The following is a 144179-nucleotide window of genomic DNA, read 5'->3' on the forward strand; positions in this document are numbered from 1 at the left end:
CTAGTGCGGTCATGAAAGAATAAAACAAACTACCAATGGGCAATAAATGCTAGTCTAGCCACATCTCCCTGAAATTCTCCGAGCCCGTGGCGGTTGCCGGGGAGCCGGTAGGGGGCCATTGAAAGCAGCCCCTGCGGCGATTCTTCGCGCTCGACGGGCCGAGTGCCCGCCGAGTTCCGGCGAGTCCCGCCGGCGTGGTTCCCATATGGTCCCACCTGGCAGGACCTTGGCGTTCTGGCTGCGGGGGCCATCGTGATGGGGGGGAGGGGGGGATCCAACTCCGGGAGAGCCTCCATGGTGGCCAGGCCCGCGATCCGGGGCTACCGATTGGTGGGTGCGTTCATTCCGGGTGGGGCCTATGTTCCTCCGTGCCAGGCCCCTGTAGGGCTCCGCCATGTTGTGCGGGGGCCGGCGCGGAGATGGCAACCATGCGCATGCACCGGCACGGAGACGGCCATTGCGCGCATGTGCGGACCCGCGCCGGCCGTGCAGGGCTGGATTTCGGCACCGGAGCAGCGCACAGCACTCCGGCGCCATTCTAACCCCCTGAAATCCGGAGAATAACTGGGCCAGAGGCCCGTTGACGCCGGTGTACACCACTGCGGTGTTTACGCCGGCGTCAACATTTCGGAGAATCCCGGCCCTTGTGTCACCAGTCAAAGATCAACAGTATGGCATCGTAACACAGTGGTTGCCCTGTTGTCTCGCAGAGCCACGTTCCCGGGTTCAATTCCAGCCTCGGATGACTGTCTGTGTGGAGTTGTACTTTCTTCGCATATCTGCATGGGTTTCCTCTGGGTGCTCTGGTTTCCTTCCACAGTCCAAAAATGTGCTCGTTGGGCCATGCTATATTGCCCCTTAGTGTCCAGGGATGTGCAGGTTGGGTGGTGTTAAGGGGATAGGGTGAGGGAGTGGGCCTGGGTAGGGTGCTCTTTCGGCGGGCTGGTGCAGACACATTGGGCTGAGTGGCCTCCTTCTGCACTGTATGGATTCGAATTCCTAGAGGCATTGCAACATGACCTTCCTGACCATACATTTTTTCAATATGAATTTGTGAGATGGGCTGGGCTAGCATTTATTGTCCATTGGTAGTTTGTTTTACTGCCCGCATGAACAGGCTGACAGGGTTTCAGTTCAATGACATGTTTCTCATCCATACACATAGAATATAACAATACTTTGTCAGGTAAGAGCGGCTTTGGAATACCAATTCATAACTATGATGATACATGCTGAAGCTGCAATGTTGCAGTCCCACAAAGCAGTAACATAAGCCAATGCCCATGGCTTCAGTCATTGATCCCAGCTGCCTACCCACAAGAAGTAAACCCCAAAGGCTCAGTAAACCCCAAGGCCAGTTTCATACAACTGCTGTTGACTGGCTGTTGACCAGGACTGATAAAAACCCACGAGCAGATGGCCACATGCTGACTTGCCCAAGGGCAGCTCAGCTTGCAGGGGAAGGCAATGAAGAAAATAGCAAGCAACTCAGTAAATACATTCATATTTAGGAATCAAAAGAGATTCATATTTCTGTTAACAAGAATCTGCTTAATATAAAGGTGGGTAGTTGCTCATTTTTACACAAAAATCTTTGTTTTATTAGTAATGCCTCCATTATATTCAAGGCATCATCCATGGAACAGAAATTACTCCTTAGGTCTGTGTACAGTTCCACATATTATAATGAGTGCTATCCATGTAAATTTGTCAGGTTGTAATTACGCCCTCCAGTCAGTGGTGGCACTGTTTTGTCTCATGCTAGCCGACAGGTGACACAGCAATGTGGTTCGATCTTAGCTGCTCTCTGAAATGACCTAACGTGTTATTCAGTTGAAGGGCAATTAAGGAGGGCAATAAATGCTGGCCTTGCCTGCGACGCCCACATCCCATGCAAGAATATATGTTTTTACAAACCTCCATGCTCCTTGGCATTTACCACAGGGAGACATCTCAATGCAGTTCGTATTTTGTTGTGTACACACTTCAGCTTTCCACTATAGGCCAGCCCAGTGAATCCATCATCTGATTCCTCTGTGGGGCAACCTTACCGAGCAGCAAGTTGATAACCTGCACTATCCTTGCCTCTGCTCCAGTTGTAGCTCACTTGTACCCAGTGTCTCTCCACTTGTGACACCTGCTTTCAATCTGCCCTCTGTGATAAGTGCAACTGCAGCTTCTGAACTAACAGCTGCAAGTGTGAAATCGAGCAGTGGTGCTCTGTTGACATTACTCTCTTCTTGGGTATCAGGAAGTGCAAAGGGTAATGTGGAGAAGGAATGTGGTGACGGGAATGCAGTCAGAGGAGCTTTTTTCTTTCATGCAAACGATGGTGGACATGAAATGAAAATGAAATGAAAATCACTTATTTTCACAAGTAGGCTTCAAATGAAGTTACTGTGAAAAGCCCCTAGTCGCCACATTCCGGCACCTGTTCGGGGAGGCTGGTACGGGAATTGAACCGTGCTGCTGGCCTACCTTGGTCTGCTTTAAAAGCCAGTGATTTAGCCCAGTGCTAAACCAGCCCCTCAAATTCTCTCCCAAAAGGCTAGGGATACTCGTCAGCTGAAGTTTTCAAGTTGTTGGGTATGATGGGGTGGGGAATAAAGATCACTAAATGGGGCAGTGTTCTGATGAAAAGTTATCAGTCTGAAGATCATCGACCTGAAACATGTTTGCTTCTCTCTCCACCAGTTGCGACGTGATCTGCTGAGCATTTCCGGCATTTTCTGGCTCTGTACACCGCTGGTATATCCTCCTGTCGACGCCTGTGAGGAAAGAGTGGTGAATTTCAGAATTTTAATCGCGATACTATGCCAATTAGAAAACATCATTTACCGTCTTGTCACGGGAATGACACTGGGCTTGGGATTCTTGCCTTTACCTACCAAGGCATTGAATATAAGAGCAAGGTGGTTGTGCTGGAGCTGTATAAAACGCTGGAGTACTTGTGCAGTTCTGGTGACTATAGAAAGGAAGTGGAGAGGGCAGAGCAGATTCACCAGGTTGTTGCCTGGGCTGGATCGTTTCAGCTATCACGAGAGACTGGATAAGCTGGGTCTGTTTTCACTGGGGCAGGGAAGGCTGAGGAGGGGACCTGATTGTGGTGCATTCAATTATGAGGGACGTAGACAGGGTGGTTAGGAAGGTACTTTTCCCCTTAGTGGAGGGGTCAGTAACCAAGGGGCATAGATTTACGGTAATGGGATGAAATTTCGAGAAGGAGTGAGGAAAAACTTTTTCACTTCGAAGGTGGTTGGAATCTGGAACTCACTGCCTGGCAGGTAGGTAGGGTTGTCGAGGCGGGAACCCTCATAACTTTTAAGAAGTATTAGATGAGCACTTGAAATGCCATTGCATTCAAGGCTACGGACCATGGGATTAGAACAGTTAGGTGCTTGATGGTCAGTGCGGACTCGGTGAACTGAAGGGCCGCATTCCGCGCTGTAAAACTCTATGACTTTGACACTTCAGGTACCCTCTTCAGACTTACACTCTTGATATGAATTACAGAAAGAAACAACCTTGGTGGCTTCGTTCATTAACGGGAGCCTATCCTTTGGAATGGCTGAGGATTGACCTGGGACACTTACGGACTCATTGCACCTGGGCCTGTGCTATAATTGATCTGAGGATCCTGCTAAATACTGTAAGAAGTCTTACACGAGCTTTCTGATGAAGGAGCTACGCTCCGAAAGCACGTGATTCCAAACAACCCTGTTGGACTTTAATCTGGTGTTGCAAGACTTCTTACTGAGCCCACCCCAGTCCAATGCCGGCATCCCACATTAGTGCTAAATACTGACATTGGCCAAAATGGGTGGAATTGCTCTGTCCAAGCACTAACCTTGATCACCATAATAATAAAAGTTGCAAAATAAGAAAATTAGTACTTTGATTCAAACCTATTAAACATTTATATTACAAGAAGGCGGGACCTTTTTTAAAAAGCAGTCGTCTTTAAGCAATACTCCTGTTACATTATAAATTTAAATGGTAATCTCCTACCTTAAGTGCCATAAATAACAATGTATTTTAATTACAATACAAACTGCTAGAAGTGCCTTTGTTATTACATAGAATTTCATTGTAATTCTGGTTAATTACAAGTTATCCAACTATAATTGCACTGTTAGCCACAGAACCACAATGAAATACGATATGATAGTTACGGTACTACTGCAGATTAATGCTGTAATTATAAGGTTATTACATTGCGATTCATGGAACCAAACATGTTCCCTTTAACAGTGTAATTTGGTAATTAAACGGATGTGTTCTAGATGTTGTTACTTGGTAGTTTTGCATTTCAGTCACTCCATATACACCTTGCATGCTTCACTTTTACCTCAGTGTAGTTGAGGCAGGAAAACCTCAATATTTTGTCTCTCTCTATTTGGAATTGAAATGCTGTGGCTACTTGGTTGCTCTTTTTAAGTGAGTTTACAATGCCATGACCTTCGTTATGTTTAGCCCACGTTCCTATGGTGGACTCTGCATCTTCTGTGGTGAGTGACTCCATTTCACATTTGCAGCATGACGTGTTTAAGCTGAAATCCATTGTAACGCCGGTGACAATGTCTGGTTGTGAAATCTGGACCATCAAGAAGAGAGACAAGGCTTGAATTAGAGCATTTGAAATTAAAGGACTCAGGCAACCATCATGTGTGTCATGGATTAATTGAACAGGTGCTCAGGAAAGCTAATGTCAAGAGAGAACGTATTTGAGGCAGTGATATGCCCCCAGCTGCGTGTTTCTCGGCGTCGCGCCGTTCGCTGGCGGTGGGATTCTCTGCTCCCACCACTTATCAATGGAAATTCCCACTGAAGCCATCCCAAGCCACCAGGAAACCAGAGAATCCCACCGCATGAGAACAGCCAGAGAATTCTGGCCAGGATCAAGGAATCTCACATACTTTGGACGCGGGATGTGAACAGGAGGAAACTCTTTGGAAAAAGAGGTAATGCAACGCAAACCACCTGGAAAACACGCACAAGGAAAGCTCAAGATGGGATGGATGGACAATATTAGGACATGGACTGGTCTTGCTATTGGACAGGCAGTGGGGGAAGTGGGGAATAGAAATCAATGGAGAAAGATATACATTAACAACCTGGAAGAAGGAACTGAGGGCACTGCTGCTAAGTTTACAGGTGATACAAAGAGAAGTAGGGGACAGGTAGAGTTGAGGAACCGGGGAGGCTACAGAAGGACTTGGACAGGTTAGGAGAGTGAGCAAAGAAGTGATAGGTGGAATACAATTTGGAAAAATGTGAGGTTATGCACTTTAATAGGAAGAATAGAGGCATAGACTATTTTCTAAATGGGGAAAGGCTTGGAAGTCTGAAGCACGAAGGGACTTCGGAGTCCTAGTTGAGGATTCTCTTAAAATTAACATGCAGGTTCTGTTGGCAGTTAGGAAGGCAAATGCAATGTTAGTATTCATTTCAAGAGGGCTAGAATACAAGAGCTGGGATGTACTGCTGAGGTTGTTTAAGCCTCTAATCAGACCCCTTTTGGAATATTGTGAGCAGATTTGGTCCCCGTATCTAAGGAAGGATGTGTTGACCTTGCAGGGAGACCAGAGGAGGTTCACAAGAATGATCCCAGGAATGAAGGGCTCATCATATAAGAATCTGCTGAGGACACTGGGTCTGTACTCGATGGAGTTTAGAAGGATGAGGGGGAATCTCATTGAAACTTACAGAATACTGAGAGGTCTGGATAGAGTGGTCGTGGAGAAGATGTTTCCACCAGTAGGAGAGAATAGAACCTGAGGGCACAGCGTCCTTCAGACTGAAGGGAAGATCCTTTAAAACTGAGTTGGGGAGAAATTTCTTCAGCCAGAGGGTCCCATTCCGTTGACCAAATACCTAACATGGTAGGGTTGGGCCTCATCATTCGCACTGACCCCTTTCCAAACTACAGGCTTAGAAGTAATTTAAGTAGACGGGGAATGTTACCTTTGTGCAGGCACCACGAAGGCACCAACCAGCACTCTTGCTCAGAACAAGTGAGCAGGAAGCAATTGATGAGTTGAATGTTCAAGGTTGAGATTTTTTTTTTTCCTTTTCCCACGAGGCAATAACTGACCCCCTTTGAAATTCAGGACCATTTGTGGCGGGCGGGATTCTCCGATCCCCCGCCGGGTCGGAGAATCCCCAGGGGCTGGCATGAATCCCGCCGTATTCTCCGGCGCCGATTTTCGGTCGGGGGGGGGGTGGGATCACACCATGCCGGTCAGGGACCGTTAGCAGCGCCCCCCCCAGGGCAATTCTCCGGGCCCCGAGGGGCCGAGCGGCCGTCGGTTTCTGGCCAGTCCCGCCGGCATGGATTGGACCTGGTCCCACGCGGCGGGACCTGGCAGGTAAGTTGGCTGGAGTGGTCCTCGGGGGGGTGCGGGCGGATCCGGCCCCGAGGAGGGGGCCCCATAGTGGCCTGGCCCGCGATCGGGGCCCACCGATCCGCGGGCGGACCTGTGCCATGGGGGCATTTCTTCCTTCTGCGCCGGCCCCTGTAGGGCTCCGCCATGGCCGGCGCGGAGAAGACACCCCCCTACGCATGCGCCAGAATAAGCCGGCCGGTCTGTGCATGCGCTGAACCACGGCGGCGGTTCTGCGCATGCACTAACTCGCGCAGTCCCTTCGGTGCCGGCTGGTGCGGCGCTAACCCCTCCGGAGCCGGCCTAGCCCCCGGAAGTGCGGAGAATTCCGCAACTTCCGGTTGGCCCGATGCCGGAGTGGTTCACGCCGTTTTTTACGCCGACGTCAGGCCATTGCGCCGATTCGGGAGAATCCCGCCTCCCACAAAGGAATTCATGCTAGCTGTGAGGTGCAGTGAACTCTACAGAGGTTAAAATAAAGTGCTGTGAGTGAAATTTGCACATTGTGCAGGTAGACATGGGCTGGTTTGGTGATGGATAGTGTCATAACCTGCACAGGAGTCATCCACCTGGGGATGATTGTTCCCCGTGTTCAATTGGACTGAGTTAACCCAGCACCAGCATAAAAGGCAGGCAGCTGTAGAGCCAGCTAAAAAGGAATGAAGACCCGGTGAAAGGGAACCGGGCCCTGTGTATGTATGATGCTGTTGCTGTAATAAAGGACTTTTCAGAAGCTCGTTGGACTCCCTTGGCTTTATCACAGATAGGATGTGGGAGCAGAAACCGAGGGTCAAATAGGGCAAAAAGGTTGTAAAACTTGGTTACGCCTGAGATAAAGATGCGGGATGGGGCTTGGATTTGGTGACAAGTGAATAGAATTTGTGGCAGGGCTACATTTTTCGGCCGCGCCCGCTGCAGGATCGCCATGTAAAGGTCCATTGATCTCCGGCGGGAATTTTCGTTCACCGGGCAGGTGTGGCCGGAAAAACTACTCCTATGGCTTCAGTCTTTCCAATACTTAATTGGAGTAAACTGTGGCTGATCCTGATGAATACTGAAGCCAATTATATGGAAAAGAAGATATTAAGAAATGGCAAGAAGTGAGAGAGTGGGATTGGAATAGATGTAAAGGGGGCAGAAATTGGTTTAACAGGTCAGCTGAAGGGCAGCACCTCCGATAGTACAGCAGACCTTCAGTACTGCACCTGAGTGTTAGCCTAGATTTTGCGTTCAAACCCCTGAGATGGACTTGTAACCCAGAAACCGCTGACTCAAAGGTGGGGGAGTGCGTCCAGCTGAGCCCTTGGTAAAAGTACCGGTGCAGGCACGATTGCCAAATGGTCTGTGTCTGTACTGCATAAATCCATGATTCAATGTACACTCCACATGAAATCAGTGCCAGGCAAGTTGGCCAAATTTACGAGGAACTGTTTCTCAAGTGATTGGAGAAAAAGCTATATTTCATCAATATTCATAACTTTGTATGGTCGCAGACACCACAGGGGCAGGCTTGCTGAGCTCCTTACAGCTTGTGCTAGATGCGACTAGACTGCAGTGCTTCAGATCAGTCAACTTAAAAAGCAATGGAGGGAGCCTAGCAAAATCATAGTAAAATCAATGCAAGTGTTTAACAAGTACCAAAGTGCTCAAATCTGCAATGCGCTATTAATTCTACTGAAGATGAGTCAGTTCTTTGAATATCATCTTACGTAATAATTATTGTGAGAAGGCTCTGCTGCAATAAATAAATGTTCCACAAGCCATAACCTAGGAAGTTGGAGTCAAGCCACCGCAGTAACATCCTTCTCAGTGGATCTCAAGTGTTCACTCTCTTCCTGCTACCGTGTGTGTTCAAAAGAAATCTCATTATTCTGAAACAAAGACAGAATAATCATAGACTCCCTACAGTGCAGAAGGAGACCATTCAGCCCATCGAGCCTGCACTGACCCTCTGAGAGAGCACCCCACCTAGGCCCGAGCTCCCATCTTATCCCCACCTTCGTTTAGACACTAAGGGGCACTTTAACATGGCCAATCCACCAAACCAGCACACCTTTGTGACTGTGGGAGGAAACTGGAGCACCTGGAAGAAACCCACGCAGACATGGGGAGAACGTGCAAACTCCATACAGTCACCCAAGGCTGGAATCGAACACGGGTCCCTGGCGCTGTGAGCCAGCAGTGCTGACCACTGTGCTGCTCTCCTGCAAACATCTGATAATACAAGGCATGTGTGGTTGGAGGAGAGGGAAGAGTAGGTGAGGTTAGTCAGAAGCTGAAAATTGAAAAGATGCGTTGACATTTATCACCAGGACATTTGTCAAACGATACTAGACTTCGAGTAATGGTGGTCTTTCTTCAAGCTCTGTTATTTTCCTCTTATAGAATCATAGAATCATAGAACTTACAGTGCAGAAGGAGGCCATTCGGCCCATCGAGTCTGCACCGGCTCTTGGAAAGAGCACCCTCCCCAAGGTCAACACCTCCACCCTATCCCCATAACCCAGTAACCCCACCCAATACTAAGGGCAATTTTGGACACTAAGGGCAATTTATCATGGCCAATCCACCTAACCTGCACATCTTTGGACTGTGGGAGGAAACCGGAGCACCCGGAGGAAACCCACGCACACACGGGGAGGACGTGCAGACTCCGCACAGACAGTGACCCAAGCTGGAATCGAACCTGGGACCCTGGAGCTGTGAAGCAATTGTGCTATCTACAAGGCTACCGTGCTGCCCTAATGGTGGATTATCCACCATTAATCCTTGGTTGTGTATCCTCCTGCTGTTTCCACCCCCTCCCCCACCCACACACGCCTCTCCATTTCAATCACAGTTGCAAAATATTAACCTCTGTTAATTATTCTTTGCAATGGCAAGTAGCCTGGGTTCAAACACTATGGGTGGAATTTTCGGTTCTGGAGATGAAATGCAGCGACAGATGGTGCGATGCGTTTCCCATTGAGTGGCGGGGAGGATTATCACACCCAATTTTACGCGTAGAAGTTCGTTAATTATGCATTGGCGAGAAGCTCTCTGAATCATGTGGCAAGGCTGACGCTGAATCAGCTGTCCCACCGTCAGCTCATGGGGTTGGATGTCCCGTCACCATATTTAAACACCAGCCGAACACGCACATTCACTCTCTCCAGCCCAGCTGTGCTCTCTCCAGCCCAGCTGTGCTCTCAAGCGACCCTGAGATGGCCCCCAGGACAAAGAAGAGTGTAGCCCCAATGTTCAGCCATGACTCCCTTGAGATTCTGATCTGAGGTGTCACCAGGATGTCCTTTTTCCGAACGGTGGTTCCAGGAAGCCTACCGACCTCACCTCACCAGCCTAGGAAGTGGGCATTTGGTCTCTCAGGGAATTAAGCTACTGATCAAGATGACAGAATCTCCTAAGGTGTTCTTGACAAACCCGGCCTGGGTCAGCTTGTGAGCAAATCAGGATAATGGAATAACCTGTTTAACTGTGTCGTCACCAGCCCACCTGTCAGAAAAAAATATCTGTGCACAATATCATTAGTAGGGATGACTATTGCTCAGTTCCTGTGAAGCCAAAACCATATATTAACCATTGATTGGTCTGTAGGGAAGGTTCCCCAAACTTGTTAACCCAGACAAGATACCCACATTGGTATGTCGGTAAGGAGCAATGAACTGCTGCCCTTCCTTTGTTCAACTTCCTCTGTTAATCTGAAAAAGATCCTTTCCTTCACAGACACCTTTCCCAATATTTATGTTTTAAAGGGAACCAATTTAACCATGCTTTATTGAGTTAAAGAAAGAGTGAGTTTATCTTTGACTTCAATCTACATGACATTAAAAAGCAGCCATCTATCATTGGTTACAGCAAAATTCTGGGACCTGACAACATCCCAAATACAATAGATGTTCACTGGATATATTCATCACCTCAGCTAAACTGTTCGAGTGCAGCTCTGATTCTGGTAGTTTCTTAACAATTGCCCAGGTCTCTGCTTTCCACATAAAACAGGACAAATGTAACTCAGTAATTGCCACTTGATCAGGCCTCTGCAAAAAGCATCTGCAAAACATTGGAAGAAGGAATCAATTGCACCAGAAAGCAACACCTCCTCACCATTAACTAATTTGGTTACTGACCTTGAGAGTAATTCTCCTTTTGGGAGACTATGGGCCAGATGTTCCAATTCTGAGGTGCGAAGGATCCGTGGCATTTTAGATGGAAAGAAATCGACGGTGCCCCCTCACCGATGCTGCAACCAGTGAGGGGCTAGCAGCCCCGCCACTTAAACTCACGGCCTCCACAAAATAAACGGCCGGAGAATTGCTGGGGCCGTGGCCGCACATGTGCATGGCGACAACATGGCGCCGGCCATGCGCAGACCCGACCTGACGATAGTGCATCCTGGACAACCCCTCGCCACCCCCCACCAGACACCCAGGCCTCGCGGAAGCCCCCCGACCAGCAGAACGACTCCCACCCGACTGGTGCAGCACGGGACACAGTCCACAGCCACCACGCAGGGATCCCGCACGGCTAAGACCTCACGTCCCCCGCGCCGTTGTGAACTCGGCCCATCGGCGGCAGAGCATCGGGGGAGAGCCTATATGATATGTGCTGAGGCCATCCCAACGGCGTGCGGCGCCTGCCACGATGACGCCGTTTCGGAGGGGATAGAACATGCGATACCTGCGTCAAACAGGCGGCGCCCCGATTATGTCATAAAAAAGGGATTCTCCGCCCGATCGCCGATTTCGGGAAACGGAGAATTTTGCCCTATATTCTCCTGCCGGAGGGGAATTGCAACTGAATGCAGACCAGGAAGCAATTCACTATTCTTCGCCATGTAAATTTACGCATATCAAGGGTTACGAGGGATTCCTGAGGGAATCCCACTAACAGGGCCGCTATTTTGAGTGGCGGCCTGATAGCGAGGTCCTACGGCTGGCCGCATCCCACTCCCGCATCTCAAATCAGCCCCCCCACCTCCCACCACGGAATTTCTAGGTCCCTTCCCCCCCCCTTTCCCCAAGGACGGGGTTGACCCGCCGACCCCTCCCCAGAGACCCCTAGCTAGGTGGACCTCCCTCAGAGAACCCCCAAACAGGGAGACCCTGTCAGGAAGCCCCCCAGAAAAGAGACCCTTGTCCGGAAAGTAGAGAGCAGTCCAGACAAAGACAGTGAAAACAATTACTGTTGTAACACTCATCTGGGCAATACACCTGCTGGCCCAGACGCAGGAAGCACCAGGTGCAATCGCTGAAGAGAGAAAGCAGAGACCTATGTTTAAACCCTTCAGATCCTTGAGCTGCAAGACATTCATTAATTTCCCTTAGTGGGCTATGATTGACAGCTTACACACACACACACACACACACACACAGCTGTCAGTCTTGCTTCATTCATCTTCCTTCACGGTTCAGTAACTCTGAAGTTCTCTGACCACATTGTTTACAAACATCAACCACTTCACCCCACCCAGGCCTGCTTCCCACCCTATCCCCATAACACCATCTCACCTTTGGACACTAAGGGACAATTTAGCGTGGCCAATCCACCTAACCTGCACATCTTTGGACTGTGGGAGGAATCACAGACACGGGGAGAAAATGCAAACTCCACAGACAGTTACGCAAGGTCAGAATTGAACCTGGGTCCCTAACGCTGTGAGGCTAACCATTGTGCTACTGTGCTGTCCTATGTAGTCAAGAAGGCACCAAAGACATTGAGAGACCTCACCAGGAATGGGCAGAAGTGAAGCTGATCCTCTTTCTCTGTATATAAATCCTGTGCTCTGAGCAATGCCTCCTTCGAACTGGGGCTGACCTGTGCAGTGGCGAGCGGCTGTGAGGAAGACAGCCTCTCATATTGTTGTTCTCGTTTCCCCTGCTGCACTTCATCAGATGTCCACGATTAAGGTGGAAAAGCTGCTCTAATTGCTGCAGTGGGGTCTGACAGCAGAGCACGGTGCACAAAGCCCAAGTAGGTGTAATCACTTTCAAAACGTTAGAAATCATCGCGAGGCAGTGAAGGAAGACAACGTGGGAGCTCAAGCCTTTCACATGGGTCGGACAAACTGCGATTCAGTTTCACTCTTCAAAAAGTATCAAGCCTGTCAGTTTCATTGATCGATGACTCCTCACTGCGCTCTCGCTTTATTGATTCCCGAGAATTATGCACAGCTGGGGAAATCTGAACACTGGCTATTAAAGCCAAAATTTTGGGTTATATCCAGGAATAATCAGATACTTAAGTCTTTAAATTACAGATGTGACAAGCCCCAGACGGGAGTGGGTGGGGTTTTCCATACACCTCTAAACGCACCCCAGTGAAAGTTAGATGTAGGCGGGGTCATATTGGGTGTTATTTGGGGCGTAGTGGTACTGTCATTGGACTAGTAATCCAGAGACCCAGAGGAATGCTCTGAGGACCCAAGTTCGAAGCCCGCCAGGGCAGACGGTGAAATTTGAATTCAATAAAAATCTGGAATTAAAAATCTAAAGATGACCATGAAACCATTGTCGATTGTCGTAAAAACCCATCTGATTCAGTGATGTCCTTTAGGGAAGGAAGTTTGTCGACCTTACCCGGTTTGGCCCACATGTGACTCCAGGCCCACAGCAATGTAGTTGACTCTTAAATGCCCTTAAGGCTGGACAATAAATGCTGGCCGAACCAGCGACACGCACATCCCATGCACAAATCTAAAAAAAAAACACCTGAGCCCATCCCACTTTGGCAGTTAAAATCCTGCCCGGAGTGTAAAAGTACTTCTAAGTCAGCGGCTGTTTTGTGCCTCTTCTGAAGTGGCCCAGAAATTGCCATCAAAAGGCCCAAAGATGTGGGTGGAAGAGACACAGCCCTTCTCCAAACTGAAATTAAAGGACCATCTGAGTAAGGCCACGATCCCAGGGGGAACCGGTTCCAGCACATGCTCTGGACTTCCCTGGGTGGAAATCATGGACTGACCTTTTTGTCTATTTGACGCGGATCACTCGGCAGGGCTGGAAGCCGGCGTGAGACGCACTTCCGGACGCGGTCAGCCCTGGAACGTGATTTCACGCAGGCCCACCAATTAATGGGCAGCCAGTGAGAAACATGCACTCTGGGAGAGGCCCAGCACTACCATGGAGGGCGGGGAGAGAATGGGCGTCGGGAAAAGGGGTGGTGCAGGCAGCATTCCCAATGCGCACCCTCAGGGGGACAGCCGCAGAAGAGCTGACTCAGGGAGCTGCAGACCTGGAATAAATAAATTGTGATGCAAGAACTATGACGAAAGTGTCTCGGCAGCAGGAGCAAACACAGGCCTCAGTCCCAAGACACCTTTTTAAAATTTTGTTTCAGCCGGACTGTTAATCACACCCTGAATTGAGGTTGAAGCTGAAAGTTATGGCTGCCTGGCCAATCAATCCACCCCCCAACTGTGAAAGCAGGCGTGCCACGTAAAATAGCATTCTCGTGGCCCCTTAATAGGCTAAATTGCCCGCTTGATTGTCAGCAGTCGTTCCTCCAACTCTTGCATGCGTCCGCCAACCAAAAGACTGCACAAATGTGCAACGATTTTGGGATGCGCGTCTGATGTCGTTTCATGCGATTCCACGCGATTCCCCTTTGGGAGATCAATCAGCGGAAAATTCTGGCCCATATCTCCACTCCGCCCGTTAGTGGGAATTTCTGTATTTTGATGTAATGTATTGTCTGCTTTTTAACTAGCATAGCATATAATGCACATCCATTATTTAATAACTTAAGCACTGCTATTTAGGAATCAGACAATACTTGGAAAATAACTCTCTGGGTATCTCACACATATTTAGGGATAGGGAGGCTTTCAGGTTAATGCATAAATTCAGATTGGTAGCTTGTGAATCTCTTTGCAGTCCAGCAGCTCCATCTCTCTGAGCAATCCCAATGTGCCATAAGGTCCTTGCAGTGTGAATAAAGGCCAGTCCTTGAGAACTGTGCATCGCCCACAATCTAAATATAGGATATGGCACCTTCAGCGGTGCCATGTAATCGCCGATGGATACATCAGAAGACTGGGCAGCAAAAGGTGAAGAAAAGGAGTTGCATTTATGCTATGGGGGATTATACTCCTGCCAGAGTTACCAGGGAGTGTCCAGTGGGCGGGATTCTCCGATAATCGGCGCGATGGCCGGAACATGGCGCCAAAAACGGCACGAATCACTCCGGCGTCTAGCCCCCCCAAAAGGGGCAAATTCTCTGGCCCGGAATGGGCTAGCAGCGGCGTGACGCCATTCGCGCTGGCGTCACCCGTCACAGACACGGGGCATTGCAGCACAAAAGACCACCCCCGGAGACCCGTCAAAATGGCCGCCCGCCGCGCAGCGCCGAGGTTCCAGGAACGGGAGGCGCTCCTGGACGCAGTGGAGCAGAGGAGGGAGGCCTTGTACCCCGGACACGGCCGCAGGGTCGCACGACACCTCAGCCGGCACCTGTGCAGGGAGGTGGTAGAGGCCGTCAGTGCCATGGCCATGACAGCAAGGACAGGCGTCCAGTGTCACAAGAAGATCAATGACCTTGTCAGGGCAGCCAGGGTGAGTACCCCCCCACCTCCGATGTGCGGAACAGCCCTCGGTGCAACTGACATGGCAGCACCCACCCATGCAGGCTGCAGTGGCAGGATGGGGTGTGAACGTCTGCCATCGCAGCCGACCCAGGACACCCCAACCCAGGACACACCTCCCAGGACACACCTACCCAGGACACACCTACCCAGGACACACCTACCCAGGACACCCCTGCCCAGCACAGCCCTACCCAGCACACCCCTGCCCAGCACACCCCTACCCAGCACACCCCTACCAAGCACACCCCTACCCAGCACACCCCTACCCAGCTCACCCAGCACACCCCTACCCAGCACACCCAGCACACCCCTACCCAGCACACCCCTACCCAGCACACCCCTACCCAGGACACCCCTACCCAGCACACCCCTACCCAGGACACCCCTACCCAGCACACCCCTACCCAGCACACCCCTACCCAGGACACCCCTACCCAGCACACCCCTATCCAGGAACCCCTACCCAGCACACCCCTACGCAGCACACCCCTACCCAGCACACCCAGCACACCCCTACCCAGCACACCCCTGCCCAACACACCCCGACCCAGGACACCCCTACCCAACACACCCCTTCCCAACACACCCCTACCCAGGACACACCTACCCTGCACACCTCTACCCAGCACACCCCTACCCTGCACACCCCTACCCTGTACACCCCTACCCAGCACACCCCTACCCAGCACACCCCTACACAGGACACACCTACCCAGGACACACCTACTCAGGACACCCCTACCCTGCACACCCCTACCCAGCACACCCAGCACACCCCTACCCAGCACACCCCTACCCAGCACACCCCGACCCAGCACACCCCTACCCAGCACACCCCTACCCAGCACACCCCTACCCAGCACACCCCTACCCAGCACACCCCTACCCAGCACACCCCTACCCAGGACACACCTACCCAGCACACCCCTACCCTGCACACCCCTACCCAGCACACTCCTACCCAGCACACCCCTACCCAGGACACACCTACCGGCACACCCCTACCCGGCACACACCTACACAGGACACTGACGCACACGACCTGTGCCGCGCGGCCGTCCGCCCATCATGGGGGGCTACCCTGCTACTTTTGCGGCCAGTCCCAACACCCCCCGACTGCACTGCCCGACCTGCAACATGAACTGCAGCAGCAGCGGGCGTAAAGGACACTTCGCCAAGGTCTGCCTGGCCAGGTCTAAGAACTCGAACTCACAGACCTGATCCACAGACTCACAGGCCGCAGACCCCGTAGGGTGGCAGCGTGTCTGCCGACTCCGCCTCCGCATAACATGTGCGACTCATGGGGGCCGCCATCTTGGCAATCCTCCCCCACGCGGCCGGCCACGTGCGATCCATGGGGGCCGCCATCTTGGCCGCCATCTGCTACGCCGCTCGACGCGTACGACCTACACGGACAGCCATCGCTGGGCCGACCCAGCACCTCCGATCACGCCGCCGGCTACCCACACCTCAGCGCGGTCACCCTGGACCAGTCGTGACCGAAGCACCTCCGGAACTCCATGATGGCCGTCCGGGTTAACGGGTACGAGACACCTTGCCTTTTCGGCTCCAGAAGCACAGAGAGCTTCATTCACCCAGACATGGTAAGACGCTGCTCGCTCCCAATATTCCCGACACAACAAACCATATCCCTCGCCTCTGGGTCGCACTCAGTGCAAATCCAAGGGTGCACTACTGCAACCCTAGCGATACAGGGCGCTGAGTACGCTAATTTTAAACTATAAGTGCTCCAAGACCTCTGTGCTCCTCTCCTTTTGGGACTCGACTTCCAGTGCAACCTCAGGAGCCGAACTCTTAAGTTCGGGGGGCCTCTGCCCCCGCTTACCCTATGCAGCCTCGCCACCCTAAAAATCGCCCCCCCCCCTATTCGCAAACCTCACCACCGATTGCAAGCCAATAGCCACCAGAAGCAGGCGGTATAGCATGCAGGACAGGATGTTCATTAGGTTCGAAGTCCAGCATCTCTTGCGGGAGGGTTCAGAGAGGCCAGCAATAGCCCCTGGAGAGCTCAGGTGGTGGTCGTCAAGACCGGGGAAAAGTTCCGGATGGTGGTTGATTACAGCCAGACCATTAACTGGTTTACGCAACTCAATGCGTACCCCCTTCCCCGGATTGCAGACATGGTAAATCAGATCGCGCACTACCGCGTGTTCTCCACGGTGGATCTGAAGTCTGCAAACCACCAGCTCCCAATCCGCCCGGAGCACCGCCACTACACGGCGTTTGAGGCAGACGGCCGCCTTTCCCATTTCCTCTGGGTCCCCTTTGGCGACACGAACGGGGTTTCGGTGTTCGAACGAGTGATGGCCCGAATGGTGGACCAGTGCGGGCTGCGGGCCACATTTCCGTACTTGGCAATGTCACCATCTGCGGCCATGATCAGCAGGACCACGACGCCAACCTCCACCGATTTCTCCAAACCGCCCAAAAACTCAACCTCACCTACAGCAAGGAGAAATGCGTTTTCCGCACAACCAGGCTAGCCATCCTCGGCTACGTCGTGGAGATCGGGGTCCTGGGCCTGACCCTGACCACATGCGCCCCCTCCTACAACTCCCTCTCCCTCACTGTCCCAAGGCCCTGAAGAGGTGCCTTGGATTTTTCTCCTATTACGCCCAGTGGGTCCCCCAGTATGCGGACAAAGCCCGCCCACTATTTAAGGCCACCCTCATTCCACTGGCAGCCGAGGCCCGCCAGGCCTTCAACTGCATCAAGGCAGACATCGCCAAAGCTGCGATGCACGCGGTGGACGAGTCCGTCCCCTTCCAGGTGGAGAGCGACGCCTCAGAGGTCGCTCTCGCCGCCACCCTCAACCAAGCAGGCAGACCGGTAGCGTTTTTTTCACGCACCCTCACCACCTCCGAAATTCGACACTCCTCGGTCGAAAAAGAAGCCCAAGCCATCGGGGAAGCCGTGCCGCACTGGAGGCACTACCTCGCTGGTAGGAGGTTAACCCTCATCACCGACCAACGATCGGTTGCCTTCATGTTTGACAATACGCAGCGGGGCAAGATCAAGAATGATAAGATCTTGTGGTGGAGAATCGAACTCTCCACCTATCACTACGATATAGTATATCGTCCTGGGAAGCTCAACGAGCCCCCAGATGCCCTGTCCCGCGGCACGTGCACCAGCGCGCAAGATGACCGACTACGGGTTATCCACGATGACCTCTGCCACCCGGGGGTCACCCGGCTCGCCCATTACATTAAGGCCCGCAATCTGCCCTACTCCACCGAGGAGGTCAGAGCTTTAACCAGAGACTGCCAAATCTGTGCGGAGTGTAAACCGCACTTCTATTGACCAGATAAGGCCCACCTGGTAAAGGCATCCCGGCCCTTTTAACGCCTCAGTATCGATTTCAAAGGGCCCCTCCCCTCCAATAACCGCAACATGTACTTCCTTAACATCATAGATGAGTTCTCCCGCTTCCCGTTTGCCATCCCCTGCCCTGATATGACCACCCCCACTGTTATTAAAGGCCTTCATACTGTCTTCACCCTGTTCGGTTTCCCCAGCTATGTCCACAGCGACAGGGGCTCATCGTTCATGAGCAACGAACTGCGTCAGTACCTGCTCAGTAAGGGCATCACCTCGAGTAGGACTACCAGTTATAACCCCAGGGGAAACGGGCAGGTTTCTCACTGGCAGGAGGTCCTCCCCGATGCGCTCCACTCTATTCGGTCCCTCCTATGCACGGCCACAAACCAGACTCCTCATGACCGTTTGTTTGTTTTCCCCAGAGGAGCTACCTCAGGGGCCTCGCTTCTGCCCTGGCTGATGACACCGGGTCCAGTCCTCCTCCGAAAACATGTTCGGAGCCATAAGACCAACCCCCTGGTAGAGAGGGTCCAGCTCCTCCACTCCAACCCACTCTATGCGTACGTCGAACACCCCGATGGCCGGCAAGATACCGTCTCCCTCCGGGACCTGGCGCCCCCAGGCTCCAACACCACTCCCACTACTGCATCCCCCACAATATGCCCGTCCAACCTCCCATGTTCAGCGCCCCCACCCCTATATGGTTCCCGCGCTCCCTCCCACCCGCCGCACTCCACATACCCCCGGCCCCCACACTCCCGGGCATTCGCCCTCACCTCCCCGGCACTCGACCTCCCCACTCCACCACCCCCTTCACCTCCCTCCTCCACACCCCCCCTCCACACACCCCTCTCCACACCTCCCCTCCGCACACCCCATTTCCCACCCCCCCTCCACACACCCCTTCCCACCCCCCTCCACACATCCCCCACACACACCCTCAACATCCCACCCTCCAGAGACACACCCTTCCCACCCTCCCTCCACACTCCCCCTCCACACACCCCCTTCCCACCCCCCTCCACATCCCCTCCACATCCCCTCCACACCCCCCTCCACACCCCCCCTCCACACACACCCCTCCACCCCCCCCGCATCCACACCCCCCCTCCACACACACCCCATCCACGCACCCCTCCACACACACCCCTCCACACACCCCTCCACACACACCCCTCCACACACCCATCTCCACACACCCCTCTCCACACACCCCCTCCACAACCCCCCTCCACACACACCCTCCACACACACCCTCCACACACACCCCTCCACTCCCCCGCTTCCACACACCCCCTCCACACACACCCCTCCACACCCCCCTCCACACACCCCCTCCACAGCCCCCCTCCACACCCCCACTCCACACTCCCCCCACTCCACACTCCCCCCACTCCACACTCCCCCCACTCCACACACACACCCACTCCACACCACACCCCCACTGCACCCCCCCACATTCCACACCCCCACTCCACCCCCCTCCACACACCCACACTCCACACACACACTCCACCTTCCCCACTCCACACACACCCCACTCCACACACACACACATCCATTCCACGCCCCCACACTCCACGCACACACCCCCCTCCACACACCCCCACTCCACACACACTCTCCACCCCCCCCGACACCCCCCACTCCACACCCCCGTCCAAACCCCACTCCGCACACACCTCTCCACCCCCCCTCCACCCCCCCTACAAACACACCCTCCACACACACCCTCCAAATAGCCCCCTCCACACCCCGCCCTCCACACACACCACTCCAAACCCCCCTCCACACACACCCTCCAACCCCCCCACTCCACATCCCCCCCTCCACACATCCCCCACACACACCCTCGACACCCCACCCTCCAGACACACACCCTTCCACCTTCCTCCACACTCCCCCTCCACAAACCCACTTCCCACCCCCCTCCACATCCCCACCACACACCCCCCTCCACACCCCCCCTCCACACACACCCCTCCACCCCCCCGCTTCCACACACCCCTCCACACACACCCCTCCACCCCCCCGCTTCCACACACCCCCTTCACACACACCCCTCCACACCTCCCCCTCCACCCCCCTCCACACACACCCCATCCACGCACCCCTCCACACACACCCCTCCACACACCCCTCCACACACACCCCTCCACACACACCCCTCCACACACCCCCTCCACACACACCCCTCCACCCCCCCGCTTCCACACACCCCCTCCACACACACCCCTCCACACACCCCTTCCACACACACCCCTCCACACCTCTCCCTCCACCCCCCCTCCACACACACCCCATCCACGCACCCCTCCACACACACCCCTCCACACACCCCTCCAAACACACCCCCCCACACACACTCCTCCACACATCCCCCTCCACACACCCCCCTCCACACACCCCCCTCCACACACACCCTCCACACTCCCCCCTCCACACTCCCCCTCCACACACCCCCTTCCACACACACCCCTCCTCACCCCCACTCCACACTCCCCCCCCCTCCACACTCCCCCCACTCCACACACACACACCCACTCCACACTGCACCCCCCACATTCCACAACCCCAGTCCACCCCCCTCCACACACACACACTCCACACACACACACACACACACACTCCACCTTCCCCACTCCACACACACCCCACTCCACACACACACATCCATTCCACGCCCCCCCCACTCCACGCACACACCCCCCTCCACACACCCCCACTCCACACACACTCTCCACCCCCCCCACACACCCCCACTCCACACCCCCGTCCACACCCCACTCCGCACACACCTCTCCACCCCCCCTCCACCCCCCTCCACACACACCCTCCACACACACCCTCCAAATAGTCCCCTCCACACACCCCCTCCACACACACTGCTCCACACACCCCCTCCACACACACCCTTCCCACCCACCTACCCCCCCGACTCCACCACCCCCACTCCACCCCCCCACGCCACCCCCCCCCACTCCACATCCCCCCCCAGGGCTAAATCGCTGGCTTTGAATGCAGACCAAGGCAGGCCAGCAGCATGGTTCAATTCCCGTAACAGCCTCTCCGAACAGGCGCCGGAATGTGGCGACTAGGGGCTTTTCACAGTAACTTCATTGAAGCCTAATTGTGACAATAAGCGATTTTCATTTCATTTCATTTCATTTCACTCCACACACACACCCCGACTCCTCACACACCCCCACTCCACACACCCCCTCCACTCCACCCCCCCTCCACTCCACCCCCCCACTCCACAACCCCCCCACTCCACCGCCACCCCCACCCCACATACACCCCCACTCCACACACACCTACACTCCACACACACACCCCCACTCCACACACACCCTCCACACACACCCTCCACACACTCCCTCCACACTCCCCCCTCCACACTCCCCCTCCACACACCCCCTCCACACACCCCCTCCACACCCCCACTCCACACCCCCACATCACACTCCCCCCCACTCCACACCCTCACCCCCACTCCACACAACACCCCCACTGCACACCCCCCACACTCCACACCCCCACTCCACACCACACCCCCACTGCACCCCCCCCCCACATTCCACACCCCACTCCACCCCCCTCCACACAACCCCACTCCACACACACACACACACACTCCACCTCCCCCACTCCACACACACCACCACTCCACACCCCCCCTCCACACACCCCCTCCACACCCCCACTCCACACCCCCACATCACACTCCCCCCCCACTCCACACCCTCACCCCCACTCCACACAACACCCCCACTGCACCCCCCCCACACTCCACACCCCCACTCCACACCACACCCCCACTGCACCCCCCCCCCACATTCCACACCCCACTCCACCCCCCTCCACACCCCCACTCCACACACACACACACACACACTCCACCTCCCCCACTCCACACACACACCACCACTCCACACACCCCCACTCCACACCCCCCCACTCCACGCACACACACCCCCTCCACACACACCCACTCCACACACACACCACCCCCCCTCCATTCACCCCCACTCCACACACCCCTCCACACAGCCCCCCACTCCACCCCCCCCTCCACACACACCTCTCCACACCCCTCCACACACTCCCTCCACACACCCCCTTCCCACCCCCTACCCCCCACTCCACCCCCCACCCCTCCTTCACACCCACCCCCTCCACACACACCCTCCAACCCCCCCCACTCCACATCCCCCACTCCACCCCCCACTCCACACACCCTACTCCACATCCCCCCTCCACTCCACACATGCCTCCCCACTCCACACCAACCCCCCACTCCACGACCCCCCACTCCACCACCCCCACTCCACCCCCCATGACACAGCCCCCCCACTCCACCCCCCTACTCCACATCCCCCTCCACTCCACACACACACCCCCACTCCACACACACCCCCACTTCACACCACCCCATCCCACTCCACACATACCCCCCACTCCACATACACACACTCCACCCCCCACTCCACACATAACCCCCACTCCACACACCCCCACTCCACACACACCCTGCCACATTTCTCACCCCCCTCACTCCACACCCCCCCCCACTCCGCACCCCCGCCCCACTCCACGCACCCCCACTCCACATACCCCCCTACTCCACACATACCCCCCCACTCCACACACACACACCCACTCCACACACACCCTGCCACTCTCCACACGCACACACCCCACTCCACACACACACACCCACTCCGCACACACACCCCCACTCCGCACTCCCGCCCCACTCCACGCACCCCCACTCCACATACCCCCCTACTCCACACATACCCCCCCACTCCACACACACACCCACTCCACACACACCCTGCCACTCTCCACACACACCCCCCCCACTCCACACACACTCCACACACACCCCACACACCCCCTCCACACACCCCCCTCCACACACACCCCTCCACACACCCCCACTCCACCCCCCCTACTCCACATACCCCCTCCACACCACACATATCCCCCCACTCCACACACCCCCACTCCACACATACCCCCCACTCCACCCCCCCCACTCCACACACACACACACTCCACACACTCACACACTCCACACGCCCCCCCATCCAACACATATCCCCCACTCCACACACACCCCCACTCCACACCCCCTACTCCACATACCCCCTCCACTCCACACACCCCCCCACTCCACACCCCTCACTCCACATCCCCCTCCACTCCACACACACCCCCACTCCACTCCACACACACCCCCACTCCACTCCACACACACTCCCACTCCACACACACCCCACCACACTCCACACCCCCCCCATTCCACACACACCCCAACTCCACACACACACACACCCCACTCCACAACCCCCCCACTTCACACCCCCACTCCACGCATACCCCGCCACACTCCACACTCACCCCCCCACTCCACACACACTCCCACCACTCCACACTCCCCCTCCACACCCCCCCTCCACACTCCCCCCCACACACACCCCTCCACACACCCCCACTCAACACCCCCTACTCGGCCTCCCCACGCCGAGTCCTACCTCCGCGCTGCCCAGCATCAACAATAACAACTAGTTGACACCGTTAAATAGGTGGTTTAATTTACGCAGACGTGGACCCGTGGTCACATCGGCGGCACTTTGGCCCATCTGGCCGGGAGAATTCGGGTGGCCCCGGGGTCCATAGCGTCGCGCCGGTCCTCGCCATTCTCCGAGGCGGGCGCCGCGATTCGCGTCAGTGGGATTTCTGGGGGGCCGGAGAATTCGGTAGCCGGCGCGGGGCGGGATTCTCCGACCCCCACCGTTATCACAATTTCCATGTGTCCTAGGCCCAACCATCTTCAGCTGCTTCATCAATGATCTGCCTTCCATCATAAGGTCAGAAGTGGGGATGTTTGCAGATGACTGCACAATGTTCAGCACCGTTCGCGACTCCTCAGACACTGAAGCAGTCCATGTCCAAATGCAGCAAGACCTGGACAATGACCAGGCTTGGGCTGACAACTGGTAAGTAACATTCGTACGACATAAGTGCCAGGCAATGACCATCTCCTACAAGAGAGAATCTAACCACCGCCCCTTGCCATTCAATGGCATTACCATCGCTAAATCCCCCACAATTAAGATCCTGGGGATTACTATTGATCAGAAACTGAACTGGACTAGCTATATTAATATTGTGGCTACAGGGGAGGTCAAAGGCTAGGAATCCTACACTGAGTAACTCACTTCCTGACCACCAAAGCCTGTTCCCATCTACAAGGCACAAGTCAGGAGTGCAAATGGAATACTTTCCACTTGCCTGGATGAGTATGGCTCCAACAACACTCAAGAAGCTTAACACTATCCAGGACAAAGCAGCCTGTTTGATTGCTACCCATTCCGCAAACATTCAAACCTTCCACCACCGACGAACAGTGGCCGCCGTGTTTACCAGCTACAAGATGCACTGCAGGAACTCACCAAGGTTCCTTCGACAAACTCACTTTCCAAACTCACGACCACTACCATCTAAAAAGGACAAGGGCAGCAGATACCTGGGGGGCCCACCACCTTGAGGTTCCCCTCCAAGTCACTCATCGCCCTGACTTGGAAATATATCACCTTTCCCTCACTGTCGTTGGGGCAACATCCTGGAACTCCTTCCCTAACAGCACAGCGGGTGAACCTACATTTCAGGGCTGCACCGTTTCAAGAAGGCAACTCACCATCACCTTCTGAAGGGAAAATAGTGATGAGCAATAAATGCTGGCCAACCAGCGACACTCATATGGTATAAATTAATTTTCAGTGTGACTATGGACAATTGGGAGAATGCTTGCATTCATTCACCTGTAAGCAATTCAAAGAGTATTGGAAGTGAGAAGAGTTGAATTGGACTAAGGGCTGGATTCACCGATACTGGAGCTATGTCCCCATGCCAGCATGGGAAAGGTGGCGTTTTACGTAAAGCAGCCACCGATTCCCCATTTTGCTCGGGGCTAGCATGAAGGCAGCATAGAGCACCTGGCTCTAGCTGCTGATATGGCCCGGAGAATTGCCGGGTCCGTGACCTGCAGCAGCCATGCCGTGCAACATGGCAGAGGCCGCCCGCGGACCCAGCCCACAAAATAGTGCCCCCCCCCCTTTGGCCGGCTCGCAAGCCACGGACCATGCACCCCCACCCCACAGTGCCATCAACCCCTAATAATGTCCTCCCCTGCCACGGAACGGCCCTCCCCCGACTGTGACGCCGCTGGACTGAGTCCGCAGCCGCCATGCCGAGTTCCCGATGGATGAGGCCGCACGCGACCGGCGCCACTGAGAACTCGGCTGGGCGGGAGCAGGGAATTTAGGGGTAGGCCTCAGACCATGTCCTGAGGCCGTTGATACGCTTTGGAGGGGGTGGAGCATCGTGAAAGCGGCACAGCTTATTTGAAGGAAGTCTTGTGACACAATGGGTAACATCCCTGCTTTTAAGCCAGAAGCTCTGGTTTTGATCTCCATCCCTAGGATTATTGGTGAAGGAAGGTGCTATAACCTGCACGAGACCCACAGGATTGGAGCAATCAGTCTCCCCGTGAGTCTCACCGAATATGAACTCACCCGCTAAGGGGGCGGGGAGCCCAAGATCGCTCATGGTTGAGATCTGCATAAAGTCAGCCAGATGTGGAAATGACAAAGCAGTCCTGGCTGGGATCTGATGTATATTGTATATTGTAAGTACAATTGCTTTGCAGTAACTAAGTTTTCTTTTTACGAATTCAGTTCAGGCTCATTTGTGCCGCATTAAACTGGCGACAAGGATACAACTGGATTATTGTTGACACTGTGACAGCATCGGGTGAGTCACCTCCCTTAGCTAGGCTAAGGTTGGAGAATTTTTTTAATCAATATGCCTTGAATTGCGAGATTGGACAAGTTCAACGCAAGCCTAAATGATTGGACACAGTACGCAGAACGCATACTTCACTTTTTCTGGGTGAACACTATCACAGATGATGATCGACAGACAATAATATTGCTGACTGCCTGCAGAGCGTATACTTATGGAATGATACAAAAAGCCTTACATATTCTGCAGCTCCGGACACTAAAGAATTTGAGCAATTGGTAACCCAGGTATCGCAGCACTTCATCCCTAAACCATCATTATAGTGAAGAGATATTGTTTTAACGTGGCAGGGGGGGACACCTGGCTCGTCCGAACAGAGTTTCTGGTAAGGCTACAAAAACTAGCCAAATATTGTGAATACAGAACTTCCCTTTCCAAAATGCCACGCAAAATGCCATCGCTGAACCATCCCTAGATCTTCAGCAGGCCGTACAAATTTTCCTTTCCCATAAGAGTGCATGGGTCAGGTCATAGATACAGATTCTGACATGGAAATCCAGGAGGCGGGCGTCTCTGACGGGGAACAAGCAATGCAGCAGCCTCAGACAGTGCATCCACCACGGATGCACTGAACGGAAGCGGCATTTGCCGTCCATTTATACGCCTCCTAATCCAGACCCACATGCACAGGAAGTACAGCCACGGGCGAACGGAGTCCAGCACCCTCCTACTCCGCAATCGCCAGAAGAGTCTTCGGACTTTGTGGGAGAGGGATGTTATAAACGGGACAAGACTTGCGGGATTGGAGCAGTCAGTCTCCCCTTGAGTCTCTCCGAATCTGAGCTCACCCGCTAAAGGGGCAGGGGGCCCTAGATCATTCATGATTGAGATCTGAATGAAGTTGCCCATGCATGGAACCGACAAAGCAGACCCGGCTGGGATCTGAAGCACATTGTACATTTTGCAATAAGTGAAGTTTTCTTTTTATCAACATGGTTCGGACTCATTTGTGGCACACTGAACAAAGTGTGTTCATAACGCAACTAAACAGGTTACCTATCAATCTGCAACACCATTCGGTGTAAGAGTGGGAGAGATTCCCGGTCAGCTGTGTGATGGAGAGAACTTTGGAGCCCCTGCCATTACTATTCATCGCTTCAGACTGCAACATGCCTGTAAAGTGTATGTTGCCACAGCAACTCAGACTTCCCGAATGAACTTGCACGCACCACTGCTTTGTTATTTGCCTTTTACCATCTTTGAGCTAAATAAACTTTCCATGTGTTACCCTTCCTCCTCCTTTCTTGCATCTCGCATTGACAGCGCTGACCATTTCATTAAAAATGTATTGGTTCTGCATGTTTGTTTTAACGCACGCAATTCGTGAGGACAGAAGGGTGAGAAACACAAAGTGCTGCTCATCCTCTGACAGTGTGAAGGCTGTTGCTACAGCAATGGAAGTGAGGAAATGGCAAGTAAGGCTACATTGAACCCTCGTTGAGCAGAAAATAACTTGATGGAATTAGAGTTATGAAGCGCGTGATTGCAAGAACTGGAAAATGTCAGGCTGATTAATCCTAATGAAAACCCTTCCCCACTCTCAAGAATTGATTTAATTATGTTTTAGTCCAGTTCCAATAATCCATCTTAGTTGTTTTACTTTTACACCCTTATTACTCCCTACCTTTGTTGAAAGCATCGACTCTCAATTTTGACATACATCCAATGAGAGAAAATTGTTAATTGTATCCATTAAAGGTAGGGACAAACAGGTAGAGGACATTCATTATTCACGTACATTTAAACTGAGACATTTATTGACATGGGAATGGTGAGTAGGGTTCAGAGCTATGCCCCTGCATTGTTTCGTTTGTGAATAAATTTAAACTGGTCTCCTCCTTCGCCACATGGCTGTCAGAAACCCAACAGTAATAACCCTCTGGAGTTTCACCTATTGTAGATGGTGTTTTCTCACAGTTCAAAGCAGTAAATGTTGTAGGGTGTTCAACCGTATTGCAGGGAACACACTTAATTTTTCAATAGCTGAGCAGCAAAAGGAATGTTGTCCATCTCTCTCGCTCAGGGACATGGACCTGTCGTTGGTCTGGGCGAGACTCCCAACTCAATAACACGCCTCATAATGTCAATGTTCAGGTGCGTCAGCTACTATACAGAGCATGTCCTTACTGAGTAATGACTAATTTGTTATTAAACCATCGAAGAATGTGGTGTGTGGCTTTGTCGCTGGAGGCAACATTCACGTTCAGACTGACACGCTCCCATCATTGATAAAATAAACATTTGATTATAGATTTATCAGAGCTACACAACTGCGACACTAAGTATTCACTTTGAATGATGCACTAAACAACCCCCTCAATACCTATGCCTAGCCTGTCCGCCTGTTTGGTACCAATAATAGCCACATTGTTAAGCACATGCCATTCAGTAATTCAAGAGTAGCACAACATCTAATATAAAAGATAAGCCAAGAAACCAGTTTAATCAACACTTGGGGCCACAAATATTGTTACAATGTCCCACAGATGCTATTAATCTCTTGTCTACAAAGCTTTGTTCTTTGTCAAGTTCAACACGTTTGAAAACTAGACCAATTACTCAGGCATTGTCTTCACAGATGTGGAGAACTTCAAAAGCGCCATGTCAACAAAGGGCCATTGTCTGAAAATAATACACAGCTACTGACAGCAATACCTTAGAGAAATGTGTTCTGTTATTAGGCAACCAGGATTTTTCTTATCATCTGTACTCATAGGGATTTACTATGAGCATGTTAAGTGCTTATGCAGGGACAGTGCTGGTGAGAAAATACACCCACACATTCCATGTATTCCACAGTTCTTCCCAAACAGGGACATCATTTGCAACCACCACATTAACACATTAGAACTCCTACATGTGCTGATTCTAACACACAAAGCAATTTTACCCCTGGGATATTTGGTGTTTTCCCAGTGGGTCACTATTTATCTATGATGTGGAGATGCCGGCGTTGGACTGGGGTGAGCACAGTAAGAAGTCTTACAACATCAGGTTAAAGTCCAACAGGTTTGTTTCGATGTCACTAGCTCTCGGAGCGCTGCTCCTTCCTCAGGTGAATCAAGAGGTATGTTCCAGAAACATATATATAGACAGATTCAAAAATGCCAGACAATGCTTGAATTACACCTCTTTAACCTGGGGTTACCCCATCTCTGGATCTGTAAAGATTTAATCACCTGCTAATGCTCGCTTCCGAGCATTGTCTGGCATCTTTGAATCTGTCTATATATATGTTTCTGGAATATACCTCTTCATTCACCTGAGGAAGGAGCAGCGCTCCGAAAGCTAGTGATATCGAAACAAACCTGTTGGACTTTAACCTGGTGTTGTAAGACTTCTTACTATTTATCTAAGTCACTTATGATGTTGGCTTTTGTCTTAGTGGTGGCACTCTCACTTCTAGCTCAGCAAGTTGCTGGTTGACCATACTACATAAGTACTTTATAGGCTGTAAAACATCTTGGAATGTCAGAAAATTGGAAAAGTTGCTATCTAAATGCAGGTCTTTCTAAGAACAAAGAACAAAGAAAATTACAGCACAGGAACAGGCCCTTCGGCCCTCCCAGCCTGCGCCGATCCAGATCCTTTATCTAAACCTGTCTTCTATTTTCCAAGGATCTACTTCCCTCTGTTCCCCACCCGTTCATATATCGGTCTAGATGCATCTTAAATGATGCTATCGTGCCCGCCTCTACCACCTCCGCTGGCAAAGCATTGAAGGCACCCACAACCCTCTGCGGAAAAAACATTCCACGCACATCTTCCTTAAACTTTCCCCCTCTCACCTTGAAATCGTGACCCCTTGTAATTGACACCCCCACTCTTGGAAAAAGCTTGTTACTATCCACCCTGTCCATAGCTCTCATAATTTTGTAGACCTCAATCAGGTCCCCCCCCAACCTCCGTCTTTCCAACGAAAATAATCCTAATCTACTCAACCTTTCTTCATAGCTAGCCACCTCCATACCAGGCAACATCCCGGTGAACCTTCTCTGCTCCCTCTCTAAAGCATCCACATCCTTCTGGTAATTTGACAACCAGAACTGCATGCAGTATTCCAAATGTGGCCTAACCAAAGTCCTATACAACTGTAACATGTACTCAATACCCCGTCCGATGAAGGCAAGCATGCTGTATGCATTCTTGACCACTCTATCGACCTGCGTTGCCACCTTCAGGGTACAATGGACCTGAACTCCCAGATCTCTCTGTACATCAATTTTCCCTAGGACTCTTCGATTGACCGTATAGTCCGCTCTTGAATTAGATCTTCCAAAATGCATCACCTCGCATTTGCCTGGATTGAACTCCATCTGCCATTTCTCTGCCCAACTCTCCAATCTATCTATATTTTGATGTATTCTCTGAATCTCGCTATCTGAAACTCCACCAATCTTAGTATCATCTGCAAACTTGCTAATCAGACCACCTATACCTTTGTCCAGATCATTTATGTATATCACAAACAACAGTGGTCCAAGCACAGATCCCTGTGGAACACCACTAGTCACCTTTCTCCATTTTGAGACACTCCCTTCCACCACTACTCTCTGTCTCCTGTTGCCCTGCCAGTTCTTTATCCATCTAGCTAGTACACCCTGAAACCCATATGACTTCACTTTTCCATCAATCTGCCATGGGAAACTTTATCAAACACCTTACTGAAGTCCAGGTATATGACATCTACAGCCCTTCCTCATCAATTAACTTTGTCACTTCCTCAAAGAATTCTATTAGTTTTGTGAGACATGACCTTCCCTGCACAAAACCATGCTGCCTACCACTGATAAGTCTATTTTCTTCCAAATGTGAATAGATCCTATCCCTCAGTATCTTCTCCAACAGTTTGCCTACCACTGACGTCAAGCTCACAGGTCTATAATTCCCTGGATTATCCCTGCTACCCTTCTTAATCAAAGGGACAACATTAGCAATTCAACAGTCCTCCGGGACCTCAGCCGTGCTCAAGGATGCTGCAAAGATGTTAAGACCCCAGCTATTTCGCCCCTCGCTTCCCTCAGTAACCTGGGATAGATCCTAACCATACCTGGGGACTTGTCCACCTTAATGAGTGCAACATGAGTGCAAACAGTTTCTCCCCATTAATGCCTTTTAGAATACCCAAAACTTCCCCCTTCCTTATGCCGACTTGACCTAGAGTATTTAAACATCCATCCCTAGCCTCAACATCCGTCATGTCCCTCTCCTTGGTGAATACCGATGCAAAGTACTCATTAAGAATCTCACCCTTTTCCTCTGACTCCACGCATAAATTCCCTCTTTTGTCTTTGAGTGGGCCAATCCTTTCTCTAAGGCACATCATAAGACCATGAGGCAATTCTTGAATGAAGGCGATAGTCCATCATGGCCACTAATTCCATGAACCAGGAATTTCATCAGTACCTTATACTGCCCAGAGGCTCAGCTGTTGAGGGTTCAATTCCCCCCCCCCCCAATTTATTTCTGACAGAGCCGTTTCAGCTGAGTCATTTCCATTTTGATCTTGGTTCCCCTGCACTGCTCTCCCCACCCCACACTCTTCAGACCTTGCATGTAATCTAAATAAATACATCACCACTGATCTAGGCACCATTCCTGCTCATGCAGAAAATTCTAATGGACCAAATCAATGTACATTAACTCTCATTACACAGTATTCCTACTCCAGTCATAACGCTCCAGTCGCAGACCTTGATCCAAGCATAACTTTCTCTCCAATCTGTATTTTCAGCCCACTGAATATGATTGATCTTAATCTCACAAAAGCTCAGCGGCCACTGTGGGAATTAAATCTTTCACTTGCTAGTTCATTTTGATGCATATTTTATAACAGGGACATTTTGTGACATTATAATTGAATTTAGTTGCAGAACAAAGGATTCAGTCAAGTACATATTCACCAAAGCATTCAATTTGTTCACGTCTTAGCTGATCTTCCAATCTACCACTCATGGTTGGTCAGGTGGTTTGTTAGGGACAGCTAGTGAGAATATTTGAACTCTTACTGTTTTGTGTTTTTCTTGACAGAGACATGGGGCGAAATTCTCCGGTATCGGCGCGATGTCCGCCGACCGGTGCCAAAAACGGCGCAAATCAGTCGGGCATCGCGCCACCCCAAAGGTGCGGAATCCTCCGCATCTTGGGGGGCCGAGCCCTAACCTTGAGGGGCTAGGCCCGTGCCGGACTGATTTCCGCCCCGCCAGCTGACAGAAAAGGCCTTTGGTGCCCCATCAGCTGGCGCGGAAATGACATTGCCGGGCGGTGCATGCGCGGGAGCGTCAGCGGCCGCTCACGGCATCCCCGCGCATGCGCTGTGGAGGGAGTCTCTTCCCCCTCCGCCATGGTGGATACCGTGGCGAAGGCGGAAGGAAAAGAGTGCCCCCATGGCACAGGCCCACCCGCGAATCGGTGGGCCCCGATCGCGGGCCAGGCCACCGTGGGGGCACCCCCCAGGGCCAGATTGCCCCGCGCCCCCCACAGGACCCAGGAGCCCGCCCGCGCCGCCTTGTCCCGCCGCGAAGAGAAGTGGTTTAATCCACGCCGGCGGGACAGGCATCCTAGCAGCGGGACTTTGGCCGGGCCGGAGAATCGCGGGGCGGGGGGGGGGGCGCCAACCGGCGCGGCGCGATTCCCACCCCCGCCGAATCTCCGGTGCCGGAGAATTCGGCAACCAGCGGGGGTGGGATTCACGCCAGCCCCCGGCGATTCTCCGACCCGGCGGGGGGTCGGAGAATCTCACCCATGTTTTCTGACTACCTCTTGCAGAATCAGACCACTGGACCCGCTATCCCCCAACACCCAAAGTCCAGGGTGGGATTGTTCTTTCCTGTAGACACATTGTTCCTTGCCATTATGATGGAGGCACACACAGGAGATCCCTGCAACAATATCCAGGGAGCACATGGACACGCCTGGCCAGGCCACTGAGGCCCTTTACACCAGAGTAGCTCCATTATATGTTGAGGCATCACAGCAAGGCAGTATCGAAATCGAGCTGTCTGGTTTTTCCAATGGCAGTGAAGAAAGCAATGGCATCAATGGAGGCCATCCACAGAAAATCCCACTCGGACTCCTCCCCACCTCCACAATTTTGAGATAAGTGTGGCAGTGTTCTGCCAATGCCCAATACATAGCAAGTTGTATAATGCCCATAATCTGTTGTCACCTGACCCATGTGACCTTGTCTGGAAAGCGAATCTGATACGTGAATGGCTTTTTGGGGCAGCACGGTGGCACAGTGGTTAGCACTGCTGTATCATAGTACCAGGGGCTCAGGTTCGACTTGTCAGAGCTTTGACAAAGTGTCATTGGGCTCAAAACGTTAGCTTTTTCTCTCCCTACAGATGCTGCCAGACCTGCTGAAATTTTCCAGCATTTTCTTTATGGGTTCGACTCCCACCTTGGGTGACTGTCGGCGAGGAGTTTTCAATTCTCCCAGATGTCAGTGTGGGTTTCCTCCGGGTGCTCCAGTTTCCTCCCACAGTCCAAAAATGTGCAGGGTAGGTGGATTGGCCATGGTAAATTGCCTCTTAGTGTCCAACGGTTTGGTGGGGTTACGGGTGTAGGGCGAGTGGGCTGCTCCTTTGGAGGGTCGGTGCAGACTTGATTGGCCAAATGGCCTTCTTCTGCACTGTGGAGATTCAATGGTTCTGGGTGATAGAGGTAGGCTCAACCAGAGTGTTACAAAGAGTGGCAGGAAAGTGTTGCAATGAAGCATCCAGAGCAGTGGTCGAATTCAAGGTGTGAAAGCACTTTGCCTTCTGGATGGTTTGTAAGGCAATTTGCCATATGCTCTCTACTGGATCCCCACAATAGTGATAGCTCCCTTCAACCTTCACAATGTTACATTCGGGAAAGATTACTTATTGACATGGCTGAGAAGCAGCAGGTGGCTCTGGCTCCAGTCTGGAGACGTTGGGTGCGATACAGTGGCCTTGTTTCACTCGAGCGAGAGCACGGCGAGGCCGGTGAATAGCGGGAGAGGCCAAAAACAAGAACCACGCCAGGCACCAAACCGTTGCAAACGGCCCGCTCCCGTAGGCAATATCGGGATGCCGCTGCAGCATGGCGAGAAACCAATAATAATAATAATTGTTTATTGTCACAAGTACAAGTAGGCTTCAATGAAGTTACTGTGAAAAGCCCCTAGTAGCCACATTCCGGTGCCTGTCCGGGAGGCCGGTACGGGAATTAAACCCGCACTGCTGGCTCTTGGTTCTGCATTACAAGCCAGCTGTTTAGCCCATGGTGCTAAACCAGTCCCTTAATCACCACTTAATCCCTATTTCCATACAAATACCGAGAGTCACCTCTTATCCAACTGCTTCCCATTTTACAGTCACCTCCACAGCAAGTGGTCACGCTGGCTCCGATTAGTACTCCTTTTTAAAAACATGAAACTGGCGGAACGGCTGTTGCGGGGATCCTAGGAGATGAGTAGCCATGTTCGCCCACAAGCAATGAGCCCTGGGCCACCAGGCTTGCTGCCCCTGTCCTCAGGGGGGGGTGGGGAGGCAACCCGGGAGGGAGGGGGCTGCAGCCCCGGTTGGGGATGGGCTGCTATGGGAGACCGGGGGTATCAGGGGTAGGGTGGTGGTTGGGGGGGGGGGGGGGGGAGCAACCATGCGCAGGTCCTCTATGCCCAACGCTGGATCGTGTGTACCCGTTCTGGGGCAAACCTATTCCCTGCCTGTCTACCTCACCAACCACCCATAACTCCCACTGACTGTCAAGGCCTCTGGCTGTGCAGCTGAAGGCTATTGCAGATAGCGAATTGGCAATCGTGGTTAAGTAAGCACCTCACACATCCGAAGTGGATTCCCGTGGGTATGCGGGCAATGTAGCTTGTGGGGATCATCGCCTTGCATCCCAATCACACCTTGATGCATGGACACGATGCTTGAATACTGCGGGAGGCAGCACCACAGACGCAGCAGCCAACCTCCGAGCACCCCGGAGATGGGCAGGGGTATGGTTACCTGCTGTTCATGTGTCTGGGATGCAGGGTGCGGTCCGAGACACAGATACATAGAAGATAAAAGCAGGAGGAGGTCTTTTTGCCCTTCGAGCCAGCTGATCATGGCTGATCATCCAGCTCAATAGCCCAATCCTGCTTCCTCCCCATAACCTTTGCTGAGTAGCACCCCCCTCCCCCCACTGCAGCCGGGTGTGCGTGGGCGGGGTGTGGGGGGAGGGGGACGGGGTCAGGACCCCATGTCTGGGGGGATGGGGTATTGGATTGGTGATCAGAACAAAGAGCCAGAGGCATCATGACTGGTTGTGGTGAGGGTTTTTAAATTTGTTCCATACAAGTGTACACCACTGCCCCATTCTCCTGACGCTGCATCTCCACCACTCTCCCCCCAGCACCCAATAGCCCCTCCCCAACCCCTTGCACAATTTCCCTCCTTAACCGCTACCTATCCTTGACTCCCCCTCGGTGCCCTCAGTAATCCTCAACATGCTTGGACTTCCTTGCTCTACCGCTTTGTCTAGTTGTATCCCCAGTAGATTCACTGGGACCGCTCTCGTTAGCCCCCCGCTAACAAGGTCGAGCCCCCGCTAACAAGCACTTAAACAACACTTGCATAGCCAACCCCACTTAGCTTGCAGCCGCGGCGCCGAGAAGACAGGCCCCAAGATTTGGGGACCCGGACCTGGGGAGTCTCCTAGCTGCGGTCGTAGCCTGGAGGGATGTCCTGTTCCCCCGAGGGTCTCGGAAGGTGAGCCACAGGGTAGCCAGTGCAGTGGCCATCAGCTCAGGCAGCATGACCAGAAGGATTGGCCTCCAGTGCCGCAAGAAGGTCAATGGCCTACGCCGGGAAGCACGTGTAAGTTGCCCCCCCTCCCCAAAACCCTCCCACCCCCACGTGGACAGCCTTCCCTCCCCCCCTCAGTGCTCCCTTCACTCCCACCACCCTCCCTTCACCTCATCAACCCTCCCTTCAACCCCTCCAACCCTCCCTTCAACCCCAACAACCCTTGCTTCACCCCCTCCCAGCGAATGGGCAGAACCCAGTCTCGCATGGCTAAGTGAGTTTACGAATCCACTTAGCCGTGCTTACCCCAGATCGCTCAGCCACCCGGCATCTATCGGCCTCGCCACGGGAGACCACAGCCGGGCACCATTCAGTACCCATCCCCACAAATGGGGACCAGTCAGAATGGTACCAGGGGCGGTGTACAGTATATCAGGCGATCAGACGCCCCGGGTGGTCGGCCTCCAGGCAGGGTGGCACCTTGGAACTGCTGGTGCCACCCTGGCACCTTGACAGTGCCACCCAGGTGCCAACCTGGCTGTGCAGGGTACCCAAGTGTCACTTCCAGCCTGGCAGGGGTACTGCCAATATGCCAAGCTTGTTCCCACACCAGAGATCAGGCCCATATGAGGTGGGGGGGGGGGGGGTGAATATGCGCCAATAGGTGAGTTGTGGCATTGGGGAGTCCAGGGGTTGCATTGGGGGGGAGGGTGTTGAGAGATCGGGTCTCCATTTAAAAATGGCATCCGATCTCTTCTTGCACTGAGGAGCTCTGCTCGTCGGTGCTCCTCAGTGCAGGTAATGGCGCGAAGTGCTATCCCCGCCGGGGCACAAAAACAAGACAGAGTGCCGTTAGATAGCGCGGTCATTCCCAGCACTACAAATGCCAGGAATAATCCCGCTACTCCCGCCCAGAATGGATTCTGTTTTATTTTGGTTCGATCACGCTCCAGGTAAGGACAACAGATTTCCTTCTCTAAAAGGCCATTAAAAGGGCATAAAAGTGCTGAGAAAGGTTCCCAGTGGTGGACAGGACCCAAGACCCACGGAGACGGGCAGCCAATTAAACAGCTGAAGATCCAATTGGTCTAATTTTGATGCTGTGTGAGCATTTCTCTGCTGACAGAGGGACTCCCACTGTAGGCGAAGGCCATTAACTCATTGCAGACGTTCCAAGCCCCAAATGAGGTGGCTGTGGTCAGAATACACACAGTCCAAACAATTCCCAATAGGGCTGACAGCATTGATTCTAGAACTTTTACTTGTTAATTCAAATCTCCAAGGGCACCTCCATCTTAAGGCATCCTCACAATACCTAACCTGTCCCAGCAGCACCCACCTCTACCCATGGTGTTGCCAAGTCTCATAATGTAGCAAGCCTTCTGATTGGGTCTGCAGCATTGGGAGCCCACCCACTGTCTTTAGCAGGATACCGAATGCGGAGATGACAAACTAGGAGACTCCTTGGGATGCTCGCAATCATCAAGTGCGTTGTCAATATATGTAGGCTCATCAGGACCCCCATTTTCTCCCAACGTTGGGATGCTGAAGCCTGCGTGAAAATCCAGCTCTTTACTTTTGCAATATTTTCATGACAGACGAACCGCCACTTAAGCATCATGTGTGCCCAGAGGGAATCGGGGAATGGCCCCATTGGGAGAAGAACACGCAACTTTGCTAATGCAGAAGTCAAAATATTTCTGAAGGCGATGAAAGGCAGAAAGTGCCCAGAAAAGGTGTCTTAAGGCCGGCCTTGAATGCAACCGGTGGTACCTGGAGAGAGGTTGAATTGGCATTGATTATTAGTTACCTCATCTCAGCATTGTATACATTGCCACAACTCAGTGGAGGTGGAAAGACAGCACATGATGTACTCTTCTCTTTTTCATCCTTATGCATCCTACGCACAGCACATTATACACCCACTTAAAGAAACAGACATTTAACAGTTTTCTGTGCCTAACGTTTACATTGAAACTCCCTGTCCTGTGCTGTGTTTACATGGCTACCTTGACAGCAAGAAATTACATTTGGGCCGCACGGTAGCACAGTGGTTAGCACTGTTGCCTCACAGCACCAGGGTCCCAGGTTCGATTCACGGCTGGGTCACTGTCTGTGTGGAGTCTGCACGTTCTCCTCGTGTCTGCGTGGGTTTCCTCCGGGTGCTCTGGTTTCCTCCCACAAGTCCCAAAAGACATGCTGTTAGGTGAATTGGACATTCTGAATTCTCCCTCTGTGTACCCGAACAGGCGCCGGAATGTGGCCACTAGGGGCTTTTCACAGTAACTTCATTGCAGTGTTAATGTAAGCCTATGTGTGACAATAAAGATTATTATCATCATTATTATTAAATGACATCCAAATCCAGATTGCGGGCCTGGCCACTGTGGAGGACCTCCCCCTGGAGTCAGATCCCCCCTCCCCCCACCAGGACGGCCTCCGCAGCCAGAATGCCGAGGTCCCGCCGGGTAGGACCACACGCGAACGACGCCGGCGGAACTCGGCGGGTAGTCGGCCCGTCGAGTGCGGAGAATCGCCGGGGGGGGGTCGCGTTCAGTCCCGCCGTCACCACTGCGCTGATTTGCCGATCGCCAGAGGATCGACGGCCCGGCATCGTGGGATTCGCGCCCCCCCCCCCCCCCCCCCCCACCCCCTGCGATTCTTTGACCCGGCGCGAGATCAGAGAATCCCGCCCCAGGGGTGGGATTCACCCCTACCCGGCGAGGCAGGGGGTCCCGGCGGGATGGAGTGGCGTGAACCACTCCGGCGTCGGGCTGCCCTAAAGGTGCGGATTTCTCCGCACCTTTAGGGGCCAAGCACTCACCTTTAGGGGCTAGGCCCGCGCCGGAGTGGTTGCCGTCCCGCCGGCTGGCGTGGAAGGCCTTTGGCGCCACACCAGCCGGGGCCGAAGGGACTCCACCGGCTGGCGGAAGTCCGTGCATGCGCAGGAGCGCCAGCGGCTGCTGACGTCATCCCCGCGCATGTGCAGGGGGGGAGGTCACCTCCGCGTCGGCCATCGCGGAGGCTGATGGCTGACGCGGAGGGAAAAGAGTGCCCCCACGGCACAGGCCCGACCGCGGATCGGTGGTCCCAAATCACCGTGGGGGCACCCCCCCGGGGCCCGATCGCCCCGTGACCCACCAGCCGCCCGCCTGGTCCCGGCGGTAAGAGAGGTGGTTTATTTCACGCCGAGGGACCGGCACTACAGCAACGGGACTTTGGCCCATCGCAGGCCGCAGAATCGCAGGGGGGGGTCCCGCCGACCGGCACGATTCCCGCCCCCGCCGAATCTCCGGTGTCGAAGAATTCAGCGGCCGGCGAGATCGGGATTCACGCTGTCCCCCGCCGATTCTCCGACCCGGCGGGGGGGGGTCGGAGGATCCCGCCCCATATTTCTTTTTACAGTGCAACAACAGTGTAGGTTCATTTTGAGGAAGTTCTGGACTTGTTGTTTAGTTACGAACTACTGATAAGATGTACCTGGAGGAAGGTTGGTTTCTTAAGGCAGACAAAAGGCCAGTTGTTCGCAGTAAGCACAGACTGATAACAATTACACTTGAATCACTGTCACTGAGGGAAGTTTACAGATTGTCAGGAGCTTTAGAAATTCTGGGTTTCAGGTCAGCAGAAATCCCAGGTCGCGATGGGCTTCCTTTCTCTGTATAGATTTCCAATGGTGTGCTGCGTGGCAACTGAATTATGACAGATGTGCACCCGCGAAAAAGACTTGTATTTTGTGTCAAAAACTTTCAAACCTTTGGGATATCCAGAAAGGCTTTGCAGCCAATGAAGGAATTTATTTGAAGTGTAGCCAAGGCTTTAATGCAGCCTATCTGTGCTAAGCAAGATACCGCAAGATAAACAATGCGAATAATGACCAGATAACCTGTCACATCGATGTTGGTTGTGGGGTGGCCGAAGGGGGCTTCTGAGGGGGGAGGCTGGGAGTGCTGAGGGGGTCTTGGAGGGGATACTGAGGGATGGCTGAGAGGGGGGACTGAGGGAGTCGAGTAGGGGCGTCAGCTCACCCTCATGCATGCGTGGTGTGGGGGAACGGGTGTGGCCCCTTATTCCCATGGTGGCGGGGAGGATGCCTCTCCTTGATGAAGGGTTGGGGGCGCTCCCCTTGTCAGCGGGGGTCAACATTTGCATAGTGGGGAGGGGGAGGGGGGCGTGTCCCTGGACACTGGGATGAGAGTGACTGTTCAAAATGGCAGCCCAAGTAACTGCAGGGAAACCAGCGCATTCAGCGCTATGTATGTTTTTGCAGAGCCAAGCTATGAGAATCCCAGCCTTTGACACTCCTAGCGCTGGCAAGACACAGTCCCGATTCTCTGCTGGCATAGCACTTCGTCTCTGGAACTAAGAATCCCAGCTAGTGCATCTATTAATAAATCCTGGGATGCCATATGCTTTATTAACTGCTCTCAACATGCCCTGCCATCTTCAATGACTTACGTACATAGTTTCTGAGGTCCCTTTGTTCCTTCACTTCCATAAATGTTTCTCCATTTATTTGAACTGTCCACATTCTTCTTGCTAAAATGAATCACCTCACACTGCATTAAACAGCCACTTGTCTGCCCGATCCACCAATGTGTATATATAATTTAAAGACTATTCTCATTATAGTTGACAATACTTCCAACCTTTATATCATCTGCAAATTTGAAACCAAGCCCTTCACACCACAGTCTAGGTCATGAATATATATCAGGATGATCAAGCGCTCCAATCCAACATTGAGCCCTGGTTACCTCCACTATAAACCTTCCTCCAATCCGACAAACAACTATTTATCACTACTCTTTGTTTTCTGTCACTCAGCCAATTTCTAATCTGGGGGGGGATTCTCGACCCCCCGCCAGGTCGGAGAATCGCCGGGGGCTGGCGTGAATCCCGCCCCCGCCGGTTGCCGAATTCTCCGGCACCGAATATTCGGCGGGGGGGGAATCACGTGGCGCCGGTTGGCGGGCCCTCCCCGGCGATTCTCCGGCCCGCGATGGGCCGAAGTCCCGCCGCTGTCAACCCACGCCAGCCGGCGTGGATTGAACCACCTTTGGGACGGCGGGACACGGCGGCGCGGGCGGGCTCCGGGGTCCTGAGGGGGGGCGCGGGGCGATCTGGCCCCGGGGGGTGCCCCCACGGTGGCCTGGCCCGCGATCAGGGCCCACCGATCCACGGGCGGGCCTGTGCCGTGGGGGCAATCTTTTCCTTCCGCCTTCGCCATGGTCTCCACCACTGCGCATGCGCGGGGATGCCGTGAGCGGCCGCTGACGCTCCCGCGCATGCGCCGCCTGGCAAAGTCAGTTTCGCGCCAGCTGGCGGGGCACCAAAGGCTTGTCCCGCCAGCTGGCGGGGCGGAAATCAGTCCGGCTCGGGCCTAGCCCCTCAAGGTGAGGGCTCGGCCACTCAAGATGTGGAGACTTCCACACCTTTGGGGCGGCGCGATGCCGGACTGATTCGCGCCGTTTTTGGCGCCGGTCGGTGGACATCGCGCCGATATCGGAGAATCCAGCCGCAGGTATCTACTTTCCCTTTTATTCCATGAGCTAGAATTTTGCTCACATGTCTGCTGTGTGGCACTGTATCAAATGCCTTTTGAAAATCCAGATACACCACATCAGCAGAATTGCCCTTATTAACCTTCTCTGTTGCCTCCTTAAAAATCTCCAGCAAGTTAGTCGAACACGATTCTCCCTTAATGAATCAATGCTGGCTTTCCTTAATTATCTTGCGCCTCTCTAAGTGACAATTCGTCCCAAACTATAGTTTCCAGAATTTTCCCTGCCACTGCAGTCAAGCTGTCTGGTCTGGAGTTGTCAGCATTGCATCCCTTATTGAACAAGGGTGTAACATTCGCAATTCTCCAGTCCTCCGGCACCACCTCTGTGTTTAAGGAAGGCTGAAGGATTATAATAAGAATAATAATCCCTTATTGTCATAAGTAGACTTCAATGAAGTTACTGCGAAAAGTCCCTAGTCGCCACGTTCCGGCGCCTGTTCAGGGAGGCCGGTGCGGGATTTGAACCAGCGCTACTGGCCTTGTTCTGAATTACAAGCCAGCTGTTTAGCCCACTGTGCTATACCAGCCCCATATCATCCGTGTCTCTCCAATTTCCACTCTCACCTCCTTCCTTATCCTTGGACGAACCTCACCCAGTCCTGGTATCCTATCAATTTCAAATAAGGGTAGTCTTTCTAACACCTCCTCCTTTTCAATTGTATATTCCTCAAGTGTACCTGTTACCTCCTCTCTTACTTTGGCCTGGGTAGCATCCTCCTCCTTTATAAAGACAGGTGCAAAATACTTATTTAATCTATTTTTCCTGCCTTCAAGTGCAAGTCTCAATTTTATCGATAATCGGCCCTACTCTTTCTCTTCCCATCCAATTCTCTTCCCACACCTATTGGTGCACTAAGGCAGACTTTCATCCGTAGCTAGTAATTCCCGGCATTGGTCAGTAGTCTGTCACCAGGGGCTTATAACTAGAGGGGCGCCTGTCTGCCATTGTATTTGCCCACTCATCCCTTTGTGGACACTTTACCTCTTCTTGACAACTTATTCTTCTACTTTTCCTGGTGTTGTTGGCAAATTTATTTGCCATACCTTCTGGTCCCTGCATCAAAGTCATTGATACAAATTGTAAACAGTTGAGGAACCAGCAACGATCCCTGTGGCACTCCACTAGTTACAACTTGCCAACCCATTTATCCCTGCACTCCAATCTGTTTGCTAAAAAAAAATAATTGAATACATTTAAGGCTGGGATAGGCAGATTTTTCACCTCTAGGGAATTAAAGGATATTGGGAGCAGGCAGGAAAATGGAGATAAAGCTCAAGATTAGCCATGATCGTATCGAATGAAGAAGGATATGGTCTATTCCAATTCCTATTTTTGGTGTTCTATAATTTCCTACTTTCTGTCTCCCTCCTTTCTTGAACAAAGGCGTTATATTAGTTATTTTCCAATTCCCTGGGACCCTATCAGAATCTTGGGAATTCTGGAAGATAGCTAATGTGTCTCCTATCTCTGCAGCCACTTCTTGTAAGGAGCAGATGGCCTAGGGTGTGGGCCATCTGCTCCTGGGAACTTGCCTGCCTTCAGGTCTAACAGTTTTCCCAAAATGCTTTCCCTGGTGATGGTGATTGTTTTAAGTTCCTCCCTCCCTTTCACCTCAAGATTTTCAGGTACCTTTCTAAGTCTTCCACAGTCAAAATAAACACAAAATACCTGTTCAACTTCCCTGCCATTTCCTTCTGCACCATTATTAATTCCCCAGACTCACCTTCTAGAGGACCAACATTAGTTTCTTCTATTTAAACACTCGCAGAAAGTCTTGCCATGTGTTTTTATATTACTAGCCAGGTGACTCTTGTGAAGGTCCTGCCTTTTCAACCTTGTCTCTCACCTGAGGTGTGGTGACCCTCAGGTTAAATCACCACCAGTCAGCTCTCTCTCAAAAGGGAAGAGCAGCCTATGGTCCTCTGGTACTATGATGACTTTCATTTCATTCTCATACTCTGCTTTCACCCTCTTTATTAATTTTAGTCATTCTTTGCTGATTCTTAAAATTGGACCAGTCTTCTGGCCTATCACTTAATCTTTTCAGATTTGTGTCTTTCCATTTAATATTATCATTAATTTCTTTATTTAACCACAGGTGCTGCGTCCTGCTCAAAGAAACTTCTTTTCCCACTGGGATACATCTTTGCTGAGAGTTATTAAGTATCTCCTTAAAAGTCTGCCACTGCCATCTCTCCAGTCCTACCTTTTAACCTAGTTTCCCAGTTTCCTCTTGTCAACTCCACCTTCATACCCTTATAATTGTCTTTATTCGGGTTTGGAACACTAATCTTAGACCCACACTGCTCCCCTTCAAACTGAATGGGAAATTCTATCAGGTTGTGGTTGCTGTCAACTGCAGGCTCCTTTACCATGAGGTTATTGATTAATCCTGTCTCATTGCTTTCCAAAAGGGGGTGATGCACGGGTCTCAGCCAAGATGTCTGTTGTCTCGATAAGATTCTGCACAACACCTCTGACAGAGTTGCACTTCTGGAGTACTGCACTGGAGCATCAGCTTTGGTTTTGTGCTCAAGTTGGTATGGGGCTTGAGCACCAGTGGTGCAGCACAGTGGTTAGCACTGCTGCCTCACAAAGCCAGGAACCCGGGTTCCATTCCGACCTTGGATGACTGTCTCTGTGGAGTTTGCACGTTCTCCCCATGTCTGCGTGTGTTTCCTCTGGGGTCTCCTGTTTCCTCCCACAGTCCAAAGATATGCAGGTTAGGTGGGGTTACAAGGATAGGGTGGGGTGCTCCTTCGGAGGGTCAGGACAGATTCGATAGGCCGAATAGCCTTCTGCATTATAGGAATTCTATGATTCGATGACATCTCTGGAGTAGGGTTATGAACCACAACCTATGCCTGTGGCAGGAGTACATCCACTGAAGCATGACTGACAGTTGATTAAACTGTTGGTTAAACATTCGAGTCAAGAATGTCATATGGAAACGGACACTATGGAATGTGGTTTCTACTGTTTGTGAGCTATTTCTATGTTGTTGTTAACTACTTAATTTGTGGTCGGCAGCGAGAAAACATCATTGCTCTAAAATGGAATAATTTTCCACTTTTTGTATTGAATGCCAGCAAGGAGTAATCCAAGGTCAGGTAGAATTCATCTGGGATAGAAATGTTAGCCGAGGAATACTTCAGCATTGATTAGGATCAGAACGTGAAAATGTTCAGCTCATTTGCCTCTGCTGCTAGGAATGGGGGAGGGGAATGGGAGGCAATTTTTCCAATTTCGACATGTAACAAATTGTAAGAGTATCTTTTATCTGTATGTTCCCTGCATCATTATAGATTGTGAATGCCCTCTTTAATTCCCTTGCACAAATTTATATTTACAAGAAGACAAGTTGAACTGCTAAAACATTTATATCACGGCTCAGCCAAATAGAATTTGCTGAAATTTGAAGGATGTCCTCTGACATGTAATAATTCTTATCAATCCTCAATTTTCTTGCACCTCCCTCTCCTGCTGTATCTGATATAAGAGCCTGTCCTAAAGAATGAAATTAATTACTTTCCACTCGTCTTTAAAAATCTAGTTTTGAAATCCATCATATCTACTTCATTCCCAGCAATAATGATTTTGATTAGGCTTTGTCTATCTGCACAAGTCTCCTTAATAGTTTTGTTATGTTTGGAAGTGAGTTGGTTCATTGCCCACAGAACCACAGCCAACACTTCCACCTGTAATGTCTCCACTGTTGCCTTCAGTTATTGATCATGTTCTGCGCACAATCCTCATGCAGAAGTCTTCAGAGAGCTTTTTTGGAAAATGGTCCGTGGGTCCTCTAATGTGAATTACAGTTAGATTTAACCCCCTGGTCAGTCTGACATTCATCCACAGGTAACTTCATCACTGTTTCAGAGAGTGAATCTCCTCTTCATACATAAATGCCCCCAGAATATTACATCACCTTGCTTCCATTGGTGTCACTCTTGGTGATATCGATTCAACCCTTACCCCTGGGCTTGTAACAGCAATGAAGGAGTGCTGCATTGTCAGAGATGTCATCCTTCACCTGCATTTATATAGCGCCTTTCAGGACCCCATAACATCCCAAAGCACTTTACCGTCAATTAAGTACTTTTGAAGTGAAGACACTGTTGTAATGTTGGAACAACAACAGCCGCAAATTCTGCTCCCACAAATAACGAGATGATAACAATTCGTAACTCTGTTGTTGTGATGTCGATTGAGGAATTTTTGTGGGCCAGTTCAGCAAGGAGAACTCACTCTTCTTTCTGTGAAACCTTTTAATTCAACCTGAGAGAGGAGACATGCTCTCGGTTAAAAACACCTCTTGACAGGGCAACATGTAAGACTCAGCCTGTGAATTTGTGCTCAAGACCTGGAGTGAGATTTGAACGAACAAACTTCTTACTTAGAGGTGAGAGTGACACCAACTGAGCCATGGCCTGTGTTAATAAGCCAAGACCCTGTCAGTTTAGGTGGATGTTAAAGATCCAATGGCAATATTCAAAGAGGAAGAATTTATAACTATTTGCTTACGGATACTTCCAGATCATTCTTCATTACTTTTAAAGGGTTTCAATGCAAATATTCACTGGCGGTGATTGTAACCCTACAAGCCCACCTTAATCTCCAATTTGTACTAGGCCACTGTTGAATCCGCAGTAGGCAGAACGCACAGACAAAAGTAGAAATTACTGAACAAGATTTAATTTGATGCAATTACAATACTCCTCCATTCCTCTCAGGGTCATCTTCCCCAACCTGCAGCAAGGCCGGGGTTTTTATACAATTGACGTTCTGCTTGTAAAGGGAAAACTCTGCCCCCTTAAAGGGGAAGGCCTGCCTGTCTTAAAGGGGAAGTTCATGGGAAATCGTATAGACTGATCGCAGGACCTCCATTGGGGTTAAAGCACTCCACCCCCCCCCCCCCCCCCCAAAGTCCGGAGCAACCTCCACGTCCATGGGTAAGTGCGCCGGGTGTTTCGACAGGTTCGCCTGTGGACGGCATGCAGGCAGCACCCTCATGGCTTCCGGAGGCATATATTGGGCTGAGGAGTGGCGTTTGTATGACGAACGTCTGGGTGATAGTGGCAATGCCGGCGTAGCCGCGGGAGCGAGCACGAGCACCTCCAGCGGCGGCAGAATGTCCATTTTGGTTTCTGAGTCGGAACTAAGTGATTCTTCGTCCGGCATCTTGATGTCCTCCTCAAAAATCACAGCTGGATCCTTGACAACCAGCAGAGCCAGGGGCGTTGGTGCCAACAGGGGTGGCCAGGGCAGCAGTGAAGATGAGATGAGTCAGAATCAATGGCTGGTAGGGTGGGAGTATCTGTCACGAGGCCTCGAAGATGATGCACGTGGCGATTAGACTCACGGCCCAGTGCCCCTATTTTGTAAGAAACCTGTTTTCGCCAACGTGACACCCGGAATCCAAGTAGGGCCCTCCACCGAAGTTCAGGAAATGGCCTGCGTCTCCTGGTGCGAACGTTCGCAGTGGCCCGTGGCGACCTGTGTCTTCCTCGGTTTGGTTCTGAGCGCGGCGGCCAATATCCGGAAGAACGAGACTCAATCGGGTGTGGAGGTGGCGACCCATCGATATTTCAGTTGGCGCGATGCCCGTCATGGCATGTGGGGTTGTTCGGTAGCAGAATAAAACCTTGCTGGGTGGGTCTCCCAGGAACCCCGATGTTTGTTATTTCATGCCGAGCTTAAAGGTTTGTGCTGCCCGCTCGGCCCACCCATTCGAAGCTGGGTGGTATGGAGCTGTTCTCACATTATGGATCCCATTGGCAGACATAAATGCCGCAAATTCAGCACTCGTAAACGTCGTACCATTGTCCGATACGAGCACTTCAGGTACGCCGTGCGTGCTGAAAATGTGCTGGAGTGTCTCTATGGCGGTCCCGGCCATTGTCGCCTGTACTTTGAGGACCTCCATCCACTTTGAGTGGACATCGACGAGGAACATCGCCCCTTGAAAGGGGTCGCAAAGTCGATATGGAGGCGAGACCACGGACGACCTGGCCATTCCCACTGGTGGAGCGGGGCTGTAGGAGGCAACATCTTGTGTGCCTGACACTGGACGCAACACTGGGACACCCGCTCGATGTCCGAATTGATGCTGGGCCAGCAAAGCAGCTTTGAGCTAACATTTTCAATTTAGACACACCAGTGTGAGCATTGTGGAGGTCCGTCAGGAGTAGGCCCCATCCAGGCTTGGGGACCACCACACGGGTCACCCAAAGGAGTATGCTGTTCTCTTTGCTGAGCTCCTGCATCTTTGTGGCCTTTAGATCCTGCGGTACAGCCCTGTGCTGAGCCCCATACTGCACCATGTGGTGGACGAGGAATAGCTGAGGGTCAGTCTAAGTTCACCTACGGATGCGTGATGCTGTGACCGGTAGCGAGTCCATAAAATGCAGGGCGGCAATGACCTTGCCGGCTGCCACCGGTGTCGGTGGCCCGGTCAGCAGGGACAGGCGACTTAACGCGTCGGCGTAGAGAATCTTGGTCCGGAGCAGTGCTCCAACACATACACTGCGAGCAGCAATGCCTATCGCTGGATGCGGGTGGAAGCAATGGGGGGGAATCGCCACCTCCTCCATGAAGAGCCCGATAAGGGCCTTTGGTCTGTCAGAACAGTCTTTTGATGCCCGTGGACATAGTGATGGAATTTTGTGACCCTGAATACGACAACCAAACTCTCCTTCTCGATCTGGGCATAACGCTTCTCTGCATTGGCCACGTTCCCGAGGCGAAGGTGATGGGACGTTCAGATCTGTTGTCCATTTCAAGGCCAGCACAGGCCCGACGCCACATGGAGAAGCGTTGCAGGTCAATAGGATTGGCCAGGATGGGTTGAAGTGGGTTAGCAGTCTTGACGAGGAGAGTTGTCTTTTCACCTCGACGAAAGCCGCCTGCTGCTCTCAGCCCCACTCCCAGTGTAGCACCCGGAGGGACATGCCAGCATCCTCAAAACGCTCCAGCACCTCGGTCAGGTTTTGTAGGTGCTCCTGGTCAGACAAACCCGTGATCAGAATGTCGTCAAGATAGACCGCCATGCATGGTAGGCCTCGTAGGATGTTCTCCATTACTCACTGAAATATTGCACACACAGAGGAAACCCCAAAGGGCCGGTGGGTGTATTCATATAGCCCCCTGTACGCGTTCGCAATTACAAAGCGTCCAGCCGAGTCACATGGTTAACTGTTATTTTATAGTCGCCTCACAAGCGGTTTCATGTCAGGGATGACTGGCGCCACACAATCGGAGAACTGTACTGGGCGGATGATGTCCAATTTCTCCATTCAATCCAACTCAGCATCCACCTTGGGTCGTAAGACGTATGGGACAGGTCGGGCGTGGAAATAGCGTGGTTGAGCAATGGGAATCACACTCGGGCCACAGCTCCTTTTATGGTGAAATCATGCTGGAATACCGATGGAAACCTCGATAGAACTTCCTCAGGGCCATCTGGGTGCATGCGACACACCCTCTTGCCAATCTAACCGTAAGTGGCGGAGCCAGTCACACCACAACAATCTCGGCTCGCTCCCATGGACAACCACCAGAGGAAGGTTTGGCAGACTGTTGACCATTCTCGACTGGACCCGTTGAAGTGCCCGCTGTTGCCAGCAGTTCCCCCATATAAGTGGCCAGCCTCACGTTGGTGTCTGACAGGGTCAGCGTTTGAAGGCAAGACTGAACATGGCAACTGACTACAGACACTGCTGCCCCAGTATAGAGTTCCATGCAGATTGGGTGTCCATTAATCCGCAGGGAGATCCAGATGGGTGCTACTCTTGGCTCAGCCACCCAGTGTAACTGCTGGTAGGTTCTGTCTGTATTTTCCACATAGTAAGCCTTGTCACGTAGGAGATGGTCGTGCCTAGTGAGTTGTCAGGCAGGTAGATACTCACTAGGCCTCCTGTCTCACTGGTTTCTGTGGCCTGTAGCCGCCTACACTAGCTGGTGGTCATATTCTTGTTTCTCGGGTGAGAACGTCCGACGGCGTCTCTGGCCTCTATTACGGCGGTCCGTGTTCCTCTGGTAGGTGTTCCATTGTCGGGGGCCAGCCTCCTGAGGCCTAGTTGAGTGTGACAGGTGCTTGTGATTGCATCCTAGACTGAGCACCGTCAGTCCCTGAAGTTCCTGGACACCTTGTTCGGCACTTTCTCTGGAGATAGCTATCGCCACCATGCGCTGCAGATCCAGGTGGGCCTCAGCTAGTAATTTCTGTAGCGTGGGCGCATCGCTGAGTCCACACACCAAATGGTGCTGAGTGTCTCATTCAGGGTCACTCCGAATTCGCAAGTCTCAGCCCGTTTCCGGAGGTGGCCACTCATTGACTCGGCTTGGGCCTGAGTAGCCGTGTGGAACCGGAACTGGTATACGATGAGCGGTGCCGAAGTTCTCCCCCACCAAGGTCACCAGGGTGGTGAACAACCGGGAATCTGGGGTGTCCAGGTCAGTCAGGCTCTTTATCACACTGTAGGTGGGCCCTCCACAAGCCATTAGAAATATCACAGTTTTTCGTGCGTTGCCAGTAATCGTATTTGACTAAGCAGTCCGCATGATTGGCACCCCACCAACAAACATTCACACACCCACCATCACCGCACAGCAGCAGTGTGTGTATTATCCGTAAGATGCACTGCAGGAACTCGCCAAGACCCCTTAGACAGCACCTTCCAAACCCATGACCATTACCACCTAGAAGGACAAGGGAGCAGATGTCCGGGAACCCCACCATCTGCAAGTTACCCTCCAAGCCACTCACCATCCTAACGTGGAAATATATCACCATTCCTTCACTGTCACTATGTCAAAATCCTGGAACCACCTCCCTCCTTTGGCAGCACAGTGGTGCAATGGTTAGCACTTTTGCCTTACAGCGCCAGGGATCCGGGTTCAATTTTGACCTTGGGTGATTGTCTGTGTAGAGTTTGCAAATTCTCCCTGTGTCTGTGTGGGTTTCCTCCGGGTGCTCCAGTTTCCTTCCACACTCCAAAGATGTGCAGGTTAGGTTGATTGGCCATGTTAAAATTGCCCCTTCGTGTCCTTAAGTTAGGTGGGTTATGGTGTCATGGGGATAGGGCAGGGGAGTGAGCCTTAGTGGGGTGCTCTTTCGGAGGGGTGGTGCAAATACGATGATCTGAATAGACTCCTTCTGCACTGTAGGGATTCTATGGATTCTATCAGCACTGTGGGTGTACCTACACCACATGGACCGCAGGAGTTCAAGAAGGAAAATCACCACCACCTTCCCAAGGGCAATTAGGGACGGCTGGGCAATAAATGCTGTCCCAGCCAGGGAAGGCCACATCCCATGGACGAATAGAAAAAAAATACATTCAGAATTAGACAGAAAGCAGTATCAAAGTATGGGGAAATCAATCATTGCACACGCAGGTCCCTTTAAATAAAACCTGGTACGCGGGACGTTTATGAACTGGCCTCCAAGCTATGTGCTTGACATATTAGATTTTTGGAAGATCCTGAGCTGTGATCAAAATGCAGAGCACAATCTCACATTTAACTGCAGGTATCTGACCCATGACGAACAGAGAAAGGTCTCCTATTCCATGTAGGACACAGTCCATGGCAATAACAGAACATCATTTGGGCAATGGACAATGAAAAATGTGAATGGAATAAACATTTTGACTCAACAAAGGCATGCAGCTAAAAATGGAACAAGCAGAAATCATGAGGTTGCATTGGAATTCATTTTTTGTTCACTTATTCAGAAAAGGTTCCGTTTTCAAGGTGTTAATTTGAAAGGAATTGCTTGTGTCATTGGAGACCAATTGAGCTATTGGTCCAGTGAGTGTACTGATTGAAAGCACAGGAAATGAGTTCAGGCAAGTGACAGCTTTCCAGCTAATGATCTTTGACGTATATTGAAGCCCAGATATTATTGTACTCTATGATGGCCTGACAATAGCACGATCTTACAGAACAATACGTTAAATGCATAATCACTGTTCTTCACAAAGCAGTCTCGTTGCTATTGTGTTTCGTATGCATCCATCAATTACTTTACCATCACCACGAGAGCTCGCAAAGATTATTGTGACACAAATCGGAGTATTTCAGATAGCTTCTGTCAGCTATTTCTGCACAATTTAACCCAGTATATATTGGTCGCTCATATGCATTAATATCCACTGTGCACACAAGGTAAAATGGAGTCAATTCACATGACTGTCCTTTAACTTAAAACTGATTACTCCAAGCTTATTGAGGAAAGAAATAAACAAGCCAGCCCCTGAACTGGCACAAACCAAGACTTTAGCTTGCTCTGTTCCTCTCTCTGTTTCTTTTTGTCCCTTGTCAATCTCCTAATCACTGAAAGTGGCAACGCAGGTGGATGAGGTAGTCAAGGAGGCATACGGCATGCTTGCCTTCATCGGTTGGGGCATTAAGTATAAAAATTGGAAAGTCATACTGCAGCTATACAGAACCTTAGTTAGGCAACACTTGGAATATTGCACACGATTCTGGTCGCCATACTACCAGAAGGATGGGGATGCTTTGGAGTGGGTACAGAAGAATTTTACCAGGATGTTGCTTGGTCTGGAGGGTATTAGCTAAGAGGAGAAGTTGGATAAATTCGGATTGTTATCACTGGAACGACAGAGGTTGAGGGTGACCTGATGGATAGCTAGAAGCTTTTTCCTAGGGTGGAAAAGTCAATTACTAAGGGACATAGCTTTAGGTGGGAGGGGCAAAGTTTAGAGGAGATGTGCGAGATAAGGGGCGTCATTCTCCGACCCCCCAGAGGGTCGGAGAATGGCCGTTGGCCGCCGTGAATCCCGCCCCCGCCGGTTGCCGAAGTCTCCGAAGGGAGAAAAGTCGGCGGGGCGTTAATGTCGCCGCTGCCGCGGAGAATGTCACGGGTCTGCGCAAGGCAGCCGATTTTCGGCCTGCCGATATTCTCCCTTCCGGATGGGCCGAAGTCCCGTCGACGTGATGACCGTTCACGTCGACGTAAATTAAACCTCCTTTTCATCGGCGTGACCCGGTGCTCCAGGCTCACGCCGACCAGCGTGGAGGTGAGTGACGGCCTGGGGGGTTGGCTCTGGGCAGGAAATGGCGTGGCCGCAGTCTGAATGCGTGGGGAGAGGTGTGTCTCGGCTTGTGTGTGTGTGTGTGCGGCGTGGGGGGGGGGGGGGGGGTGGTTAGAGTAGGCTGGGCTCCGGGGGAGTGCCGGGAGGGGGTCCGTGCCGGGGAGGTGGATGGGGGATCCATGCCGGGGTGGAGGTTGGGGGGGGGGTCCGTGCTGGGGTGGAGGTTGGGGGGGGTCCGTGCCGTGCCGGGGTGGAGGTTGGGGGGGGGTCCGTGCCGGGGTGGAGGTTGGGGGTTGGGGGGGGGTCCGTGCTGGGGTGGAGGTTGGGGGGGGCGCGTGCCGTGGTGGAGGTTGGGGGTGGGTCCGTGCCGGGGTGGAGGTTGGGGGGGGGTCCGTGCCGTGCCGGGGTGAGGTTGGGGGGGGGTCCATGCCGGGGTGGAGGTTGGGGGGGGTCCGTGCTGGGGTGGAGGTTGGGGGGGGGTCCGTGCCGGGGTGGAGGTTGAGGGGGGTCCGTGCCGTGCCGGGATGGAGGTTGGGGGGGTCCGTGCCGGGATGGAGGTTGGGGGGGTCCGTGCCGTGCCGGGGTGAGGTTGGGGGGGTCCGTGCCGGGGTGGAGGTTGGGGGGGGGTGGGTCCATGCCGAGGAGGGGGATGGGAGGGCAAGTGAGTTGGTCCACCTGGCCAGGTGCCAGCCTCCAACAGTTGGACCCATGCGGTCCATGCCACCTGGCTGGGGGCAGGAGGGGATATGGGCAATGATGACATGTCGTCGTTCCCCTCCCCCCCACCAGGCCGTCATGTTTTCAGATCATCCAGCGATGTTGGCCGCCGTGGTGGCAGCCGCTCATGTCTATGTTGCCCTGGATGAGGAGGAGGAGGAGGAGGAGGAGGAGCGTGCCAGAGAGGCGGTGCAGGCTGCCGCAGAGGGGCAGGCGGCAGCCGCCCAGGCTGGAGGGACACCTGACCGACAGGACGAGGAGGGGGAGGAGGACGTCGCGGCCCCACGGCAACGGAGGCACCCGAGGGCGCCCCGTGTGTACCGGCCCCGGCAGTCATACCTGGACCTCACGGACCGGGAATGCAGGAGGAGACTCCGGATGAGCCGGGAAACCGTGGCACACATCTGCCACCTGCTGGCACACCTGTCACCGCGTGGCACTGGCGGGGGACACCCTCTCCCCGTGTCCGTCAAGGTTACGGTGGCCCTGAACTTTTATGCAATGGGGTCATTCCAGGCACCGAGTGGGGACCTGTCCGGCATTTCGCAGACATCGGTGCACCGGTGCATCCGGGCAGTTACAGATGCCCTTTATGCCATGGCGCACCGCTACATCCGCTTCCCCGTGGACCGGGCCAGCCAAGATGCCCGGGCCGTGGGCTTCTCTGCCGTGGCCGGGTTCCCCATGGTCCAGGGCGCGATCGATGGGATGCACGTCGCCGTGCGGCCACCTGCAGATAACAGGGCCGTGTTCACTAATAGGAAGGGGACCTATTCGATGAACGTACAGGTGGTCTGCGACCACCGCATGATGATTCTGCACGTCTGCGCCCGTCACCCAGGCAGTGTACACGACTCATTCGTGTTGTCGCGGTCATCCATCCCCGGCATGTACGAGGGACGCCATCCCCGGCTGAGGGGCTGGTTGCTGGGCGACAGGGGCTACCCATTGCGATCGTGGCTGATGACGCCTATACGGAGGCCACGCAATGAGGCGGAGAACCGCTACAATGATGCCCATGTAGCGACAAGGGGAGTGATCGAGAGGTGCTTTGGCGTGCTGAAGATGCGTTTCAGGTGCCTGGACCTCTCTGGGGGCGCCCTCCAGTATCGGTCAGATAGGGTCGGCCGCATCATTGTGGTGTGCTGCGTCCTGCACAACATAGCCCAGCAGAGGGGCGATGTGCCGCAGGCAGAGGAGGGCGGAGTGGAGGAGCAGCAGGAAGAGGCCCAGTCCTCCCCAGATGAGGGGGATGGGGGCAATGGTCAGGGCAGACGGGGTAGACACAGGCGGGTGGCTGTCCACCGTTACCAGCTGGCCCAGCGGGCACGGGACAGACTGATAGACGCCCGCTTCACTGACTAGATGGGCGTGGGAATCGGGTAGTATGGCCACAGACCGCACACCATGGCAACAGCCGACCACCCACACCCCCCACCCATCCACCTACCCAGCACCCTCACCCCCCTCCCCAACCCCACCCACCCCACCCGCATGCACACCACCCCCCCCCCCATTGCCGATCCACCTGCGGCACAACGGGCCGGGCTCACACAGTTGCGGGTGGACGCGTGTCTATCGCAGGCCATGGAGGATGATGACAACCCGCCCTGCGATGAGCTCCTGGCTCTACATCGTTGGACTATGTCTGACCCATGGCCACAGTACCACCATCCACCCGGACCATCCCTGCATGCGGCTCTGACACTGCAGCGCACGGTCCCGTCCTCTGCCCTGGGGATGTTGATGGCGGCCCAGGGGGAAGGGGGCAGACTCACCTGGGGCTGAGGTAAGACCACCCCTCACACACACACTTGCGCTCAACGTACATGACACCCCCGCACACTTTGGACAGAGCACAAAGGCAGCTTTGGTAGGCGTAACATTGACTTTAATAACCAAAGGAGTTCATGCACGTGCCCTAGCCCCTAAAATTCATCTGTGCCCTGCACCCGTGCCAACTTACTCAGTGTCTAATTGTTTGGCCTTACGGGCCCTTTGACTACGTCTACGTGGTTCCCCAGACGGTACAGCAGAACTGGAGGTGGACTCCTGTGATTCCTGCCCTCTGACACCGGATCCCTTTGGCGGCCGTTTCCTGGGGCGTCCTGGCCTAGATGGGCCAGGCTGCGGCCCGGGTGACTGGGATGGCGAGCTGCCAGCCTGTCCTGCCCGTTGCCCACCCGATGCACCTGTAGGGACCTCCCCTACAGAGGGAGCCGGGACGGACCACACCACCTCCTCCTCCCTCGAGGTGCCCGATGGCCCCCAGGCCTCTACATGGGTGGGGGATGCGAACGGACTGGCCATCCGACGCCCCCCCGACATCTGGCGCTGCCAGTCCTGGAGGCCCGTGCTGGTATCGACAGGGGTCTGCAGGTTTGCAGCCATGGAGCCCAGGGGGTTGGCAAACCCTGTCTGTGACAGTGCGACGCCGGCTCGCACATGGCCACTGGCGCCGATGCCCTCAGCGATGGCCTGCAGAGACTGGGCCATGGCCTGCTGAGACTGGGCCATGGCCTGCAGAGACTGGGCTATGGCGTTGAGCGCCTCTGCCATCTGGGCTGGCAATGGCTCATGGCCTCCTGTGAGAGGGCAGCCATTTCCTGGGCCACAGACACCGCCTGCACGGAAGGCCCCAGGCCTCGCAAACCGTTCCCCATGTCTGACACCGTCGCACCCATTGCCTCCACCGCGGACGCCACCCGTGCGGTGTCGGCCTGGGTGGCACGCATGACCGGCACCACTCCCAGCTCCTGGACGCGGGTGGACTCCTCCACCTGCGACCGCAGCCGCCGCAAGCCGCCCGTCACCCTCTTCGCTCGCCTCCGGGTCGGTGGTTGCATCGGATCTATGTGTGGGTGTGGTAACTGCAGGAACCCGGGATCCATCTGGGCGGCAGATGTTCGCTTGGGCTGGGCTGCCCTCCGACCGCCCGGTCCCTCTGCTGCTCCTACCTCCACCTGCTGTACCGGGACGGCTGTGTTGTGCGCACCAGTGAGTGTACCGGACGCCTCATCACTAAAGTGCCCAACCGTGGTGAGTGTTTCTGCGATGGTGGAGGGTGTTGGTGACAGCAGTGGCGTTGTGTCGTGCTCTTCGTCCCACTCTGAGTCCATGGCACTTTGGGGTGGGGGTTCGTCTCCACCCATCCACTCTGAGTCACTGTCCGGTATTTCGTCTTCCTGGGTAGTGGTGTCCTGTGTAGTGGTGTCCTGGGTAGTGGTGTCCTGGGTAGTGGTATCCTGGGTAGTGGTGTCCTCGCTCGGATGTGACAGGGGCCTGTGGCTGCCCCCCTCGTCGCTGGGTGGTCGCTCCCGCACGTGACGGGGGTGTCGTCTCCCTGTTGCTCCAGGTCTCTCCGTCTCCCGTGGTGTGCGAGGGGCATCCTGCGGGCGTCGCATGCTGGAGGGTCCGGGTCTCTCCGTCTCCCGTGGTCTCCGAGGGGCATCCTGCGGCGTCGCATGCTGGAGGGTGCGGGTCTCTCCGTCTCCTGTGGTCTCCGAGGGGCATCCTGCTGGCGTCGCATGCTGGATGGTGCGGGTCTCTCCGTCTCCTGTGGTCTCTGAGGGGCATCCTGCGGGCGTCGCATGCTGGAGGGTGCGGGTCTCTCCGTCTCCTGTGGTCTCCGAGGGGCAGCCTGCGGGCGGTCTGCATCTGCGGGGATGGGTGCCTGGACGTTTGGTCCTGCGATACACAATGAAGCATGCATGGTTAGACATCAGGCAGTGATCAGGTGATACGGGGGAGGGGGATATAGGGGAGGGGGGATATGGGGACGGGCTGTCGGTGGCTCACTCGCTAGTACGCCCCCGACCTCTGCATCAGCAACCTCCCGGTCCTCAGGTCCGCCAGCCAGTTCCAGGGCCCTTTCCTCGTGTACGGTCAGTGGCCTCTCATCAGCGGGCCCTCCTCCAGTCCTCACATGCTCCCTATTGTTGTGTGCGCGCTTCTCCTGTGGGGGGGGGGGGCAGGGGTAAAAGGCAACAGTGTTAGGCAGGTATATGAATGCACGCCATCGGTTGCGCGTGCATTGCAGAGGTTAAGGTTAGGGCTGGATTCACTTGGGGATATGGTGGAGGGGGGATATGGGGGAGGGGGAATATGGGGAGGGGGGATATGGGGGATATGGGGGAGGGGGGATATGGGGGAGGGGGGGATATGGGGGATGAGGGATATGGGGAGGGGGGATATGGGGGAGGGGGGCTATGGGGAGGGGGGATATGGGGGAGGGGGATATGGGGGATATGGGGAGGGGGGCTATGGGGAGGGGGGATATGGGGGATATGGGGGAGGGGGGATATGGGGAGGGGGGATATGGGGGAGAGGGGATATGGGGGAGGGGGGATATGGGGGATATGGGGGAGGGGGATATGGGGAGGGGGATATGGGGGTGGGGTGATATGGGGGATATGGGGGAGGGGGGATATGGGGGATATGGGAGAGGGGGGATATGGGGGAGGGGGGGATATGGGGATATGGGGAGGGGGATATGGGGGAGGGGGGATATGGGGGAGAGGGGATATGGGGGATATGGGGCAGGGGGGATATGGGGGAGGGGGATATGGGGAGGGGGATATGGGGAGGGGGGATATGGGGGAGGGGGGATATGGGGGAGTGGGGGTATGGGGGATATGGGGGAGGGGGGATATGGGGGAGGGGGGATATGGGGGAGGGGGATATGGGGGAGGGGGGATATGGGGGATATGGGGGAGGGTGGGATATGGGGGAGGGGGGATATGGGGAGGGGGGATATGGGGGGGGGGATATGGGGAATATGGGGGAGGGGGGATATGGGGAGGGGGGATATGGGGGAGGGGGGATATGGGGGAGGGGGGATAGGGGGGAGGGGGGATATGGGGGAGGGGGGATATGGGGGAGTGGGGGAGGGGGGATATGGGGGAGGGGGGATATGGGGGATATGGGGGAGGGGGGATATGGGCGAGGGGGGGATATGGGGAGGCTCACCCTGCCTGCTCTGACGAGGTCGTTCACCTTCTTGTGGCACTGGGTGCCTGTCCGTGGTGTCAGGGCCACAGCGGTGACGGCCTCTGCCACTTCCCTCCACAGACGCCGGCTGTGGCGTGTGGCAACTCTGCGGCCGTGCCCGGGATACAGGGCGTCCCTCCTCTGCTCCACTGTGTCCAGGAGCGCCTCCACATCGCGTGACTCGAACCTCGGGGCTGAGCGACGGCCAGCCATCCAGTCGGGTGTTGCGGTCGGGTGTTCCGGTCGGGTGGGGGGGAGCAGCGCGGCCTTATGAGCCGTCACGCCGTGCAGCGCGTATGACGCTGCACGGCGTGAACCACTGCGCAAGCGCGGATCCCGTTACATCGCTGCTAGCCCATTTCGGGCCGGAGACTATTGACCCATTTTTCCGACGTGGCGCAAGTCGGATTTGCGCCGTTTTCTGCGCCGATCGGCGGACTTTCCGCCGATAACGGAGAATTTCGCCCAAGACATTTTACACAGAGAGTGGCGAGTGCCTGGAACTCATTGCCAGGGGAGGTGGTGAAAGCAGCTACAATAGTGACATTTAAGAGGCATCTTGAAAAATGTATGAAGAAGATGGGAGGAGAGGGATACAGACCCCAAAAGTGCAGAAGGTTTTAATTTAGATAGACATCATGGTCGGCGCAGACTTGGAGGGCCGAAGGGCCTGTTCCATTGCTTCCTGTTCTTTGTTCCTAACCTTTTTACTTTTTTCGCCCTCATTTCTTCGATCTCTTTTTTTTCTGTCTCTCACTTTTCTAACCATTATCTCAATTTCTCAGTTTATATTTCTGTGATTTCTCACTCTCCTCTCCTGGGGTGGGATTCTCCGACCCCCCCGCCGGGTCGGAGAATCGCCGGGGGCTGGCGTGAATCCCGCCCCCGCCGGTTGCCAAATTCTCCGGCACCGGATATTCGGTGGGGGTGGGAATCGCGCCGCGCCAGTTGGCGGGCCCCCCGTGATTCTCCGGCCCGCGATGGTCCGAAGTCCCGCTGCTGGAATGCCTGTCCCACTGGCGAGAATCAAACCACCTCTCTTACTGGCGGGACAAGGCGGCGCGGGCGGGCTCCGGGGTCCTGGGGGGGGGGGGGGGGGGGCGCGGGGCGATCTGGCCCCGGGGGGGTGCCCCCACGGTGGCCTGGTCCGTGATCGGGGCCCACCGATCCACGGGCAGGCCTGTGCCGTGGGGGCACTCTTTTCCTTCCGCCTTCGCTATGGTCTCCACCATGGCGGAGGCGGAAGAGACACCCTCCACTGCGCATGCGCGGGGATGCCGTGAGCGGCCGCTGACGCCCCCGCGCATGCGCCGCCAGTCATTTCCGTGCCAGCTGGCGGGGCACCAAAGGCCTTTCCTGCCAGCTGGCGGGGCGGAAATCAGTTTGCCGCGGGCCTAGCCCCTCAAGGTGAGGGCTCGGCCCCTCAAGATGCGGAGGATTCCGCACCTTTGGGGCGGCGCGATGCCAGACTGATTCGTGCCGTTTTTGGCGCCGGTCGGCGGACATCGCGCCGATATCGGAGAATCCCGCCCCACACCTTTTACTTCCCTCCTCCATTTCATTCTTGTTTTCATCTACCTTTCTCCCTCCCCACTTTGCCTTTCTCCTGATGGTCTCTGTTTTTCCTACTACGCTGTCTTTCTGGGGCTTTTTTGCCAATCGTCCTTCCCTTCCATTTCCTTCCTTGATTTTATTCATTTCCGGAATGTCCATGAGCAGGTTATTGGGAGTAAGTGCTTCCTGAAAGGTCTACTGGTGAGCGCTACTGGTGACCACTTTCATCACTTTACTGATGATCAAAAGTTAACTGAAGGGATGATAATTGATCGGGTTCAAATTGTCATGTTTATTGTGTACAGGACATACCTGGGCAATTTTCCACATTGCTGGGTAGATGCAAGTGTTTTAGCTGTACTGGAACAGCTTGGCCAGGGACACGGCAAGTTCTGGAGCACAGGCCTTCGGTACTATTGCTCGAATATTGTCAGGGCCCATAGCCTCTGCAATATCCAGTGCTTTCAGCTGTTTCTTGAGTCAAATTGGCTGAAGGCTGACACCTGTGATGCTGGGGATCTCTGAAGGAGGCCGCGATGAATCATCCACTTGGCACTTTTGGCTGAAGATTGTTGCGAATGCTGCAGCCTTGTCTTTTACGTCATGGGGTCGAGAGCCAATGTTCAGAAGTCCCAGGGTAACTCCCACAATTGTATACCACTGTGCCACCACCTCTGCTGGGTCTGTCCTGGCAGTGTCTGGGACATTATCATTATAAGGTATGATTCCGTGAGTGTGGCTATGTCAGTATGTTGCTCAAGACAATTTTGACACAAGCCTCCAGATGTTAGTTAAAAGAACATTACAGAGTTGACAGGGCTGGGTTTGCAGTTGTCATTACCGTTGCCAAGGTTGATTTCATACCTTTTGTTTCCTTTTCTAGTGATTGAAGACAGTTGAGTGGCTTGCTAGAGAGCTATATAAGAGTCAACCACAGTGCTGTGGGTCTGGAGCCAGACCAGGTAAAGACGGCAGATTTCCTTCCCTGAAGGACATTAGTGCATCAGTTGGGCTTTTTCAACAAACAACAATGGTTTTATGGTCATTATTAGACTTTGAATTCCTTCACCTTCAATAATCTGTGCTCATATACCCCCAATTGCTCTTCTTTGCATCCCTGTTAGAATTGTATCCTTTGTCATGATATTCAAGTGAACATCACAGCACATACACACATACATAGTGATGGACAGATCAACGGACCAATTAGCACACACAACACGACAGCCAATCACAGACAAGAGCATACACAGTACAAAACAAGGAACACGACACTTCCTGAGCAGTCCAGCAGGAGACGGCTCAGGGCAAGGACCTCCAAGCCAGACACTCAGATAGTCACCATATGCTGAGTACCAGAGTTTGTTATATAAATAGTTAAAAGAAATAAAACTGTGTTGTACCAATCGCAACCGTGTTGGTTCGTCTGTGTCTCAGAGTACCCAACACTTCATGGTACCAGAAGTGAATTAAAACCTACCCACAAATCTGCTATCCTGCGCCATGGACACCGTCAACACACCGCAGCCGTTGCAAGTTGCTGGGAACCTTGGCGTAAATTGGACGCTGTTCAAATAGCGCTTCAAACTCTTTTTGGAAGCCAACGAAAAACAGAGCGCCTCGGACAAAAGAAAGATCGCCATCCTCCTCACCACCGCAGGTCAGCACGCCATCCATGTCTACAACTCCCTGGTGTTCGCGGAAGGCGAGGACAAATCTAAATATGACACAGTCCTCCTCAAGCTCGACCAACACTTCAACGTTGAGGTCAACGAGAGCGTTGAGAGGTATGTCTTCCAGCAGCGCCTGCAAGGTAAGGATGAGCTCTTTCAGTCATTCCTGACGCATCTCCGCATACTCGCGCAGTCCTGCGGTTACGACACCACCTCAGAGTCCATAATCTGGGACCAGATCGTTTTTGGGGTTGCCTCGGGCAGCCTACGCCAGCAGCTTTTAAAAATAAAAGGCCTAACCTTAGCATCTGCAGTTGAAGCCTGGGTCCTGCACGAGAACGCGACTAGCCGCTATGCCCAATTTCAGGTGACCGAATCAGCGCGGAGGGGGTCCTACGTGACCGGATCAGCGAGCCAGGTGCCCCACGAGGCCGAACGGGTCCAGGCGATTGAGTTTCTCCCGGCCCGCGGCCCGGACGAGGGCGGCCGTTTCGCGCGCTTTTCGAGACATAAACCTACGGCAACACTGAGAGACGTGATGCGCAGGTGCGCTCGACGCAAGACCGAACTGCCCATGCGCAGTGGCGCAACGAACGCCATGACGTCACGACGTGCGGCAGCTGTGGAGCTGCACATTTAAAAGGGCAATGTCGCGCAAAAACCCGACAATGCCTATGCTGTGGCAAGGTGGGCCACTACGCTGCTTACCGTCGAGCACCTCAACCTGTCAATCTTTCACATCTCCGACTGGTCCGCACGTTCCTGCGAGGTTTTCAGCCTCCACATTACGACATCCAGACCGATGACACAGATGACCGAGATGCCTTCCGGGTTGCGGTCATTGATGGGAACCGAGTCAACACAATCAATCCGGGAGATGAATGGTGTGCCACCCTGACGGTCAACCGATCACCGATCACTTTCCACCTGGACACTGGCGCCTCCGCCAACCTCTTAGCATGGTTGGCCTTCTACGCCATGAAGGTCAGACCACCAATCCGGCCGTCCCGGTGCAGGATGGTCGACTACAACGGGAACGTTACCCCGGCTATGGGATACTGCCAGCTCCAGGTGACACACAACACACACACAGCCACACTCTCGTTCGAGATAGTCGGCTCATCGAAGGACTCCCTGCTAGGCGCACAGGCATGCAAGGTTCTCCACCTCGTGCAACGAGTCCACTCTCTCTCTCCAGACGGCACATCTGACTTCCCGGATGCAGAGTTCAACGCACAGCTCCAATCACTCCTCGCCCACAACCAGGAGGCATTCGAGGGCATGGGAACACTGCCATACACCTACCGGATTCGCCTCAAACCAGACGCCATCCCGGTCATTCACGCACCTCGCAGAGTCCCTGCGCCACTCAAAGACCGCCTCAAGCAGCAGCTGCAGGATCTCCAGGACCAAGGGGTCCTATCCAGGGTCACGGAGCCCACGCCGTGGGTCAGCTCCATGGTGTGTGTCAAGAAGCCCTCCGGCGAGCTCCGCATATATATTGATCCAAAAGACCTCAATAACAATATCATGAGGGAACATTATCCCATACCCAAACGGAAGGAGATCACGAGTGAAATGGCCCAGGCGAAAATATTTACGAAACTGGATGCCTCTAAGGGGTTTTGGCAGATCCAACTCGATCCGTCCAGCCGAAGGCTAAGCACCTTCAATACCCCTTTCGGCAGGTTCTGCTACAACCAGATGCCATTTGCCATCATCTCTGCATCCGAGGTCTTTCATAGGATCATGGAGGAGATGATGGAAGGCATCGAAGGGGTGCACGCATATGTGGACGACGTCATCATCTGGTCCACCACACCACAGGAGCACATATATCGTCTCCAACGCGTTTTTGCCCGCATACGGGAAAACGGCCTGCGCCTCAACCGAGCCAAGTGTTCTTTTGGCCAAACCGAGCTGAAGTAAGGGGTCCGTCCGGATGCAGACAAGGTGAGTGCCATCACAGCCATGCCGCAGCCGGCAGACAAGAAAGCAGTGCTACGCTTCCTTGGCATTGTCAACTTCCTGGGGAAGTTCATTCCCAACCTTGCCTCCCACACGACGACTCTGCGCCACCTCGTCAAAAAGTCCACAGAGTTCCAGTGGCAACACACACACCAGCTGGAATGGGAGGAGCTCAAACTCAAACTCACCACTGCACCGGTATTGGCGTTCTTTGACACGTCTCGTGCCACCAAAATCTCGACTGATGCCAGCCAATCCGGCACTGGAGCAGTGCTGTGCTCCTGCAGCGGGATGACATGGCGTCATGGGCCCCAGTTGCCTATGCATCGCGAGCCATGGCCCCCACAGAGCAGCGCTACGCGTGGATCGAAAAGGAGCGCCTGGGCTTGCTAACCGGTTCAGACAAGTTCCATGATTATGTATATGGTATTTCCGATTCACTGTCGAAACTGACCACCGGTCCCTGGTCAGCATCATAAACAAGGACCTGAACGAGATGACCCCTCGCCTCCAGCGCATCCTACTTAAACTCAGGAGGTATGACTTCCAACTGGTCTACACCCTAGGGAAGGAACTCATCGTTGCGGATGCCCTATCCAGAGCAGTGAGCACGCCGCCAGATTCGGAGGGGTTCGTATATCAGGTCGAGGCGCAGGTGGCCTTCACATCGGCAAATCTGCCAGCTGACGACTCCAGTCTGGCCCGTATTCGCTGAGAGACTGTGGCCCATCCCCTTCTACAACGTGTGATGCGCCACATGATGGGAGGGTGGCTCAAAGGGCAGTGCCCGCAGTTCTACAATGTCCGAGACGACTTGGCCGTCATTGATGGTGTCCTTCTGAAGTTGGACCGGATTGTGATTCAGCACAGCATGCACAAGCTGGTCCTCGACCAACTACACGAAGGCCACTTGGGGGTCAAGAAGTGCAGATGGAGGGCCCGAGAGGCGGTATACTGGCCGGGCATCAGTGACGATATTGCCAACATGGTGCTCAACTGCCCAACCTACCAAAGGTTTCAGCCGCCGCAACCTCCTGAAACGCTTCTGCCCCATGAGCTGGTGACGTCCCCCTGGGCGAAGGTGGGTGTGGACCTATTTCACGCGCTCGGCAGGGACTATGTCATCATCGTTGACTACTTCACCAACTACGCAGAAGACATACGCCTGCACGATTTGACGTTGTCCGCTGTCATCAGGGCTTGCAAGGACGACCTTTGCTCGCCACGGCATTCCGATGACTGTCATGTTGGACAATGGGCCCTGTTTCGCCAGCCATGAATGGTCATCGTTTTCTGCCTCGTATGGCTTCACACACGTGACGTCCAGCCCTCTGCACCCCCAGTCAAATGGAAAGGCGGAGAAGGGCGTTCACATTGTCAAGCGGCTCCTCTGCAAGGCTGCTGCTGCCGGGTCGAACTTCTGCCTCGCCCTGCTGGCCTATTGCTCGGCCCCACTAGCCACTGGTCCCTCACCAGCCCAGCTGCTGATGGGTCGCGCCCTCAGGACCACTGTGCCTTCCAACCTGGCACCAACAATAGACCATGCTCCGGTACTGCACAGGATGCAACTGCAGCGCGGTCGCCAGAAGAGGTCATATGACACACGGGCAACTGATCTTCCCGCCCTGGCCCCTGGAGACAACGTCCGCATCCACCTACCAGAAGGTGGCTGGTCAGCACCTGCCGAAGTTCTCCGACGCGTGGCTCCCCGCTCGTTCCTGGTTCGTATGCCTGATGGATCCGTGCGTAGGCGCAATCGCCGGGCTCTTTGCCTACTTCCACGCTCGCAACGCGACCTTACACTGACACCGTGTCCTCCTGTGGTTCCTGATAGCGATTTAGTGGAGCTGCCTGCTACCATGCCCCTTCCGTCGCCGCCTGTAGCCAGGCCCGCACCTCAACCGGTGGTTCCAGACCCACCCTTGAGGCGGTCAACCCGAATTCGTCGCCCACCTACTAGACTGGACTTATGAGACTGTTTACACGTTGAACTCATGCAACCACTGTTTTAACATGTTTATGTTCTTATCGTTACAGGAATTTGTTTATCGTTCCACATTTCCACGTTCTTTGTTATGGTACAACCTCATTATTATGTCACACCTGACATCGCCCCTTGTATATAGTTAAGCCCCATGTACATGCTGTAAATATTACACACACACACATTTAGCTGCACTCAGTACACATCTCTATTTAGAACCACGTAGGCACATAATCTTGTAAGAAAGGGGGGATGTCATGATATTCAAGTGAACATCACAGCACATACACACATACATAGTGATGGACAGATCAACGGACCAATTAGCACACACAACACGACAGCCAATCACAGACAAGAGCATCCACAGTACAAAACAAGGAACACAACACTTCCTGGGCAGTCCATCAGGAGACGGCACAGGGTGAGGACCTCCAAGCCAGACACTCAGACAGTCACCATGTGCTGAGTACCAGAGTTTGTTATATAAATAGTTAAAAGAAATAAAACTGCGTTGTACCAATCGCAACCGTGTTGGTTCGTCTGTGTCTCAGAGTACCCAACACATCACCCTTTATTTTATATTCCTTCTCCTGGTTCTTCCTTTTAAAGTGTACCACTTCCCTGCATCAAATGTCACCTGCCACGTGTCCGCCCAATCCACCAGTTTGTCATAGGAACAGGAGTAGGCCTTACAGCCCCTCTAGCCTGTCCCACCATTTAATGAGATCATGGCTGATCTGTGTCTTAACTCCAGATACCTGTCTTTGGCCCATATCCCTTAATGCAATGTTTTTCAAATTTGTTTACCCAGAATTTTTAACAACTGGATATACTTCAGGACCCACACTGGGCAAGCTTCATGACGCGTGCTGGCCGGCCATTGCGACCCACCAGTTTCATTTCCCATTAATGTGACAGGTGAGCCTGCTCGGTCATCAGGATCTCATTTCATAGAGAATCCCTCCAGTGCAGAAGGAGGCTATTTGTCCCATCGAGTCTGCACCTCCCTATGAAAGAGTACTCTACCTCGGCCCAATCCCCACCTTATCCCTATAATCCCACCTCGGGGCAATTTAGCATGGTCAATCCATCTAACCTGCACATCTTTGAACTGTGGGAGGAAACCGGAGCACCTGGAGGAAACCCACACAGACACAGGAAGAATGTGCAAACTCCATTTTGTTGTTCACTGCTACAGTTCTGATAATGACTTCAGCTGTGAGTTAAGATCTCACTGCATTTGTTGAAAAAAATCAAGTGCTTTGTCCTGGAACTCGCCATGTTTATCTCCAAATGTCTTTGAAATTTTTAAACTTTCATTTGCCAGTGCTTCCCTGCATATAACACAAATGAACTTTGTATCCTGACTTACAGTGGCACAATAATAAACCCACACCTCAAATAATCATATTTATGCTGCTTTGTTCCTGCTTTCAGCTTCTTCTTCATGTGGTGTTCATCACAGGCCCTGGAGTTCACACCAGAACTACTGGCAGCTGCAAAATGGAGGAATCTCTCTCGTGCCCAGAACACATGACGTCAGCTTACGTGACCTGCTGTCTGCCACCGCTCCAGGGAGGAAGACTCCAGCGATTTAAAAAATTCTTCTGGTCCTGGGTCAGTGCACTGGGTCAGGAGGAGACATTCTTCCTCGCTGGGCTCTGGGCTTGTGCACTGCTGAGGCGGCATGCATGGGCGGAATGGCATGCATTCTGAAAGCCAGTCGCGCATGCTGGTCATGCATTGGGCACTACTTTGCGCAATCGGGAATGTCGCAGCACACGGACCCATGATCAGGAGCACTGCGACACATGGGGCGGGATTATCCCCTACCTGGCGGGGCGGGGGGTCCCGGCAGGATGGAGTGGAGTGAACCACTCCGGCGTTGGGCCACCCCAAAGGTGCGGATTTCTCCGCACCTTTAGGGGCCAAGCCCTCACCTTTAGGTGCTAGGCCCACGCCGGAGTGGTTGCCATCCCGCCGGCTGGCGTGGAAGGCCTTTGGCGCCACGCCAGCCGGGGCCGAAGGGACTCCGCCAGCCGGCGGAAGTCCACGCATGCGCAGGAGCGCAGCGGCTGCTGACGTAATCCCCGCGCATGTGAGGGGGGGTCACCTACACGTCAGCCACCGCGGAGACCTACACGGCTGACGCGTAGTAAAAGAGTGCCCCCGTGGCACAGGCCCGCCCACGGACCGGTGGGCCACGATCGCGGGCCATGACAACGTGGGGCACCCCCCGGGGCCAGATCGCCCTGCGCCCCCCCCCCCCTGGACCCCGGAGCCCGCTCGCACCGCCTGGCCCCGCCGGTAAGGAAGGTGGTTTAATTCACGCCGGCGGGAGCGGTATTACAGCAGCGGGACTTCGGCCCATCCCGGGCCGGAGAATCGCCGGGGGAGGGGGGGCCTGCCGACCGGCGCGGCCGATTCCCGCCCCCGCCGAATCTCCGGTGGCGGAGAATCCCGCCCCAGGTCTGTGACCCTTCAGACACCGTGGGTCGCGACCCTGTGTTTGAAAACGACTGCCTTAATGCCTTTACTTAACAAAACCTATCCATCTCAGATATAAAATTAACACCTGGGGCGAAATTCTCCGGAAACGGCGCGATGTCCGCCGACTGGCGCCCAAAACGTGCTGCCCCAAAGGCCGAGCCCCAACCTTAAGGGGCTAGGTCGGCGCGTGACGAATTTCCAGCTGGCGGAAAAGGCCTTTGGTGCCCCACCAGCTGGTGCGGAAATGACATCTCCGGGCGGCGCATGCGCGGGAGCGTTAGCGGCCGCTGACGGCATTCCCGCGCATGCACATTGGAGGGAGTCTCTTCCGCCTCCGCCATGGTGGAGACCGTGGCGAAGGCGGAAGGAAAAGTGTGCCCCCACGGCACAGGCCCGCCCGCGGATCGGTGGGCCCCGATCGCGGGCCAGGCCACCGTGGGGGCACCCCCCGGGGCCAGATCGCCCCGCGCCCCCCCCAGGACCCCGGAGCCCGCCCGCGCCGCCTTGTCCCGCCAGTAAGGTAGGTGGTTTAATCTACGCCGGCGGGACAGGCATTTTAGTGGTGGGACTTTGGCCCATCCGGGCCGGAGAACCGCGCGGGGGGGCCTGCCAACCGGTGCGGCGCGATTCCCGCCCCCGTCGAATATCCGGTGCTGGAGACTTCGGCAACCGGCGGGGGCGGGATTCACGCCAGCCCCCGGCGATTCTCCGACCCGGCGGGGGGTCGGAGAATCTCGCCCCTGATCTTGCTTCAACTGCTGTTTGTAGGAGAGAATTCCAAACATCTTTGAGCGTAGAAATTCATTTTTAAATCTCTCTTGAACGTCTAGCCCTCATTTTTAGACTATGCCGCATAGTTTTAGAATTTCCAACCAGCGGAAATAGTTCATCTTTATCTTCTCTCTTAATATCTTAAATACTTCGATCTGATCACCCTTAGCCTTCTAAATTCTAGCAATAGCAGGTCTAATTTGTGTAATCTCTCCTCGAAACTTAAACCTTGTAGTCCAGGCATCATTTTAGTAAACATACGTTGCACTCACATGAAGGCCAAAATATCCTTCCGAAGATGTGGTGCCCAGAACTGCTCGCAGTACTCCAAGTGGGTCTAAGCAGAGTTTTGTATAACTGCAGCATAACCCCTGTGTCTTTATTCCAATCATAGAACTTTTGGTGCAGAAGGAGGCCATCCGGCCCATCGAGTCTGCACCAGCCCTTGGAAAGAGCACCCTACTTAAGTCCATGCCTCCACCCTATCCCCATAAGTCAGTAACCCCACTTAACCTTTTGGACAATTTAGCATGGCCAATCCTCGAGATATAAAGGCTAGCATTCCATTAGCCTTTTTAGAAATTATTTTCTGCACTTGTTCATTCCATTGTCTATGTCCTCTTGAAATCGATCGCTTGCCAAATGTTCACTCGGCTCATTCCTGGGTTGTCCTATGAAGAAAGATTGAACAGCCTATACTCAATGGAATTTAGAAGAATGAGAGGTGATCTTATTGAAAGATATAAGATCCTGAGGAGACTTGACAAGGTAGATACCAGGAATATGTTTCCACTCATGGGGGAGACCAGAAGGAGAGAAAAGGGTTGGAGAATTACTGGTTCCCTTTGTTACGGTACCCAGACCAGACCCCAAATTATACCAGAAAACCGGACTAGACCCCCGTCAATTTTTCAATTTATAAACTGTGAGCAAAGGATACCTCACTCCACGACAACTAGGAATCTTTTATATTAAAACAAACATTATAATTAACATAGAATTAACCCCATTGACATCCAAGGAGAAAACTGCTTTTCAATTAACAGTTAAACAGTTCTAAAAATATAAAAAATGGTCTTTGAGCTGACTTCCCCACCTACTTCAAAAATTTCAATTCGGCAAAATCCACACACACAGGTCAAAAGCCATTTTTTAATATAGTTAACATTCAGAGGCTTACAGATTTATTCACCAAGCCCTTGGGAGGGAAGCTTTCAGAAGTCAGTCTGACAAACACACCTCTTTTCTCAGGACCCAGAGTAAAACTTTAAAAAAAAATTTAACTAAAAGCAACAGACACAGGGCAGGGCTGAAAATGAAACTAAAACAGACCAAGCTGCTCCCATGAGTGACATCACATCCTGCCTAGATGTTAACCCCTTGATCACAACTTTAGCAGACGTATAATCAGGATACTTTAACCTAAGTTCTTTTAAGAACATTCCTGCAACTGACCCATAATATAATACACATAAAAAATTCCTGCATTCACCCCCTTTAAGGCTGAGATGAGGATTATTTTTTTTCTCTCTCAGGGGGTCGTTAGGCTGTGGAATTATCATCCCCAGAGAGCAGTGGAGGATAGACAATTGAAATTATTCAAGGCAGAGTTAGTCAGATTATCGATAGACGAGAGAGTCAAGGGCTATGCAAGGCAGATAACAAAATGGAGTTGGGTGCAGCAATCTCAGAGGTTTTGTCCTTTGGATCCAACATTAAGCTAAGATTTCCTTTGCATTCTCTGGTACATGTAAAAGATCCCGAGGCATCATGTCGGAAGTTGTCTTTGGAGGCATGGCCAATATTTAAATGAACCTGCTGGAGGCCCAGAGTGTCTTTGGAATTGTTTTTGTAATGCTACATCACTGCTAGAAATTTGATGCACATCTCAGAATCCATAAAATGCTTGCAGTGCAGAAGGAGGCCATTCAGCCCATCGTGTCTGCACCGACCCTACCAAGAGCATCCTACCTAGGCCCACTCCCTTGCCCTATTCTTGTAACCCCACCTAACCAGCCCATCTTTGGGCACTAAGGAGCAACTTAGCATGGCCAGTCCACCTAACCTGTACACATTTGGACAGACATGACTTAAATTGCATTAACTTGTTCATGTGAAAGTACCTTTTCTTTAGTTTGGTGTATTAGCTGCATGTTCAGTAATATTTTTTAAAAATAGAAATTCAGACTACCCAATTCATTTTTCCAATTAAGGGGCAATTTAGCATGGCCAATCCACCTACCTTGCCCATCTTTAGGTTGTGGGGACGAAACCCATGCAAACACGGGAAGAATGTGCAAACTCCACACGGACAATGACCCAGAGCTAGGATTGAACCTGGGACCTCGGCGCCATGAGACTGCAGTGCTACCACTGCGCCACCGTGCTGCCCTGTGTTCAGTAATATTTGATCTATTTAGATTTTAGTTTGCATCTCACAGTAAAAGTCTTAAAAATGTGAAATCCTGTCCGGTCATTCCACCAGTCCCTGGGAAATTCATCTCTTTTGAAAAGTCTCTACGGAGTTGGTAACGGAACATAAATTCTGCTCCCAATCCATTGACTCCTTCCCTCTCCCCCTGGCAACTCTCGGAGGCTGAACCAGATGATTCACAGACTTGGTGGCATGGTTGACCCCTCGGTGACCTTTCGGTAGCACTGGCCAATTTTGCCCACCTCAGCCAGTCTGCTGCTGAAACCCTCATCCACGTTTTCCCTCCTTCCACAGCTGTCCTGGCCAGCCTGCCATCTTCTGCTGCACATAAACTAAAATTCATCCCAAACTCTGTCGCCCAAATCCTCAGTCACCACCAACCGTCATTCACCCGTGATCCCAATGCTGGTCTGCATTGGCGTTTAACAACCCTTATTTAATTTTTGCTTTCAAAATTCTATGGCCTCACCCTGCCCTTTCTCTTTAACCTCCCACCCAAGGCATCTCCGATCTTGATTACTTCACCATTGGGTGGCCATGCTTTCAGCTGTCTAGATGCTCTGGAATTCCCTTCCTAATTCTCTTTGCCACTACTTTCCGCTCTACTTTTCGCTCATTCTTTCAGGCATTCCTCTTTGGCCAGCTCTTGTCATCTAACTTAAAAGCTCCTTCTGTGGCTCAATATCATATTTTCTTTGGTAATGCTCCTGTTTTGCTCTATTAAAGGTGATGTATAGATGCAGGCTGTTTTAGTTGTGCCGCTGATGCTTATAACCTGCACAAACCCATATTTCATCTCACCCTATCATCATATTCTGTTCTCCTTCATGTATTGGTTATTATTTATTGCATTATGGGGCTCCAGTATTAACTCAGTTGGTTAGATGACTAGTGTGTGGTTCAGAATAATGCCAACAGCATGGATTCAATTCCTGTTCCAGCTGAGGGAGTTTTGAGGCCTAGCAGCTCACCCTGCCCCTGAGAGTGCAAGGCATTGGCAAAGCACCATTGACAAAGACTGCAAAGAACACAGCTCAGGATGAAGCATCAGCAGACAATAAGCCAAGAATCTGCCTTCAGGCACAGCACACATGACATGACATTATATTATGCGTGTAACATCATAAATTGTTAATACTTAAAGGTGTCCTTATATACTAATCACAGAATTTCAATCTGCAGGTACAGCAAGAGATTAAGAAAGCAAATGATATGTTTGCCTTTATTGCAATGAGACTGAAGTATAAGAGTGAGGAAGTCTGACTCTAATTGTATTGGGCCTTGATCAGACCATACCTGAGTGCTGTATACTATTTTGATCTCCGTACTCAAAGAAGGTAGGCAGTACTTCTTAGAGGGAGTACAACAACAACTGATTCATGGAGTGAGAGGATTGATCTAGTTTTTAAAAATAAATTTAGAGTACCCAATTATTCTTTTTCCAATTAAGGGGCAATTTAGCGTGGCCAATCCACCTAACCTGCACATCTTTGGGTTGTGGGGTGAAACCCACGCAGACGTGGGGAGAATGTGCAAACTCCACACGGACAGTATCCCAGGGCCGGGATTTGAACCCGGGTTCTCAGCGCCGCAGTCCCAGTGCTAACCACTGCACCACATGCCGCCCCCAAGAGGATTTATCTATGATGATAGATTGAGTACAGTGGGTCTAATTCCTCGGGAAATTAGTAGGATGAGAAGTAATCTAATTGAGACTTGTAAACATCTTAAGCAGTTTCATAGTGTAGGTTTTGAGAGAATGTTTTTCCCACGTTCTGGACAGAGATAAAAAAGAAGTTGAAACCACAATTCCTCCTCCGTGACTGTCCGTATTCAGCGTGTTTTTTGAAAGGGAAAGTATATGGAGCATGTGAGATCAATTCATCAATTTACAAAACAGCAGCAAGATTTTGTGGGTTTAAACATAGATGGTTGTTTATTCACCTGTTCAAAACAAAAGTTTAAATGTTACCTCACTCATTCACACACACACATGCACACAAACTCTACAGAATGGCACAGTGAAAGAGGAAAGATCATCTTCTGACTCAAAGACAGATTTAATGTGGATCATGTTAAATTCAAGCGTATAAAGATCAGCAAAATGTTATGTCTGTTTAAACTCGAATTGCTCAACTTATCCTTCACGCTGTATTAATTTTATCTTTGAGATACACTTTCATGTATGTTTTCCTGTTGCCTTTTTCTTAATGTTGCAGTGTTTGACACAGGTGAGCTGTTCCAGCTGATTTAACACCTTATGCTATAACGGATCGCACTGTTTCAATTCACTGCTAGTTTGAGGGAAGTGCCTTCTCATTAGTGAACTGAGGCCTCTTTCGTAACAAAGTTGATAATTGACACACTTTATCTTGGAGATTCGTCAATAGGCCAACTCCACAATATTTAGCCAGGCTATTTTTTGAAGAAAATAATGAGAGCGGCTGCCAGTACACCCATATTCAACTCCCGATCTTGGAACTTCTGTCAGATCACTTTTTCCCTCCTCTTCATCTGATGAAGCTACACACACTATACCACCTCTCCTCATCTGAGGACTATCACTACCAACACCCATTCCCGTTCCTTTCCTGGTGAGTCTCTCTCACCGCATAACTTCACCCTCTCATGCAACTCTATCATTGCTCTCCTGGGGAATCACAGTCTCTCTCTGAGGTAGAACAGGCCCTTTAAGGGGACGGGCTCCATAGACCATATGGCCGGCTTGGGCTCAATCGCGCTGGAGCGAGGGAACACCAGCCAATGGGAAGTTAGTGCAGGGCCCCAGAAAAAGGATCCCCGGGCAGTGTGGACCAAGGAGTCGGAGTGTTCAGGCTTGTTGTATACTGTTCTGTGCTAGTTACTTAACAGCCCTTTTCTTTTCATCAGTAAACCCCTTTGTTAAAGGGGGGGGAGGGGGGGGGGGAAGGACGAGACAGTTGGGAAAGTAGAAAAGCTCCAGCAAAAGTCTCAGTAATTTAAACCATGGGCGGATTCTCCGGTCACCGACGCCGAAATCGCATTCGCCGATCGGCCGGAGAATCCCAGTTCGCGACCGAATCAGGGGCGGTCCCGCTTTCACGATGCTCCATCCCCTCCAAAGCGAAGTACTCGGAGAGTGCACCGCGCACCGTATAGAGGGCCTCAGGACATTGCCTGAGGCCCAACCCCCAATGCTCCGCCTCCGACCAGTCCAGTTCTCGACGGCGTTGGTTGTGTGTAGTCTCATCCGTCAGGAACTCGGCGTGGCGGCTGTGGACCCAGTCCAGCATCGCTGCAGTCGGGGCAGGGCTGATTTGCGGGCAGGGGGTACTTTGCCAGGGGCTGGGGGCACTGTTGCGAGCTGGCCAAAGGGGGGGGGCACAATTTTGCAGGCCGGTTCTGCGAGCGGCCGGCACTATATTGCGCAACACGGCCACTCTCAGGCCGCCACCGTGCGCATGCGTGGCCATGGACCCGGCAATTCTCCGGGCCGTATTGGCAGCTAGAGCCGGGTACTCTACATTGCCTTGATGCTAGCCCCCAGCCAAATGGAGGATCGATGGCCGTTTTACGCCATTTTTTCTGTCATAAAACGCCACCGTTCCCAAGCCAGCGTGGGGACAACCCCTCAAAATCGGAGAATCCAGCTCCATGAGAGGAAATATCTATCATTGGGAAACTAGACCCATTTGCCCAAGGGATTGAGGATTAGAGTCAATACATCGAACAGCTCCATGAACGAGATCACAGGCAAGGACAAGTAGAAGGTGATAGTTCTCACAGTTTGTGGCCCCAAACATTTAATTTGATTCGGAACCTCACGTCCCTAGAGGCACCCGACTTGAAAACTTTTGACCAGATAGTGAAATTGCTCAAAGAATGAAAGAGAATCCAGGGCCTTGGGTTGAAATGTTCTTAGATTTCACAATGTGGTCAAAGTTTGAGTCGGGTGCCTCCAGGAACGTGAGGTTCCTAATCACCTTATTGGCGGGGGCCCACAAACTGTCAGAAGTGTCACCTTCTGCTTGACCTCGCCAGCTTTCTTTGGATTTGTTTGTTTATTACCAAGGTACAGTGAAAAATATTTTTCTGCGAGCAGCTCAACGGATCATTAAGTACATGAAAAGAAAAGGAAATAAAAGAAAATACATAATAGGGCAACACAGGGTACACATTTGGGTGAAGCATACAGGGGTGTAGTGTTAATGAGGTCAATCCATAAGAGGGTCGTTTAGGAGTCTGGTAACTGTGGGGAAGAAGCTGTTTTTGAGTCGGTTTATGCGTGTTCTCAGACTTTTGTATTGCCTGCCCAATGGAAGAAGTTGGAAGAGTGAGTAAGCCGGGTGGGAGGGGTCTTTGATTATGCTGCCCGCTTTCCCCAGGCAACGGGAGATGTAAATGGAGTCAATGGATGGGAGGCAGGTTTGTGTGATGGACTGGGCCGTGTTCACGACTCTCTGAAGTTTCTTGGGGTCTTGGGCTGAGCAGTTGCCATACCAGGCTGTGATGCAGCCAGATAGGATGCTTTCTATGGTGCATCTGTAAAAGTTGGTAAGAGTTAATGTGGACATGCCGAATTTCCTTAGTTTCCTGAGGAAGTATAGGCGCTGTTGTGCTTTCTTGGTGGTAGCATTGACGTGGGTGGACTAGGACAGATTTTTGGAGATGTGTACCCCTAGGAATTTGAAACTGCTAACCATCTCCACCTCGGCCCTGTTGATGCTGACAGGGGTGTGTACAGTACTTTGCTTCCTGAAGTCAATGACCAGCTCTTTAACTTTTCTGGCATTGAGGGGTAGATTGTTGTCGTTGCACCACTCCACTAGGTTCTCAATCTCCTTCTGTATTCTGACTCGCCGTTATTCGAGATCCGGCCCACTATGGTCGTATCACCTGCAAACTTGCAGATGGAGTTGGAACCAAATTTTGCCACGCAGTCGTGTGTGTACAGGGAGTATAGTAGGGGGTTAAGTACGCAGCCTTGCGGGGCCCCGGTATTGAGGACTATTGTGGAGGAGGTGTTGTTGTTTATTCTTACTGATTGTGGTCTGTGGATTAGAAAGTCAAGGAGCCAGTTGCAGAATTAGGAGCCAAGTCCTAGGTTTTGCAGCTTTGATATGATCTTGGCTGGGATTATGGTGTTGAAGGCGGAGCTGTAGTCAATGAATAGGAGTCTGATGTAGGAGTCCTTGTTGTCGAGATGCTCTCGGGATGAATGTAGGGCCAGGGAGATGCCGTCTGCTGTGGACCGGTTGCGACGGTATGCGAATTGCAGTGGATCAAGGCGTTCTAGGAGAATGGAGGTGATGCGCTTCATGACCAACCTCTCGAAGCACTTCATTGTGACTGAAGTCAGGGCCACCGGACGGTAGCCATTGAGGTATGTTGCCTGGTTTTTATTTGGCACTGCATTATCTCATTCACAGTCAAGAAGAAACGGAGTTGTTTGATGTACTGACTCCATCACTCAACCCTTGGTTAAATGGGCCTATTTTCCCAATGATAGGCATTTCCACTCAAGGTTTAAATTATTCCAACTCTGCTGCCTCACGGCACCGTGGTCCCTGGTTCGATCCCAGTTCTGGGTGACTGTCCGTGTGTAGTTTGCACATTTTCCCCGTGTTTGCGTGGGTTTCACCCCCACAACCCAAAGACGTGCAGGTTGCTTGGCAACACTAAATTGCCCCTCAATTGGAAAAAATAAATTGGGTACTCTAAATTTTTTTTAAAATTATTCCAACACTTACCGGAGTTTCTCTGTTTTCTGAATCGATCCTTCCCTCCCACCTCGATTCACGTCGGCTGCGATCAAAATGATTTACCCCATCGCCAATATGGTGGCTCGAGACATACAGTGGAGGCTTCCAGTAATAAACAAAGACAAAGACAGTTAGATAGCCTGGATTCTCCGTTTGGGAGACTTAGTGCTCACCGTACAACATGGCACCGACTGTACATGAACCCAACCTGCAATCTGCGACCCCACAGCCCACCCCCTGGACATCCCCCCCACCAGTCCCCCCAGTCCTAGCAGAAGCCCCCACCCCAGCCAGCGGCACCGATCCTGGCCAAGTATGGCGCCGCTGGACACAGTCCGCAGCCGGCACACTGGGTTCCGGCACAATTGGAACCACACGTGGCCCGTGCTGTCGGGAACTCAGGCCATCAGGGGCGGAGCATCACGGGTGGGCCGACCGATGACGCGCCAACGCTGTTGAAACAGCGCGCAGCGCATGTCACAATGATGCCAGTTTGGAGGGGGCGGAGCATGGCGGACTGCATTAAACCGTCGCCGGCCCCGAATTTGGAGTGAAAATCCATTCTTCACTTGATCGCCGATTACGATTTCAGCGTCGGGCGATGGAGAATCCCTCCCCAGATCTTTACTTTCCAGCTCCCTGGTCCACACTTCCCAGGCTCCTGCTCCCAGGGTCCTACGCAAGCACCCCCTTGTCCAGAGTTTGCGGGCTCCCATGCGATAGACCCGCATGCAATTGGCCCCGAACTGATCGGTGTCCGATTCCCCGAATTGAGGACCTCACCTAATTAAAATTGGACGTCAGTCATACCTATCTGCAACTAGAGTTGGATGAGGAGTCTGAGTTTTGCTGCAATTAATACCCACAAAGACCTCTTCCAGTATATCAGAGTGCCGGTCAGTGTTGTTTCAGCCTGTGCTATCTTCCAGCGCACGATGGAAAATCTTCTCCAGAGAATTCTCAAGGTGATAGTTTACCCTGATCACCTGCTAGTCATCGGCACTCCACCAGAATAACACATGGCCAGCCTGGAGGAAGTATTAAATAGGTTTTGTGATGTAGGGGTCTGCCTAAAACATGAAAATACTTTTCTGGCCTCAGAAATGATGCACCTGTGATTTTGCTTTGATGTGACAGGGTTGCATCCCTTGAAAGAAAAGGTGAAAGCCATATGAGACGCCCCTGCATCCAAAAATTTCAGTGAGCTTAATTCCTTGCTTGGTATGGTCAATTATTATAGAACGTTCATTTCTAATTTAGTCACAACATTGGCACCATTACACCAGCTGTTGAGGAAGAATCAGCAGTGTCAATGGAGAGAGCCGAAGAGGAGGCCTTCCAAATATGAAGCAAGCATTACAATCTTCAAATGTCTTGGTGCATTTTGACCCGGGGAAACCAATCGCGCTGACATGTGATGCATCCCATTACGGTATAAGGGCAGTTTTATCCCACAAAACAGGAGGTGGTTTGCCTCAAAGACCATTTCTTAAGCAGAATGAAACTGCACTAAAATTGAAAAAGAGAGCTTAACGGTTATATTTGTTGTGAAGAAATTTCACCAGTTTGTCTACGGTCGATGTCTTGACACAGTGACTGAGTACAAACCATTTATGAGCCTTTTAAGGGAAGATAAGCCTTGGAGAGGTGCAGCGTTGGGCCTTGTTGTTGGTGGCCTGCAACTATACTTCCGCCACTCTTCACACTTAGGAATTGCCAGGTCGCCCATGGACCAGGGCCCACGTTGATTATGCAGGTTTCCTCCGGGTGCTTTGATTTCTTCCCACAATCCAAAGATGTGCAGTTTAGATGGATTGGCCATGCTAAATTACATCTTAGTGTCCAAAGATGTAGGATTATGGAGTTAACGGGTATAGGGTGGTGGAGTAGGCCTAGGTAAGGTGCACTTTCAGAGAGTCGGTGCAAACTTGATGGGCCAAATGGCCTCTTTCTGCACTGTAGGAATTCTATGGTTCTGTTTTTTTAAATGTACTTTATTACCAACATGTATCAAAATTCTATGTTTCTATGGGTGCCCACTCAAAGTGGTTATCAGTTCAAGAGATGGGGACCACCATCCCAGCCGCCACCATAGATATCTTGCACCGAGTGTTTGTCATTCATGAGCTTCCCGAGTCAATTGCTTTAGACAATGGCACACTCTTCATCTGTTGAGGTTTTTGTGCAAGCCAATGGCATATGACACATGAGGTCAGCCCCCTATCATCCAGCATAGAACAGTCTGGCTGAGAGGGCTGTCCAAACATCCAAGAATGCCATGAAAAAGCAATCTGATAAACCCCTTTGCCAGAGGTCAGCTAATTTTTTGTTATTGCGCAACTCAACGCCTTATTCAACCATGGGAGTCACACCAGCTGAGCTGCTCCTGGTCCATCAGTTGAGAACGCAATTGGATCTTATGTTTCCAAATTTGGCGAGGAGGGTGGAGGCACGCAAGGTCGCCCGGAATACTCAGCGGTAAGAGCAGTGGGACAACAGGTCATTCCAGATGGGAGACTCAGTTTTGGTCCATAATTTCGCCTCAGGTTCACCTTGGTTAGAAGGACAGGTTGTGGCCCAATCAGGGCCTGTGTCTTATATGGTCAACGTGAATGGGAAGACCATCAGAACCACGGTGACCACTTGTGGAGTCGAGGGGTGGCGAACCACAACTTTGAGTTGACAAATCCAGCTAGCATCGTGAATACTGCTATAACTCTATCCAGCCAAGGGAAGCAAGGGATTCCCGTTTGTGTTCAATCAGCTGCGCCTGTCGATGATGGTGAGGCCAATTCGCCTGTCATTGAATTGGTGCCTCCTGAAATGGCACCGACTGTTGACAACTTGATCACCCAAAAGATTTCAAGCCTGTGGCAGGACTCTAGAATGATTGACTCTTTGATTAACTCTTTTCCCCCTGTTGTCTCTGTTAATATTTATAACTTCTGTGTATAGTTTTGGCGTAATTGGGACTTAGTATAGTTTTGGGACTTAAAGGGGGGCGGGGGCAAGGATGTGGTTGTGCGGCCCCCTTTAAGGGAGTGTGCGCCACAGACCATGTGACCTGTTTGGAGCTAATTTTGCATGACCATGCAAACCACAGCCAATGGGGAGTTTGCACAGGGCCCTGGGAGCAAGACCCGAGTAATGAGGATCAAGGGGCTGATTAAGCACACTGGGCTAAATAGGTGGCTTGTAATGCAGAACAAGGCAGCAGCGCGTTGAATTCCCTTACTCCCTGAACAGGCACCGGAATGTGGCGACTAGGGGCTTTTCACAGTAACTTTATTGAAGCCTACTTGTGACAATAAGTGATTATTATTATTATTATTATTATAAGGAGCCAAAGAGTTCAGACCTATTGTGCAGTGTTCTGGGCCTGTCACTTACCAGTCTTTTCCTTTCACCAATAAAGCCCTTTGTTAACTATTGGAAGCCTCCAGTGGGTGTCGAGCCACCCCAGTCTCCTTTGGCCAAATCAATTTAGAGGTATCTACACTTGTTTCCAGCCTTAGGTCCCCCTCCCCCCTCTCTCTTACAGCACCAAGGGGCAGCACGGTAGCATTGTGGATAGCACAATTGCTTCGCAGCTCCAGGGTCCCAGGTTCGATTCCGGCTTGGGTCACTGTCTGTGCGGAGTCTGCACATCCTCCCAGTGTGTGCGTGGGTTTCCTCCGGGTGCTCTGGTTTCCTCCCACAGTCCAAAGATGAGCAGGTTAGGTGGATTGACCATGATAAATTGCCCTTAGTGTCCAAAATTGCCCTTAGTGTTGGGTGGGGTTACTGGGTTATGGGGATAGTGTGGAGGTGTTGACCTTGGATAGCGTGCTCTTTCCAAGGGCCGGTGCGGACTCGATGGGCCGAATGGCCTCCTTCTGCACTGTAAATTCTATGATAATCTATGATAATCGTACTGCTGCCTGGTCCTATCTCACTTACAAAAAATATTGCTTCTAAGGTTCTTTTTTTTGAAAGTAAGAAATAAAGACAAATTTCTTAATGTGAAAATTATTTGTGATGTTGCTTTGTTTGTTTATGTTCTGAAAGAAATGGTCTTCTATTGATTGTCTTGTTAACATCTACACAAGGAGTATAATTGATTTCAGTGGCAGACCAGTTAACTGTACAGTCAGTTTAGCGCATAATATGCACTGGCAAAATGATAGGTGTTTACTTTGCAGAACATCTCTACATATATCCAATAGATTTAACGTGGTTCTACATTCATTCCATTTATACATATGAGTATATTTATGCTGCACACGAGCATTCTTCCAGCTCTCATCATTATCACCTCATCAGAATTTTCTCCCTCATGATTGTGATCAACAAATCCTAGCTGTTTTTCTCAACTATTCCTGGTGCTAGCAAGTTCCACATTCTAGCCATTAGAATAAAGAGTTTTTTCCTGGATTCCTGATTGGATTTCACTGAGTCACAGAATCCTCAAGAGTGCAGAAGGAAGCCATTCGGCACATGAGTCTGAACCGACCCTCCGAAAGTGCACCCCACCTGGGCTCACTCACCCGCCCCATCCCCGTAAACCCAACTAACCTTTGCACACTAAGGGGCAATTTATCATGGCCAATCCACCTAACCTGCTCATCTTTGGACTGTGGGAGGAAACCGGAGCATCCGGAGGAAACCCACGCACACACTGGGAGGATGTGCAGACTCCGCACAGACAGTGACCCAAGCCGGAATCGAACCTGGGACCCTGGAGCTGCGAAGCAATTGTGCTATCCACAATGCTACCGTGCTGCCCCTTGGTGCTGTAAGAGGGGGGAGGGGGACCTAAGGCTGGAAACAATTGTAGATACCTCTAAATTGATTGGGAGACAAGGAGACTGGGGTGGCTCGACAGACATGGACAGAATATGCAAATCCACATAGACAGTCACTCAAGGTCAGAATCAAACCCAGGTCCCTGGCGTTGTGAGGCATAAGTGTGAACTACTGTGCCACCATGGCGCCAAGGCAGGGAGGGAGTTCCAGGACTTTGACTCAGTGACAGTGAAGGCACGGCGATACAAGATAGTCACCAATATCAGCATTCTTATATTAATGTTCAGATGTAGATTTTATAGGGCAATATGGTTTTCAAGGACTCCAATTCAGAACTTGAGGCAAAAAAGGTTTTCCTGCTGTATTGTATGAGGAAATCCTTTCTGCATTGGGATAGTGGATGGAAATGCCTCAGGATTCTAAAAAGGTGCAAGGGATCAGAAAGTTTTAATCAGATGGATCATCAAACTTGGACCAAATTATTTATTTATCTGTCTACATCATCATGTGGTCAGTCACTATCTTAATTCCTGCTGCTGGGAGATTTATGCCGTCTTCCGTCTTGCCTGTTCCAATCATGCTTGCAGCTTCACACAATTGAAGTTTGGGTTACCTGATCGATTTGGGTTTGGTACGCATGGAACAGCAGCAGCGCCCGAGAGTTGAACAGATTGAGCATTTAACAATGTACAGATCAAATCTCCAACCTATCCTGCTGTTTTTTTCTCCCCTTGATGACTTAGTTTCTCCACAAAGAGAGTTGGAGATCCAAGCATTTACAGGCAGCTGCTGATATTGGCACAATTTTCTCTCCATGGCAACAATTAGCCCCAAACTGCCTCCAGATAAAGCAATTAGGCTTTGTGACCTTAAAGGCATAGTACATAGTACACAAGTCCAGATTAGCAGTACCTTTCCTCAAGGTTTGTTCCTTTATACTTGCCAGAAATTAATGCATTGTACATTGTAACTCGCCTGTTGTTAAAAATCTCTGCCTCCCTCAGTATTATCCCAGCAGAGATCTATTGTGGTAATAAACGCAAGACTCATCTGGAAAGTGTTTCAGATGAAAAGTAATTGGTAGATTGACTGGGAAGATTGAAAAGCTTCAGATGAGACAGCCTAGAGGTGGAAAGAAATGGAATATCGGCGTCTTCACTTATGAGAGATGGATAACATTGCCATGATAAGGCGAAGGCAGGATGAAATGATAATGTTGTGTAGTTCAACGACCATTGCTGTCAGATATCTGTTGATGTTACAGTGAAAAGCAGATTAATTTCTGGTTTGCAGCACCGATCTTATCAAGCAGTCCAAATGTGGAGTTTCCTTTCAGAAATTAATGTGCGATGGATCCTGCTTGACAAGACACCTGCAGGGTATAACACTTATAACCGTCAAAATTACTGTTGGCGACATTATTGTCCATTGTCTGTTGTCACCATGTCCAATTCCTCTCTGCTACTTTCAGATTGGTTTTATTCTGCAGTGTTGTGCCTCAGGAGAAAAAAAAACTAATTGTCCCACCTTGCATAGAATCATAGACAGAAGGAGACCACTCGCACCCTGACAGTGCTGGCTCTTCCAAAGAACGATCGTGCTCAGTCCCACGCGGTCATTTTTTTTTTTTTGCTTGTAACCCTGTAAATTCCTCAGGTTCAGATACCTACCCAACTCCCTTTCAAAATCAGTTCAGGAATCGACTTCCATTTTGATGTGTAAACTGGCCCCACGCATGTGCGGCGGGCAAAATGACACAGGGCTGAGGTTGTGCTCCCGATCTGTGTGACCTTCTGTGGGCCCACAGCTCTCTGAGATTTCACCGCTCCTCCAGTTCTGGTCTCTTGCACAATCCCGATTTCCATCGCTCCGCCATTGGCAGCAGTGCTCTATGCTCCTGAATCCCCTTCCGAAACCGATCTGCCTCCCTACTCCATGCTCCTTTAAGACTCTCTCTAAATCCTAATACTTTGGCAAAGCTTTTGGTCAGTTGTCCTATTTATTTATGAAGTTTGGTGTCAACATTTTGTCTGAATATGCTCTAGTGAAGCTACTGGGAGGTTTTGTTATATCAAAGACACAGTATCAATGCAGATTTAGTGTTCCATCTCCATGGACGCCGGCGGGACCGGAAGATCCCGAGGCAGCCAATGGCGAGCTGCTTCCACCATCGGCAAACATGCCGTGGCATGAGTTGGGGGATGGGGGGCTGGCAGATCCCACCCAACAGAGTAAAGAATAAGCAGATAGAGCAAAATAATAAGAGTAAGTAAAGAACAACATTGAGAATATTTTACTGAACAGAAATATGTAACATGATTAAGTCTGGCCTAAATTTCAAATGTTATCGACAGTGGAAACTGTGCATTGCCAATTGCCCAATGTAATGCAACTTATTTCATGTGTATTGCGCTCATTCTATGGTGATGCCACCATATCTAAATCATCACAATTGGCTCAGGAGCCATTTCTGGCACAAAGGACTGAGAAAATTATTCATATCCCCAACAATAACTTGAACCTCAATAGAAAACCTGAGAAGTAAAGAGGAAACTTGCACTTACCTCGTGTGGTATTATCATGACTGTCAGTACTGCAAGGGTTAATGAAGTGTCGAGAGTAGCCACTAGAGGGAGCTACAGTTACAACTATATAAGGCAGTGATGCTAAGCCTTGTGGGAGAGTATGTGCAGGAGCTATCTAGTGAGAGTCAGAAGTACAGATAGTGTAAGTGAGTACAAATCATAGTTTAAACCAGTAGTGAGATTAGCTGCAGATGAGTGTAGTATAGATGTTATTAATCAACTGTGTATTCTTTAGGAGTACCTGCCGAATCCAAGTTAGTAGTGTTAATAAATTCATAGCTTTGTTTAAGTTCAAACTATTTTGTGGTCTTTGTGAACACTATGCCAACCATCCTGAAATAAGTAACACAAACAACACCACACCTCGCACTTGATCGCATCGTCAGGACATCAAACTGTGCCAGTCGATTTGCGCGAGCAAGTTTGCAAAAACAACAGATGAACGACAGCCCAAGAATAAAGTTCAAACTTCAGAAGACTAGCGACACCATGGTGCCAGTGGAGAATCCAGTGGCCCCAACTATCTTGCAGATCTGTTTCTCGAGTGTCGTGAATGTGAGTGGCCCTATAGTTCACCAGTGCAGCAGCATGCAAGTCATAATCAGTCTGCATAGTTTTCTGGACAGATCACATTATAGAATCATCAATTCTATAATTACTTAATCTAGTGGGATTAGTATTGGCCTGCAATTGTAAAGAGTTGGCATAAGACCTGGCGTCCATTCAGCCTCTTATCCAATTATCCAGAATCTAAAACTAATGGCTCTGCCGTGCTCTCTTCCCATCTGCTTCAAATATTTAACTAATTCTCCCTTTAAAAAAGCATTTCATACTCCAACCATGCTCTGCATACACATATGTCTCCTAACCTATTTCCTCACAGTTTAATGGTGATTTTTAATTAATGGCCTCTCTGCACTGATTCCCCATCATAAGCAATATTCTTTACCCCGTCAGCCTATCAAAACCATTTATGACCTGAGACCCACTAACCCTGTTCTGTCTCCATAGATACTGGTAGTATTTTCCGTTTTTATTCTCTCACTGTTGTCTGCCCACAGCCCTTGTATGACTTGACATAATATCATCCATAATGTTCCTTTGATTGTGATGAGGCACCTTCGGTGCAACGTGTTCTATGTAGAAAACTTGAATATTATTGCACTTTCTGGAATGATATTTTGAAGTGCTTTGTAATGTCCTTTCAGCTATTTTTTGAATAAGGTATATTTTTGCAAAAGAAGAATGATTTGTGGGCACAGGCATTATATTGATGAGCTGGAGGAGGAGAAGTGAAGAGCCACAAGGTATCAGGAGTCGGAGTTGTGAGAAATGACTCCAGAAATTTAGAGCTGTCCGTCTTGAAAATAGACATCTGCGTCATGAACCTATAGAGCCATATAGTATTCACAGGCACCTGTTTTGTATCAGAGAATACATACCTGCTAGTAAAGCATCACGTGCTGTGTAGTGACTTCAGCAGAGGATTTGTGCGGGCTTTGCAGTTCTCCACCTTAGATTGTAAGAGCAACACCTCTTCCCTCTCATTGTGTTTCAAAAGAATTCAGAGTGTGGGCACCTCCATACCTTTTCTCTTTGCCATGATGTGGAGATGCCGGCATTGGACTGGGGTGAGCGCAGTAAGAAGTCTTACAACACCAGGTTGAAGTCCAACAGGTTTGTTTCAAATCACTAGCTTTTGGAGCACAGCTCCTTCATCAGTGAATGAAGAGGTGGGTTCCAGAAACATTTATATAGACAAAGTCAAAGATGCAAAATGATACTTTCAATGCGAGTCTTTACAGATAATTAAGTCTTTATAGGTCCAGACTGAACAACTGGAGAGAGGGATAATCCCAGGTTAAAGAGGTGTGAATTGTCTCAAGCCAGGACCGTTGGTAGGATTTCACAAGCCCAGGCCACATGATGGGGGGGGGGGGGGTGAATGTAATGCAACATGAATCCATGGTCCTGATTGAGGCCGTAATCATATGTGCGGAACTTGGCTATAAGTTTCTGCTTGGCGATTCTGTGTTGTCGCGCATCCTGGAGGCCGCCTTGGAGAACACTTACCCGAAAATCAGAGGCTGAATGCCCTTGACTGCTGAAGTGTTCCTGACTGGAAGGGAACATTCCTGCCTGGCGATGGTATTGCGATGTCTGTAAAGGCTTAATTACCTGCAAAGACTCGCATTCAAAGTATAGTCTTGCATCTTTGACTTTGTCTATATATCTGTTTCTGGAACCCACTTCTTCACTCACCTGAGGAAGGAGCTGTGCTCGGAAACCTAGTGATTCGAAAAAAACCTGTTGGACTTTAACCTGGTGATGTAAGACTTCTTACTTTTCTCTTTGCGGCAACAAAGAAATATGACAGGAGAGAAAACTGGCAATGAGGATTGAGGTAGAAAAAAAATCGTTGGAGGAAGACATTTGTCAACTAAATAGAGAAGACAGTATCGCGAGCAAAGGAAGATTCTCGGGACTGTACACACATACACACAATCACGTACATACATATCACGCCGCCAATGCTGAAGGCTTGAAAAACAATTCTGACTGCAACTGTGAATAAGAAGACCGATAGTCGGGAAAAGCCTGTATGCCGTTAAAGTGGTTAGGCTGGGGCTGCAGACCAGGCTCATTTTACAAAGCTAAACGGGTTGCGAAGAATAGGGATTTTGAAGTCTGTACAGGCCAAAACTCGTGGAAAAAGTAGAACTACAGTTCGGCAAAATGGGAAAAAAACAAGTTGCTTGTAATAAAGGGGATCGTTTGTGCCATACTTTCCATTAAAAAAATCAGAAGGGAAGAAATTGGTTGAAGATAGACCCCAGGAGCGGGGATCTGAATTGGAGGGAAAACCGGGTGCCATGGATACACTTGATGAAGACTGCAAAACTTGAGACTCATGTGATGAAATATTCTAATTATATCTCAAAGCAAATCAGACACCGGAGGACTAAAGGTCAGCAAAGCTTTTCTGCTGCAAACAAATTTTATGAAACAGTGGCTTGTTTCCCAACTTCTCAGTTTATTTTTGTGTGATCCAATTTCAACTGTTGGAAACTCAAAAATACTTACCTGAGTTGAGGAACTACAGTTCCTAGCAGTCCTAGGGCTTCCTGCACCATGCCAGGTCGGAGAAAGGACGCACATTTTTTGCAGCTTGTTGAATTCACCGTCTTCGGGCCAGAAACCGGTCCTCTGAGCATGCGCAGAAGAAACGGGAGAAGAGAAGTGAAATGGCGTGAAAGGCAGGTCAGGTGACCTGAAACCAGAGCAGAGTTAGAGAGGGTGTCTCAAGGAACAGAACATGGAGACAGCGACAAGAAGAAGTCCCAAACGAGTGAGTGGAACAGAAACAGATCCCAGAAGACAGTCCCAGGTGAGGGACAAGAGCAGAGGTTAGAAACAGACACAGAGGAATAGGCTACCAGTTAAAGAAAGCGCAGTGGGGAGCAGATCTGAAGCAAAATGGGTCCAAGAGAAGCCCAGAAGATCCAAGGAGGCAGCCAATGGTTGGTGATTCCTTATCGCGGGCCTTTGGGGCAGTGGTGTTGTGCTTGAGACTCCAGAAGATCCAAAAGTGTGCTTGGAAGCTGAACTTGATGATCCAGGAAGAAGGAATCTCAGAAGGCAAGAGTGAAATCCTGGGGGTGAAACCTGGCTGAAGCCATTTGAGTGAAAGCGATGTGTGGGAGAGAATTATGTGATGAGTTTCAAACACGGATGTTGGAAACCCTTACGAGAAAGACAAGAATTTCAGTGAGATTGGTTGGTTCACTGTGTGATTATCTTCTGGGTGGTTTGTTGAAAAAAAACCATCGGGATAATATTTCCGGTCCTGCCCACTACGGGAATCATCGCGCGTGGGAAGGAAAATTTGACGAACCATTGAAATATCTGTTGACTTGGGATGAAAATTTCCAATCCAGGGGCGGGTGGGACCGGAAGATCCCAGCCATATTGTCTGCTTTGGTCGCATCTGTCATTTAATTTGGAGTGTGGTGTGTCTCGACTACATTTTGCCAGTTGGTTCACTTGTACCACATACTTAATAATAATAATCTTTATTGTCACAAGCAGGCTCACATTAACACTGCAATGATGTAACTGTGAAAAGCCCCCAGTCGCCACATTCCGGTACCTGTTCGGGTACATGGAGGGTGAATTCAGAATGTCCAAATTACCTAACAGCACGTCTTTCGGGACTTGTGGGAGGAAACCGAAGCCCCTGGAGGAAACGCACACAGACACAGGGAGAACGTGCAGACTCCGCACAGACAGTGACCCTAGCCGGAATTGAACCTCGGATCCTGGTACTGTGAAGCAATAGTGCTAACCACCTGAGCAACTGTGCTGTCAACGTTCCCCGCATATTAGACCATAAGATAGATATGGTAAATTGTTTTATCTTTCCCAACTTGAATGTGTCTGTAAAGATATAGCTGGGGTGAAGGAGTCATGTCTTTGAATTGAGATATTTCTATCCACATTGTCTGGTGTAATATTGTTTTATTCTTTGTGTTAAAGTTCATCAGCAGACTCCTATGAATTTGTTCAGTAACTTTCTTCCGCAGTTTCTAAAATAGTAAATGTTTGAATCCATCAATCATTTTGGGATCTGACTTGTCCAGTAGTAGCTGGGAGTGAAACACTATGTGGTAGTATGTATTGGGGGTCATGTGGGACTGGAAGCCCTAATGTCATTGGCTGACAGATCCCGGGTCCTGGTTGGCCGTTGACCTCATGCTCCGCCCTGAAGGCAAAGTATAAGAAGCCGGTGCCTTCCCCCGCAGGCCAGTTTACTATCGGGCTGCTGGGGAACAGACACGCTTAATAAAGCCTCATCGACTTCACTCTATTCGTCTCACGGAGTCTTTGTGCGCCACAATTTATTAAGCGTGCCTAAAAAGGACTATGGAGCTCAGGATCATTCCGGAATGCCTGAGGATCAGCCCCCACGCAGTGAATGCGGCAGCAGCCTTCAAACACTGGCAGACTTGCTTCGAGGCCTACATCAGATCGACCACAGGCCGAGTCTCAGACGAACAAAAACTGCAGGTCCTGCACTCGAGGGTGAGCACGGAGATTTTCACCCTCATTGAAGACACCGACGATTTCCAGACGGCGTTCACAGCACTGAGAAGTCTCTACGTTCACCCAGTTAACCAAATCTCCGCTCGCGACGAGACGGCAAGCTCCCGGAGAATCGATGGACGAGTTCTACGCCGCGCTGTTGATTTTGGGACGAGCCTGCAGCTGCCCGTCGGTGAATGCAAACGAACATACGGACATGTTAATGCGCGATGCTTTTGTGGCAGGTATGCAATCCTCCCAAATCCGCCAAAGACTTCTAGAAAAAGAGTCGCTAGGACTCTCAGATGCACGGGCCCTGGCAGCCTCGCTGGACGTAGCCGCGCGTAATACCCGCGTCTACGGCCCCGACCGCAGGCCATTGGGCCCCGTACGTACCCGTCGCGGCAAACCCCCTACCCCCCCCCCCCGGACACACCACAGGCTTGCGCAGTCCAAACCCCGAGTCGCACCGGGGGCGCCCGCTGCTATTTCTGCGGCCAGGCGAAGCACCCCCGACAACGCTGTCCGGCCCGCGCAGCCATCTGCAAAAGCTGCGGGAAAAAGGGCCACTCTGCGGTGGTGTGCCGATCCCGCGAGGTCGCCGCCGTCCCGGGGCCACAGGGAGCCCTACAGGCAGTCTATGCCTCCCAACCCCCCCAGCACGCCATGTGCGACCCACAGGCGCCACCATTTTGGGTCCCGACCACCGCGGCCCCGGGAGAACTGGGAGCCCTGCACGCCGCCTACGCTCCCCAACCCCCCTCCCTGCAGTCCATGTACGACCCGTCGCCGGCGCTCCCGATTTGGGTGCCGGCCAACACTCTCCACGGAGAGGAAGGAGTCTTTCGCGTCCCGAACGCCACCCTCACCCCCGTCCCGCGCCCCACGCCTGACCCGCCGGCGCAACCTACCTGGACCCCGACCACCGCTGTCCCCGGCGAGGGAGCTCCGCACGATCCCAGCGCTCGCGGCCCCACGACTGACCCGCTGGCGCCGCCGACCTGGGCCCCGACCACCGCTGTCCCCGGCGAGGGAGCTCCGCGCGGTCCCAGCGCCCGCGGCCCTGGCGCTCGCAGTGAAGGAACTCCGCGCGGTCCTAGCGCCCGCGGCCCTGGCGCTCGCAGTGAAGGAACTCCGCGCGGTCCTAGCGCCCGCGGCCCTGGCGCTCGCAATGCAGGAACTCCGCGCGGTCCTAGCGCTCCCCAGACCCCCCAGCACACCATGTGCGACCCGCAGACGCCGTCATTTTGGGTCCCGACCACCACGAGGGGAGGAGGGGCGCCGCCATCTTGGACCGCCCCCGACCTGTACGACGCATGGGGGCGCCCATTTTGTCCTCCCCCGACGCCATCTTGTGACCCCTCAGCCACGTGCGATGTATGGGGGTGGCCATTTTGTCCATCCCGACGCCATCTTGGACGGCAACAACGGACCCCACCCCACTACTACAACCACGGCTCGCTTCGGTTACGCTCGATCAGGCTCGGCCCCGGACTCTCCAGACGACGACGACAACGGTCCTAATTAACGGCCACGAGACGCCATGCCTAGTCGACTCCGGGAGCACGGAAAGTTTTATACATCCCGACACGGTAAGACGCTGTTCCTTAACTACCTACCCCAGCGCACAAAAGATTTGCCTAGCTGCAGGATCCCACTCCGTACAGATCCAGGGATTCTGCATAGTTACCCTTACGGTGCAGGGGAGGGAATTCAAAAACTACAAACTTAACGTCCTTCCCCAACTCTGTGCCCCCACCTTGCTGGGCTTAGATTTTCAATGTAACCTACAGAACCTTACGTTTAAATTCGGCGGCCCCATACCCCCACTCATTATCTGCGGCCTCGCCACCCTCAAGGTGCAACCCCCATCCTTGTTTGCGAACCTCACCCCGGATTGCAAACCCGTCGCCACTAGGAGCAGACGGTACAGCGCCCAGGACCGGACCTTCATTCGCTCCGAAGTCCAGCGGCTACTAAAGGAGGGCATAATCCAGGCCAGCAATAGTCCCTGGAGAGCGCAGGTGGTAGTAGTGAAGACAGGGGAGAAACAAAGGATGGTCATTGACTATAGCCAGACCATCAACAGGTACACACAACTAGACGCGTACCCTCTCCCCCGCATATCCGACATGGTCAATCGGATTGCCCAGTATAAAGTCTTCTCCACCGTGGACCTCAAGTCCGCCTACCATCAGCTCCCCATCCGCCCAAGTGACCGCAAGTACACAGCCTTCGAGGCAGACGGGCGATTATACCATTTCCTACGGGTCCCTTTTGGCGTCACAAACGGGGTCTCGGTCTTCCAACGGGAGATGGACCGAATGGTTGATCAACATGGGTTACGGGCCACGTTCCCGTACCTCGACAATGTAACCATCTGCGGCCACGATCAGCAGGACCACGACGCCAACCTCCAAAAATTCCTCCAGACCGCCAAAGCCTTGAACCTCACATACAACGAGGACAAGTGCGTTTTTAGCACCGATCGGCTAGCCATTCTGGGCTACATAGTGCGCAATGGGATAATAGGCCCCGACCCCGAACGTATGCGCGCACTCATGGAATTTCCCCTCCCGCACTGCCCAAAAGCCCTGAAACGCTGCCTGGGGTTCTTTTCGTACTACGCCCAGTGGGTCCCCCAGTACGCAGACGAGGCCCGCCCCCTAATACAGACCACGACTTTCCCTCTGTCGACAGAGGCTTGCCAGGCCTTCAGCCGCATCAAAGCGGACATCGCAAAGGCCACGATGCGCGCCATCGACGAGTCCCTCCCCTTCCAGGTCGAGAGCGACGCCTCGGACGTAGCTCTAGCGGCTACCCTTAACCAAGCGGGCAGACCCGTGGCCTTCTTCTCTCGAACCCTCCACGCCTCAGAAATCCGCCACTCCTCAGTGGAAAAGGAAGCCCAAGCCATAGTGGAAGCTGTGCGACATTGGAGGCATTACCTGGCCGGCAGGAGATTCACTCTCCTCACTGACCAACGGTCGGTAGCCTTCATGTTCGATAATGCACAGCGGGGCAAGATCAAGAACGACAAGATCTTGCGGTGGAGGATCGAACTCTCCACCTTCAACTATGAGATCTTGTACCGGCCCGGAAAGCTGAACGAGCCGTCCAATGCCCTATCCCGCGGCACATGTGCCAACACACAAATTGACCGCCTCCAAGCCCTCCACGAGCACCTCTGCCACCCGGGGGTCACTCGGTTTTACCACTTCATCAAGTCCCGCAATCTCCCATACTCCTTAGAGGAGGTCCGTACAGTCACAAGGGACTGCCACATCTGCGCAGAATGCAAACCGCATTTTTTCAGACCAGATGGAGCGCACCTGATTAAGGCTTCCCGCCCCTTTGAACGCCTCAGTCTCGATTTCAAAGGGCCCCTCCCCTCCACCGACCGCAACGCGTATTTCCTTAATGTAGTGGACGAATACTCCCGCTTCCCTTTTGCCATTCCCTGCTCCGACATGACCGCGGCCACAGTCATTAAAGCCCTGAACAGCATCTTCACGCTGTTCGGTTACCCCGCATACGTCCACAGCGACAGGGGGTCCTCTTTCATGAGTGACGAGCTGCGCCAGTTCCTGCTCAGCAAGGGCATAGCTTCAAGCAGGACGACCAGCTACAACCCCCGGGGGAACGGGCAAGTAGAAAGGGAGAACGGCACGGTCTGGAAGGCCGTCCTACTGGCCCTACGGTCCAGGGATCTCCCAGTTTCACGGTGGCAGGAGGTCCTCCCGGACGCTCTCCATTCCATCCGGTCGTTATTATGTACAAGCACTAATCAAACGCCTCACGAGCATCACCTTGTCTTCGCTAGGAGGTCCTCCTCTGGAACATCGCTGCCGACCTGGCTGGCGGCCCCAGGACCCATCCTGCTCCGAAAGCACGTGCGGGCACATAAGGCGGACCCGTTGGTCGAAAGGGTTCACCTCCTCCACGCAAACCCCCAGTACGCCTACGTGGAGTACCCCGACGGCCGACAGGACACGGTCTCCCTGCGGGATCTGGCGCCCGCCGGCACCACGCACACCCCCCCGACACCATCAACCCAACCGCCCCCCTTCCTGCCACCGCCGCACCCCGCGACCGCCCCCTTCCCAGGAGGATCAGTCCCCCTCCCCTTTGCACCGACAGCTGAAACCGTGCGGCTCCCGGAGGCGACAACGCTGGTACAAGCACCACCACCACCGCCGGGGCCGAGGCTATCGACACGGACGACCAGACCGCCCGACCGACTCGTGGCGTCGATGTAAAACAAAGATGGACTGTCCAATGAACATTTTGTTTTTCCTATACACTCTGTAAATAGTTGTAACAGGACAATACTGTACTACCATGTAACTGTTCTATCCTCCCAGGACCAGCCCTGTAAACCCTTACCACCATATGAAGCATCACCCCGCCGGGTTCATTTTGACAAGGGGTGAATGTGGTAGTATGTATTGGGGGTCATGTGGGACTGGAAGCCCTAATGTCATTGGCTGACAGATCCCGGGTCCTGGTTGGCCGTTGACCTCATGCTCCGCCCTGAAGGCGAAGTATAAGAAGTCGGTGCCTTGCCCCGCAGGCCAGTTTACTATCGGGCTGCTGGGGAACAGACACGCTTAATAAAGCCTCATCGACTTCACTCTATTCGTCTCACGGAGTCTTTGTGCGCCACACACTACAAATATTCAAGAGCAAACTCGGGGCAGCATGAACTCAAAAGATTAGTTTATTGCACACATTCAAAATCCATGAAAACGAGAGTCCGCAATGTCCCCCTCTACACACATAAGTAAAGTGAGGGATAGAGAAAAGAAGGTTTCACAGTATTGAGGCCACAGAGAAAATAAATATTAGTCCATGGAAGGACCACATGAGGTTTGTAAATGTCAACACAATTATTGTTCATTTATAGCAAGAACTAAAATGAAATGCAACCGGATAACTATTATCTAATTCTTAATTCCCAATTTAACATGCCCCCACCCTCTCCACACACACACAGGCCAATACAGAGGGGAAGAAAGGAGTAAATAATTTTAAGTAAAAGGAGAAAAAGGGTCTTTGTTTTAAATGGAGGTTTTTCACACCTTACTCCTCTTCAAACTTTGTTTTCAGATCGAGGTTTTACTGTAGATTCATTCAAGCCTCTAGTTTCAGAAATACAACACTCACAGCCTTTCTGGAAAGAGAAAGAGAGAGAGAGAAGGGGCGAAATTCTCCGGTATCGGCGCGATGTCCGCTGACTGGCGCCCAAAACGTCGCAAATCAGTCGGGCATTGCGCCGCCCCAAAGGTGCGGAATGCTCCGCATCTTGGGGGGCCGAGCCCCAACCTTAAGGGGCTAGACCCGCGCCGGACTAATTTCCGCCCCGCCAGCGGGCGGAAAAGGCCTTTGGTGCCCCGCCAGCTGGCACGGAAATTACATCTCCGGGCGGCGCATGCGCGGGAGCGTTAGCGGCCACTGACGGCATTCCCGCGCATGCGCAGTGGAGGGAGTCTCTTCCGCCTCCGCTATGGTGGAGACCGTGGCGAAGGCGGAAGGGAAAGAGTGCCCCCACAGCACAGGCCCGCCCGCGGTTCGGTGGGCCCCAATCGCGGGCCAGGCCACCATGGGGGCACCCCCCGGGGCCAGATCGCCCCCCCCCCCCCCCCAGGACCCCGGAGCCCGCCTGCGCCACCTTGTCCCGCCGGTAAGGTAGGTGGTTTAATCTACGCCGGCGGGACAGGCATTTTAGCGGCGGGACTTCGGCCCATTCGGGCCAGAGAATCGCGGGGGGGGGATGCCGCCAACCGGCGCGGCGCGATTCCCGCCCCCGCCAAATATCCGGTGCTGGAGAATTCGGCAACCGGCGGGGGCGGGATTCACGCCAGCCCCCGGCGATTCTCCGACCCGGCGGGGGTTTGGAGAATCTCGCCCAAGGCCCTTATCTTTGTTTGCAGCCTGTAATAGTTTTCCTGTAGGCTCGTTCATCCAGGTTCTCTGCAGAAAACAGGTCCGAGTGTTTCTATGTTTAGGACTTAACTGTTCTCTCAGGTCTCTGAGAACCATCCCGCAGGGATAGGATCCAATCACCATCTGTTACCAGGCAAAGTATGGCCATTTGGCCAATTCATTGGCCAGAAATCAAACTGAGTCCCAGCCCATCTCTCTCTCTGATGCAGAAAAATCTGAAGCTCCTGTTCAAACTAGCAGAGACTTAAGAGTATTCTCTCCCGTAACATCTGAATCCCTCATTCTTTCTGCTGCTTGACTTAAAGATACATGTCCATTAATCACTCATGGGTCAAAATGATAACAGCAAAATAAAAGAAAGCGGAAATAAGTGAATCAACAGGAAGGACCCTTACACTCATCAGATGTTAAAGCAACAGACTGGCTTGCAGTTCATGTGTTCAACAAGTTTGAGTCTTAGGTCATGTGACCGTACCTCTCTAAAAGGTCTTCAACAAAGGACATTACTCCAGTGTTTGGAAATTGGATTTGTGCCCCAGGTTGATAACGTCTCAGCCATGATGGCTTGAAAGAGGTGCTATTTGTTGGTCGGCTGATGTTTGGGAAGTTGTTACCTTCGTAGACTCTCTTGGTCTATCATATGCAAATAGTATTTGTGTAGCTGCCTTTGAAGTACGGCTCGGCAGCTGCCTTTGAAGTTGGGCTGGGCAGTATACAGGTGGATTGTTAGTAGCTCCTCAGAAGTGAGACATTTTAGACCCTGCGACGTGGTTTATTTTGTTCTAGCGAGTCAAAGACAGAGGGTCAGCCATTTTAATCATCTTTGTTCAGCCACAAAATCCAGTTTAAGAATAAGAAATAGCAATAAGCAAATGTTTTCTAAAAATATGCATGGCAGGATATTCCGCCCATTGCGCTCAGTACAGGAGCAGTCGTCGACTGCTTTTGATCCACCAGTTGTAATGGTGGGTTTCACGTCATATTGTCAGCCCCTTTGCCTAATTAATTATGCATACACAGGAAAATAGGCTCACTGGCGGATGGCCTCTGATTTGCTTGCCCCACTGTGACCTCTCCCCTTACTCATTGCAGCCACGTGCAACTTTCTCAATGTTGGAGGCCCAGGGCTGCGTCACCAAAGAAATGCTTCCCAAAGGCAAGAAGACGGCAACCTGCAAATTTAGTGATGCCCCACTGAAATGAAATGAAATGAAAATGAAAATCGCTTATTGTCACAAGTAGGCTTCAAATGAAGTTACTGTGAAAAGCCCCTAGTCGCCACAGTCTGGCGCCTGTTCGGGGAGGCTGGTACAGGATGATTGTTTGAAGCAGCAGAGTCCTGAGCAATGTTTTCCTCCCCCACATTGGAACTCCAGCAAGGTGGCCAGCCTGGCTTGGGAGATGGTGACAGCGTTGGTCGGTGCCAACGCAGTACAGAGAAGGTCAGGCACCCATTGTGGGAAGAGGATGTTTGTCCTGGTGCTCAAACATCCAACCTCGACAGTTCTCTTATGTTCCGCAGGCGTAAGTCAACCATCACTCTCAATTCACGCAATCACTGGCATCTCACATGCTGCCAACTCAAGGAGCAAAGCACCACTTACTCTCTCGCATCTCAATCTGGCGTCATTTCCTCTGGCGTTTGTATCTTTACCCCATCCATGACTCCACTCAAACTACCTACACATGCTAGGCATCCTTGTCATCTGCCCTGACATGTGTCATACTCACACACTCCCCATCTATCTCTTTGCAGGCCAAGCTCAAGCATAATTGCAGAGAGACATCCCAAATCAGGGGTGGAATGTCAGACATTCAAGTCTTCTTTCAGTTTGAAAACAAAACCATTGAGCTGGCCTAAAAGAACATCAACCATAGGGCAGCACGGTGGCACAGTGGGTTAGCCCTGCTGCCTCACGGCGCTGAGGTCCCAGGTTCCATCCCAGCTCTGGGTCACTGTCCGTGTGGAGTTTGCACATTCTCCCCATGTTTGCGTGGGTTTCGACCCCACAACCCAAATATGTGCAGGCTAGGTGGATTGGCCACACTAAATTGCCCCTTAATTGGAAAAAGTGAATTTGGTACTCTTAAATTTAAAAGAAAAAAAAAGGACATCAACCATTCCTGTAGCATCAATGAAGAAGGTGGAAAATCCCATCCTGCAGCAGTTCACCCCTCAGACAACCAGACATTGGTCACCTACTATAGTTGTGTGGGCATCCATCAGAGGCCATAGGGTGCGGGGGAGAGGGAGAGCCAGCTCAATCTCACTTCAGCTGTCCATTCTCCTCGAGGAGTCCTTCATGGGCACCCAAATAGACGAAGACCAGCAGATGCACAGCCCAGAACCATCCACCTGGGTTACTACAAGACTGTCCAGCTACTCCCAATTCCCTCTTCCTGTGACTCCATCACCTCCATCTTAACAGACTGAGGAGGATCCATCTACCTCACAGGAGGAAACCCAAAGCAGGCCGGGTCCCTCCAAGTCTCGGGCCTCCAGAGGATCTCTCACTCAACACAGACAACAGTGCATCGCAGTCAGCAGACCATTTCTTCCTTCACTGTGAATGTCAGGGATTCACCTAGACTTAGCGATAGGGTTAGCAAAGTTAGAAGAATATAGGAGCACAATGGCGGCATGGGTGTTCACAACATGCACATCACACCCATTCACATCTCTTGTGTATGCTCCTTTTTGTAATGAGCTTTATTGCTGTCAATTAGTGCCTGGCCTTTATCCAAATCATTCTCGACATCAGTGATGCCTCGACCTTAGCGTGCTTGTGGAAGGAACATTGTTCACAGGCTTTGCAGGGTCCTGTTATGTTTATTATTGGCTTTGTAAGGTTGAGAGAGAGGTGTTCTCCTATCCCATCTGCATTCTTGAAAGGTGAAAGTGTAGTGTACAAGAGAAGATGTGTTTACACATGGAGAAGGGTCATATATTGCGCAAATCCACGCACTCTCGGGCTATTGCTGATGTTTTCATGCTACGAGTCCACACTCAGAGCTCATTTGAGCTGTTGTCAGCCAATCATGTTTTTGACTTTTGGAGTGTACATCTGCTTAGGTAATATGTGGGGGTACCTTTCCACCTCAAGGTGAAGAAACTCTGCCCCTCTCAGACACATTATTGTCCTGGTGCTCAAACATCCAACCTCGGCAGTACTGCCCGGTGCCCGGTCGCTGGGGAGGCTGTTAGTTATCAGGCGGCAGGAAAATCCGGTGCAGACATATTTAAATGAGAGTAATGGCTCATTTAAATGTGTATATCTGGATCTTGCCCACACTGTTCAACATCCAAATCGCGACGTCTCACAAGATTCGGTTGAATCTTGCGAGCTGCCTCAAGCATTGTGAATCTTGTGAGAGGCCAGCAAATTTCACCCTTAGCCTCCGGGACGGAAAATTGTGCCCATGGCGATAGATCATTCATACCCATGTTAAGTAAAAGCCAGCAGGGAAAATAACGATAAAATGAATCTACAAAGGGCTCACCTTTATAGGTTACGGCAATGTGAAACACCTAATAAAAATCCTTACTGTGTCACAAGTTGGCTTACATAAACACTGCAATGAAGTTACTGTGAAAGTCCCCAAGTCGCCACATTCCGGTTCACCGAGGGAGAATTCAGAATGTCCAATTCACCCAATAGTACGTCTTTCGGGACTTGTGGGAGGGACCGCAGCACCCGGAGGAAACCCACGCAGACACGGAAAGAACACGCAGACTCTGCACAGTCAGTGACCTAAGTTGGAAATCGAACCCGGGTCCCTGGCGCTGTGAACAACAATGCTAACCACTGCCCTACCGTGCCTTGGTATGTTTCTCCATCCGAAGGTTCTGAAATAAAGGCAAGTGCAGTAAGTGCCTTTCAATTCCAAGTTATAGGTAATTAAGAACTGTTGTTAACAATGTGATCAGAAAAGGTATTGTAAAGATGCACTTTCACAGACTTCATTAATGAGCACAGAAGGTGTTTATTGATGAGAATTGTACAGCAGCCACATGTGTCATGTTCTGTAGATTGGCCAGTGTGAATGATGCACTACAGAACATCTAGTTTAAATAATTTATCATGAAACAACTGCGTGGTAAAGATAACTGGAATAAATAAATAACAAACTACAAACACTAACTAAGTATTACAGAGCTACTGCAAAATATATCTATCCACCAATACGACTTAATCCCCATCGCCTCAAGGCACAGAGCTGCATAGTAGACTTACACTGCCACCTGCTGGTCGGAGGTTGTGTACAATATTATATACAGAATTGCTTTATGCATATCATCACATCCCCTTTCCTTTGGAAGTGTAATTATCTACATTCATTACTTTGTTTTTACTAATCAATATGATATGCATAATAAATTTAAAACATTTATCTATATACAGTTCATCACAAATTCAGTCTCTCAGGTTTATGTCATAGCCTTGTTGATATTCTGAGCGGTGGCTGAATTTATGGCCGTGTTTAATTTTTTTTGGAAAGATCGGTTTCCTCACTGGTCTTCGAGTAACTGACTCTTGATACTATGTGCAGGCTTTTACCATTGCCTCAATGTCACGACTGATGCCGGCCAATGGACTGTGTCCTCGGCTCTTCCCTTGCAGTTCCCTTTTTTTTGAAAGATCAGGGCCGGGATTCTCTGAAATCCCGGCTAAGTGTTGAAGCCAGCGTAAACACTGGAGTGGTTTCACGCCGGCATTAACGGGCCTCTTGGCCCAGCAATTCAGCGGCCGTCAGGGAGCCAGCACGCAGTGCTGCGCGCAGCTCTGGCGCTGATATGCGGCCTTGCACTGACGGCACGGGTCCGCGCATGCGCGCAGCGGCCGTTTCCGTGCCGGCTCATGCGCGTGGTGGCCATTTCCGTGCCGGCCGCGGAACATGGCGGAGCCCTACAGCGGGCTGGCGTAGAAGGAGGTCGGCCCTCTCCAGATCGCGGGCGCCCGCCGATCAGTTGCCCCCAATCGCGGGCCTGGATGTCGTGGAGGTCCCTCCCGGAGTCTGATTCCCCTGCCCCCCCCCCCCACCAGGACGGCAACCGAGGCCGCGGGTCCGTGCTCCCGCCGGGTGGTACTTGGTTGGAACCACGCTGGCGGGACTCGGCAGGAATTCAGCCAGTCGGCCACGGAGTATTGCAGTGAGGGCCTCTTTCAACGGCCCCCGACCGGCGCCGCATCAACCGTGCGGGCGCGACTGGTGCCGATTCTCCATTCGCTGGAGAATTGCGTCCTGGCGTCGGAGCGGCAAGGCGTGAATTTCCTGCGTCACTGCCGATTCTCCGACCAGGCACGGGCTCGGAGAATCCTGGCCCAGTTCTCTCTTTTTCCTTTTCTTCCCAGCTTTAGTGCTAGCATCCTCGCACTTGGTAAGATCCACGCTCACATCTGCCTGTGAATCTTTGGCATCATCCTTGCTGCTGGTCTCGGCCAAGGAAATAGCTATTCCTGGAACTTTTACTGGATTGAAGAGGTTTGGCTGATCCATGGCGCTCGTTTCGACAGCTGTATGGTGCCCATGAACTGGTGAGGCACCTAATGTCAGTGGATGCTCGGACACCTTTGAAGTTGAAGGCATGTTTGTGACTTCATGAATGATCTGCAAACCCAAGTGTTCCTGTATCTTGGACGGGTCAATGTCCTCCAAAATGGGGATTATTTCTGCAATTTCCAGCTGGTTGTTCTCAGCTGATTTGTTCTCACTTAATTTGTCTTTTGTTGCAATCTCACTTTCAGCCACTACACACTCCATCTTAGAGCTTTCACAATCATCGTCCTTCTGCACAGATTCAGTGCCACTTGTTAGCACCACTTCATTAATGTCCAATGACCTTCCATGTCTTCCTCTTCTACCTCAGCTTTCAATTTGTCTTTTAATGGAGCTGGTCCACATCTCGGTGCGTGAATCACTTGCCTTGCGTTCTCCTTTAAATGGATTTTGTATGCGTAAAGCAAAGTGCCAAAGCTTTGGAAAATCATTTAGTATGGAGTCTCCTTACTGAGGCATGTGGGCTTATTGCAGAGCTGTCTGCACTGTAAACCTGCTTAACTAACTGCAGTTCCTCACACGCTTCTACTCCTATCAGAGAATCGGTTTACGCCACCACAACGGAAAATTTCAATGTGTAAATTCTGTTTTTTACATTGGCATGGAGCTCGCATGCTCCTAACATCATGATTTAATTTCCATTGTAATCTCAACAATACAGTTTTGGGGCAGCATGGTGACACAGTGGTTAGCACTGCTGCCTATGATGCTGAGGACCTGGGTTCGAATCCCAGCCCTGGGTCACAGTCCATGTGGAGTTTGCACATTCTCCCAGTATCTGCATGGGTTTCACCCCCACAACCCAAAAGATGTGCAGGGTAGGCCGATTGGCCATGCTAAATTGCCCCCTAATAGGGAAAAATAGTTGGGTACTCTAAATTAAAAACAAAAGAAAAAAAAACAATACTGTTTTGGTTTTTACTTGCGGTTTAATCCACTGCTTTTTGACATTGGACAAATTGAGGAGGCATGCAGCAACATCAATAGCCATGTAAAATAATGCTCATTGTCCCAACCATCATGGAACAGTCTTTTAAAATCCACATCACACTCATAAGACCCTACTGACAGTCCAAAATGGTGGTGGCCATCTCCAATAAGGACGCCCCAGTAAACCATTCTGGCACAGCAAGCCAGCATGACAAAAAGGCCACAAATGGAAAACGGACAAAAACATTGTACAACCATCACCAGAAGTCACCCTGATGACGAAAGAGAAAATGCTGTAAAATCTCAGCAAGTCTGGCAGCATCTGTAGGGAAAGAAAAGAGCTAACATTTCGAGTCCAATGACTCTTTGTCAAAGTTTTTTTTTCACCCTGATTACGTTGCCTCCAGTACTGCCAGATATAGCAGACCCCGGAGCACAAGGCGGCATCAATCCTCAGCCCAGCGTTCACCTGCCATTTCAACACAGATTCCAAAAACAAAGGCCTCGCAGCAACAAAAGTCGGTGGGCGTCATTCTCCGACCCCCCAGAGGGTCGGAGAATGGCCGTTGGCCGCCGTGAATCCCGCCCCCGCCGAAGTCTCCGAAGGGGGAAAAGTCGGCGGGGCGTTAATGGCGCCGCTGCCGCGGAGAATGTGACGGGTCTGCGCAAGGCAGCCCATTTTCGGCCTGCCGATATTCTCCCTCCCGGATAGGCCGAAGTCCCGTCGACGTGATGACCGTTCACGTCGACGTGAATCAAACCTCCTTTTCATCGGTGTGACCCGGTGCTCCAGGCTCACGCCGACCAGCGAGGAGGTGAGTGACGGCCTGGGGGGTTGGCTCTGGGCAGGAAATGGCATGGCCGCAGACTGATTGCGTGAGGAGAGGTGTGTCTCGGCTTGTGTGTGTGTGTGTGCGGCGGTGGGGGGGGGGGGGGTGGTTAGAGTAGGCTGGGCTCCGGGGGAGTGCCGGGAGGGGGTCCGTGCCGGGGTGGAGGTTGGGGAGGGGGTCCGTGCCAGGGTGGAGGTTGGGGAGGGGGTCCATGCTGGGGTGGAGGTTGGGCGTTGGGGGGGGGTTCGTGCTGGGGTGGAAGTTGGGGAGGGGGTCCGTGCCGGGGTGGAGGTTGGGGGTTGGGGGGGGTCCGTGCTGGGGTGGAGGTTGGGGAGGGGGTCCGTGCTGGGGTGGAGGTTGGGGAGGGGGTCCGTGCTGGGGTGGAGGTTGGGGAGGGGGTCCGTGCCGGTGTGGAGGTTGGGGAGGGGGTCCGTGCTGGGGTGGAGGTTGGGGGTTGGCGGGGGGGTCCGTGCTGGGGTGGAGGTTGGGGAGGGCGTCCGTGCCGGGGTGGAGGTTGGGGGGGGTCCGTGCTGGGGTGGAGGATGGGGGTTGGGGGGGGTCCGTGCTGGGGTGGAGGTTGGGGAGGGGGTCCGTGCCGGGGTGGAGGTTGGGGAGGGGGTCCGTGCTGGGGTGGAGGTTGGGGAGGGGGTCCGTGCCGGGGTGGAGGTTGGGGGTTGGGGGGGGTCCGTGCTGGGGTGGAGGTTGGGGAGGGGGTCCGTGCTGGGGTGGAGGTTGGGGGTTGGGGGGGGTCCGTGCCGGGGTGGAGGTTGGGGAGGGGGTCCGTGCCGAGGAGGGTGATGGGAGGGCAAAAGAGTTGGTCCACCTGGCCAGGTGCCAGCCTCCAACAGTTGGACCCATGAGGTCCATGCCACCTGGCTGGGGGGAGGAGGGGATATGGGCAATGATGACATGTCGTCGTTCCCCTCCCCCCCACCAGGCCGTCATGTTTTCAGATCATCCAGCGATGTTGGCCGCAGTGGTGGCAGCCGCTCATGTCTATGTTGCCCTGGATGAGGAGGAGGAGGAGGAGGAGGAGCGTGCCAGAGAGGAGGAGACTCCGGATGAGCCGGGAAACCATGGCACACATCTGCCACCTGCTGGCACACCTGTCACCGCGTGGCACTGGTGGGGGACACCCTCTCCCCGTGTCCGTCAAGGTTACGGTGGCCCTGAACTTTTATGCAACGGGGTAATTCCAGGCACCGAGTGGGGACCTGTCCGGCATTTCGCAGACATCGGTGCACCGGTGCATCCGGGTAGTGACAGATGCCCTTTATGCCATGGCGCACCGCTACATCCGCTTCCCCGTGGACCGGGCCAGCCAAGATGCCTGGGCCGTGGGCTTCTCTGCCGTGGCCGGGTTCCCCATGGTCCAGGGCGCGATCGATGGGATGCACGTTGCCGTGCGGCCACCTGCAGATAACAGGGCCGTGTTCACTAATAGGAAGGGGACCTATTCGATGAACGTACGAATCACCGCATGATGATCCTGCACGTCTGCGCCCGTCACCCAGGCAGTGTACACGACTCATTCGTGTTGTCGCGGTCATCCATCCCCGGCATGTACGAGGGACGCCATCCCCGGCTGAGGGGCTGGTTGCTGGGCGACAGGGGCTACCCATTGCGATCGTGGCTGATGACGCCTATACGGAGGCCACGCAATGAGGTGGAGAACCGCTACAATGATGCCCATGTAGTGACAAGGGGAGTGATCGAGAGGTGCTTTGGCGTGCTGAAGATGCGTTTCAGGTGCCTGGACCTCTCTGGGGGCGCCCTCCAGTATCGGTCAGATAGGGTCGGCCGCATCATTGTGGTGTGCTGCGTCCTGCACAACATAGCCCAGCAGAGGGGCGATGTGCCGCAGGCAGAGGAGGGCGGAGTGGAGGAGCAGCAGGAAGAGGCACAGTCCTCCCCAGATGAGGGGGATGGGGGCAATGGTCAGGGCAGACGGGGTAGACACAGGCGGGTGGCTGTCCACCGTTACCGGCTGGCCCAGCGGGCACGGGACAGACTGATAGCCGCCCGCTTCACTGACTAGATGGGCGTGGGAATCGGGTAGTATGGCCACAGACCGCACACCATGACAACAGCCGACCACCCACACCCCCCACCCATCCATCCACCCAGCACCCTCACCCCCCTCCCCAACCCCACCCGCATGCACACCCCCCCCCCCCCCATTGCCGATCCACCGGCGGCACAACGGGCCGGGCTCACACAGTTGCGGGTGGACGCGTGTCTATCGCAGGCCATGGAGGATGATGACAACCCGTCCTGCGATGAGCTCCTGACTCTACATCGTTGGACTATGTCTGACCCATGGCCACAGTACCACCATCCACCCGGACCATCCCTGCATGCGGCTGTGACACTGCAGCGCACGGTCCTGTCCTCTGCCCGGGGGGATGTTGATGGCGGCCCAGGGGGAAGGGGGCAAACTCACCTGGGGCTGAGGTTAGACCACCCCTCACAAACACACTTGCGCTCAACGTACATGACACGCCCGCACACTTTGGACAGAGCACAAAGGCAGCTTCGGTAGGTGTAACATTGACTTTAATAACCAAAGGAGTTCATGCACGTGCCCTAGCCCCTAAAACTCATCTGTGCCCTGCACCCGTGCCAACTTACTCAGTGTCTAGTTGTTTGGCCTTACGGGCCCTTTGACTACGTCTACGTGGTTCCCCAGACAGTACAGCAGAACTGGAGGTGGACTCCTGTGATTCCTGCCCTCTGACACTGGATCCCTTTGGCGGCCGTTTCCTGGGGCGTCCTGGCCTAGATGGGCCAGGCTGCGGCCCGGGCGACTGGGATGGCGAGCTGCCAGCCTGTCCTGCCCTTTGCCCACCCAATGCACCTGGGACGGAAGGGGGGGAGTCCGAGGTGTCGCGGTGTACCGGGACCTCCCCTACAGAGGGAGCCGGGACGGACCACACCACCTCCTCCTCCCTCGGGGTGCCCGATGGCCCCCAGGCCTCTACATGGGTGGGGGATGCGAACGAACTGGCCATCCGACACCCCCCCGACATCTGGCGCTGCCAGTCCTGGAGGCCCGTGCTGGTATCGACAGGGGTCTGCAGGTTTGCAGCCATGGAGCCCAGGGTGTTGGCCAACCCTGTCTGTGACAGTGCGACGCCGGCTCGCACATGGCCACTGGCGCCGATGCCCTCAGCGACGGCCTGCTGAGACTGGGCCATGGCCTGCAGAGACTGGGCCATGGCCTGCTGAGACTGGGCCATGGCCTGCAGAGACTGGGCTATGGCGTTGAGCGCCTCTGCCATCTGGCGCTGGCACTGGCTCATGGCCTCCTGTGAGAGGGCAGCCATTTCCTGGGCCACAGACGCCGCCTGCACGGAAGGCCCCAGGCCTCGCAAACCGTTCCCCATGTCTGACACCGTCGCAACCATTGCCTCCACCGCGGACGCCACCCGTGCGGTGTCAGCCTGGGTGGCACGCATGACCGGGACCACTCCCAGCTCCTGGACGCGGGTGGACTCCTCCACCTGCGACCGCAGCCGCCGCAAGCCGCCCGTCACCCTCTTCGCTCGTCTCCGGGTCGGTGGTTGCATCGGATCTATTTGTGGGTGTGGTAACTGCAGGAACCCGGGATCCATCTGGGCGGCAGATGTTCGCTTGGCCTGGGCTGCCCACCGACCGCCCGGTCCCTCTGCTGCTCCTACCTCAACCTGCTGTACCGGGACGGCTGTGTTGTGCGCACCAGTGAGTGTACCAGACGCCTCATCACTAAAGTGCCCAACCGTGGTGAGTGTTTCTGCGATGGTGGAGGGTGTTGGTGACAGCAGTGGCGGTGTGTCGTGCTCTTCGACCCACTCTGACTCCATGGCACTTTGGGGTGGGGGTTCGTCTCCACCCATCCACTCTGAGTCACTGTCCGGTATTTCGTCTTCCCGGGTAGGGGTGTCCTGGGTAGTGCTGTCCCGGGTAGGGGTGTCCTGGGTAGTGCTGTCCCGGGTAGGGGTGTCCTGGGTAGTGGTGTCCTGGGTAGTGGTGTCCTGGGTAGTGGTGTCCTGGGTAGTGGTGTCCTGGCTCGGATGTGACGGGGGCCTGTGGCTGCCCCCCTCATCGCTGGGTGGTCGCTCCCGCACGTGACGGGGGTGTCGTCTCCCTGTTGCTCCAGGTCTCTCCGTCTCCCGTGGTGTGCGAGCGGCATCCTGCGGGCGTCGCATGCTGGAGGGTCCGGGTGTCTCCGTCTCCCGTGGTCTCCGAGGGGCATCCTGCGGGCGTCGCATGCTGGAGGGTCCGGGTCTCTCCGTCTCCCGTGGTCTCCGAGGGGCATCCTGCGGGCGTCGCATGCTGGAGGGTCCGGGTCTCTCCGTCTCCCGTGGTGTGCGAGGGGCATCCTGCGGGCGTCGCATGCTGGAGGGTCCGGGTCTCTCCGTCTCCCGTGGTGTGCGAGGGGCATCCTGCGGGCGTCGCATGCTGGAGGGTGCGGGTCTCTCTGTCTCCCATGGTCTCCGAGGGGCATCCTGCGGGCGTCGCTTGCTGGAGGGTGCGGGTCTCTCCGTCTCCTGTGTTCTCCGAGGGGCATCCTGCGGGCGGTGTGCTTCTGCGGGGCTGGGTGCCTGGACGTTTGGTCCTGCGATACACAATGAAGCATGCATGGTTAGACATCAGGCAGTGATCAGGTGATACGGGGAGGGGGATATAGGGGAAGGGGGATATGGGGGATATGGGGGAGGGGGGATATGGGGGATATGGGGGAAGGGGGATATGGGGGAGGGGGGATATGGGGGAGGGGGGATATGAGGGATATGAGGGATATGGAGGAGGGGGTATATGGGGGAGGGGGGATATGGGGAGGGGGGATATGGGGGAGGGGGGATATGGGGGAGGGGGGATATGGGGGATATGGGGGAGGGGGGATATGGGGGAGGGGGGATATGGGGGATATGGGGGAGGGGGGATATGGGGGAGGGGGGATATGGGGAGGGGGATATGGTGGAGGGGGGATATGGGGGAGGGGGGATATGGGGGAGGGGGGGATATGGGGGAGGGGGGGATATGGGGGAGGGGGGATATGGGGGATATGGGGGAGGGGGGATATGGTGGATATGGGGGAGGGGGGATATGGGGGATATGGGGAGGGGGATATGGGGGAGGGGGGATATGGGGAGGGGGGATATGGGGAGGGGGATATGGGGGAGGGGGGATATGGGGGAGGGGGGATATGGTGGGATATGGGGGAGGGGGGATATGGGGGAGGGGTGATATGGGGGAGGGGGGGATATGGGGGAGAGGATATGGGGGATATGGGGGAGGGGGGATATGGGGGAGGGGGGATATGGGGAGGGGGGATATGGGGGAGGGGGGGATATGGGGGAGGGGGGATATGGGGGAGGGGGGATATGGGGAGGGGGGATATGGGGGAGGCTCACCCTGCCTGCTCTGACGAGGTCGTTCACCTTCTTGTGGCACTGGGTGCCTGTCCGTGGTGTCAGGGCCACAGCGGTGACGGCCTCTGCCACTTCCCTCCACAGACGCCGGCTGTGGCGTGGGGCAACTCTGCGGCCGTGCCCGGGATACAGGGCGTCCCTCCTCTGCTCCACCGCGTCCAGGAGCGCCTCCACATCGCGTGACTCGAACCTCGGGGCTGAGCGACGGCCAGCCATCCAGTCGGGTGTTGCGGTCGGGTGTTCCGGTCGGGTGGGAGGGAGCTGCGCGGCATTATGAGCTGTCACGCCGTGCAGCGCGTATGACGCTGCACGGCGTGAACCACTGCGCAAGCGCGGATCCCGTTACGTCGCTGTTAGCCCATTTCGGGCCGGAGACTATCGTCCCATTTTTATGACGTGACGCAAGTGGGATTTGCGCCGTTTTTTGCGCCGATCGGCGGACTTTCCGCCGATAACGGAGAATTTCGCCCCGTATCTCAGTCCATTCTCTTAAAAAAAATTGGGGGTAAGCAGCCAACAGCTCCAATTCACCCTGGTCACCAATGAAGAAAACAGCAAACGGGAGTCTAAAGAGTTCATCAGAAAGACATTAATTCAGCATAACAGCGATATTTACACTGGACCCAGTTGCACATCTCAGGGTTCTCACTCCTTTCTGTCAGCTGACCTGTTATACTAGTGCTGGTTAACTCGCAACCCAATCAGCACTCGGGAACAATCATCCAGCTGGATGAGTCTCAGGCAGGGTTATAACAATTCCCAAACACTGACAACAAGGACTTGTAAAAAACAATCATTTATTCACGAACAGCTGCTCCAGGGACCCGGGTTCAATTCCTGCCTCGGGTGACTGTGTGGAATCTGCACGTTCTCCCCATGTCTGCGTGGGTTTCCTCTGGCTGCTCTGGTTTCCTCCCACAGTCCAAAAATGTGCAGGTTAAATGGATTGGTCATGGTAAATTGTCCTTTGGTGTCCAAAAGGTTAGGTGGGGTTACTGGATTACGGGGATAGGGGGAGGTGTAGGCTTAAGTAGGGTGCTCTTTCTAAGAACCAGTGCAAACTCAATGGACTGAATGCCCTCCTTCTGCACTATATTCTATGATTCTATGATACTCCATGCTTGTGCCCTTCCCACACTCAAGAGGAGAATTCCCATGCTCCCAACACCTATCCTGGCTTTTAATAACCACATCATCTCATGACCATTCGGTCTACATCTTCCCAATTTAAGTTGGGGCAACCTGTGGTACTGAGATGTAACAGTGTGTGTGAACAGTATCTATGTGTGAACCTTTTCATAACATACAGAATGAGCAGGCTAACAAGACATAACTATTTACATATGGTGAGACTCAGATTAAGCAGTTGGTACAAAGCCCATTGCTCCTTCCCCCCCATCCCCACCTAATTTTCATTGTGTAAAGATGAGATATGAAGGCCAGCTGTAGACTGGGGTGGCACGGTAGCACACTGGTTAGCACTGTTGCTTAGCAGCGCCAGGAACCTGGGTTTGATTCCCAGCTTGGGTCACTGTCTGTGCGGAGTCTGCATGTTCTCCCCGTGTCAACGTGGGTTTCCTCCGGGTGCTGCGGTTTCCTCCCACAGTCCTAAGATGTGCAGGTTTGGGGGATTGGCCCTGTTAAATTGCCCTTAGTGTCCAAAAAGGTTAGGTGGGGTTACTGGGCTACGGGGTGGAGGTGTGGGCTTAGATAGGGTGCTCTTTCCAAGGGCAAGTGCAGACTTGATGGGCCGTATGGCCTCCTTCCACACTGTAAATTCCATGATTCTGTGATCTATGACGAGCTGGTAACATAGCCCTGGGACCTTATGTTAGGTTTGATCATACGCCCTGAGCATGTGGTTATCCCAGTTCGCTGCGCTGTAGATTTTCTCAGACTGGTGTCCTCAGTGTGAACGAACTGGGGTGTTCTATCAGTGTACTCAGTGGCTGCAGATCTCGCTGCATAGGTCTCTGGGGGAGTCTCCATGTCCACTAGTGTAAGAAGTTTTATTGTAGACCGGATGACTGAAATGCTGTGTCATCTGTTGTTGCTAATATCTGTAGGAGGTGCCGGCATTTGCATAGATAGTGGGCGCCATCTCAGGCTACCATGTAACTGTTTGGTTGTGGGGCATGACCATGCATCACTGCCAACTTGTCATGGTCACATACAGCCTGGATCTTGTCAGTTTCACCAGGTATTAAGAGGGCCGAGTCTGGACAATTCGATCATGATGTGTTTTGCTTCTCAAATCGGCATTTCATGAAGGCTCTATTCACATTGGTTACAGGTTTGGGTCTTGGTGCACCTGGGGAATAGTCACTGTGCTGACAAGAGCCAGCCCTACCAGGGTCTGTTTCGCAAACTGAGGAGTGTAGCATAGTAATCTGTGCGATCCTTTGCACATTTCTCTGGAAGATGTTTAGCTAAGCATACCGCCGGTTCCACCAGACCATTGGACTGTAGGTCTAGGGGCTGCTTTTGATATGCTCAAAGTCGCATGTGTGTGCAAAGTTTCTAAGTTCAGTCAAGATAACTAGACGAGCATTGTCTGTCAGGAGTTTGCCGTGTGTGGTGAATTGTCTCTTGAGCTTAATGATGACTGTGTTACATGCCATGTTTGGAAGGTAGTCAAGTTCAAACCACCTGGGATATGAGCTGACTCAGACCAAATTTTGCTTATCGATCCATTCAAAGATTTCAGCTGCTGTGAATGACCATGGGAGATTCAGGACCTCATGTCGTTGCAACAGTTCTTTTGTGTAATGCACCCTGAGCACATCGCATGGTACACATCTGGAGGCTTCCCTCTCCATTTTGGTGTACATGTGGGCCAGTATAGTGATTCCATGGCCCTGTATCTTTTTCCTCCAAACCCTTGGTGCTCCTGGTGAAGTTGATGGGTGTAGTATAAGACCATAGACCATAAGACACAGGAGCAGAATTAGGCCACTTGGCCCATCGAGTCTGCTCCGCCATTCAATCATGGCTGATATGTTCTCATCCCCATTCTCCTGCCTTCTCCCCATAACACCTGATCACCTTATTAATCAATAACATATCTATCTCTGTCTTAAAGACACTCAGTGAATTGGCGTCCACAGCCTTCTGCGGCAAAGAGTTCCACAGATTCACCACCCTCTGGCTGAAGAAATTCCCCCTCATCTCTGTTTAAAGGATCATCCCTTTAGTCTGAGGTGGTGTCCTCTGGTTCTAGTTTTTCTGACAAGTAGAAACATCCTCTCCACGTCCACTCTATCCAGGCCTCGCAGTATCTTGTAAGTTTAAATAAGATCCCCTCTCATCCTCCTAAACTCCAACGAGAACAGACCCAGAGTCCTCAAATGTTCCTCATACGCCAAGTTCTTCATTCCAGGGATCATTCTTGTGAATCTCCTCTGGATCCTTTCCAAGGGCAGCACATCCTTCCTTAGAATCGGGGCCCAAAACTGCTCACAATACTCCAAATGGGGTCTGATACAGCCTCAGAAGTACATCCCTGGTCTTGTACTCTAGCCCGCTTGACATTAATACTAACATTGCATTTGCCTTCCTAACTACCGACTGAACCTGCACATTAACCTGAAGAGAATTGTGAACAAGGACTCCCAAGTCCCTTTGTGCTTCTGCTTTCCGAAGCATTTGCCCATTTAGAAAATAGTCTGTGCCTAAATTCCTCCTTCCAAAGTGCATAACCTCACACTTTTCCACATTGTATTTCATTTGCCACTTCATTGCCCACTCTCCTAGCTTGTCCAAGTCCTTCTGCAGCCTCCTTGCTTCCTCAATACTACCTGTCCCTCTACAGATCTTTGTACCATCTGCAAACTTAGCAACAGTGCCTTCAGTACCTTCTTCCAGATCATTAATGTATATTGTAAAAGGTTATGGTCCCAGCACAGACCCCTGAGGCACACCACTAGTCACCAGCTGCCATCCTGAAAAAGACCCCTTTATCCCCACTCTCTGCCTTCTGCCAGTCAGCCAATCCTCTATCCATGCCAGGATCTTACCCTGAACACCATGAGCTCTGAACTTATTTAACAGTCTTCTATGCGGCACCTTTTCAAAGGACTTCTGGAAATCTAAATAAATCAAGTTCACTGGTTCTTCTTTGTCTAACTTCCTTGTTACCTCCTCAAAGAAGTCGAACAGATTTGTCAGACACGACCTCCCTTTGACAAAGCCGTGCTGAATCAGTCCTATTTTACCATGCACTTCCAAGTGCTTCGTGATCTCATCTTTAATAACAGACTCTAAAATCTTACCAAGTCAGGCTAACCAGCCTATAATTTCCTGTCTTCTGCCTCCCTCCCTTCTTACACAGTGGTGTTACATTAGCCACCTTCCAGTCCCCTGGGATCCCTCCTGCCTCTAGTGATTCCTGAAAGATCATCACTCATGCCTCCACAATTTCCTCAGCTATGTCTTTTAAGACCCTGGGGTATAGTCCATACGGTCCAGGTAACTTATCCACTTTCAGACCTTTCAGTTTGCCCAGAACCTTCTCCTTAGTAATGGTCACTGCACTCACCTCTGCCCCCTGGTTCTCCTAGAACTCTGGCATCCCACTGGTGTCTTCCACCGTGAAGACTGATGCAAAGTAACTATTCAGTTCATCTGCGATTTCTTTGTTTCCTATGATTTCTTCTCCAGCCACATTTTCTAGTGGTCTAATGTCTATTTTTGCCTCTCTCTTACCTTTTATATATTGAAAATATCTCTTCCTATTTTCCTTTATATTACTAGCTAGTTTGCACTCATACTTCATCTTCTCCCCCGTCATTGCTTTTTTAGTTGCCCTCTGCTCACTTTTAAAGGCTTCCCAATCCTCTGGTTTCCCACTCATCGCCACTTTGTATCTCTGAAAGGAAGTAGGGATAGCAAATCGCTGGCCACGCAATAGCAGCCCATCCTGTGCGATCAGTTAATCTCTGATGGCGAAGAATGTGGAAAAGCTCCCTTGAGGACCCAGGCCAGCCTCTCATGGTGATATTGTGCAGTTATCTGTATGTGATATCCGCCTGTAAGGCATCGTGAGGTTCCTGGATTCTACGAGAGGACAGAACCTCTAATCTCATGATGTCTATGTCTTCCTCATGATCTGCGTGGTCTGTAGTAGGTAGGGAGGTTCTGGAGAGGATATCAGCCAAGTACAGCTCCTTACCATGTTTGTAGACAATGCTGAGGTTATAGTGCTTCAGCTTTAGTGCCATGAATTGCAGCCGTGCAGATGCAGTGTGGAGAGGCTTTTTTAAGCTAAGTTCTGAGTGGCTGAGAATCTGCTTCAACAGTTGACCATTTCTGAAGTAATAACATTTCTGACAGGCGAAGACTAGAGCAAGGAGTTTCTTTTTGAAAATGAAAAATGAAATGAAAATCGCTTATTGTCACGAGTAGGCTTCAAATGAAGTTACTGTGAAAAGCCCCTAGTCGCCACATTCCGGCGCCTGTTCGGGGAGGCTGTTACAGGAATTGAACCGTGCTGCTGGCCTGCCTTGGTCTGCTTTCAAAGCCAGCGATTTAGCCCTGTGCTAAACAGCCCCTTTTTGATCTGAGCATAATGAGTCTCAGTGCCATTGAGGGCCCTTTCATTCTGTGTGTAGGTGGTGCTAGGTCCATGCTAGTCTGGGTTCTCGAACATCAAAGTATTGTCGCACTGGTGGGGCTGCGTGCGCCTGGTTGAGTCTGTTGAAGACGGCTGTGTGGTACTCCTGCCAGCACTATTCTATATCCTGGTGAAGGATTTGAAAAAGATGTCCAGTGATCTCACTATAGTACAGAATTAACCTAGAAAGATAATTTGACATGCCAAGGAAATGCTGTAAAGCATGCTTGTCCACAGGAAAGGACATCTGTCGTTACAGCTATTGGCTTGTCGAGATCTGGATTCACATCATCAGCTGTAAGTAAGTGTTAGCGGGAATGACTTCAACAGAATCACTCAACACTCAGGTCTGCCCCAAACTTCAAACAGTTTATTACGCTAGCGGGGAGTAAGTCGCTGGATACACCATGCGCCCCTCCGCTAAACGTAGGAAAGCGTCCACTTTTTATACAATTTGAACCGTTACACAGCCCACCTCAGCTGGATACAATCTAAGCATAATAAATACTGGTTACTGGGCAACATTAGACTTAGTGGTCAGTTCACAACGGATAGAGACTCCTTATCAATTGTCCTTGGGTCTTCTTGCTACCTCGCAAACTGAGACTTTCTTATCTCACCCTCATTACAGACTGGCACTACAGCCAGTACTCCTTAAAGGCAGCAGCTCAGAGGTAGCGAGAAGGAATGTCTTGCAGAATAAGCCATTTCTCTGTATGTCAATGGGAACTAAGGATTCACAAATGTGGCCAAGGCAGTTGGCTAAAAACCGCATGATGCCTCACAACTGCTACATTTTATATATGTAATCAGGATTATACATTGTTTGTAGTTAGTGTACATATAGGACATAATATGTATTCAAATTAATCTGCATTGAACAAACGTGTATATATTGCAGGTGATTCTGTTCTGGGCCCACGTAGGGAACCTGGTTGACCCTGAATCTGCATTTTGCAGGATTAAGCTTCATCTGTATCATCCTGATTCTGTCAAGGACGAGGCAAAGACATGCATCATGTTCTTGCATAGTAGGACCCCAAACCAGGATGTCATCAGCAATCAATTTGCAGGGTTGACCTGCAAAGATTTGCTCCATGCATTCCTGGAAGACCTCGCTGCCAGTGAAGACCCCTTAGGACATACAAAGAAAACGGTATCTGCTTACTGGTGACATGAATGTTGTAAGTTTCAAGGATTGTTCATCTCTCAGGGTCTGGCAGAACCCACATTTCTCATCAAGGATGCTGAATACCTGAGCATTTAGCATGTCTGCTGCCACTTGTTCCACTGTGTTCATAGGGTGATGAGGTCTGAACAGGGCCTTGTTCAAGTCCACTGAGTCAGTGCATATCCTGACTGTGACATCTTTCTTTACCGCTGCAACCGTTGCTGAAACCCATTCTGCGGCCTCGTCTATAGGAGTTATGACACCCAGTGTTGCCATCCAATGCAACTCACCGACTACTTCCTGCTTCATGGCTATTGGTACTCTTCTCAGAGCATAGTACAGAATGGCCACACCTTCAGATTGTTTGGCTGTCATGAGGCTCACCTAGGTAATGGGGTCCGGTGCTGCATATGGGTCTTGTTCCCGTAGCATTTGACTGGACAATAAATTGCACTTTAGTCCAGTGACAATTTTAGCATTCCGTTTGGTGTTGTTACAAATCATGTTCTGGATGATGAAGATCTTACCCTTTTCTGTGAGGATGTTGACACTCTGACAGTAAAGTGTTGTTGATGGAGGCTCAGTGGTTTGGTTGCTCTGGCTGAGCTCCAGTTCGTTCACTTTGCCTATGCTCCTAACCTTGGAGGACTGACAGGCTGCAATGTGGCTGGTCGCGGAGGGTAGCTGCTGCGGTTTCGATCCTCAGCATTTTGCAAGATGATTCTGTTTTGCCACATTTACTGTAGCGTTTACCATACCCCAAACATGCTGCTCTGCTCTGAGGGTGCTGGTCACTGCAGTTGGGGCAGGGCAGACCGTGAAAACCTCTGTTTCCCATTTAAATTCCTTGCTGCTATTTTCTGATTGTTAGTTAAACATGCAGATTCTAATGGCTGTCAATAGTTTTAAATCTTTCTCTCCTGGCAGCTGCTTACGGCCAAGATTGTTGTGGACCCCGTCGACTGTTCAATCCCTGAATAACTCATCAATAAGGGTGCCAAATGCACATTTCTTCGCTTCGACTTTCAAGGTTGCCGAATAGGATTGTATTTATTCATCTTCTCTTTGGTTTGTTAAATTAATCGCAGGTCTGTCAAGTATTATATTCTTTACTCGAAGGCAAATGTTCTCAAACGTTTTTGGAATTGTTTGGGGTTTCTCTCTCTCCTCCTCCATTTAGAAAATAAACGACTAGAATTTCTCGGCGACCTCGGGGCCCGTTTAGTTTAGTAATGTGTGAGAACTTGTACCTTTTTGGATTTGTCAGATAATGCAGCACCGCATTAAATACACCACTCCTTCTCAAGCTTTTCCCAACTGTCCGCAATGTTTTCATCAAACACGAGCGGGTCGATACGGCGAAGTCCTCGTCCCATGCTGCCAACTTGTGGCGCCACATAGAAATGCTCTGCCTGCACCCCTGGGAAGAACTCCCGCGCTCCCGTCACGTGACCCTTTTAGTAGCCATGTCATCGCGCCATCTCATGACCACTCAGTCTACAGGTACCTTTCTTTCAGATTGGAAAATTATTTTCAAGCTAGTTAGATTGAGATGAGTCTCCCTTTCAGTTAATTGGAGGCTTATGCCTAATATCAATGCAGCCAGTTCCCGGTCTGCATGGCTCTCTAATTCTTCAAAAGAAATGCCGATGGGGACATTTGAAATGGGATGCCGTGGTGGAGGGGGCAGACTGTGGGGGCAAAAACAGAGCAAATTATGCACAGCATTTCTTTGCAGTTTGTAGATTCTCGCCTGAGGAAAATGACTGATGTTTGCCTAGAGCAGCAGGTGCAGCACTTCAAAGTTATTCATTTATGTGAAGCATTTTGAGTCGTTTCTGGGTGAGGTGATAAGGTGATATTATGCAAATATTTTTCTTTGATTCTCCAGCTACAATCTGATACCACATCACTTAAATACCCTATTCATAAACATTAGCACATGGTCACATTTGATGTGACACAGGATCATAAATGGGTCAATTATGGAATCACTAAATCCATTTCCTGTGGTGTAGCTCAAAGTCAATTAGGGAATTTTCTAATTTCGAACAAAATGGGTATTAATCCGACCTAGGGGTAATATCTGGGCCACAGATTTACAGCGACTGAATGAGCTAAATTCTATTTCTCTGATGCATTCTTAGATTTTTCATGGTCCTTTAGGAGTTGGATTTCATAACCCTGCTTTATAATCTGTGGAAACTGCAAAAGAAGGTTATTGTGTAATACAGGTATATCTTTCCCTTTATATTTACATCCTCTTCCGGGCTGAGCTGTACAAGATTGACTCACCCAACGGCTCTGCCAGTGAACACAACCCCAATTCACCAACAGTCCCACACCTCACCTTCTCTTTTGGAGAATCCCTTTAGTTACAATGTTTGAATGGAAGTCAGCACACATCAACTTACAAAAGCACATCATCCAATATATTCCACGCAAAGGACAACTCATCGCTCATGTGCATCTTTGCAGTGCCTGTCTTCCATGTGCTTCTGTCTGACACCATGTTCCGATGCAGTGCTGCCCCAGTCGTTGCAAATGTTACAGAGCCTTGGTGAGTTGCTAGCATTCTTAGTTCCTTATATTCTTTGACAATTAATTCCAACAAACTGTTACATCTAAGCAGTCCCACATTTACTTTGTTACTTACATTCATCGAATCATAGAATCCCCACAGTGCAGAAGGAGGCCATTCGACCCATCAGGTCCGCACCAACTCTCCAAAACAGCATTCCACCCAGGCCTACTCCCCCACCCTATCCCCATAACCCCACCTAATCTTTTGACACGAAGGGGCAATTTATCATGGCCAATCCACCCTAACCAGCACATCTTTGGACTGTGGGAGGAAACCAGAGCACCTGGAGGGAACCCACGCCAACATGGGGAGAACGTACAAAATCCACACAGTCACCCAAGGTTGGAATCGAATCCAGGTCCTTGGAGTGGTGAGTTCTAACCACTGTGTCTGCGTACCGCCCATTGTTAACTATTTCTTTCCTGTGCCACCTGCACTACCCTTGCCACAGTGTCATTTTCCCCAAAGTTGGTGAAGACATTGGGTGGCATTTTCCTGTCCCCCAGCCATGTGTTCTCTGGCCGCACGCCATTCACTGGTGGCAGGGTTCAATCTTTTTGCCTCTTGTCAATGGGGTTTCACATTGAAACCACCCCATGCTGCTGGCAAACCTGTTGGCTGGCATGTTGCTGGCAGAAAAAGTGAATCGCAACAACCGGGGAATTCTGGCCATTATTTCCCTGAATTCCCAAGTGCTTCCGATCACTAATGATCGCCTTCAAACAAAGAAGATGTTTTCACAACCTTGATGAGCAGCAGTGGTTTTCGAGTATTTTTGAGGACTTTCAATGATACTCAGTGAAGGGAATTTTTTTCAAGTGTATGAAAGAGCCTATTTTCACGTAAATGAATAGTCTTTCCAAATTGCACCATTTGAAGTCAGATCAGCATTGAATGCTTACAAACTTTTCTAAACGTTGAAGAAGAGCAGAATTTTTCTATTAGGGGATGGCTGATGGAATAATGCTGCTGACGTTCAGAGGAAGACTACGAATGGTTTTGCAGGGCGACTTTATATAGATATTTTTTAAGTTTGGAAGGCCCCGTTTCAGACGACGCTATCTTGGCCTGGGCCGCAATACTAGGCTGGGTTAGCTGATCGACAAAGCAACTGCAAGGGCATCAGCAAGTGGTAGGAGGGTGAATGCTCTCGGCCTGACAGAGCGAAGCTGGTTCTTGCTCCATGGAGCCACAGTCACCTCCCCGGGAGAGTGCCTCGTCAATCCCAGTAATCTGTTGGAGGGCAGATTGCTGGACTGTTGTTTGACCCTGCAATCCCTGTTGGACACTGCAGCAATGATGGCAGCAATTCGTGTTTGCTTGACAACAAAACTGATTTTGCAGGATGGAAATCTGAGCTTCCACTGCTCCAGCCAGATGTTATGTGCGGCAATGAAAGTTGAAGCACCAGCCATCAGGCGTGCAGAAGGGGGCCATTCGGCCCTTCATGGCCATGCCGATAACCAAAGATCTGACTACACTAATCCCATTTTCCAGCGCTTGGCCCATTGTCCTGGAGGTTGTGGCAGCATAGGTGAATATCTAAATATTTCTTAAATGTTACTAGAGGCTCTGACTTAACCATTGTTTTAGGTAGCGAGTTCCAGACTCCCACCACCCCTGATTGAAAAAGCTTCTCCTCACCTCCCCTCCAGCCTCCAACCTCAGGCATCAAATCATGGTGTTTGCCAACACGGCAAAGGACGGACTCCGTGCTCTGCAGAAAGCCTTTATTTTCCAAGCTGTTGCTGGATCAGCTTTATGCTCTCGAGACCGAGATTTTCTGATGGGCCTACTAGTGCACCAAACCTTCCTGGGTGGATTCCCATCAGCCTTTTTCCCTGCGTCACTCCATCAAGGACATCACCCACATCCTCTACTGCAGAACTGTTTGCGACCTTGCCATCTGGTGAAATGGCATCTGCTCTATCTTTATCCCCTGCTCCGGCAGCAGCCCACTTGTGCCCGTTGTCTCAGCGTGTTGCTTATGTTAAACGTAATGGCGATCCACTGCTTCTGCCTACTCACAGCCACAGGAAATAGCTGATATCAGATAAGCTGCTCATTATACACAGCACCTGATGGTGAGGTCTATACCACTCAATGGACTGAAATACAGCCGCTGTATTTAATGAATGGTCAGTCTCATACTGTCTGTTTTGCATCACCGCCCAAGGTGGATTTTTGACCCCAATATCTTTTGCTAGAGTTGTGATGATGTGAGCAAATGTAACAGCATGTGTAGTGAACCTAATTTCGCAGGAAGCACACCATTCAGTATTGACGGAAACATTTCCATTGGCTTCCAAGTCTTTACTGCTCGTGAGTTTTCCTTCAATGAAGTTTAGACATTAAGGAGAGAAATTTCACCCTCTTTATTGTGGTCCAGCTTATAGTGAATGAGGAACATGGATGGTAAAATGGTCATGCAGTAGTTGTGTTTTGTTTTGCCTTCTTGTATACTCAAGAAATGCATTAAGCTGAAGGAGAGAGGCTGGAATTAGAATGAAAGAGAGAGAGAGAGACTTGGATAAGACAGAGGGCTTGGGAGGGAGTGGGAGAGGGAGACAGAAGGAGGAGAGGAATAAACATTGGTTTTCTTCGCTTAATGTCACTTTACGGTGACACAGTGGTTAGCACTCCTGACTCGCAGCGCCAGGGACCTGGGTTCGATTGCGACCTTGGGTGACTGTCTACGTGGAGTTCGCACTTTCTCCCCGTGTCTGCGTGGGTTTCCTCCGGGTGCTCCAGTTTCCTCCCACAGTCCAAAGATACACATGTTAGGTGGATTGGCCATGCTGAATTGTCCCTTAGCATCCAAAGATGTGCAGGTTAGGTGGGGTTATCGGGACAGGGTGGGGAAGTGGGCCTAGGTAGGGTGCTCTTTCAGAGGGTCGGTGCAGACTTGAAGGTTTGAATGGCCTCCGTCTGCACTCTATGGATTCTATATTTTCCAATTACGCATGCTTCCCCTTTCACCTTCCTGACGTTCCTCGCCCTTTCTATCACACCCTCATTCTGATAACTACTTCAATTTCTTCTTCTCCTTTGAATTACATAATCAATCCCTGCAACATATATTCCTTGCTCTCCTGTAATTTCACCTAACCTGCATATCCCTAGAGACTAAGGGCCCGTCCACCGAACTGCACCTCTTTGGACTGCATCACATGTTTTACAAAATAAGGCATCATCTAATTTATCTTGATTACCACACTAGGAGTCCCATTGAATATATAACATTTGATGGCATCATGCTTTGCTGCTGGGGGACCAGTAAAGGTCAGGCTGAGCTCATTCAAAATGAAAAGGACACAGAATCAGCATCATCTATTTTCTGTGGGAGGAAACCGGAGCACCCGGAGGAAACCCACGCAGACACAGGGAGATTGTGCAAATTCCACACAGACAATCACCCAAGACTGGAATTAAGTCCGCGTCTGGTGCTGTGAGGCAGCACTGCGCCATCCGTAATGGGATAATGGGTCGGCAATTCCTGAGGAGCACATTTTCCCACCGTCACCTTACGTGCAACCTGCAGCCATTGGCAACGCTCTTACCCGTTATACTGCACCAGATCATCCACCATTGCTAGCAAAAGGAAACAGTAATTTGAGAGAGGCAGATGAGGACATAGTGAGATATAAATTGTAGAAATAAGGGGTAAAAGCCCCACAAATAACACAGAAAGGAACATCGGCAAGAACCTGGTGGTGATTTTATCCTGATAGATCCAGGGGGAAAGAAAAGGGATCAGATCAGACATTCATTTTACACTCTAACTATTGTGACACTGACTTCATTGGTAAGCAAAATTGGGTGGAATGAAAAGAGGCAATTTTCATCGATTTCCACCGGCAGTGAGTAAAATTGTGCATGAAGACATGAGAGACATGTGAAAGAGTAGCCACATTCTCTAACTTACCACGTGTAAGATTATGGAAGACGAACTTGTCTGACACCATGAGCGTGTGACGCTATGAAAGGTATATTTTCTCATTGCAAAATCAAGGCATTAAGGGACGGGCATGGAGATACATAATTCCCTCTTAGTCGCAGAATAATTTGACATGCATCACATGATTTACAAAATAAAGCATCGTCTAATCTATCTTGATTAACACACGAGGAGTCCAGTTGAATTTATAACATTTGATGGCACCATGCTTTGCTGCTAGGGGACCCGTAAAGGTCAGAATGAACTCATTCAAAACAGAAAGGATACAGAAACAGCATCATCTATTTACATATTTTTTCACATGTCATTCTAATTATTAAAGTCCTTTTTTGTATCGTGTTTCTCGGTCATCCCCTTATTTATTTAGAAATTTGTAAAAACAAAATGGAGGTCCTTACAAGCGATGACCTTGTTGAATTAATGAATGCTCCTTTACTGACCAGGAAATCCCTGAGCTGAGAGCTCCAATGTGTAATGCAACATTACAGAAGAGGTTGGGAAGTGGGAACTGCGTGAAGCAATGAGAAGAGACAGCTTCTATCAACATAGCTCATCCTCTCTCTAACCCATTACAACCATCACCTAATTATTGAGAACATTCATGAACAGCTACCTGCCACATAAACTTGTGCAATGGCATTGGACATGGAGTTAAAGCATAAAGGTCCATGACAGTGGAACTAAACTCAATCCTCAGAGGCTGCATAGTGGCAGAGTGGTTAGCACTGCTAGGGATCTAGGTTCAATTCCGTCCTTGGGTGAATGTCTGTGTGGAGTTTGCACATTCTCCCCATGACTGCATGGGTTTCCCCCGGGGTGCTCCGGTTTCCTCCCACAGTCCAAAGATGTGCAGGTAAGGATTGGCAATGTTAAATTTCCCCTTAGTGTCCAAAAGGTTAGGTGGGGTTACTGGGTTACAGGGATAGGGTGGGGGCATGGGCCTATGTACAGTGCTCTTTCAGAGGGTCGGTGCAGATTAAATGGGCCAAATGGCCTCCCTTTGCACTGTAAGAATTCTAATAACTGGAGTTTACTGTAAACGTCAGACCATCGTGTGGGAATGGGACACACAAGGGGCATCAGACAAGGAAATTGGCATTGATTTGTAGAACTGCGTTAAGTGGCTAGAGAAAAGAAAGAGCTTACAGTTGGATAATCTCCTCAGGAGATCCCAGAACGTTCTGCATCCAAATAAGCCTTGGTGCTAAATAAAATGAAAATAAATCATCTTTATTGTCACAAGTAGGCTTACATTAAGACTGCAATGAAGTTACTGTGTAAAGCCCCTAGTCGCCTGTTTGGGTACACAGAGGGAGAATTCAGAATTCTCAGCCGGTACGGGAATTGAACACGCTGCTGGCCTTGTTCTGCATCACAAACCAGCTGTCTAGCCCACTGAGCAAAACCAGCCTGCTGTTGGGTGAGCAAGAACAGTCAAATTTTTGTTAGCAAGATTCCACAAACAACAAATGAATGAATTATCAGACAGCTTATTATTTTTGATGAGGTTACCTGAGAACCAATGTTGTCCAGAACATTAGATGAGTCCCTTGCTCTTCTGCAAATTGGACCATGGGATTTTCTACCTCAGCCTGAACATGAGGAGGTCTGACGCCTGCAGTCCTGCCACATCCAGGTGGGAATGGTAGTGGACAATTAAACAACTCACTGGAGGAAGAGGCGCCACAAATATTCTCATCCTCAATGGTGGAGGAGCCCAGCACATCTGTGTAAAAGACAAGGCTGAAGCAGAAGGTGTTACTGTGGCATAGTGGTTAGCACTGCTGCCTCACAGCGCCAAGGACCCCAGTTCAATTCCAGCCTTGGGCGACTGTCTGTGTGGAATTTGCACTTTCTCCCTGTGTCTGCGTGGGTTTCCTCCGGATGCTCCGATTTCCTCCCACAGTCCAAAGATGTACAGGTTAGGTGGATTGGCCATGATCAATTGCCCCTTAGTGTTCAATAGGTTAGGTGGGGTTACTGGGTTACAAGGAAAGAGTGAGGGTGTGTGCCTAGATAGGATGCTCGTTCAGAGGGTAGGTGCAGATTCGATGGGCTGAATGGCCTCCTTCTAAGTACTGAGCGGATGATCCACCAGATGTTCCCAGCATCACAGATTTTCAGCCAATTTGATTCACCCCACATGATATCAAGAAACAGCTGAAGGCACTGGATACTGCAAAGGCTATGGGCCCTGACAGTATTCTGGCAATAGTACTGAAGACCTGTGCCCCAGAACTTGCTTCACCCCTAGCCAAATTGTTCCCAGTACTGCTACAACACTGGTATCTACCCAGCAATGTGTAAAATTGCCCAGAAGTGTCCTGTACACAAGAAACAGGACTAATCAAACCCGTCCAATTCCTGTCCTATCAGTCTACTCTCAATCATGAGTAAAGTGATGGAAGGGGTCATCAACAGTGCTATCAAGCAGCACTTACTTAGCAGTTGCCTGCTCATTGACATTCAGTTTGGGTTCCGCCAGGGTCACTCAGCTCCTCACCTCATTACCGCCTTGGTTCAAACATGGACTAAAGAGCTGAACTCGAGATGTGAGGAGAGAGTTACTAGCCTTGGCATCAGGCAACATTTAACCGATAATGGCATCAAGTCTATTGGCTGGCACAGTAATTAGCACTGCTGCCTCACAGCGCAAGGGATCCAAGTTCGATTCCGATCCCAGGTGACTGTCTGTGTAGAGTTTGTACATTCACCCCGTGTCTGCGTGGGTTTCCTCCCACAGTCCAAAGTTATGCAGGCTAGGTGGATTGGCCATAGGGTAGGGTTGTAGGAATAGGCTGGGGGATTGGGCCTAGGTAGAATGGTCTTCTTTCAAAGGGCCAGTGCAGACACACTGGCGAACGGCCGTCTTCTGCACTGTAGGAATTCTATGAAGCAACCCTAGCAAAAGCAATGAAAATCAGGAGGAAAACATTCCATTGTTTGGAGTCATATCTAGCACAAAGGAAAATGGTTGGAGGTCAATCATCCCGAGACATCACTGCAGGAGTTTCTCAGGGTAATGTGCTAAGCCCAACCATCCTCAGCTGCTTCATCAGTTACCTTCCAGCATAAGGCCAGGACCTGGGGCTGTTCGCTGATGATTGCGCAATGTTTAACACCATTCGTGATTCCTTAGACACTGAAGCAGTCCATGTGTAAATGAATCAAGACCTTCATAATATCGAGGCTTTGGCTGACAAATGGCAAGCTCTACACAAGTGCCAGGCAATGACCATCTCTATTAAGAGAGAATCAAACGATCGTCCCATGACATTCAATGGCATTACCATCACTGAATCTCCGACTATCAACATCCGGGGGTTACCATTGATCAGAAACTGAATTGGACCAGCCATAAATACTGTGGCTACAAAAGTAGGTCAGAGGCTAGGAATCAGTGTGAGTGCCTCATGTCTTTTATAGTCAGATCCCACCCCTGAGTGTCCTGCCTGCTTATTGGTCATGTCCTGTTCTCTGTGTCCATTAGCTGCTTGTCTGTATATCATTATATGTGTGTCTGCATAGCATGACAATTGGTACCCCTTCCACAATATTCACTCTCTCCACCACCGACACACAGTAGCAATCGTGTGTACCATCTATAAGATGCACTTGAAGGACAAGCAGGTTTCCCCACCGAGGCCCTACCCGCCCTGGCATAAAATCGGGCCCAGGTCGGGACAGGTAAGATTCCAGAGGGAACCCGTCCTTGCAATTTTACACACCTCCCCCCACTGTGGTGGTTCAAGGAAATACTGCGGAGGCTTTTTGTATAACCAAAAAGTGTTTACTGAGAACAAAGAAAAGGATTTTATAGATAGGCATAGAGGTTTCTGAAACAGGACTTCACTCTATGACCCCCAGGTCCACACACTGCGCAGGCCCCTGTTCCCAGGACACACGCTTTTTCCTCATTCGATCGCTGGTGTCCATATCTTCAGCTTCCTGGGCCCGCAGCTCTTGAATTTTCTTCTTAAACCTCTGCGTCTCTCTACTTCTCTGTCCTCCTTTGAAATGCTCCTAAAAACATACCTCTTTGGCCAAGGTTTTTGTTGTCTGTTCTAATATCACCCAGATGTGCCTTGGTTTCAAATATTGTTGATATTGTTCCTGTGAAGCAGGTCGGACATTTCACTGCCTTAAAGGTTCGAAATAAATGCATGTTGTTGTTGTGGTTTGGGTAACAATTCTCGTTCCATTGAAAGAATATCATTTTTCTTTGGCATTTATCCCTATTTAACTTTGGTTCCCTGAGCAAATGGAAATCCCTCTTTGTGCCAAAACTGTGTTTAATTTTTCACATTTAATTTGTATTTTGTGCTTGACATTAACATATTCCCTGCTTGCTGCAAGCAGTGATCAGCTGGGAGGTTTGTGTCTCTCAATGAGAAGGCTCTAACTCCGAAGCCCACGTCAAAACCTGAGGGCAACAAATTCAATTAATATCTCACCGAAGAAGTAGTTCACTGCTGGAGGTACCATCTTTTGAATGAAATGTTAAATGAAGGTCTACTCTGCTTATCCAGATGTGTATTAAAGATCACATAACAGTAATTAAAGAAGGGCTGGATGTTGTCCAAACTAATATCCATTAGGTAACCAATTCTGCTTCAAAAAAATTAACTGATCATTCGCTCGTTGCTCCTTATGGAAATGCTGTTGGCACAAAATGCTTGCTAGGTTTTTGGTCAATTCAATTCATTATGCGGTCTCTTTGAGGTGATTCCAGATGACCTATATAAGGTAATCTTTTTTCAGCTGGAATGAGGTAAATGAATGAAGTTCAGTCCAACAAACGAGCCATTCGTGAAGGCTCATAACAACTTGGAAGGAACTTAAATTAAAATAATTTAAAAAAAAAAAATTTAGAGTACCCAATTCTTTTTTCCAATTAATGGGCAATTTAGGGTGGCCAATCCACCTAACCTGCACATCTTTGGACTGTGGGGGCGAGATCCACGCAGACACGGGGAGAATGTGCAAACTCCTCCCGGACAGTGACCCGTGGCTGGGATCGAAACCGGGTCCTCGGCACCGTGAGGCAGCAGTGCTAACCACTGCTAAAGTAATATTAACTCTGAATCACGTTGTTGGTTGTTGAAGTGCTGAGATAGATAATTGTTCCCTTTTAGGTCATTCAGTCAATGGAGACTATTTATCTTTTCTATATTACAAAGCACGTTTATCTCCTCTGCCTGAGATAGAGGATGCTTGCAGCAAAACCAACAGAACCGGAAAACAGAATTCATAATTTCTTTTAACTTGAAGGCAAACTCCTCCTCCCATCGTGCTCCAACTACTTCTGCCCTGTCCTGAAGCTTGCAGCAGCATGGCTCTGCTATGTCCACTAGATAGTGCACAAAGCAATCCAGGCTGGACACTTCTGTACGATATCCATCCCCCCTCCCCCCAACTCACCCCGTCTCTGTGGGGGAATAACTCATACGCCTGCCGCACAGCATGGCTGAGTTTTCGAACCAACATTGCGGAGTAGTTAAGAGCTTGCTTGACATCGGACTGCATTTTGTTGCAATGCACAGTGATCGACCACTAGCTTTGCTTACTCCTGGCTGGAGTTACACCAGCAGCTTTCGTTACAAGACTTCCCATCTTCAACCATGTAATTGGTTGTCCAACACACCCATCTTTGCGGTGTACCCCATTCCCAAACAAACCGGAAAGCAGGAAGACAATCTGTTCCTCAATTGGATGATATCAGACAGTGGATATTAGACAGTAGCATAGTGGTCAGCACTGCTGCATCACAGCACCAGGGACCTGGGTTCAATTCTGGCTTTGAACATAGAACATAGAACATAGAAAATACAGCACAGAACAGGCCCTTCGGCCCACGATGTTGTGCCGAACCTTTGTCCTAGATTAATCATAGATTATCATTGAATTTACAGTGCAGAAGGAGGCCATTCAGCCCCTTGAGTCTGCACCAGCTCTTGGAAAGAGCACCCTACCCAAACTCAACACCTCCACCCACCACCAAGGGCAATTTGGACATTAAGGGCAATTTATCATTGGCCAATTCACCTAACCCGCACATCTTTGGACTGTGGGAGGAAACCGGAGCACCCGGAGGAAACCCACGCAGACACGGGGAGGACGTGCAGACTCCGCACAGACAATGACCCAAGCTGGAATCGAACCTGGGACCATGGATCTGTGAAGCAATTGTGCTATCCACAATGCTACCGTGCTGCCCTTAAGAACAAATAAATCTACACTATATCATTTTCCCGTAATCCATGTACCTATCCAACAGCTGCTTGAAGGTCCCTAATGTTTCCGACTCAACTACTTCCACAGGCAGTGCATTCCATGCCCCCACTACTCTCTGGGTAAAGAACCTACCTCTGATATCCCTCCTATATCTTCCACCTTTCACCTTAAATTTATGTCCCCTTGTAATGGTGTGTTCCACCTGGGGAAAAAGTCTCTGACTGTCTACTCTATCTATTCCCCTGATCATCTTATAAACCTCTATCAAGTCGCCCCTCATCCTTCTCCGCTCTAATGAGAAAAGGCCTGGCACCCTCAACCTTTCCTCGTAAGACCTACTCTCCATTCCAGGCAACATCCTGGTAAATCTTCTTTGCACCTTTTCCAGAGCTTCCACATCCAAGCTTTGGATGGCTATCATTTTTCCCCAGCTACATTATTTTTGCAGCTAATAAACAAAATCAGTCAAACCATTAAAAAAACATATCTTTAATGCTTCTATTTTCTTTCTCCTAGTTTACTTGCAGCAATGTTCTGTGGAGATCAATCCATAAATCCTGGTGATGCCAAGACAATCCCGATTAGCAGCCACAGTGTTGTGTTATACCATATGCCATATGCGGCTTTTAAAATAACCACAAGTAGACTGCTTTGTAGGCCGTGAAGCCTTTCATATGGCCTTCCCACCAGATTTTCAAAGATGTGACATTTAGATAGATTGGCCATGTTAATTGCCCCTTAGTGTCCAAAAAGGTTAGGTGGAGTTACTGGTTTACAGGGATAGGGTGGGGACGTGGGCCTAGGCAGGGTGCTCTTTCAGACGGTCGGTGCAGACTCGATGGCCAAATGACCTTCTTCTGCACTGTAATGATTCTATGATTCTATGAACCAGATTGCCTGACAGCTCTCAGTGGCTCTCAAGTCAGGGGCGGCAATCTTGCCTCCAGCCAATGAATATACATTGGAGCATTAAATGGCTGCTGGGCAGGCAGCATCGATGGGAATGTGTTCACTCTCAACTCATTGGATAGCAAGAAGGGAAACCCTGCCATCTTAAAAATTCTGGCCATGGTGGTGTTTGATGCTAACACTGGCCATCTAAAATTTCCTGCTCAGTATTAATACTCCACCTTAATGAGCACAAAATACATTTTGTTTTTCATTATTATTTCCAAATAATTACATGATGCAGCAATCCCGTTCCCAACCTGTCACAGTTTTGGATAAAAAGGTGAGACTCAGGTGTTACAAGAACCATAGTCCACCTGTCTGTAATATTCCCAGATCTGATTGCTAGTCAGGTTTCCGGGAACACCCTGAAGCCTGCCGCACTGCATGGTTCCTTTTTGACACACTAACCCTCCGCTATCCTGGAGGGAGAAAGCCCTGTGTAAACTCACCATTCTGTTCCTTGCTGGGAACCCGACCCAACACCGCCCAACATCTGTGCTGTTTGCACGCACAGTGAGGTAACATATCTTCCTAGTCGCTAAGTTGCTCCTGTGGTTGCCGTACATTCTGACGATTCATTTGCAAAGAAAGCTGAGCACACACTATTCCTTGGAAACCATGAAACCTTTATGACTGTCTCCTGTTGTCCCTTCCCTACCAGTGAGGCCCAATGCTTATAGGGCTGGATGTGGTATGAAAGAGGTTGCTTAGCACCTGTTTGCCAGATGGATGTTACCATACCGTCACAAATTCCCCTAATTTTCTGAGAAATGTTGCATTCATGGGAGAAAGGCAGAATATGATATCAGTTTTATTGTCAGAACATATATATTTTTAATGAAGCCTGAAGGGAGCTAATAATATGCTCTCCGATCCATCTCTCCATTCGTACACCACTGTTTTTGAAATACTTTCAAGTAACTTGCATATTTAGAAAATAATTGGCAATGTAATTTTCCTTGAGGTGAACATAATCTTTTGTTTTGAGCATCGCTATTTTTCTTTTGTTTTGTTGACATAATTACAGTCGCCTTTTCCCAATCAGTGTAACACTGAAGCCCTTGTAAGAGTAGCAGTAGAACCCTCTGAACGACTGTCATCAAACTCGAAGGAAGATAGATTTGGGTTTGTGGACAAGACCTCACTCAATGGCAGAACCAGTTCCTTTTTTTAAATGCATTCTGGTAAGTCCAGGATTTATTCCCCATCCCTAATCACCCTTGAGAAGGTGGTGGTGGTTTGGTACACCTGAGTGGCTTGCTGAGCCATTTCAATGGCCATTTAAGAGTCACCCACATTGCTGTGGGTCTGGAGCCACGTGTCGGCCAGCCGGCTAAGGATGGCACATTTCCTTCCTGGAAGGACATTGTGAACCAGATGGGTTTTTACCACAATCGACAGTGGTTTCACAGTCAATGTTAGACTTTTAATTCCAGATTTTTGTATTTTTGGAACGCAAATTCCACCATCTACCATGGTGGGATTCGAAGCCGGCTCCCCAGAGCATTACCCTGGGTCTCTGGATTTCTAGTCGAGCGACAATACCACTACGCCACCAATTCCCATTGAGGGGCTAACTGACTACTCCTGTTCCTACATTCCGAAGGGTGGACCAGGAGCTACAGATAAAAGGAGATACTGAAATCCAAGAGATGGAGAAGAACAGCAAAAGACTCAGGAAAAATTGGTGAAGAGAAACACAAGGGGTAGCAGGGTTAGGGCAAGGCAAATTCAAACGGACATAAGGAGCTAAAAAACATGGAAGATGAATCCAAGAGATTGTAGAAACAGAGCGGGATCATGGAGAAAGACTGACTCAGGAATTAAGCACAGTAGGAACTCGAGAACAAGAAGAACATGCAGAGCAGAAAGAAGGAGGGCAGAATGAGAGAAAAGGGAGTAGGGCAGAATGATAGGAAAAGAACATGAGAAAAAAGTGAATCGGAAAAAATACAAAAATAGCATTTTTCTCTCCAGGAAGAATGAAAAGCAAAGCCAGAGCGAATAATTGGAGCCTAGAGACATGATTCACATGCATTAATACAATTCCACTTTATTATATATAGCTAGTTCCATGAACAAGCTTCATCATAGACCATTATAAAGCTAGAAGAGAAGGTTTTAATTTACACAAGTGCTGATCCAGCTTACTCTAACTAATATCACGATGATGGGAAACTGTGACTGAGGGAGATCGACATATAACTTCATCAACGAACCAAAAAACATAATGAACTGTTTGAAAAGGAGCTGGGTTTTAGAAAATACAAAAGGCACTGAACAAAGATGGCTACAACCAGTCACCTGGGGCGAAATTCTCCCCCAACGGCGGGATGCCCGCCGACTGGCGCCAAAGCCGGCGCCAATCAGACGGGCATCGCGCCGGCCCAAAGGTGCGGAAGTCTCCGCATCTTTGGCGGCCTAGCCCCAACATTGAGGGGCTAGGCCGACGCCGGAGGGATTTCCGCCCCGACAGCTGGCGGAAATGGCGTTTGTTGCCATTTGGCGTTTGTCGGCGGCCGCTGTCAGTTTCCCAGTGCATGCGCAGTGGGGAGAGTCTCTTCCGCCTCCGCCATGGTGGAGGCCGTAGCGGAGGCGGAAGGGAAAGAGTGCCCCCACGGCACAGGCCCGCCCGCGGATCGGTGGGCCCCGATCGCGGGCCAGGCCACTGTGGGGGCACCCCCCGAGGTCAGATCGCCCTGCGCCCCCCCCAAGGACACCGGAGCCCGCCCACGCCGCCTGGTCCCGCCGGTAAATACCAGGTTTGATTTACGTCGGCGGGACAGGCAATTCCTGGGCGGGACTTCGGCCCATCTGGGCCGGAGAATCCAGCGGGGGGTCCCGCCAACCGGCGCGGCCGGATTCCCGCCCCCGCCCAATCTCCGGGAGCGGAGACTTCGGCGGGGGCGGGATTCACGGCGGCCAACGGCCATTCTCCGACCCGGCGGGGGGTCGGAGAATGACGCCCCTGATGTCTAATATTTTAGGTTGACTGTTTTTCTGGAAAGGTCCTGTATGCATTGAGCTGCAAAACTGCCCTGCAAAGTTGCATGGGATTTCACATCGGGATTGGGGGGGGGGGGGGGGGGCTGGATGTCAAGGTGCACTTGAAAAAGGGACTCTTGAAGGAAGGCATTTGTAATATTCCCATTCACCAGTGAGGTAAATAATAAGTTTGTCGTTTATTTACATATAACTACATTGCAGAGGTTTGCTGCCTCATGGCTGTGAGTCAACTTCCAGGATCGGACAGATACAGTGACCCACACTTGCTAGCGTGATCCCCCACCCTGGTCCCTGATTAATTACCTAGGTCATGTGACCCTCTCAGCAGACCGAGGAGTCAAATACCACATCCCTCCCTACCTAAGTTCTTTTATACATTGATAATAATTAAGTTACATAGTTCCCAATAATTAGAACATTAAACACATGCAATCAGTCCATCATAAGTTGAGCCTTTCAGTTGATTTCAATTTCCAGTGGAGCGATGTACTCCTCTGGGGTGCTATCTGCAGGGCAGCACGGTGGCACAATGGCTAGCACTGCTGCTTCAGAGCGCCAGGGACCCAGGCTCAATTCCAGCATCTGGTGACGCTCTGTGGGGAGTGTGCACTTTCTCCTGTGCATGGGTTTCGTCCGGGTGCTCTGATTACCTCCTACAGTCCAAAGATGTGTAGGTTAGGTGGGGTTATGGTTACGAGAATAGGGAGAGAGTGGTCCTGGGTAGGGTGCTCTTTCAGAGGGTTGGGGCAGTCTTGATGGGCCAAAAGGCCCCAGGCTGCAATGTAGGAATTCTATGGTTCTACCCAGCATCCACTCAGATACATCTGTTTCGAAGGGATCGATAGACTGGCCTGTCTCTCACAGGCTGGCTTGGTACTTTACTGCTTGGTTTGATGGCACCGTTTCCTGCTGGTAACATGATTTTAGGTGACAGTACTGGCTGCTGGGACAACTCTCTTCATCATAAATGGTCCACATGCGTCTGGATGATTTTTCCTTGTAAATGCACTTCATAAGACAAAGATCCTGGGCGGGATTCTCCACTCCCGCGCCAAAGTGCCCACGCCGTTGTGAACGCCGTCGAGGTTCACGACGGCGTGAAACGGCCCCTATCCCAACCAATTCAGGGCCCGATAATGGGCTAGGAGCGGGGCCGCGTCATTTACACGCGCCAGGCCTTGTCGGCATGTAAAGGCGGCGCCGCATACATGACGAGGCCGGCGCCGCATAACTGGCGTCACCCGTGCATGCGCGGGTTGGCCGGCACCAACCCACGCATGCGTGGTTGCCGTCCTCTCCGAGTCTGCCCCGCAAGAAGATGTCAGACGGATCTTGCGGGGCTGCGGAAGAAAGGAGGCGCTCCTTCAGCGAGGACGGCCCGACGATTCAGTCCGGCATCGCGCCGCCCCAAAGGTGTGGAATTCTCCACATCTAGAGGGGCCGAGCCCTCACCTTGAGGGGCTAGGCCCGCGCCGGACTGATTTCCGCCCCGCCGGCTGGCGGGAAAGGCCTTTGGCGCCCCGCCAGCTGGCGCAGAAATTACTTTGCCGTGCGACGCATGCGTGGGAGCGTCTGTGGCCGCTCACGGCCTCCCTGCGCATGTGCAGTGGAGGGGGTCTCTTCCGCCTCCGCCATAGTGAAGACCATGGTGAAGACGGAAGGAAAAGAGAGCCTCCACGGCACAGGCCCGCCCGCGGATCGGTGGGCCCTGATCGCGGGCCAGGCCACCGTGGTGGCCCCCCCCGGGGCCAGATCGCCCTGCGCCACCCCCCCAGGACCCCGGAGCCCGCCCGCGCCGCCTGGTCCCGCCATTCGAAAGGTGGTTCAATCCACGCCGGCTGGCGTGGCTTGACAGTGGCGGGACTTCGGCACATCGCGGACCGGAGAATCGCCGGGGGTTGGCCCGCCGACCGGCGCTATTTCCGCCGACCGGCACGGCGCGATTCCCGCCCCCGCCGGATCTCCGTTGGCGGAAAATTCGGGACACAGCGGGGGCGGGATTCACGACGGCCCCCAGCGATTCTCCGACCCGGTGGGGGGTCAGAGAATCGCGCCCATGATTTTTCTTCGGACAACACCGACTGGCCTCTACCCTCCCAGGCAAATTCAGAAACACCGGCTTAGTCAGGTACTAAGACGTCGTCCCATCAATACATCGGCTGCAGGCACTCCCATTGTAGAGTGTGGAGTGGTTCTATAGCCAGAAGAAGTCATGAGATTCTGGTTTCCAGGGTCTCCCTGACTGCTTCTTTAGGCTTGAAGGTTTGGACTGTTTGTTCAGCCAATCCATTGGATCCTGGGTGGTAAGGTGCAGTCCTGATGTGCCTACCATTGAAGGAGGTGAAATTTTGAAATTCAGCACTTGAGAATGCTGATCCATTATCCAACACTATGACTTCATGTGTCCCATGAGCTGAGCTCACCAGTGCAGGAAATGACTTAAAGAGTAGCCTCAACACCTCACCAGGGAGTTCCTTGCCGAGGCCAAAAAAAAGGCAAAGTGTCGCTGAATAGCAGGGTCTTTCTCGGTGCTGCAGGCACAAAGAAAAACTTCACTAAACCCACCGTTCAGCGGCATTCAACTTGAGTCACGCCCAACAGAGGCTTGCAGCCTCATGGCTGCGAATCAGCTTCCAGAATCAAATTGATTCAGAAACCCATGCTTGCTAGGGTCATCTCCCCACCCTGGTCCCTGATTGGTTACCTGGGTCACATGACCCTCCCGGCAGATCGCCCCATAAATGGTACAAACACCACAGCTTTAAAAATGCAAGGTGATGGACTTCAGTTAACTGTAATTCTGTCAATATAATGGGAACCACTAACCAGCCAGATAAACAACTGACATTAAAAAAACCTTGTGGAGGATGAAATAACCCCATCTCCTTTTGGTTTCTGCTACCTTTAACTGCGTCAGAAAAGCTTCTGAGATGTGATTACTTGTTATACAATGGCTGCAAGGCATGACATTCAATTGCATTACCATCGCGGAATCCCCCACTATCAACACACTGGGGGCTTCCATTGACCAGGAACACGATTGAACCAGCTACTTAAATACCATGGCTGCAAGAGCAGGTCAGAAGCTAAGAATCCTGCAGCAAGTAACTCACCCCCTGCCTCCCCAAACCCTGTTCACAATCTACAAGGCATAAATCAGGAGCGTGATGGAATACTGTAATATGTGTGGGTTATTGTAGTTGCGTGCAATGTCTCTTTAAGAACCAAGTCATGTGGCTGGCGTGACATCATCGGCTACTATGCAGGCTTTTTTCCTTAGTCTAGTATCTCCCTATTGAAGACCTATTTAATAAACCTTTGTTCATGCTGCTTTCAAACCATGTGCATCTGCAACCTACTTCTTTTGTACGGTTAGTCTAAAGATACAACTGTTTGAAAAATGAAGCTGGCGACAAGGAACGGATCAGAAGAAAAAAAATTATCTTCAGAAGGAAGAGAAAGGCCGAACTTCGACAGTGAGAACTTGAGGTTTTTGGGGGGAAAAAATTCAAAGAAAAGGCATGTACCAATTTTAACCCGGCAGTCCAAGAAGTTCATAAAAACATTCTCTCCGTGTCCGCGTGGGTCTCACCCTCACAACCCCAAAAGATGTGCAGGGTAGGAGAACTGGCCACGCTAAATTGAAAAAAAATGATTTTGGTACTCTAAATTTATTTAAAAAGGAGAACATTAGAACATAAGAACGAGGAGCAAGAGTAGTCATTTTAGCCTCTCGAGCATGCTCCGCCATTCAATCCGTTCATGGCTGATCTCCACTTTCACAGAATCAGAGAATTTACAGTGCAGAAGGAGGCCATTTGGCCCATCAAATCTGCACCGGCCCTTGGAAAGAACACCCTACTTAAGCCATGGCTCCACCCCATCCCCCTAACCCAGTAAACCCGCCTAGCATTTTGGACACTGAGGGGCAATTTAGCATGGCCAATCCACCTAACCTGCACATCTTTGGACTGTGGGAGGAAACCGAAGCAGCCGGAGGAAACCCATGCAGACACGGGGAAAATGTGCAAACTCCACAAAGTAACCCAGGGTCAGGTTCGAATCCGGGTCCTTGGCATTGTGAGGCAGCAATGCTAACCACTGTGCCGCCCATATTGTGTTAGTCCAGTAAGAGCCAAGGTTATGTTTCTCATGTCCGGCGGGTAAGGGATGTGATATAATTGAACATGGATCCCTGGAGCTGCGAGGAAGCAGTGCTAACCGCTGTGCCACCATGCCACCCTTCCTGCCCATTCTCCATAACCCTTCAAGCCATTTGTAATTAAGAATCTGTCTGTCTCCTCCGTGAAGTGACTCACTGCCCCGACATCCACCGCACGCTGGGGTAGCGAATTCCACAGATTCACGACCCATTGCGAGAAGTATTTTCTCCTTATCTCTGTTTTAAATCTGCTACCCCTTATCCTCAGACTCTGACCTCTCATTCTAGATTGCCCCACAAAAGGAAGCACCCATTCTACTTTGTCAATATCTTTTATCATTTCATATGCCCCAATTATATCCCCTCTCATTCTTCTAAACTCTCGAGTACAGGCCTAAACTGCTCTTTATAAGATCCTGAACCTGGAATAAATCTAGTGGACTTAGCCCTGCTGCCTCACAGCGTCGAGGTCCCAGGTTCGATCCTGGCTCTGGGTCACTGCCTGTGTGGAGTTTGCACATTCTCCCCGTGTTTGCGTGGGTTTCGCCCCCACAACCCAAAGATGTGCAGGCTAGGTGGATTGGCCATGCTAAATTGCCCCTTAATTGAAAAAATGAATTGGGTACACTAAATTTTTTTTTTTTTTAAATAAATAAATCGAGTGAACATCCTCTTAATTGCCTCCAATGTAACTGCATCCAGGTTGCAGAGCTTGTCATGTGCGAGAGGTAGAGCAGGGCAGAGAACAAAAGATTCCCACAGCTTGTGATGCGAGTTAAAGCTGTTACAATTGGTAATTTAACATTTAACGAGAGCATTAATTTAAGGGAAGTTGGGAGAACATTTTGATACCATTAAAAGGGGTGGGAAATTTTGTAGTAATGGACTCATTTGATGAAGACTCAGAGAACTGAAAGCCTTACTCAGAAAGATTCCATCATTATATTCCAGCCAATAAGATTTCAGAAGATATTAAGGTCCCTGCATGCCTAAGTATAATTAGAAGCAAAACTTCCAATTTGTTAAGAAGCTTGATTCAGACTGAGAAACCTGGGGTTAAGATGTATCAAGAAAAATGCAGCACGGTGGCGCAGTGAGTAACACTGCTGCCTCACGGCGCCGAGGTCCCAGGTTCGATCCCGGACTTGGGTCACTGTCCGTGTGGAGTTTGCACATTTTCCCCTTGTTTGCGTCGGTTTCGCCCCCACAACCCAAAGATGTACAGGGTAGGTGGATTGGCCACACTAAATTGCCCCTTAATTGGAAAAAATGAATTGGGTACTCTAAAGTTTAAAAAAAAAAGATGTATCAAGAATTGGTTAAGATATTGGAAGTCCATTATGCACCAAAACTATTGAATATTGCGGAGATATTGCGATTTAATCAAAGGAATCAGTTAGAAAGGGAAAATATTGTAGCGTTCATTGTAACCTTCAAGCGACTTTAGATTTGTGAATTTGGCGATTTGCTGGAGGACACAATTAGAGATCGTTTGGTTTGAAAAATTAGGCCATTTAGCGAAGATTATTAATGGAATGAAATCTAAGCATGAAGACTGCATTAGATATTGCTGTTTCAATGGAGCTCATAGCTAAGGAGGCTTCTAAACTATGAGCAAGCACGAGGATCCATAAACTGGCTGCCAACCAGAAGAGGTGTGCCCAGCAACAGACAGGTGATGGCTATGCAAAAATGGGCCATTCACAGGCTTATTGCTGGAGCAAGGACAGCAGGTTAAAAAATCTGGCAGAACTGGCCACACAGCAAGAACTTGCTGGAGTAGAATAACTTCTCCAGAGAAGAACGCTGAAGGGAAGATACACAACTCATTTAAAGGAATCGACATGGGGGCTGCCATCTCTCTAATTGCCATTCAACGAATGGAAACTAAATCACCTGCCTTGAAGCCAGCAGATGTGATCTTGAGGGCCTCTTCTGAGGAAATAGTCCCTCTGAGAGGTTCCATCTGTCAATCTTGAGCCAAGAGGGCAAACTGCAGAGCTACCATTCCATGGCATAGAGTCATACGGCACAGAAAAGGCCCTTCAGCCCATCGAGTCTGCGCCAGTCAAAAATAACCTCCTAACTATTCTAATCACAACTCCCAACACTTGACCAATAGCCTTGTATGCCTTGGGATTGCACGTGCACATCTAAATACTTCTTAAATGTTATGAAGGTCTCTGCCTTTACCACCCTTCCAGGCAGCAAGTTCCAGACTCCCACCACCCTCTGGGTAAAAACGGTTTACCTTACACCCCCTCTAAACATCCTTCCCCTTGCGTTAAATCTGTGCCCCCACCTGGTCCAAGGAAGTTTTCCAACTGCTCTCCAGTTGTCCTTGGCTGGAAAGGATTACACTGAACTGGAGCGCTGCAGACAACTTAGTTGATTCAATGTCAGACTTACAGACCATCACGGAAAAATACAGCAGTTTCTGAAGACCCACTAGGGTCCATGAAAGGAGTACAAGTGTCCCTTATTAAGATTAAGGAAAATAGCCAGCCGAAATGTCTCAAGACTAGAGCAGTACCATATGCTGTATGTCCAAATGTCCTGAGACTTGCAGAAACAAAAGTTAAGTCATCAAAGTCTCCTGAAAAACCGCTGAAGGAGCAGAGAGGAATTTCTCCTCACTCTCTCAAAACTCAAAATGGTCTGCAGCAAAGTGCAAGTACTGGAACTTCAATTAATCTCCAGGATTTTAAAGGACACCAGATAAGTTCAAATGGCCAGAATGGTGAACAATCTACACCTCAAGGACAAGCAAAGGACTTAACCGTATATTTGGGCAGCTCATCAACACTTTCTCAAGGGCAACAAATGTTGACCTCGGCAGCGATGGCAACATCACATGAATAAATAACAAAACAATATTATTTTAACTTTTATTTGACCCTAACTTTTCTTAGTTCTGAGAACCGTGCGAGCGTTGTCGCATCTTTTTTTAATTTTTATCTCGGGTTTAGTAACTCATAACTCTTTCAATGACTCAAGAAAATTTGGTTGGCCCACCCTTATTAAAATGTAAGCGCACCTGGACTGGAAAAGGCATTAACTGAGAAAAGAAATGAATAAAAACACCTGTGTTGCAGTCGTCCAAGGGAGGGTCACGGGGGTGGGGGGGGAGGAGGGGGTGGCGGGGGGGGTGGGAGGGAGCGGGGGGGGAGCTGGTGGCTGAGTCAAGAGGAGCAGCCTCTCCTCACTGGACAGTAAAGAGAAGCTGTGGATAGTGACCCTGTTATGGCTGAGAGGAGCTGAAGAGTTTAGACAGCAAAATGTTAAAAATGCACACCTTGACATTCAAAGTTTCCATTTTGTCGATCAGATATCACAGACTTCTTTTGTCGTGACTACAAAAACAAGTTTATTATGTCAAGTACTCCTGCACAAGAAAACATCTGATTACAAGGAACTTTAAACGGCCTGGCCTTCAACTCAAATGTACACAATACACAAATGTTGAAAAGACAGCAAGGCTGGCAGCATGAATCTTGAGCGATAAAGACTTGAAGAATAATTTCCACCATGTAACCATTTGAGCAGAAAATAGCATTCTCAATTCTTGCGATGGATTTTGTTCAGACCTCATTATTTTAAAAAATGGTTTTTAACATAGTTCTGGGGCTGGATGTTCCGCAGCCCCACACCGAAATCGCGTTCGGCGCGGGAGCGGAGAATCCACTTTTACGCTGAAATTGGGCCTGGCGCGGTCCGGTGATTCTCTGGGCCCAAAAATCAGCATGATCGCGGAGTGCGCCGCGCGGCTGGGGGCCCATTGACAAAGGCCCGCCCAGCGATCCTCTGCTTCCGACCGGTCGAGTTCCCAATGGCGTGGAACTAACCACCTATTGCCTTTCGGGATGCTGGCATGGCGGCTGCGGAATCAGTCCGTGGCTGCCCTGGTGGGGGACGGGGGGGATCAGACACCAGGGGTCCTTATAGGCGGCTGGGGGTTAGATCCGTGCGGTTAGATGATCGGGCATGCATTCGAGTGGGGAGGTCTCATTTTTGCATCTGGCTCTGCAGTCCGAGACCGCCATGGAACTCAGCACGGCCTCTGGAAGCCGCCGCTGTGCACATGCGCGGACTCCAACCGGTAGTGCGGTGCCCGTATCCGCAGCTAAAGCTGCGAGATTTACTCCAGGTCCCTGCTAGCCCCTTGCAGGGCACTGAATTACATCCACTTTTTTACAGGAATCTGTGGAGTAAAACTCCAGCATTTGTACGCCGGTGCGGGGACCTAGTCCCATTTTGGGAGAATCCAGCCCCTGGTGTGCATGGCTTGGAGGGACCAGGAGCTGAGAGGAGTTCTTGGACACTATGGCAAAGTCTTAGCCGTGTTAACTTACCTGCTGCAGGACTGTTTCTGGACTGCTCCATAAGAACCTTGATGCATCTGTTGGAGCATTCGTTCATCCAGACCCCAGATGCAAATTGAGCGAATCAAATGAGTTGAGCTGTACACGTTCAAAAATGGTTCCCTAGTATTAATACCAACATTGTGGTACTTCCATTATCTGGATGGAAGCCCCTCCCCATCCCCCATCCACAAAAGACAATCAAAGCATCAATTAATCAATAACCCTCAAAATGTAGGGCGCATTTTAACCACCCACATTGTGCCCTGTGTAGATTTGGGTGCACCAATTAAATAGCAGGAAAGGCCAAAATCAAGGTATGTGGCAGGTGCAAATCAGTTTGCCATCTAACTGGCCTGCTCCCAATGGCGAGTTCTAGATCACGCCCAAATATGGCGAGCATATCATTAACCACAATTAGCGCCAATTTCCATTTCATTAGCGAGATTGAAGTCAAATGTAATGGCCTCCTGGAATTAATTGGCTCCCCAACGAGAAATCAAGTACTCCTTTTTAAAAACGTGATGCTGGCGCAATGACTGCTGAGGGATCTGAAGAGGTGAGCCGCCATTTCCATTTCCCGGCATGCAGCTCAAGTGCACTGGAGCTGCTGCCCAAGTGCTCGGCAGGTAGACCCTCAGGGGTTTTGTACTTGGTCGGAGGAATTAAGCTTTCCAGGTCTGCGGTCGCCCCTGGGCCGTTGGTGGGGTGGGGAAGAGGGGTGTGGGGTTGAGGGGCTTATCATCCATGAGGCCTTCAAGCCATCTTTAAATATTGTGAATACCCATAATAGTGGCAACTGCAGCTGTTGCCTGTCTATCATACCAAAATCCTCCAGGGCAGAGCCTGTTCTTGGTTATATGCTGATGGTCACGTTGACTCCCTTTGACTGTGTGCAGTCTCTATCTCTAGCTTCACAGTTGAAGGCCTTTGCTAAGAAGGAATTGGCCTTCTTATTTATGTGTGCATTTCACAGCTCTCAAGTGACGCCACAGGTTGTGTTTGCTGAGTGCTCCTGCTGGTAGCTGCAAATGCCTGAAGGCTGTGTGTTTGCTTGCTGCCACCTCTTTTGTTTCTATGGTCTGGAGTAAGGAAAGGGAGAACCTTAAATGGTCTACTGCTAGAGCTGGAGAAGGGTAAAGGGTTCTCTTTCACTCTTCTTGTGTGCTCTGCATCAGTGTGACTTTCCGGTGTGATTTTACACTGTTGCGAGTCTACTGCTGGGATCTTCAAGAGGGGTAGGGAGAAGGGGATTGATCTGAATGCTGCTGCAGCTTCCTGTGTGCTTGTTTACTGCTGCCTCTTTTGTTTCTGTGGCCAGGAGCAAGAAGATGACCTACTGCCAATGTTAGACAAGGGGAGGCGGTGACGGATTAATTAGGCTGAGCAACTTGATGAAGGTATTGAAGAAATGCTTTTGCAGATTGCTGGTGACTTTATTGGACTTTGACTGTTCAATGTTTAATGTCTGGAAGCCGTATGTTTGTTTGCTGCCACCTCTTTTGCTTCTGTGGCCTGGTGCAAGGAAAGAGAGGAAGTAAGATGACCTACTGCCAATGCTGCAGAAGGGGAAGGGGTGGTGGACCACTTCACTGAGCAACTTAATGAAGGTGTTGAAGAAATGCTTTTGAAGATTGCTGGTGACTTTATTGTACTGTTGCGTGTTTAATATTTAATGTTTACTTGGTTTTCTTTGTATAAATGGACTGCTGTAGCTTTAGGTTTGTACCGATATTCTGTCGTGAAAGGGTACTTCTGTGCATCTGTTGCCGTGCCATTTCCTTGTTAATTAGTGATTAGTATGATATATGAACTGTTATGTAGTTGGTTTTCAGTGGGTACTGTTGATCGTTTAATAAACAAAATATTCTCAAGTGGTTCTGTAGATTGTGTTTACTGATTGCTCCTGCTTGTAGCTGCAAATGCCTGGTGGCTGCTGTTGCTATTTCTTTCTTTTTCTCTAACCTGAAAGAAGTACAATATTTTCTAAGATACCTGGGTCCTGGAACACTGGGCTCAGGGGGGCGTATGAGTCCAGAAGGCAATCCGGCGTGAAGCAAGAAAATGCTGCGGGACCTGGTGCGCGACATTGATCCCAGTGGGCCACCTGATGAAGATGTTGAAGGAATGCTTTCACAGATTTCTGATACTTTTGTGGCTGGTGTGGTGAGTGCTGCATGTAACTAGCACATTACCATGGGTCATACACGCTGCAAGTTGAGAATGTTCAACTTCGCCTGGAACACCAGTGGAATATGTGGATGCCAGGATTTGGTTCAGATGGGATTGGACTGTGTGGCACGACCTGCACAGCTGTGGCTCATGGGCGGAGAATGGCACTGATACGTGGAACAACCAACAAGTAATGCATTGCTGAACAGATCATTTCTACGACAAAGTTCTGGACATGATAACATATTCTCAGGCTTACCCTCCATTTCTGTTGAGGAACCTGCAAGAGGTGATACCATGTATTTGGGTATTTTGTGTGAAGCTAAGCTGATATAGCTTTGTATTGATACCAATATGGAGCAGTGACTGTGATCGGGGAGTCATAGAATTTATAGTACAGAAGGAGGCCATTCCGCCCATTGAGTCTGCACTGGCCCTTGGGAAGAGCACCCCACTCAAGCCCACACCTCCACCCTATCCCCGTAACCCAGCAACACCACCTAACCTTTTTGGGCACTGAGGGCAATTTAGCATAGCCAATCCACCTAACCTGCACATCTTTGAACTGTAGGAGGAAGCCGGAGCACCCGGAGGAAACCCACGCAGACACGGGGGGAAAGTGCAAACTCCACATAGACAGTGACCAAAACCAGAAATCGAACCTGAGACTCTGGAGCTGTGAAACAACTGTGCTAGTATCAGGTCCATGACAGGTGGCATGTTTGGGCAGCGCAACTTGACATGAAGGGGTTGTCCTGGTGGGTGCCAAGGGGTGCGAGACGGGATGTGGGGAGGTGCGAGGTGACAGCAGTGATTTTTGGGGGAGGGGTTTGGGAATTTGAGGGGTGGCAAGCGTACGGATGCCAGGAGAAAGGTGGTAACTTATCCTGGCAGCTCAGTGGACGTCTTGGTCTTCTTCCGACATTGGACGGCTGTCTTCCTAGTCATGCTGCCCACACTGACAGCCGCTGTCACTGCCTCCCAGGCAGTATTAGTGACCCTGCTGCTGGACTTCCGATCCCTCTCGGGGGAACAGAATGTCCCATCTCGCATCCACTGTGTCCAAAAGCTTGGCCAGGATGCATCCCCAAAGCGAGGAGCAGATCTGCCCGCTGCCATGCTTGTGCGCTGACTGGGCGTGAGTGGTGAGGGAGCATTTAAAAGCAGCCAGTAATGGTGAGAAGCTCATGGAAGCTCAGTTCCAGCACTAAGTGTTGTTGGCGGCATGGTAGCACAGTGGTGAGCATTGTTGCTTCACAGCGCCAGCGACAGGGTTCGATTCCCAGCTTGGGTCACTGTCTGTGCGGTGTCTGCATGTTCTCCCCGTGTCTGCGTGGGTTTACCCTGGCGCTCCGCTTTCTTCCCACAAGTCCCGAAAGACATGCTTGTTAGGTGAATTGGACTTTCTGAATTCTCCCCCTGTGTACCCAAACAGGTGTCATAGTGTCGTGACTAGAGGATTTTCACAGTAACGTTATTGCAGTGTTAGTGTAAGCCTACTTGTGACAATAAAGATTATTATTATTAGAAATGCGAGCGGCGATCTCACCAGCACGGCTATCGGGGAACACAAGACAATCGCATCTGGATTGACACTTAAAACTTTCCTGTTAAATCGTGCCCATAGCCTGACATGTAATGGACAGTCAGCATGGAAATAAAGTCAAGTATAAGATAAATAATTGAAGAAAAGTTTTGTCTTCTGATTATCAGTCATCGATTCAACAGGATAACTCTGTTCCTCTCTCCGCAGATGCTGCCTGACTTGCTGAGCATTCCCCGAATTTATTGTTTTTATTTCGGATTTCCAACATCTACAGCATTTTGCTGTTATGAATAATGTTTCCATTGGTTTCATGGGGTGAGAGGGCTGTCTCTTACCTTTTGGGCAGAAGGTCCAATGCCAGGTGCAAATGTGTGACCCCAACATACACGGATACAGGTGGGC

The 144179-nt window shown here is 51.3% G+C and overlaps 1 long non-coding RNA gene across 1 annotated transcript; it reads right to left on the reverse strand.

Moving 5' to 3' along the window:
• Positions 1-4356: 4356 nt before the first annotated feature.
• On the reverse strand, positions 4357-87438 carry LOC140394811 (uncharacterized). Its single transcript, XR_011936016.1, has 3 exons — positions 87345-87438; positions 8093-8254; positions 4357-4594 (listed from the first exon to the last, which is right to left on the reverse strand). It is a non-coding gene; the product is annotated as an uncharacterized lncRNA (long non-coding RNA).
• Between the last annotated feature and the right edge of the window lie 56741 nt (positions 87439-144179).

The sequence above is a fragment of the Scyliorhinus torazame genome, chromosome 18 (genome assembly GCF_047496885.1).
Source record: "Scyliorhinus torazame isolate Kashiwa2021f chromosome 18, sScyTor2.1, whole genome shotgun sequence".
NCBI classification, from domain to species: Eukaryota; Metazoa; Chordata; class Chondrichthyes; order Carcharhiniformes; family Scyliorhinidae; genus Scyliorhinus; species Scyliorhinus torazame.